The sequence below is a fragment of the Rattus rattus genome, chromosome 10 (assembly GCF_011064425.1).
Source record: "Rattus rattus isolate New Zealand chromosome 10, Rrattus_CSIRO_v1, whole genome shotgun sequence".
In the NCBI taxonomy this organism is placed as follows: Eukaryota; Metazoa; Chordata; class Mammalia; order Rodentia; family Muridae; genus Rattus; species Rattus rattus.
Window position 1 is genome coordinate 83,557,576 of NC_046163.1, and position 144,179 is coordinate 83,701,754.

Here is a 144,179-nt window from a genome sequence, read left to right on the forward strand (position 1 = left end):
TAAAATTTTGCTGCCAAGGCACCCTACAACTACGCATACTTCTGCCTAGGTGAAATAGAAAGATCCACATATTGGCATGATCCTGCTCAGGTATTTTTATGGGGAAGAGGGTCTGTTTGTGTGTTTCCCCTGGATCATTGGCAGCCGCTGTGGGTCCCAGAGAGGCTGACCAGAGCAGTCCAAGATGAATGAAAGGAGGATACTATGGATGTTCCTCTTGTTGCCAATGCTTCCAGCAGTGATGACTGAAGACTTTTATCTGTATTTCCCAAACCCCTACCATTGACGCATTTGGTATAAGTGTTTCCCTGGTTTTTCTCTTCTAATGCTTCGTTACAGTTACCCTTTTTGCCATGGGATGGAGAAATAGCTCCTGTCAATGATTCATTGCAGCTTCAGCTGAAATGATAATCAATCAGCTGCATGGTTTGACATGCCTATCAACAGTTCTACCAAAGCTAATGTCACATGGGTTTGAGGGGTGTCGCCTGCCAGTATTTCCAAAGGCAAAGATACCATGCCTTCCCAACCTAGATGGGCTCCCTTTTGCAAAGGTACCCATGAGTCCCTTCCGCCATGGACTGGGTGTCAGGCTAGAAAGACAACATGGGCTGTAAATAAGTATTTTACCTTTTCTCCTTATATTAGCACAGATCATAATGGCTCATTTTCAGGGTATAATTGGACCTATCAGAATCCTTCTCAGGCAGTAGCTAGTCATCCTTTCAATATGTGGTTGTTATGGGGAGGGAATGGTATTTACACAGATATCTCTCCTCTGAGCATGTGAGTGGGTGGGGGTTGGGGTATGTAAGCTTTCATTGGAATGGATCTATAGGGTTTGAAACCTCTGTTTCTCAACTTGATTATGGGCTTAATGTTTCCTTTAAGGCTACACCTGTCTGTATGTGGCCTCCTTTTGTGTTTATTGTACTGGTTCAGGAGCTTAGACAATCTATCATCCATATCGACTACATCCGTGTGGACATAACGTTAGCTGGAGGACTGGTGAATTGGATCACCACAGCTGCCTCTCGGCTAAAAGAATGGGCAGGACTCGCTGGACTCGCCTTGTGCCTGATTCTTATGAGCGTCCTGGCCTTTTGGTGCATTTGCCGTATGTGGTTTCATCAACGCAGAACTCAAGCCTTTATGATTCAGGCATTTGCAACAGTGGAGACACGACAATCTCCTCAAGTGTGGCTTGGTATGCTAGAGAAGTAGTCAAAGATGGATAAGACTCCCTGGGCGTGTCACTAACCTAAGACAGGGATCAAACCTAAGCTGTTTGTCTCCCGATGACAGGTAAGGGGCATTGCTACAGGGGGCAGCCTAAGACAGGCATTCTCTCAGCCAAAAATATAAAGAAAGGGGAGATGTGGGGATCGGATGTAGCGGCAATCCCAAGATGGCGCCCGGGACTGCTGCCAAGTCTTACGACTAGCAATTGAAAGTAAGCCACGCCCCATTGTGAGAGCTGCACAGGCACACCATGATGATAGATCAGGCCATGTGATGTGGACCTATGAACGGAGGTTACACAGACTGGATGGTTGAGGATGTTGAGGGAGGTTATAAGGGAGTGGGCTCAGGGACTGGATTGAGACATTGTTGCTGCTTGCATGACAAAAGAGTTCCTGAATAAAGTGCTTTGAGAAGACCATCGTGGTGTCGCTCCTTTCCTGCTGGTCAGGGTTGGAAGCAACAGTTTATAGTGCAATGACTCAAGGTCATGACTATTCCAGGGATTGTTAATTAAAATTCCCAGGAAATAATATTGAATAAATATTCCCAATATTAAGGTAGTATGTAGCATGCATTTTTTGTAGGTAATATTGGACATCACTATCTTATCTAGTTCACTAAGCAATTAAGATAAAGTCTATTAAAATCAGAGGCATCAGTATATAATGGAATAATTGTTTGCTAAAGTATCAGTGGCTTGCTTTAGTTCTCACTTTCTTCCTCCATTTATTTTGCCTCTCTTCCTCATTTCTTGCTTCCCTTCATCCCTCTTATTTTGCCTCTATATTTCTGATCTGCCATGACTGGCATTTAAACATAGGAGTACATGCATACTCTCCCTCTAGTTAAAGCAGCCTCCATTCACATTTATACACAAGCAAGTTTATTATGATCTTAAAATCATCCTTAAAAGTAAACATTAACTTCTCACATCTTTTCAGTATTCCTCTCTCAAGTACTTAGGCAGAAGCAGAGTAACAAATTTCAATAGTAACATGTTTATGGAATGTGCTTCGAAGTTAGGTATACTTTCATTTAACCCTAGTTATATTGTTTGTGATTTGGGTGGAATTGGTCTTGGACAATCACTTTGAGTCTGTAAATTACACTTCTCTCTTGCCTGTAGAATAAGGACAGTGTTGCCTAGAATATAGGAAATCTCTGAAGAAAAAAAAGGGACTTGAAAGATCATACTGAACAGACTTCTGTGAGAGATTGCAAATTCAAATAACTTCCATCTCAGAAATGTATTTTCTTGTTACAACAGTTGTCTCTTCCACTTTTTTTGTGTACACAAGTGTGCATGTGTGTGTATGCATTCAGGCATATGTTTATGAGTGTATGCATGTGTTTGTGTGGGTATACACTAATAGGTATGAGTGTTCACACATGCTTGAAGAGCAGAACTCAATTTTGAGCCCTCGGGGGCCTACTGTTTTATTTATTTATTTATTTATTTTTGAAAGATTCTCTCTCTGGAATTTGTAGCACATCTAGCTCCATCTTGTCATTAATCAGACCCAAGAATAGGTTTGTCTCCATATCCATAGTACTGGGATCATAAACACACACCATTATATTAAAGAGTGTTCGTTTGTTTGTTTGTTTGAACCTAGTCCTTGTGCTTTCATGACCAGGTATGTTTTGCATTTTCTCAGTTGAACTATCCCCAAGCTTGTGCTTAGGAAATGCTTCCTTATTACCTCCCTTTAGGGTTGTTTTCTTATTCACAATCAAAACTTGGTCTCTCAGCACAATGGGAAATACCCTGCTTCCTTATTGGAAATTCCTGTCTTCCTTCTTCCTCTCTGCTAATGCACCTGCTTGTGCATTCAGCATTTCTGAGCTTCTCCCAGTGGCCTGGTATTCTGAGCTGTATGTGAATAACTCAGCAGCTTCCAACTTAAGGTTTGGATTTGTTATTGGGGATTCAGTTCTGGATGTTTCTTCTCTTTGTCTTTCATTTCATTTCTATGGATCAATATCATATATGATGAAAAATTTTTAAGTTTGACAGTTGGCATAGAACTTTCAGTGATTCAATACCCACTTCTGCTGGGCTTTTCTGTCATTTTTTTTCATTTCTTTGGCAATGATGTCTCCTCCGTGATCCTCATGTCTCTGTTTCCTGCTCTGCTCTTTTCGCCATGTCGACAGAGAGAGAGAGAGAGAGAGAGAGAGAGAGAGAGAGAGAGAGAGAGAGAGAGGGAGAGAGGGAGGGAGGGAGGGGAAGAGAGAATGTGTTTGACTGGACTTCTTTGTTCTCTAGTATTCCCTCTCTCAGACCAAGCATATTTCAAACTTCTTCCTAGCCAAATGTAGTGAATTTAAAAAAATATATTTTTTTCCACAAGGAGAGGTTTAATGAGAGAAGAAGAATAGAAGGGTGGATAAGTAAAGGCCAACCATGGGCATGTGGAGGGAAGGGGAGAAGGGGAGGGAAGGGACAAAGGGGAGAGAGCAAGAGCAGAGCAAAGAGTCAAAAAATATTTTATTTACTATTATTATTTGTGCGTGCATGTGTATTTATATGTGTGATCATGATGAGGACATCAGCGGACAACTTTCATTGGTCAATTTCCTTCTTTAACACTTGTCAGTATCTGGGACCTGTTGCACTTAGTTCTGCTGTTTTATGCTACAAAACCATTACCCTTCTGGGATTGCATTATGTTGGCTAACAGTACCTGTTCTATACCTTTCTTTTCTTTTTTTTCCTTTTCTCCATCTTTATTAAATAGGTTATTTCTTATTAACATTTCATTTGTTATTACCTTACCTGGTTTCCAAACAAAAATCCCCCTAACCACTCTCCCTCCCTTCTATATGGGTGTTCCCCTCCTCCCCTTACTGCCCTCCAACCAACAATCCTGTTCACTGGGGGTTCAGTCTTGGCAGGACCAAGGGCTTCCCCTTCCACTGGTGCTCTTACTAGGCTATTCATTGCTAGCTATGCAGTTGGAGCCCAGGGTCAGTCCATGTATAGTCTTTGGGTAGTGACTTACTCCCTGGAAGTTCTGGTTGGTTGGCATTGTTGTTCATATGGGGTCTCAAGCCCTTTCCACCTTTTTCAGTCCTTTCTCTGATTCCTTCAGCAGGGTCCCATTCTCACTTCAGTGGTTAGCTACTGGCATTCCCCTATTTATTTGCCATATTCTGGCTGTGTCTCTCAGGATAGATCTACATCAGATTCCTGTCAGTCTGCAATTCTTTGCTTCTTCCATCTTATCTAGTTTGGTGGCTGTATATGTATGGGCCACGTGTCGGGCAGGCTCTCAATGGTCGATCCTTCAGCCTCTGTTCTAAACTTTGCCTCTCTATTCCCTCCCAAGAGTATTCTTGTTCCCTTTCAAAGGAGTGAAGCATTTGCATTTTGGTCATCCTTTTTGAGTTTCACGTGCTCTATGCATCTAGGATAATTCAAGCATTTGGGCTAATAGCCACTTATCAATGAGTGCATACAATGTGTTTTTCTGTGATTGGGTTACATCACTCAGGATGATATTTTCTAGTTCCATACATTTGCCTATGAATTTCATAAAGTCATTGATTTTGATAGCAGAGTAGCATTCCATTGTGTAGACGTACCCCTTTTTCTGTACCCATTCCTCTGTTGAAGGGAATCTGAGTTCTTTCCAGCTTCTGTCAATTATAGATAAGGCTGTTATGAACATAGTGGAGCATGTGTCTTTTTTATAGGTTGGGGCATGTTTTGGGTATATGACCAAGAGAGGTATGGCTGGGTCCTCAGGTAGTTCAATGTCCAATATTCTGAGGAACCTCAAGACTGATTTCCAGAATGGTTGTACCAATCTGCAATCCCACCAACAATGGAGGAGTGTTCCTCTTTCTCCATATTCTCACCAGCATCTGCTGTCGTCTGAGTTCTTGATTTAGCCATTCTGACTGTTGTGAGGTGAAATCTCAGGGTTGTTTTGATTTGCATTTCCCTTATGACTAAAGATGTTGAACATTTCTTTAGGTGTTTCTCAGCTATTCAGCATTCCTCAGCTGTGAATTCTTTGTTTAGTTCTGAACCCCATTTTTTAATAGGGTTATTTGTCTCCCTGTGGTCTAATTTCTTGAGTTCTCTGTATATTTTGGATATAAGACCTCTATCTGTTGTAGGATTGGTAAAGATCTTTTCCCAATTTGTTGGTTGCTGTTTTGTCCTAACCACAATGTCCTTTGCTTACAGAAGCTTTGCAGTTTTATGAGATCCCATTTGTTGATTCTTGATCTTAGAGCATAAGCCATTGGTGTTTTATTCAGGAAATTTTCTCCAGTGCCCATGTATTCGAGAATTTTCTCCACTTTTTCTTCTATTAGTTTGAGTGTATATGGTTTGATGTAGAGGTACTTGATCCACTTAGACTTAAGCTTTGTATAGGGTGAAAGTAATGGATTGATCTGCATTCTTCTACATGCTGACCTCCAGCTGAACCAGCACCTTTTGCTGAAAATGCTATCTTTTTCCCATAGGATGGTTTTGGCTCCTTTGTCAAAAATCAAGTGACCATAGGTGTGTGGGTTCTTTTCTTGGTCTTCAATTCTATTCCACTGGTCTATCTGCCTGTCTCTCTACCAATACCATATAGTTTTTATCAGTAATGTTCTGTAATCCTTCTTGAGTTCAGGGATAGTGATTCCCCTGGACATCCTATTATTGTTGAGCATAGTTTAAGCTATCCCGGGTTTTTTGTTATTCCAGATAAATTTGCAAATTGTTCTAACTCTATGAAGAATTGGTTTGGAATTTTGATGGGGATTGCATTAAACCTGTTGATCACTTTTGGTAAAATGGCCATTACTATATTAATCCTGCCAATCCATGAGCATGGGAGATCTTTCCATCTCTTCTGAGATCTTCTTCAATATCTTTCTTCACAGGCTTGAAGTTCTTATCATACAGATCTTTCACTTGCTTGGTTAAAGTCACACCGAGGTATTTTATATTATTTGGGACTATTATGAAGGTGTCATTTCCTAATTTTTTTTTTTTTTTTTTTTTTTTTTTATTCTTTTTTCAGTTTTGGGGACCAAACCCAGGGCCTTGCATTTGCTAGGCAAGCGCTCTACCACTGAGCTAAATCCCCAACCCCCATTTCCCAAATTTCTATCTTGGCTTGTTTCACTTTTGTGTAGAGGAAGGCTACTGATTTATTTGAGTTAATTTTATTTCCAGCCACTTTGCTGAAGGTGTTTAACAGATTTAGTAGTTCTATGTTCGAATTTTTGAGGTCACGTAAAAATACTATCATATCATCTGCAAATAGTGATATTTTGACTTCTTCCTTTCCTATCTATATCCCTTCGGTCTCCTTTTGTTGTCTGATTGCCCTGGCTGGAACTTTGAGAATTATATTGAATAGTTAGGGAGAAAGTGGGCAGCCTTTTCTAGTCCCTGATTTTATTTCTATTCATGACTTCTCCTTTTTTTCTCCTCAAATGTTCTCTTTTCCTGTGGCATTATACACATCTGAGCTTTCTTTACATTGGCCTCAACTTTCACCACTCATCACTTGCTAGAGTTGGAGTTCTTCCATATTCTGTGCTGCAAGCTCTTTTCCTCCATTGAATGAAGGATGCTTTGGATGTCAGAACTATGAAGGTCACTAAGAATGGCATATTAAACTTGTAAGAGTCTTTCTTAGTTTATTTCATTTTCTCACTGCTCTGTGAAAACCATTACAGCTAGTACTAGATGATGTATGTACCATCTGTCTGCTTTTGTTAAAATTTAAGTACTACCATTTCTTGGTGTACAGAGAATATTGTATATACACACTGAGAAACCCCACCTACTTTGCTCTCTTTTTTATTTTTTTTCAGAATTTTATTCAAGTTTTATTTTCAGTGATGTTAATTACAGCATTTGAAGGAGAGGAGGTAATTTCACACAAAATGGAAGACTCTATAATGTACCCATTAAACTGGTAAAAATAGTGGCGTGGCTACAAGAGGAGTCAGTTGAGATCCCTAGTGTTGTCAGAGTGTGACTACAATCACCCACCTAGCTCTGAGCCAAAAAACCCGGAAGCTATTTCATACTCTGGTGCAATGGCAAAAAAAAAAGAAAAAAAGGAATTAAAAAAAAATAGAAGAAAGAAAGAAAAGCACACCACAACACAAGGAAGAATTCAGTCTTGAATGACTGGCTCCATCATGCTCACCCTCTCCACCCTAAAATGGCACAAAAGAAATAGCTAACTACACCCTAAAGACTACTTTTGGTGCAAAACAGGTAACTGATGGGCTAGGATGGAAACAAGGCATGATGGGAACAGGGCATGACCATCTGTCTTAAAAAACAACAACAACAAAAACAAAAACAAAAACAAAAACGTTCCTTTCACATAAGTGAGTACATGCTTCCGAGGAGACCGGATCGAGACAGCAGGGTTCGATGTTCAGGAAGTCAAAATTTCATGTGTGGACTGGATACAGATTTACAGGTTCCCAGCTTCTACTTGCAGTCTGGCATCTCTAGAGGAGCTCCTCCCCTACCCACGCCTACAGCTAAAAAGAACACTTCCTTGAATAGGGTTTCCGCTGTACCTCTGAAATGGTAAACACCTTACAGCTGAGTCATCCTTAGCCTGGAGGTCTAATGTGGTATTTATCAACTCTCGCACCCCCAACATATAACATTAAAAGGTACACTTAACTCTGAAGGTAGCTATGCTGCAAAATAGTTTAAAATTAACGATTGTGCAATATTCAATTATGTTTGAAATTCCAGTCCTAAACCAAGCTTGTGGCCGCCCGCATTGACATTCTTGCCGTTCAGCAGGGCTGACAGCATCAGTTTGGTACCTGGTTTTAGGGTCTGAGTGTATCCTAAGCCAATTAGACTGGAGTTGTTCACTTTGGCCGAAAAGCAAGCATTAGCGCCACCTGATAGTTGGCTGCTATTCCAAAGCGAGTGTTACTGTTTCCTGCGGTCCAGGCGAGATTGACAGCAGTCTCCAACTTCTTGTTCACCTTCTGGTAAATGGAGCCACCAAACTACGTCCCATCATTCACATTAGTATGAAGCTGGAATTCATCCGTCTTGTTGCCAACTGCAAAGTTGCTCTTGGTTACTCGGGACTTCGAGGTCTCAAAATTCATCTGGTAGCCTGCCAGCGAACCCTCATAGCCAAGCACCAGAACGCACCGGATTGAGGGCCCAGCTACGTCAAAGTCCACATCACAAGCTCCCTCTTGTACCCTGTCTTGATTTAAGCATTTTTTCCCCCAGTATTAGGCGAGAAAAATGAATCAAAAGTCAGCTTCAGTCCACGACCAAGCTGGCCTTCCACTGAGATCTCAGTGCCCAGGGTGTTGTCTGTGTTCCACTTCTCAGTAAATGTCAGCCCATACTCAGTCCATCTGTACTTGGTTTCCAGACTGCCGTTCACTTTGGTGGTCTCCGTGTTGGCAGAACCTGAGCTAGTAAATTCCAATCCATTCTCGGACTTCGTTTTCAAATCAAATTTTATTAAGCCAAAGCCGTAACCCTTGGTGAAGACATCCCTGGAGGACTTGCCAAGATCAGCATATGCGGGAGGCACAGCCATGTTCTTGGAGGCGGTGACGGTGGAAGCAGCGGCAGTTACGGTGGGGGTTTCAGCCTACTTTACTCTCTTAAAACTGTTTCTGCATATAACACGCTTATGAGGAAAAATAAAATAAGACCCAAAACATAAGTTAATATTGCATTTTACGACACAATTATATATATATATATATATATATACATACATATATATATATGTATATATATGTATGTATATATATGTATATGTATATATAATGTAATATATATGGATGCTCAAATAGCACCCATTTTCCTAGACATTGTCTCTGTTTCTTATTTATTCTTTTATAATTTATCATGCAACATTTACCTAGATTTTCAATTTCATTGAAAATTTAATGTAGATTAATTTTATTTTTATTTTTGTCTGTGTGTACATGGTTATCAATGTGCAGGTGACTGTAAATAAGAGAGGAAGAGATTGGACCCTTTGGAGTTGGAGTTACAAATTTATCTGAGCTATCTGATATTGGTATTGAGGATTGAAATGGAGTACTGTGTAAAAGCAGTATATATTCTTAAGTATTGAATCATCTCTTCAGTGCAGTACAAAAACTGTTACACATTAGCCTATAGGTTTGTGATAGCTCTATAAAACCATCTCTTTATTTGAAGTATAACCTGGTTTATGTTTTTGAGTTACTGATGAGGAATTGGCATCCAGTTTCACTCCGGTCAAATCCATTGTGTTGCAAGTCTTTGGTATTATACAGCATAAGCCTAGCTATCATGAATAATACACAAGATATAGTAAAAAGTATCATGGAATAATACAGTAGTAATGAAATGAGGAAAGTGTAATTTGAAGCTAATTCAACAAGAGGGAGAAATTTTATAGATGAAATTCTCAAACTATATGAAACTATTCTACATTGAGAGTTTCAGAAATCTATTATCAGAGGCTTTTTAACTGTCTTTGAGGATGGAAGAACAAAATGAATGTTCACAATTGGCCATCAATACTCCACAGAACCAAGGGCCTCCCTACCCATTAATGTCAGATTAAAGCAGTCTTCTGCTACATATGGAGCTGGATTCATGGATCCATCCATTTATACTTCTTGGTTGTTGGATTAGTCCCTGAGTCATATGGGAAATGTATTTAGTTGACATTTTTGTTTGTCGTATGGGTTTGCAATCCCCTTTAACTCCTTTACTCCTTCCCCTAATTCTTGCTTTGTGGTCTCCAGGCTCAGTCAAGATCGTTGGCATTGAGTATCTGCATTTGTATTAGTCAGATTCTTACAGAACCTCTAAGAGGTCAGCTATGCCAGAATACTGTCAGCAAGTACTTCTTGGCATCAGCAATATATTAGGTTGTCAGGCTGTGGGATCTGCCAGTGGTATAGATCCCAAGGTGAAATGGTCTGTATTTGGGCTTTCCTTTCATCTCTGCTCCATTTTCTTGTCCCAGGAGCAATTACTGGTTAAAATTTTTAAATTGGCTGGGGAACCCCATTCCTCAACTGGAGACCATGCTTAATCACTGGAGGTGGTCTCTACTGGTTTCTATCTCCCCTCTGTTTGGTATCTCAGCTCTTGTCATCCTCACTGGGTCCTGGAAACCTTTGTGTCCATAGCACCTGGGACTTTCTACTTGTTCCTCCTATTAGCCCCCCTCCACACATACACACATAGACACACACACTACACATTTCTGTCCATTTCCTGATCGTCTAGGCTTCTCTCATGTCTGTTCCAATACCTGATGGTATCCCCACTTTTTCCTCCCCCCACTTGTTCCCTTCAAGGTTTGTTGTTCCCTCTATCTTCCATTATTATGGGGATGGAATTATTTTCAAAAATGCTTATGAAAGTTAGTGTATAATATGCTGTTGATATATATGTAACAAATCATACATTTTTTCTTTTAATATCTGATTTCTTGCATTTTTTTAAGGTTATGCATTTTCTCACAGTGTAATAGACTTGCATTCAATTATCTATCAATCATAGGAAACAAAATGATTTTTAAGTGATCCTGACAGATTTCCTTTTCTTTAGAATAAGTTAATGAGAAAAGGATCATTACCCTTACCAGAATTTTGTTCTACCCTCAGTACCCTCTAGTTATTTTCCATGTAAATCTTCAATTTTTTTTGAAGAAATATCATCTATGTCATCTATTTCTTTAAAAAATGCACATTCCCTGAAAATCAATTTTATCAGAAATATTTTCTATACAGTCTATTTTTCAAGGTCATTTTCTATGTAAATCTGTAATTTATTAAGAAATCTTTTATATGGCCTCTATTTTTTCAGTTTTACTATCCATGTAAATTTTTAATTTTGTCAGAATTTTTTCTACATGCATCTTCAATTTTTTTTTCTGAAATACTTTCTGTGTTATTTATATTTTCAGGACTATTTTCCAAGCAATTTCAACTTTTTAATATATATTTTTGATGCCATTTATTGTTTCAGGATCATTTTTCATGTAAATATTCAATTTTTTAGAAATATTTTCTATGTAGTTTATTTTTAGTATTATTTTCTATGTAAAACATAAATATTTTTGTTTTATCTTCTTTTTTTTTTATTTTGAATCAGAAAACAAATCTAGAATATGTATTACTTTTGTTTAAACAATTGCCAGGACCAGAATCAAATATAATTAGAAGGCACAATTTTGCTTTGGGTTTGTTTTCTTGTTGAAACTTTTTGTCCTTTTTCTTTCTTTTATTTTCCTTTTTCTTTCCTTTTTTTTCTACAAATACAAATAAAACATAAAAACTCTACCTCAAAAAAAATCTAACAGTTCAACAAAAATCTTTAGCTGTGTTCTAGACATTGACAGGCTATACCACAACTTTAAAATCCAATGGTAAAATGAAAGTTTATAATTGTTTGGTAATCACATGTCAAAACAACAAAGTTCTGGGAACATTTTTTATACAGTTAGCCACACCTACAGGGACCCAGTGGCAGTTGCCAAAAGGCAACTTATCCATACCAGAAAGGAGTTGTGACTTGATTTTTCCCACTTCCAAAATGTTCATCAAATCCTGTGTCTCCCAACAAATAAAACAAACATCCATTGCCAGTGAAACCAAGACACGCTCTTCTGGGGAATGGTTGTGAAACTTCAGTCTGTGTATGCAGTGTGAGCAGGAAGGTCAGTCTTTCCTCTTTGTCTTTACAAATCTATTACCCTAAAGTATCATTCCAGAAAACTGGGAATGAAGGACTAAAAGGTCAAGGGAGGAAAGGGGGTTGGGAAACACACACAATGAACAAAAGTGAAATTAAAATTGTACAAACTCAAACAGTTTATAATAGACTACTTTGAGACAACAAAGGCTGGTTGAAGGAATTCACCATTCTGCAGGAGCCAGGACTGTGTGCTGTGTGGAGACAAACAATTAACTGCTTGGAGTTGTAATCCCCCTGCCCAAAGCCTGGTTTCTGCACCATGCCTCCACGGGGAGGGCCTCTCATCCACCATCTACCACAAGGCCTTCCAGGTCATGAAGGAGGTTATCCCTGTGGTCGCCTTTCCTGGCAGTTCGAGTCTTCTTCTCTTCCACATTAAGGCAGACCGTGCCTTGGAACATGATGGGTCTATTATTAAGGGCCATTTGAACTGATTAAGAATCATCAAACTCAACAAAACCGAAATTGGGTAACTTCCCACCACTTTGGATGGGCAGCTCCACCACATTGACATAATTTTGGAAAAAAAAAAAAATCCTTCAGTTCAAACTTGTCAACCTCATGTGCCAGCTTCCCAATGAAGACCTGGTGATTGTCAAGGTGCCTCACCATTCTTTGATGTTCCACATTCCTGATTCACCAGCCTTATAAATTGGTCGGAGTTCTGTGTGAGGAGGGATATTGATCCGCTGCTCTTGAACTCTGTGATCTCTCTGAGGCCATTGAGGTGGGATCTGAGTCAGGCTTAGATTCTGGATGTGGCTATGATGCTGGCACTTTGACCACATAAGGTAATGTCCATGTCACTGGAACAGCTCCACTGGGAGGAAGGTTCTTACTAGTCACAGATGTCCAAGAAAATTTCTTCAAGTCCTCCTGTCCGGAGGTCATGTCTTCCAGGGCCGGGGAAGCACTCTTCTGCACGTCATCAGGAGTAGATTCTTCCAATGAAGGCTCAGGCTTGTGCTCTTCCATGTCAGATGAAGGTTCCGGCTCCAGCTCTAGCTCTGGCTCTGCTTCCAGTTCCAAAACAGGCTCTTCTAAATGTTCCTCCAAGTTATTGCTTACAGTCTGACCATAGAAAGTTCCAAAATCATCAGGAATCACCTCTGGTGACTGCTGTCTTTCTTCAGGTTCCTCTACTTCTTCCTCAGATTCCTCGTGAGACTCTGACAAAGCAACCGAAGACCTCATCTCGCTATCTGAAGATGTCGTTGTGAACATAGAATTTGTTAGCAACAGAGCCCTCAGGAGCAAGGACAAAGGTCTGCATGAACCTGCGCAGAGCCTGGTTGTTGTTGGAAAGTAGCACCATGATTTGGACCACCATCCGGTCATTCAGAGTGGCGTGACCATCCATCCACGTGGCGAAACTTAGTGTGGCAGTTGGTGAAATTTTGTGACATCACTTTCCCGTGGATTTCTTTCTGCCTATAGACTGCCTCTGCTGGCTTCCCATTGGAATCCAAGCCCCCGAGGGCATAGGAAGAATTCTTTCCATAAAATCTGTGCAGCATGTCCGGGGCCTGGTTCAGCAGGGTGTAGTACTGTCGCACAAACTACCACCTGATCAGCAAGGGACTAGGCCTCTCCATAACCATCGCTTTGATGGATTCAACCTGCTCAATTGAGCTGGAGGACCGGCTGCTGCGTGGGAGGAGGTGGCAGCGTCCCTCCTGCGATGCCCAAATCTTAAATTTCTTAATAAATATTTTCTGTCATCTAATTTTCAAGGATTATTTTCTATGTAAATCTTCAATTATATCAGAACAAAATAGACTATCATAGAATAGCAATTGCTTCTACTTGTATGTCACCTGATTTAAGAATAGAGGCTATAATGGTGAAGGCATGCCATCAGAAAAAAAGAATTCTACTGATGAGTTTCAACAGATCAAGAAATGAGTTGAGTCTATAGACAGTCAAATCCCATCCCAAATAAAGAATAAGAATAGTTCCTCCTACAAAAGCTTCTGAAAGATCAAAAAAGAAAAATGCAAAAGCAATACATATGTTCCAAAGCAGCATCTGGTCTATGAGATTTTGATTCAATCAACTACGTTTCCACCCTGGTAACAATAGGATCATTATCATGCAATAATAAAAAACGCATTTACTTTAGCTTCAATGGTTGCCATCTACAACAGCTTAAGTATCTCTACAACTTGTGGTATTGAAATGCATTTCAGGCTTCAACCTCTCATCTTCTTGCAATGAAGTCTCATAGTTTCCTCAGTGGGGTTCTCACTCTGCCAAGCATAGATAGCTGGAACAATGATGAACAGAAATCACAGAAAAAGAAAGAAAATTAATTTTATTTCTAAATCCAGCACAGTATAAGATTGATGCTGTTCAAATGTCAAAAAAATATTTTGACTCTCATAGCAATCTCTTGAATTCCCCAACATGTAAAACCATGAAACAATCCATATCTTTCCAACAATACCCATTCCCATGCCAATAGACAGAAGCTTGTATATGGTGATGTAAGATAGGATGAAAGCAGAAACTCAACTAGGCCAATACCAATATAGTAGCTTGGTCTAAGACATGGGGATTCAGTTTTAAAGGGCATTAGATGGCTCTATCCATACATTCCTTGGTTTGGTTTCTTCCATTCTCTATATGCATCTCTCTCCATGGCAAATTTCTCAAGGTTTAGGTATCTCAACATTTTGCGGTCTTAAAATTCATTTCAGGCTTCTTCCTCACAGCTTCCACCAATGAACTCTCACAGTTTCTTCACGGGGCATCTGACTCTGCCAAATATAGATAGATAGTTGGAACTGTGATGAACTAAAACCACAGAGGAAGAAGAAAATACATCTTGTTTCTAAAACCAGTACTGTATGGGTGATCCTATCACACTTGTCTTCTAAATTGGGAGAGAACCTCCCTCATGTGAAGCACAATTGCAGTAGCATTATATGAAGTTTCTTTCTTGAACTAGGAACTGATTTTAATATTTCTTCCATTACTTTAAGGCTCATGAGGTGGGAGTGTGACTCTTATGATACCTTCCTTGACTTCGAATATAGAGAAAGGACTTCTCTTTAAAGGTGAAAATATGCTTAAAAATCATTGCCTGTGTTTCAGCATTTGATTACCATCCATGGCTACCTAGTGTTTTGTTTTCTACTAACTAGATACTTTGAATTTATTTTTGTCCCATTTGTTTGGTGGTTATATCAGATTATAGACCATAATTTTTGTGAGCTTCACATGGAATGTCAACCTAGAAAATGAAGGCAAATCCATGGACAAACATGGTTTCTTGTTTGTTCAAAAGCTCATGGTAAACATCCTCTCTTATATAGCCCACACCTACTTGCATAGGGGCATTGCCATTTTTAGTGGAAGAGTCTTTCTATTTAAATTATTACTCAGCACAACCTTTCACTGACACAGTAACCAGCCATTCTAATTGGAGAGCTTTCCCTCAATTGAGGTTTTTGCAAATTACTGTAGGTTCTCAAATGTTCATTCCTGAAGACTATTAGGACACAAAGGCAATAATGAATGAGAAGTTTTATATACCCCACATCATTGATACAAGTAACAAACCCCTAAACATTAATGATTGTAGCAACCAGAAAACAGATTTAGGGTTGGGGATTTGGCTCAGTGGTAGAGTGCTTGCCTAGGAAGCGAATAGGCCCTAGGTTCGATCCCCAGCTCAAAAAAAAAAAAAAAAAAAAAAAAAAAAAAAAGAAAACAGATCTACCAAGAAATAGAAAGATGAAAGTCTCGGGTCAACAAGTAAAAAATAAAACTGTTTTTTCACAGAAAGTCTCCAAACCAAATAAAATAAAATAAAATAAAAGATAGGATTTCATAACATAATATGTATAATATGCAGAATACAAAAATTTGTGGTCTATCAAACAAATTACAATTGATTTACAACTATAAAATCAGAAAACACAGAAGGCATCACTGATAAAAGTAGACAAAAACACATATCTATAATTTTAACATAGTCCTTTAAACAAAAACTACAATATTATAGTCAAAATTAAAAAAAATCACTGTCCACCATAAAAAATTGTGTATACAATGTGATTCTCTTGTTTGCAAGTTGTAGAGAACAAACTGGGAGGAGAGGGACATTCCAATTGAAGAGATTCACATGAAGCATACAAATGTTTTAACACTGGAGACATAAATTTGAGTACTCAATTTTCTCATTCAGCAAGCACTTCTTGGTATCTGTAATACTGTCTGACTTTGCTGTTTGTATATGGGATGAATGCCCAGGTGGGGCAGTCTCTGGATGGCCTTTCCTTCAGTCTCGGCTCCAAACCTTGTCTCCACATTTTCTCCCATGAATATTTTATCTCTTCTAAGAAGAACTAAAACATTAACACTTTGGACTTTTTTCTTCTTGAGCTTTAATAGGTCTGTGAATTGTATTTTGGGTGTTATAAGCTTTGGGGCTAACATCCCCTTATCAGTGAGAGCATACCATGTGTGTTCTTTTGTGAAAGGGTTACTTCACTCAGGATGATATTTTCTAGTTCTATCCATTTGCCTTTGAATTTCATGAAGTCATTGCTAATTAGTACTCCATTCTGTAAAGGTACCACATTTTCTGTATCCATTCATCTCTTAAAGGGCATCTGGGTTATTTCCAGCTTCTGGCTACTATAAATAAGTCTGCTATGAACATAGTGGAGCATGTGTCCTTGTTATATGTTGGAGCATCTTTCATGTGTATGCCAAGGAGTGGTATAGCAAGGGTCTCAGGTAGTACTGTGTCCAGTTTTCTGAGGAACCACCAGAATGATTTCTATTCTAGTTAAAACAGGTTGCAATCCCCCCATTAATGGAGGAATATTCCTCTTTCTCCATATACTCCCCAGCATCTGCTGTCACTTGAGATTTTGATCTTAGCCATTCAGACTGTTGTGAGGTGGAATCTCAGGGTGCTTCTCGATTATTCGATATTCCTCAGTTGAAGATTCTTTGTTTAGCTCTGTAGCCTATTTTTTAAAAGAGTTATTTGATTCTCTGGAGTCTAACTTCTTGAATTCTTTATATATTTTGGATATTAGCCCTCTATCAGATGCAGGGTTGGTAAAGATCTTTTCCCAATTTGTAGGTTGCAGTTTTCTCCTATTGACAGATACTTTGTTTTATAGAAGCTTCTCAGTTTTATGAAGACCCATTTTTCAATTGTCAATCTTAGAGTCTCAGCCATTGAAGTTCTGTTTGGGAAATTTTCCTTTGTGCCAATGTGTTCAACGTTCTTTCCTACTTTATCATCTATTAGATTCAACATAGCTGATTTTATGGGGAGGTCCCTGATTCATTTGGACTTGTGCTTTGTACAAGGAGATAAAAATGGATCAATTTGTGTTCTTTTACATGCTAACTGCAGTTGAACCAGCAACATTTGTTGAAAAGATTTCTTTCACACTGGATGGTTTCAGCTTCTTTGTCAAAGATCAAGCAACCATAGGTTTGTAGATTCATTTCTGGGTTTTCAATTCTATTTCATTGATATTCCTGCTTGTCTCTATACCAAAACCATGCTGTTTTTCTCACTATTGCTCTGTAGTACAGCTTGAGCTCAGGGATGAAGAGTCCCCAGAAGTTCTTTTATTATTGAGAAATGATATTATTTTTTGCCATCCTGGGCTCTTTATGTTATTTCAGAAGAATTTGCAAATTGCTCTTTCTATCTCTGTGAATAATTGATGTGAAATAACGCAAGTTTATAATTTCTTTCTGGTATATACTTCTAATTTTACATGTAATGAACTGAATGATTTTTTTCACAATTACTCTCTGAATTTAACCAAAAAAGATAGATTATTATCTTTTCTTCAATATTTGGTGTGCTGGTAATTTTAGATGGTGAGCACTAGGCTGCATGACATAGGAGGCAGAATTATTATTTTGGAGTGTAGAGAGATGATCAGATTAACAAATTTCATGAGGCCTACTGGATCCCAGGTTCACGAGGGCTAGTGATAGAGTCCTAAATAGTTACTGGTATCATGAGGAGAGTACCTATTCGATGAATATCCTAGGGGCCAATGTTATTAAGTTCTGGGATCATGCCACATTTTAGCTCCTGGAGTTGAAAGTGTTTTTAAAGCATCCATATGTGTTCAGATTTCTAGATCATTCTGTTTCAAAGAAATCAACATGTACTAACGCATAGAATAGCAAGCAGTGAGAAGGCAGAATTGATGCAGTGAATAGGGCACATAGGGGAAATCAGACTCCTTGATTTTATTATTATTTTTATCATTCTTATATTGGCTATATTAGTCTTAGAGTTTCCTATTGCTGTCTACATTCTGATAGAATAACAGCTTCCCATTCCCTCTATAGTCCTTTTCAGAAATGCTGTCTTTTTTGCATTTGTTCTCATCTCCTCTTCATCACTTTACATCACTTCTCCTCTTCTTCATCCTTATTCTCCCTTCTCATTTTTCTAAAATAATTCCTTGTATTTAACAATTGATCCACCCATATTATATTCTGTTTAATTAGGTTTCCTAAGCTACCACTTAGAAGTATTATGACCCTAAATTTGATATTGAGCCCTTCTTGGCTTCAACAAACTTATTCATGCCTAGTTGTGAGAATTCCTAGTAATATTAACCTATTCATTTGCAGGGTTCTTAATGAAGTGATTGATGACAGTGTTATTATTAAGTACTCATTGCCTTGGCAGTTTACTTCTGTTTGGGTATGTCAGTAATAAAGTAAAATAGAAACAACCTAGTAATAACCTTAGATAGGCTATGCAGCTCTAAAACATATTGTCTTGATGTAGAGGTGAGCAGTAGGACTTCATGGATATTTCCCAACCACTAGCTCCAGCTTCTTGACTGTGAGAAGAGAAAACCTATGGGAAAACTGCCTATAGAGGGCATTTAAAAACATAGAACCACACAATATCATAAATGGGTGTTATTTAAATTCTGGTTTGCTGAGTGTTTTAGTTACAATGTTATGGTAGCAATTTCAGCAGGCTCAAGAGTCCAAGAAGTTGTAATTAAGGGCTGGTTCCAACACCCCAGTACAGTCCTTACTTGGATCACAATTGACACAGGTTTCATGGCAATAGCAATATTAAATAGGCTATCTATTTGTTTTTATTGGATTTCCTCTCATGAGCAGCACTATTGAATAACTGAACTCACCTTAAAAAATACCTGACATCTGTGCTTTCAAATTGGTATATTGGTCAATATTAATAACAATGAGACTTCCTCTGAATTTACTACCGAAGAAAAGTTAAATAAATGCAAGTACTTGCCCTATAATACTTCTAATATTACTTACACAAACAAAGTCAGAAAAAGTACAGACATGATGCAAAAGCCTAGATAAAGGTGCTCTAATATGGACACACAGTTCTCTGCAGCATGCCTTCCTCTATAAGATTTTCCAGTTCTTCATACCTTCATAACTAGCTTATGCAGAATTTCACCATGGAAAATTTCTTCATCTTCTTTACAACTAATATGTTATATTCTCTCTCTCTCTCTCTCTCTCTCTCTCTCTCTCTCTCTCTCTGTGTCTCTCATGTTGTGTTGGATTTTATTGTTGCTGTTGTTAACTTGATAAATTAAAGTTATCTGATAGGAAGATATCTCAATTAAGTATTTATCTTCATAAGACCTAGCTATATACAAGCCTTTAAGGCATTTTCCTAATTAGTGATTGACAGGGGAGGGCCAAACACATTGTGAGTAGTCTCTTCCCTGGGCCAGTGATTCTAGGTTCTACAATAAAGCAAATTGACTGAACTATTCTGAGTAAGTCATAAGCAGCACCTCTCTGTGGTCTCTGCCTCAGCTCCAGCTTCCAGCTTCTGACTACGTGGCGTTTCATCAACTCTAGCTTTTTTTTTTTTTGGAGCTGGGGACCAACCCAGGGCCTTGCGCTTCCTAGGCAAGCGCTCTACCACTGAGCTAAATCCCCAACCCCTCAGCTCTAGCTTCTAATTCCTGTCTGACTTCCTTCAAAGAAGGACCATAATGTAGAATTGAAAGCTAAACAAACTGTTTCATCTCCAGGTCGCTTACCTTCATGGTGTTTTATAATAGCAATAGTGACCCTAACTAAAATATTTTTCCTCATCATATTTACCTAAAACCTTATTCTGTATTTTCTATAAAACCCCTACTCAGTGTTTCTGGGTGTATGTGTGTATATGTGTGTTTGTGCGTATATCTGTGTGTGTGTGCAGTGCAAATGTGATTATCAGACAACTGCTTTCAGGAGCTGGGTATTTCCTTCTCACATTCTAGTTTCGGTATACAAAAAAGAGTTTCTTAAATTAGACAGTAAGTACTTGCACTTAAAGAGTCATATTAACAACTTAAAATTTACTTTTTAACCATAACCACCCAGGAAAAGCTGAAACATTTATTAGATGTAAAATATATATCAAATTTATATATATACATATATGTTATAATATACATATTGCTTATGCACATGCTGCATGTATACATGACTGTATGTTTAAGTAACATATATAATGTTAATCAGTATATTGTAATATAAATAAATTGTATTTTAAGTTCTGAAATGATATTATGAAAATTAATTATTGAACAAATTAATATTAAAAATTAATAAGTAAACAAATTAGTAAAATAGAATTCAACAGGAAAGAGTGAAACCTTGGCTTAACCTAATGTTTACTGACTCCCAAAGCTCAAGGAATACTGTAAAAACGGGAGTGGAAATATAATAAGAGTCAAAAGTCAGCATGAACCAGAGGAAAACATCTGCATGACATGACAGAAGAGAATCTTTCTTGATAGTCTCTCTTATAAGTCCATCATTGCGAGTATGATACTACCAGCTCTTGCCCTTTCCTCTCCCTTGATAAACAATTAAATTAAATTGTTAGAGTTACCAACTGAGATCCATTCCTTTATTTGGCAACTTCCCTATGCTTGGCTAAAACTCCAACTTCCAGGTATGAAGACATCAAGTTCCAGAAATCAAAATTAATTATTTGGGTACAGTAAATATCATGACAAATCAAGATATACCAACTCATTCGTTTTTTTTATTAGATATATTTCTTTACTTACATTTTAAATGTTATTCCCCTCACACTTCCCCATACAAGTATTACCACATTTGTCCCCATCTCTGTCCCTCCCCCATATTCTACTTCATTGCGTATACAACCTTGTCAGGACCAAGGGCTTCCCCTTCCACTGGTGCCCTAATAAGGCTATTCTCTGTTACATATGCAGTTGGAGCCCTCGGTCAGTCCCTATATAGTCTTTGAGTAGTGGTTTAGTCACTGGAAGCTCTGGTTGGTTGGCATTGTTCTTATGGGGTTGCAAACTTCTTCAAGTCTTTCAATCCTTTCTCCAATTCCTGGAATGGGGGTCCTGTTCTAAGTTCAGTGGTTTGCTGCTAGCATTTAGCTCTGTATTGGACATGCTCTGGATGTGTTTCTCAGGAGAGATCTATATCCCTGGACATGCTCTGGATGTGTTTCTCAGGAGAGATCTATATCCCGTCCCTTTCAGCATTCACTTTTTACTTCATCAATCTTCTCTAGTTTTGGTGGCTGTATTTATATGGGCCACATGTGGATCAAGCTCTGAATGACCATTCCTTCAATCGCTGCTGTAAACTTTGCTTCCATATCACCTCCTATGGATAATTTTTCCCCCTTTTAAGAAGGAGTGGAACATCCGAATTTTGGTCATTCTTCTTCTTAAGCTTCCTGTGGTCTGTGGATTGCATTTTGGGTAATTTGAGCTATTGAGCTAATATCGATTTATCAGTGAGTGCATACCAAGTGAGTTTTTCTGTGATTGAATAAACTCACTAAGGAAGATATTTTCTAGTTCATTCCATTTGTTTATGAATTTCATGAAGTCATTATTTTGATAGCTGAATAGTAATCCATTGTGTAGATGCACCACAATTTTGAATCAATTCCTCCGTTGAAGGGCATCTGGTTTCTTTACAGCTTCTGGCTATTATAAATAAGGCTCTTATGAGCATAGTGGAGCATGTGTCTTTGTTGTTTCTTGGAGAATCTTTTGGGTATATGCCCAGGAGAGGTATAGCTGGATCCTCAGGTAGTGGAATGTCCAATTTTCTGAGGAACATCCAGACTGATTCCGGTAGTGGTTGAACTAGTTAGCAATCCCACCAAAAATGGAGGAGTGTTTCGTTCCTCTTTCTCCACATCCTTGACAGCATTTGCTATCACCTGAGTTGTTTTTCTTTCATAGCCATTCTTCCTGGTGAGAGGTGGAATCTCAAGGTTGTTATGATTTGAATTACCATGATGACTAAGGATGTTTAACATTACTTTAGGTGCTTTTTTCCATTCTATAATCCTCAGCTAAGAATATTTTGCTTAGCTCTGCACCCCATTTCTTAACAGGGTTATCTGACTCTCTGGAGTCTAACTTCTTGAGTTTGTTGTATATTTTGAACATTAGCCCTCTATTAGATGTAGGATTGGTAAAGATTTTTTCCCAATCTGTTGGTGATTGTTTTGTCCTAATGACAGTGTCTTTTGCCTTACAGAAGCTTTTCAGTTTTATAAGGTACGATTTATCGATTCTTGATCTTAGAGAATAAACCATTGGTGTTTTCTTCAGGAAATTTTACCCAGTGCTCATGTGTTTGAGACACTTCTCCACTTTTTCTTCTATTAGTTTGAGTATATCTGGCTTGATGTGGAGGTCCCTGATCCACTTAGATTTAAGCTTTGTATAGGGTGATAAGAATGGATTGATTTGCATACTTCTACATGCTGACCTCCAATTGAACCAGCACCATTTGTTGAAAATGCTATCTTTTTTCAATTGGTTGGTTTTAGCTCCTTTGTCAGAGATCAGGTGACCATTAATGTGTGGGTTCATTTCTGGGTATTCAATTCTGTTCCACTGATCTATGTGCCTCTCTCAGTAAAAATACCATACAGTTTTTATCACTATTGCTCTGTAATACTGCTTGAAGTCAGGAATGGTGATTCCTCTAGAAATTCTTTTATTGTTGAATATAGTTTTCCCTATCCTGGGTTTTTTGTTATTGCAAATTAATTTGCAAATTGCTCTTTCTATCTCTATGAAGAATTGAGTAGAAATTTTGATGGGGATTTCATTGATTCCACAGATTGTTTTTGGAAATATGGCCATCTTTACTATATTTATCCTGCCAATCCATGAGAACATGGGAGATCTTTCCATCTTCTGAGGTCTTCCTCAATTTCTTTCTTCAGAGACTTTAAGTTCTTTGCATATAGTTTTTTCACTTGCCTGTGGAGAGGATCACAGAAATATTTTATATTATTTGTAACTATTGTTAATGCTTTCATTTCTTTGATTTCATTCTTAGCCCAATTATCCTTTGAGTAGAGGAAGGCTACAGATTTGTTTGAGTTAATTTTATACCCCAACACTTTGCTGAAGTTGTTTATCAGGTTAAGTAGTTCTCTCATGGAACTTTTGGGGTCACAAAAGTATACTATCATGTCATCTGCAAATAGTGATAATTAGATTTCTTCCCTTCCAAATTGTATCCCTTTGACCTCCTTTCGTTGTCTGACTGCTCTGGCTAGGACTTCAAGTACTATATTCAATAAGTAGGGAGAGAGGGGGCAGTCTTGTCTAGTCCCTGATTTTAGTGGGATTGCCTCAAGTTTCTCTCCACTTAATTTGATGTTTGCTATTTGTTTGCTGTATATTGCTTTTAGTATGTTTCGATATAGGCCTTGAATTCCTAATCTTTCCAGGACTTTTATCATGAAAGGGTGTTGAATTTGTCAAATGATTCTCAGCATCTAATGAAATAATCATGAGGTTCTTTTATTTGGGTTTGTTTATACAGTGGATTACATTGATGCTTTTTTATATTTTAAACCATTCCTGCATCCCTGAAATGCATACTACTTGATCATGATTGATGATCATTTTGAAGAGTTCTTTGATTCGGTTTACAAGAATTTTATTGAGTATTTCTGCATAAATATTCAAAAGGGAAATTGGTCTGAAGTTCTCTTTTTTGTTGTGTCTTTGTGTGGTTGCAGTATGAGTAATTTTGGCTTCATTGAAGAAATTTAGTAGTGCTCCATCTGTTTCTATTTTGTGGAATAGTTTGGACAATATTGGTATGAGTTCTTCTATGAAAGTCTGATAGAATTCAGAACTAAACCCATCTGGTCCTGGACTCTTTTTGCTTGGGAGACTTTAAATAACTGATTCTATTTCTTTAGGGGTTATGGGGTTGTCTAGATGGTTTATTTGTTCCTGATTTAACTTTGGTAATTGGTATCTGTCTAGAAAAATGTCCATTTCCTCCAGATTTTTCAGTTTTGTTCAATTATAGGATTTTGTAGTAGGATCTGATGATTCTTTAAATTTCTACAGATTCTGTTGTTATGTCTCCGTTTTCATTTCTGATATTTTTTTAATTTGAATACACTCTCTGTGATCTTTGCTTAGTCTGGCTAAGGGTTTATCTATCTTGTTGATTTTCTCATGGAGCCAGCTCCTGTTTTTGTTCATTCTTTGTATAGTCCTTTTCTTTTATACTTGGTTGATTTCAGCCCTGAGTTTGATTAGTTCCAGAATTCTACTCCTCTTCGGTTTATTTATTTCTTTTTGTTCTAGATCTTTGGGTGTGCTGTCAAGCTGCTGATATATGCTCTCTCTCTTTTTGCAGGCGCTCAGGTCTATGAGTTTACCTCTTATCACTTCTTTCATTGTGTCCCATACATTTGGAAATGTTGTGCCTTCATTTTCATTAAATTCTAAGAACCCTTAATTTTTTTTTTCTTTATTTCCTCCTTGACCAAGTTGTCATTGTGTAGAGCATTGTTCAACTTCCATGTGTATGTGGGCTTTCTGTGATCATTGTTGTTACTGAAGACCAGTCTTAGTCCATGGTGATCTGATAGGATACATGGGATTATTTCAATCTTCCTGTATCTGTTGAGGCCTGTTTTTTGACCGATTATATGGTCAGTTTTAAAGAAGGTACTGTGAGGTGCTGAGAAGAGGTTAGAAGTTATATCCTTTTATTTAGGATGGAATGTTCTACAAATATCTGTTACATCCATTTGATTCATAACTGCTCTTAATTTCTCTATGTCTCTTTTTAATTTCTGTTTTCATGATCTGTTCATTGATGAGAGTGAAGTATTGAAATCTCCTACTATTATCATTTTAAGTGCAATGTGTGCTTTGCGCTTTAGTAAGGTTTCTTTTATGAATGTAGGTGCCCTTTCATTTGGAGCTTAGATATTTAGGATTGAGAGTTTATCATGGTGGATTTATCCTTTGTTGAATATACAGTGTCCTTTCTTATCTTTGTTAATGGCTTTTGGTTGAAAGTCAATTTTATTTGATATTAGAATGGTATCTCCAGCTTGCTTCTTCAGGCCATTTGCTTGGAAAGTTGTTTTTCCAGCCATTTATTCTGAGGTAGTGTCTGTCTTTGTCTCTGTACTACCTGCATGCAGCAAAATGCTGGTTCCTCTTTACATATCCATTCTGTTAGTGTATGTCTTTTTTGGGGTGGTATTAAGTATGTTGATGTTGAGAGATATTAAGGAATAGTGACTGTCGCTTCCTGTTATTTTCATTGTTAGAGATGAAATTATGTTTGTGTGACTCTCTTTCGGTTTCAATGAAGGAAAGTATATTCTTGCTTTCTTTACACTGTAGTTTCTTTCCTTGTATTGGAGTTTTCTATCTATTATCCTTTGTAGGGCTGGATTATAGAAAGACAGTGTATAAATTTGGTCAGAATATATTGGTTTCTCCATCTATGTTAATTGAGAGTTTTGCTGTATACAGTAACTTGGGCTGGCATTTGTGTTCTCTTAGGGTCAGTATGACATCTGTTCAGGATCTTCTGGCTTTCATAGTCTCTGGTGAGAAGTCTGGTGTAATTCTTATAGGTCTGCCTTTATATGTAACTTGATATTTTTTCCTTACTGTTTTTAATATTCTTACTTTGTTTTGTGCTTTTGCTGTTTTAACTATTATGTGACAGGAAGAAATTCTTTTCTGGTCCAATCTATTTGGAGTTCTGTAGGCTTCTTGTATGTTTGTTGGCATCTATTTCTTTAGGTTACAGAAGTTTTCTTGAATATATTTGGATATATTTGATGAATATATTTACTGGCACTTTAAGGTGGGAGATTTCACTTTCTTCTATAGCTATTTTCCTTAGGTTTGATCTTCTCATTGTGTCCTTGACTTTCTGTATGTTTTGGACTAGGAGCTTTTTATGTTTTATATTCTCTTTGACAGTTGTGTCAATGTTTTCTATGGTATCTTCTGCCTCTGATATTCTCTTTTCTATCTCTGTTCTGTTGGTGATGCTTGTATCTATGTCTTCTTATCTCTTCCTTAGGTTTTCTGTATACAGGGGTGTCTCCCTTTGTTTTTTTCTTATTGTTTCTATTTCCATTTTCAATTGCTTTACCTGTTTGGTTGTGATTTCCTGGAATTCTTTCAGGAATTTTTGTGTTTCCTCTCTAAGGGCTTCTACTTATTTACTTGTGCTTTTCTGCATTTCTTTAAGGGACTCCTTCATGTCTTTCTTAAAGTCCTCCATCATTATCTTAAAATGTGATTATAAATCTAAATTTTAATTTTCCAGTGTGTTTGGATATCCAGTGTTTTCTTTGGTCAGAGAACTGGGCTCTGATGATACCAAGTAATCTTGGTTTCTCTTGGTTAGTTTTCTGTGCTTGCCTCTAGCCATTGTGTTGTCTCTTGTGTTTGCTTGTCTTGCTGTTTCTGAGAGTGACTTGACCCTGGTGTAGGCCTCTGTGTCAGCACTTCTGTAGAACTCTTTTCCTGTTTTCTTTCAGCCTTTTCTGAGAATAGGTGCTCTGATTTCTGGTATGCTGGTGCTCCTGGAGCCTGTCTTTCAGCACTAAGCATGAGCAAGAATCAAAGGGTCCTGCCCCTGATTGTCCCTATGTCCTTGCACCCAGGCGGCACAGTTGGCACTTGGTGATTCCCTCTTGGGTATGGACTGTGGGCAGAGGATAGTCTCCTCTGACTTATCAGGAGTATCCACACTTCTGAGGGTCCAGCTTTCTACCCAACGGGATTTGGGTTCAGGGAATTGTTTGGCCAGTTCAGTTTGGTTTTGGGTGCAATCCACAACCGTGTGTACCTGAGGCTGACTGTTCCTATATTCCTGTGCCAGAGACACTGTGCTGTTTCCTCTTGGATGAGGGATATGAAAGAGGTGTGCAGAAGTGGCAGTCTCAGTGTATCTGCACTCCTATATCAACTCATTATTACACAGACACCCCCCCTTTCTCCAGATAATCCACTGAAACAGAGTTACCTGCTATTGTCTTTACCCTATCCAGAGCTTGTTCTTCCTTTGAAATAAATCTTCCTTTTGCTGAGTTTTTTGTGTCTGAGTGGGATTTGTTCCACCTCCAAGCTCCCTTTCATTTCAGTGAATCACAGCAGCTGTGGTTTCTTGAATAAGGCCTCAATAAGGTCAAGACTCTTGACATTCCAGAATGGGCATGGGGAGGAGCTCACTTTTCTTTACTCCCTACCAAGGACCCATTGAGAGTTAAGGCAGTGCCGATTAGACTCAGTAGGTTATAAAGAAGAAAAAATGAGTCATGAAATACATAGTTATCAAAGCATTCAACATTCAGGAGGCAGAGGCTGATAAACCTCTGTAAGATCAAGACCAGTCTACACAGTGAGTTCTTGGCTAGCAAGATCTACATTGTAAGGTCCTGTATTGAGAGAGAGAGAGAGAGAGAGAGAGAGAGAGAGAGAGAGAGAGAGAGCTGAGAGGGAAGAATAGGATGAAAAGTGAGTCCAGAAAGTTCCAGAGGAATGAGAGAGGAGTGAAATGTATGTATAAAATTCTCAAAAAATTAATAAAAATTATTTAATATATGTGATGAAAAATAGTGCCATCCATATCACATTCTCAAATAGATTGTCCAAGGGAAAAGGATATATAGGTGAGCCTTGATTGCAGCTTTCTCTGAGGTTTCTATTTGATTCTTATTTCTTTTCCTTTCTTGCTGTACACCTGAGTTCTTTATGGAGACATGCATATTACTAGTTGTCAAAGATACATTTGGTTCACAGTCAAGGAAGCTGGAAAACATACAGCCATGTTTTTGATTTCCTTTGTTTCCCGAAATATCACCCAAGCTAAGAAATTCAACTGTGTTAAAGCAAGTAGTACTTATCTGAGCCGTGAGAAATATATTAAGAACACATGCATACTGAGTAAATGGCATATGAGAATGTTTCACAATGAAGAAATGATAACAAGTATAAGATAATTATTATGGTGCTATACATTCCTTGTTGAATGTGGTTGCACGTCTGTATCTCTATGTGATCACACAAACATTCATGTTGCACACACATGCATGGGAGTAGACCAGAAAATGATATCGACTGTCTTTCTCTATTATTCACTACCTTACTTGTGTTTTTATACAGAGCCTCTCAATAAAACTGGAATTTCATTGACTTGTTAGACTGGCTGGGTCTGAGACTCCAGAGATCTACCTACATCTGTGCCATCCACCACCTCCAACAATAGGATTATAGGTGCATGTTGCTATACCTTGCTTATATACTAGATCTTGGGATGGTACAGTCGTCTCAATCTCTATCTCCCCATTCCCCAACATCAGTTTTTTTTTGTTATTCCTAAACTTTTACTACTACATAAAACTGTTTGAAAAACCACTGTCTGAGTAATCAGAATGCTAAAGATCTTATGATCTATTCAGGATTTAAAGCTTTACACAATAGAGAGTGACATGTCATTGAAGGAATAATTTTATGATTAATAGAGGATTTTTATTTGTTTCTTTTTCTTTTCTCTTCTTTTGTTGATGTTGTTGTTGTTTTTGTTGTTGTTGTTGTTGTTGTTGTCAACATTCAACAAGGTAGAGAAATTTGGGAATATGAACCTCAATTGAAAAATGCCTTCATCTAATTTTGTCTGGAAAAGTCTTAGGTAATTGATCTGGGAGGGCAGGGCTTACAGTGGCAGTGTCACTCACTTTGAATGATCCTGTATTCTAAAAGAAATCAGGCTGAGCAAGCCATAAAAAACAAGCCAGTAAACAGCATTCCTCCATGGAATCTATTTCCATTCCTGCCTTTAGATTCCAACCTTGAGTTCCTGCCCTTATTCCCTTCTTTGATGTGCTGTTACTCTAAACCTGAAATAGTTTCCTGAAAAAGTTCAATGAGTCACGGTCATTTAGCTCAGCAATAAAGATTTTCTCACACTATAGTGGTGTAAAGGGCATACATAGTAAATGTCAATAGTTTCCAGACAGAACAAGACAACTTTTAGCTTTGTAGTTACAAAAGTCTCCATGAATTCAATACTTATCCTGACTTCCTTAAAATTGTTTTTAGGAAATGTTTAGAAACAACATGAAGGACAATATTAAGACACCTTACAAAAGAAAAAATGGAGACAATCTCACATGGCAGACACATTTATTTATAGAAAACTTGGAAGCAAGAATATCAATAAAAGAAAACCAAATAATGAAAGTCACATGCCACTAAACTTCATTCTAAAGAACACACACAGCCTAACCATCAGTTGGAGCTGCAAGGATGGGGGATGCTCTGTGGTTTTGGTCACTTAGGGAAGTTCTCTGATTGAACAGGTGTCAGTACTCACAAGAATGCAAAGCAACGAACTAGAACTTACTTAGTACTTATTGCTTGTTACTATGAGTATTAACTAGAAAGGAATAAGCAAACATTCTCCAGCATTATACCTGTTGAATAGTAATATAACCACATTTTTATGTTGGATCTAAGGGTTCCTTCCCATTTACCCTCTGATCCTGATGTGTTCTTCAGTTTTGTTTTTTTTCCTTTTGTTTGTTTGTTTGTTTTTTAACAAGATTTAAAACATCTCTTAGGGATTTTAATTAGGCCAACAAAACATTTCTATAGTCAAGAAAAAGTCCCTGTTGCTATCTAGCTTTTATTACACTATGTGATAAACAATGTGAATTTTGTTCAGTTGGGCAGAGAATCACAACAAATATCAATACAATTTTATAAAAGTAGTATGTTATTTGGTAACTAATAAACTTTCTCCTTGTTTAAAGAAGATACAGATTGTTAGGGAAAAAAACCTGAAATTCAATGCTTTGTATTTGGCACTTTTTATGAGGTTTGGAACAATATTTATTTGTGTTGTTACAATACCAAAAATGGAAAAAAAAAGATTGATTAAGAACAATAAAATCATATTTTTGTTTCACAGTTAATTTGCTGATAATTACAAAATCTTGGGATACATTGATTGATTTTCCTATTAGTTGCTACATTTCAGCCCTCTTTTTGGATACTTTGAAGGTAAAATGTGCTTTCCTGATGAATGGACTTATGTAGAATGTTGGGTTGGTTAGGTCTCTAGGATTTGATAACTCTTAGAGTATTATTTTAGCTTTAAGGAGGAACAAGGGAGAATGTCTCATTTGACAAAGTTGAGAATCCCTCCTTGGCCTGAAAAGTCAATATTGTAAAGGAGCTCCTTATAGTCTGTTACTTAAAGTCAAGAAACGCACAACAGAGATATCTATAATAGAGATAATTATACAAAGACAGAAAATGAAGTTTTATTACAGAACTAGCCATATAGGGTTACCAATCAGTGGGTAGTAATTAAGATGGATTGTTCCCGAAGCTCTACAAAGCTTGCTATACAAGGCTGGTATACTTGTATTTGTTATATATGTACAGGTTTGTCAGTGTTGATACATACACACGCTCATATGTATACTTGTGAACATGTTTGTGAACATGGGCATCTGTATGCATGCATGTTCAGAGAGATTTTTCTGCTTGTTTTTGTTTGTTTGTTTTTGTTTTCAAAAGCCACCTACCTTCTTTTCTGAGACAGGATATCACAGTGGACAAGGATTCATTGACTTGCCTACATTAGATGGTGGTCAAAACCCAGTGTTCTGTGAGACTCTGCCTGCCCAGCAATGTGGAATACATTTAAATTTCGGTTGCATGCTAGGTTCACATTCTTATGTCTGAGATGAAAGAGTATCACACACAGTTAATCTTTAGTCAAATTCTGGCAGATAAGTACAAAATACCCTCACACCCACTGTTACGAATTGCATGACAATAATAAGTAATAACCATAATGTGTATCCAAAGGACTTACTGCAGATACAAGCAGACTTTATAATTGGTGCTTGTACCTCTGTGAGTCACTATGACCCCTACTTAGGTCATATTTATGGGCTTTGCTCTCTTCTTTTGCCAAAATTATTCATTCCTCCAAGGCTTATATTCTCCAAGGTGAGGGACCTGATGATCTTCAATTGTGCTTTAACTGTGTGTAATTTTTTTTGACGGTTTCTCCATTTATTCCTACCACATGCCAGCAAGTCTTTGGTGACAATTGTGCAATCACCAACCTATGTGTGTATAAAAATGTCACTAGGGATAATTTTATTGATTTTCTTCCATCACAGATCTCAGAGATATTCAGCTGATATTTCCCGTTCATGCTGACCACATATCATGTTGTGTTCTTTAAATGTTTTTTAAACATTTATGCTTAGGACTGTGGGTTAAAGATAATTTTAGGCATATTCAAAAAAATATTGTAACAAACTACAGCTACTGAAAAAAATGTCCTCATATTAGATTGAACTACTAGAAATGAATATCTGAGTCTTTGTCATAACATCCTAATGATTTGACTTCTATGAACATAATCATATATCCCACAAATGAATCAGAGAATATTGTAGATGAGGGTATAGACAGAATATTAAAAGAAAAGGAAGAAATCTCTATTTTGCAGCTGTTTCTTTTCTTCCACATTGCATATTATTTTTGATTAATTGAATTAGTGAAACTGATAAGACCCTCGTAATATTGGGATTCTCAGTGTTTCATGTGGAATAGGAGGAGTTCCTATAGTCTCAGGACTCATGATGCTGAATCATCATAAGAACATCCTGAGTCGCTCCCCTATTTAACTTTACATATGACGCAAGAATTTGACTTAAGATATTTTATGAATAAATCATGGATGACCATATCTCTCCAGGAGAGTATTCATCAAAGCAGCATTTAGTGAGTTATGAATTCTGTGGATGACACACTATAGTAATGCTAATTGTAACCCATTATGGGATGAAGATTTCCCTAATGAACCTTCAGTTGAATAATTTTTGTTATTGTAAGTCGCATTATGGCATGCTCTATAAATAACAATAATGAAAACATTTTTGATCAAGAAGGACATACATATAACCATTTGTTTGTCTTCCATTTTCATTGGGGTAAATAGATATATCTTTATATTTGTTGATGTTAAATAATATAACAGGGCATCTTGGAAGTATAGATAAAATATTTTGTAGAGAATGCTTTTCTCTGGCTCTTTAGTTTTCTCTATTTCTGGGCTGTTATGATATAAGCAGCTATTATTCCAAATGATTCAGAGACCAAGTGAGAACTCCTTTTAAGTTGTTTGCCTCTAGTATTTTGTCATAGTGACAGGAAGATTGCTAACACAGTATTCTTTTTTTTTTTTTTTTTTACATTTTCTTTATTAACTTGAATATTTCTTATTTACATTTGATTGTTATTTCCTTTCGGTTTCAAAGCCAACATCATCTAACCTACCTCTCCCTTCTATATGGGTGCCCTTCTCCTTCCCAACCCCCCCCATTACGCGTTTCTCCCAACAATCACATTCACTGGGGGTTCAGTCTTAGCAGGACCAAGGGCTTCACTTTCTACTGGTGCTCTTACTAAGCTATTCATTGCTACCTATGAGGTTGGAGCCCAGGGTCAGTCCATGTATAGTCTTTGGGTAGCTAACACAGTATTCTTAATTGGCTTTCACAAACATCATAGAATTAGAATGGAAAAAGATTAAAATGGCTCAGAATACCCCTTCCTCTCATATGTACAGTTTATAGTTATGGCTATAAAGAAGAAAATGACAATCTATCTGGATGTACTTGTCACTTGCCTTAGCCATACTTGTAGACAATGTTTGGCTGGATATCAGCCCTCACAATTGGCTCAGGCTCTGCTCTTTGGTCATAAGAGCACAGTTCACTTACATTTCAAGCTTTAGTACAGTTCACTTTATTATGGGCGTTGCTGTGGACTTGAATTTACGATTCACGTAGGACAATAAATTTGGACCAAAGTTGGCATAGTTTCATAACCTTATAATTAACCTTTATTTGGTGACTAATAATGAGTTAACAGTTTCTGCATCAGAGCTGTTGATGCCTGCATTCTACATGCATTATGTACTGTGTATATATAAATATACATTGTTATCATTTTTAGCAAATTAGAAAAAGTCTATTTAATATTTAAGTTTTCAGATTTATATTCTGCTTTGCTCTCTTATTTTGCTTTGTCAAAAGGTTAGCTTTTCTGACAAACTAGATAGGATAGGTAATGGATTACAGCTCTTGCTTCAGAGTTAGAATGTTGTATAGGGACTGGAAATTAAACATCTGCAGAGTCATTGGCAGATGTATTTTCCTGTGCTGTACTGTGTTGTGTTGTGCTATGGTGTGCTGTGCAAGCTGTGTTGTGTTTTGCTGTATTCACCCTAATTTAAAGTGCATATAATTGACCAAAAAGGAGTTTACACAAGATCAGTTCAAAGTTGTGGTTTTTCCAGAGCTGTCTATGAAGTGACTTATATAATAATCACCTTTATTGTTATTTTTTTCTACTAACAAGTTGCTACTATGTAATTGATTTGTCCTGTTTAACCACATGGATACCATGTTGTTTAAACTTTTATTTCACCATGTGTTTTTGTTTCCTTCAGTAGGGGGATAGATTACCTATTATTTATTCCTTGATATGTACTGTGTCCTGAAGAAATAAGCAATGTGGTCATGCAGAAAAAAAGATCATAAAAGTGTCATAAAAGATCAAAAAATGGCTACAGGAATGAAAAGACACTGTGAACAGCAGCCAACAGCCCTGAGAAGTCTGAAGGAAAGAGCAGAGTACAGAATGTCTATCTCATCTTGGGGATGTATTATTGTGTCTGTCCATGTTTCTGAAATATACATTGGCAAATTGGATACATCAAGTTGGAAGAAGAATTTAACATCATTATCTGTTTAAAAAATTGGTTCTTTTGGGCTACAGAAAAGGCTCAGGAGTTAGATTGGCTGCCATAAAATCAAGAAGACCTAAGTCCAAATCCCAAATTCACAGCATAAAGCCACATGTAATGGTATACCTTGATTCTAGCATGGAGAGACAGGCAAAAGTATATCCCTGGTATTCAATGGCCAGCCAGTTTAACCAAAGCAATGATCTCTGAATTCAGTAAGAGACCATGTTCCAAAAGAATGTGGTAAGCTGCAGAGGAAGACACCTGAACCTGATCACTAGCCTCCAAATTTGCCTGAATAAGTGCACACACCCTTGTACGTATGTACGTAATAATATTGAACACACACACACACACACACACGCACACACACACAAAACTCATACACACAGAACAAATTCACAGAAATACTGCTATAATTAATATAGTCCTACTTATTTTACCGTGCCAAAAAGTACTATCCTGTTAGCATTTAGCATTCTCTTTCTTCTCCTCAATTCTGTTTAAAATTTTATATTCATAGTGTTGCCCAAACAAATAAACCAGTCCAACATGGTCCAGATCTACAGTATGGGAGACTTCTGACCTATTACTAGAGGTTTAGTGCAAAGGTATTCTGAATTCTATTTGGCATTTTGATTCCTACACAACCACAGGCCAAGCTGAGTGAGGGTAGATGAGTTCTAGTTAGCAAATTCTGCATTGCCCTTTCTTATTATTTTTCTCTCTGATTTGTATTGTGATTTCTTTTCATTTATCTGAAAGTAATGAAAATTTAGATAGAATCACATAATCAAAATAGATTGGATGAATTAACCTTGAAACTTTCTTGCCTCTAGTTTTGTGTGTGAATGACTGTTGAGAAAGCTGTGATGCATTGAAAATTAGATGGATATTATAACTCTCTGAAGCCCACAGGGGTTCTATCAATTACATTTCATGGACAAATATTTCATAGAGTAGAATCAGCATACACGAAAATATTGATTTTATGCTTTCCGGCTATGCCAATATTGATGTTTGTGGTCTGATTCACTACTTTGAAAATAGAACTCAGTGTTACTTGTAATTTGTCACAGAGATGAGTGTTTTCTGCTCTACCATAAGTAAAGTAAGATTTCTTGATAGAGAAGAAAAAAGCTTACAGTTTCCCACTGTTCCTTGCCATACCAGTTTGACATGGTGGTAGTGATTTTGAATCTTGGTTATCAGAATGACAAAGTTGGGAGATGATAATATATAGAAATGTTCTCAAATTTGAAATGGTTCTTCCAGGAGGATGAAGACTCTCATATATGGGGAAGACGAACTTTATAGGATTCACTAGGACCCCACCTAAGAGTATGAAAAGCAACAAATGGTTGCTGGAAGAGATTGACCAGCAGGACTTCAGAAAGGAGACACATCAAACTTTTGAGGATACTCATCCATGGGCTTTTATGTGAAGCATGGGCTGTTGCCCATGCTTCCCTACTGCTAAGTAACCTCTCACCCACACTCATGTAACTAATCCTAATAAACTCAGTTTCACTGAGCGAGGCTTTGGTAAATTTGCTACTGAGTAAACCTGTGTCTCATCTTCTTAGGAAGAATCTCTTGCATCAGTGCATCTACCCTCTAAAAAGAATGAAGTTATTGAGAGAGGCTTTCTATAAAAGGAAAAGGTACAACATGCTCTAACTATTCTGATTTATGTTTTGATGTTGGTTGTTTTCTTTCTGATACTCTCAAATATTTGCTACAAGGCCATTAACAGAAGCTATACTGTGTGCTATTTGTACTTGCCATATATATCAGTGTGGGGCAAACAGAACTTTTCTGTTGATAGCATTAGATTATACCAGCTATTCTGTCACAGTCTTAAAAACCATGCATTCTACACAAACCTAAATTTATTTTCTGGTCTTAGAATTTCTTATTAATATATTATTAATATTATCTTATAAGAATTTACATCTTATTTAATACCTGCAATAATTTCCTAAAAGCAACCTTTCTGGTTGCTGTTTGAGTTATGTAATAATCCTGATTTCTCCCTATAGTCTGGACTTAATTATTAAAGCTATTTATACTTAGGCTTTGCTATGGCTTTATTTGGTTTATTTTGGTATGGTTATTGACTTATGTTTTTTATTATTGTTATGAGTAAAAATTTAACAAAGCAACTTCTGAAAAAAGATTTATTTTGACTCATTTTTGAAGATGTAATCTATTATAGTAAAGAATCCTGAGACCATAGCAACAAGATTATGAGGCTGCTTAATCATACCTGAGCAATCAGGAAGTAGAGATACACAGGAAGTGAGACTCCATTCTACATGAAAGTTCTCCCTCCATAGCCTTAAGTCAAATCATGCCACCACCTGAAAATTTGGTGTTCAAGCATTAGCTTGTGCAGTGTTAAATAGAAAGAGTTATGTATTCATATTCTGCATACAACTGACCAAAATTTGGAAAAAATATGGTACTACTGGTATGAAACTGATACAGTTTTCATAAATTATTAAGAGAAATGTGTAATGATTAGAGATTGACAAATTCATATGTTATCATTTATTTTCTCAGAAAACACACAGTAAGCATCTTCTCTGTTACAAGAGATAGTAATACTCTGTGGAAACCACTTGGTGTGTGGTGTATGTACACACACACAGACACACACACACAGACACACACACAAACACACTCACACACATACACATCTTGCAAAAAAGTATATATATATACCATTTACCAAAGTTAAAATATATGTATTATTATATATTATAAACAAATGTTATCTATTATATATAATATATTATATATAATTTTGTGAACATACATATATATGTTATATTATATAATATATTATATATAATTTATTATTACAAAATATAATATATTTTATATAATATAAAATAAATATTGTATATAATTTTGTGAATATGCATACGTATGTATAAATATATATTCATGTGTTAATATATTTCATGAAAATATTTTCAAAAAAAATTTAAAAATTAGGCTGAAAGAAGAAATTTCAAATATATTTTGTATAAAGGACTCAAGGATCCAGCATAAAGACAGGGCATCAAGAGAGGAATAGGATTCTTATCACACAGTCAAATCTCTGACACATAATTGTTCCTATATGAAAGAACTACAGTGATGGAAATGGAGAAGAGCCTGAGGAAAAGAAGGTACAGGAACCGTCCCAAGAGGGGATCCAGCTCAAGGTGGCAGGTGTGGAGTGGGGGGGAGAGGGCAAGGCCTGACACAATTACTGAGGCTACAAAACACTCACAAAAAAATTACCTATTGTGACTGCCCTCCAAAAGACCCAACAAGCATCTGAAAGTGTCAGATGCAAATATTTCTACCCAACTAATCACCAAAAGCTGGTGACCCTTGTGGTAGAATTAGAGAAAAGCTGCAAGAAACTGAGGAGGAGGGTGACCTTATAAGGGGACCAGCAGTCTCACTTAACTTCAACAAATGAGTTCTCTCATACACTGGATCACCAACCAGGCAACATATACCAGCTGATATGAGTCCTTCAACACATATATAGCAGAGGACTTTAGGGTCTGCATGCAGTCAGAGAAGATGTATCTAACATCAAGAGATTAAGGCCCCAGGGCATATAAATGTTTGGTGGGGTGGGTGGGTTTGGCTGTGTGGGTGGTGTGGGGACGACCTAGTGGATATAAAGGTAGCAGACAGGAGGTATGGAATGTGGAATTTTTGGAGGTTGGGCCAGGAGGTGAATAAAATTCTGAGTGTAAAAATAAAAGTCAAATAAATAAATTTTAAAAAAGAACACCAGAAAACATTCTGATTGTTTGTAATGGTTTGTAATATACCAGATACTCTCCTACAACCCTAAGTCCAATATTCAATCCTTCTCATTGCCCTAACCTAGCACCCAGAAGTTTTGCATACTCCCTACTCTAGCAGTTATACCAGCACCTGTCAGAACGCTTGCTAACCTGGTCACTGAATCCCCCCACCAAAAGAAATAAGCACACAAAAGAGGAGAATATAGAAGGAAATAATTAAACTGAGAGCTGAAATCAATAAAAAGAAATGAGAATTATCTAAAGAATTGCGAAAACAAAAATTTGCCTTTTTGAGAAAGTCAATAAAATTTATAAAACATTAGTCAAACTATCTAAAAGAAATACATAATTATCTGAGTATATACCATTTACCAAAATTAAGATAAAATGAGATAAACAATTTACATAGACCTATAACCCCTAGGGAAGTAGAGACAATCATTAAAATAGCAGAGTCCCAATAGCAGAGACTGAGGGAATGGTCAACCAATAACGGGCCCAGCTTGATATTCATTTCATGTGCAAGCACCAATACTTAACACTATTAATGGTACTCTATTAGGCTTGCAGATAGGAGCATGTTGTATTCTGAGTGATACCACACAGCAGCTGATTCAGACAGATACAGACACCCAGACCCAAATGGTGTGAGTGGTTTCTGGACTCATGTAAGAATACGAGGAAGGATTGCAGGCCCATAAGGGGTAGGGACAACATAGTAAGACCAACAGAGTCAGCTAACCTGGATCCGCTGTCTGAAACACCAACCATAGAACACACATGGGTGTGACCTAGGCCTCCCTGTATATATGTAGCAGATGCGCAGCTTGGTCTTTATATGGTTCCTGAATAATTCAAATGGAGGCTATCCCAAAACCTGTTGCCTGTATGTTAGATATGTTCTTCTACCTAGGCTGCCTTGTCTGGCCTCAATGGGAGAGGAAACATATAGCTATTCTAAGACTTGAAATGCCATGTTGCAGGGAATACCCAGAGAGTCCCCACTTACTCAGAGAAAAGGGGATGGCAATAGGGGATAGGTAAGCATTGTTGGAGAAGGTGACCAGGAGAGGGGCAGGCAGCAGGATGCAAAGTGAATTAAAACAATTCTAACAGCGATGACTACATAGTTTCCATCCAAGAGATAGAGGGGTAATTCAATAAACAAAAATTTTTCAATGTAATCCACAATATAAATAAATTGATAAAAAACTAAAATCAAAAACCAAAACATAATCACCTCATTGGATGCTGAAAAGCCTTTGACAAAATCCAACATCCCTTCATTATGAAAGTCTCAGAAACAGTAAGGATACATAAAAAAGCAATATACAGCAAGCATATAGGCAAGATTGAAGGAAATGGAGAAATTAGTTCCAATAAAATCACAAAAGGACAAGGATGTACATTCTCTAACATATCATCCAATAAAGTACTTGAAATTGTGGCTACAGAAGTAAAACTGAAAGAATAAATATTTTAAACTATCCATCACTGACCCTGCTGTGAGGACAAGTGCACCTCATAGCAAAGAATAACATAAAACATTTTGGGGATGTAGTCTGGCTATAGCCACCACAAACCATCTGGCCTCGATAGGGCCTGACTCAACATTCCTGAGAAAAACGAGAATTTGGGTCAGCTTGTCCCAGGAGGAGGGTGGCCTAGAGTTGAACTGAGTCCAAGTTACAAACCAATGAAATTGCTTTGTGTGACTGTTGCTAACTGCCTATGTAATTTTCCCTATAAATCCCCTCCCCTAGTTGGGCTCAGGGTCGACTCCTCTGTCTCCTGTGTGAGAGACGTGTCGTCCCCAGAGCTCTGGTTCCTCAAATACACCTCTTGTTTATTACATCAAGACCAGTTTCTCGTGAGTTCCTCGGGGGTTGCGTCATCTCAAGATTTGAGTGGGGTTTTTCGCCACCCCAGTGGTCACTCATTTGGGGGCTCGTCTGGGATCTCGCAACCACCCACAACTTCGAAGGCCTTCTTGGAAGTAAGGGGGATCCTCAATTTTGTCTGAGTGTGCGGCTGCTGTCTGTGTCTGTCTCTTTTCTGGTTCTGGTTAGTATCGGTTTGAAATAAGGGCGTGGACTTGGAATCCCACTCCATGTAGCCACTTCTGCTGTCCATGAGAACCCTCTGGCCTCGGAAAGGGGGACACCCTGGGCGCACAAGCTGCAGCACTGGAAGACGTTCGACAGGTGGAGAGCAGTTGGGAGGACCATACTGTGGGCAGTCAGGAGGACCTGACTGTGGGTATTTTTGGAGAAAAGGAGACAGAGTTCTCCTTTTACCTAGGCCGGAGTGGGCGAGGAATCCCACTCCATCAGAGGTCGCGTTCGGCTGCCTATTTAAGTCTAGGTGTGGACAAGTGTGCTTGGACATGTTACTGTCTGTTGTCTGTATTCTCTTTCTGTGTTTGGTGTTCTTTTTCTTTGGGGCAGGCTGTGACAACCCCTTTGTGTTTGACGGTGGACCATTGGACGGACGTTAGGGCAAGAGGACACTCTGGAATCCTGTTGGAAGGTGGAATCAGATGGTCCATCTCATTCCAGAAGCAGCTAAGGTTAAGCTGCACTTTGGGCCAGGTGATGAAAGGTATCAGGCATCTGTTAGGATTACTTCTCTTGGTCTTGTTTGTCTGGTTTGTTTTCTGTGGTATTGTCGAGTGACTTTTTGGCTTTTGTTTCATTTCTGAATTTGGACTGAAATCTTGGACTGACGACTGTGTTTGAAATCATGGAACTATTTTTTTTTTTTTTTTTTGTTCGTCAAAGAGTTTTACTTGGTCCTCTTTGTGCTTAACTTAAAAGTTAAAAATAGTTTGCTTGAGGAAAATTGTTTTCTGCTGGAGAGTTTTATCTTTCTCTCTTGTGCCTCCTCTCCAAGGAGAGATGCCCCTCCCTTTACTCCCCTTGTCCAGTCTAGCTGCTGTTAAAAGTTGTGTATGAAGGACTTCAGGTTACCTGGTGACCCTGTCTGAAGCAGGCATTAACAGAAACCTGAAAGCTTTACCTTAAATCCTGAAGAAAAATTCTCCCTGTTGCTTAAACATTCACAGCTTCTAAGGAAGGAACAGCACAGAGTAGAGAAGTGTGGGGCTGAGGGTGGCAAGTGTGCAGGCCTACTAGAAGCAAGCTGTAGGCTGCACTTGTGCAGCGGCGTATCTCAGGCCAAGTCAGCGTAAGAGGAGTTTCAAGGTGATAGGCCAGCCGGGGTTGATGCTTTGACAGCAAAAAGATAGTGTGGAGTTAGTGGTTGTTTTATGAGATATTGGCCCTGAAAAAAAATTCCAGTTGCTGCCCTCAGTGGCCAAACCTTCAACACTTGCTCACAGAAGGAGAGCGTTCATTAAGAGAAGTTCTTTAAGGAAGTCTGCCTTATGTGCTGGCCTTATTCCAAGAGAGGAGTTGATCTCCAACTTTAAGTAACTTTCCCTGTTAGTCATCATTGACATGGAGAGTGCCTTTGATCCTATCCCCTCAGCAGCCAGTTCCAGCCCCTGTGGTCAAATGCCTTATATTGGGGGGCAGAGAAGCCCCTAAAATAGTGTCAAAAAGAATCTACAATGAACTGTGAAGAACTTTGTTTTGTCAGTCAAAATATAGAATTCAGGCTTTGTCTGTGGCCAAGGTCAGGATTTATGTTTTCTTTTGCATGGGCCTTTAACCCAGTGAGACAGTTTGGTAAAGGGCTGCTACTGAGGTCCTGAAAGTCCCAGATGAACTGGTTACAATTCTTTTGTCAGCCACTTGACAGCTAGCACCCAGGTCCTAACCATTTCACCACCCTTTTGTTATTAGTTCTTACTGGAAACCTAGTGACGTTTAGAGGTTGGGTCTCTTGAGAGGCAGAGTCCCCAAGCTGACACTGAAGGGAGGTACTCTTTAAGTAAAATCTAAGTCCAGAGAGAAAGTCGGTAACAGATCAAATGCCTCTCTGCTTGCCTTTCTGTTTCACAGGAACAAAGCCTGTGCTTATTTTTACAACTGTCTTTTTGTCCCAAAAATGGCCTCTTGGTTTAGCTGTGTGACTAAAGGCTATTTGTCCTCTTCAGTGGACCTCTATTCTCAAGATTATCTTCTTGTTTTCTCACCATCCCATTTTGAGATGCTTGTTAGTCACTGTTACAGGTCTTCTTTACCACCAAGGAAAGACAGAATCCTACTAGAGGCCAGAAAAAATGTTCGAGACATGGATGGAAGTCCCTCACGCCTGACTGTTGACTTCAATACCCCTGAAGGTAGGGAGTGCACCAGGTCTACCTCCAGGCTCCAAGGGTGGGTCTCTGAGGGGCTGGAAAATGCCCCACCAATCTGGCTAAGATAAGGAAAAAAATATGAAGAAAAAGTTACAGAAATTTGAAGGGTTAAGTTAAGTTGATGAGAGTTAGTGTAAGTTGCAGAGAAAGTAAGGTAAAAGTGTGGTTCAGGGTCTGTGCACATAAGTGGACAGCATCTAGTAGCTGCAGAGGAAGATGCAGAAGATATAATAGAGAGATTGAGGAAGATAAAGAGGGAAGAAGGTAAAAAGAGCAGGAAGCTAGGGAAGAAAAGAGACAAGAGGAGGAGGTTAGAGAGCTAAAGAGAGATAAAAGACAGGAGAGGAACATATACTGGCCACAGTAATTAGGGGACCTAGGAAGACAGTACCTGGCAACAGAAGAGAATTCCTGGCTAAATATCAATGTGCCTAATATGAAGAAAAAGGACACTGGGTAAGGGACTGCCTCAGGAAGAACAAGAGGGGCCTCTCCACCAGCAGCCCCGAAGGCAAGCCTCTCAGTCCTAGAGTGCTGGCTATGCGCAAAGATAGAATGGAAGCCCGCCCAGTTGTTTTGTGAATACCGGGACCCAACACTCTATGACCAAATGGGCTAGTGTCCAGCAAAAGACCTTGAGTACAGGGGACTATCAGCAGCAAATAATACTCATGGACTAACCGAAGAAAGGTGGACCTTGGCATGTGCCGGGTATCCCACTTGTTCCTTGTGATCCCAGACTGCCCCTATGAGTCTAAACCCTGCAACACTGCTCCCGGAAACCGACCTAGACCACCCTTCACTGTTAGCAGGTGCTCATTATAGCACAGGGGTGGCAAAAAGATCTGACTGACCAGCAACCAGAAGGGGTAGATGCCATCTGGTTCATAGATGAGAACAACTTCTTAGAGAAGGGAAAAGATAGCTGGAGCAGCAGTGGTAGATGGAAACAGAGTCATATGTGCTCAGGCCCTACCAGAAGGCACCTCTACTCGGACGGTAGAGCTCGTTCCCCTCACCAATGCCCTTGAGCTGAGAAAGAGACTTAACATTTATGTGGACAGCAGGTATGGCTTTGCCACAGCCCATCAGCAGAGGGGCCTGCTGACATCTGAGGACAAGAAAAAAGAGAAGGGCATTGTTAAGGGCCCACCATAACCCAGCCAGGACAAGGAAGAGACTCTGGTACACCTCAACAGGAAAGAAGATCCTGCTACAAAAATAGGCAGAGGCCATGATAAAAAAAAAAAAAAAATGCATCAATGGACTCACTTAGGGGTAAGCAAACTCATCCAGATGTTTTCAAAAACTAACTATTATGTCACAAGTCTCAAATATCTCATAGAACAGATAGTTCACTGATGTATACCATGCCAAAAGGTAACTGTTTTCAGGAAAGTTGACTCTGGCAGGAGGCTCCGTGGGAAATGGCCTGGATCCTACTGGGAATTGGACTTCACAGAGATAAAAACAGGAAAAAAGATGGGTTAGATTTAGCTCAGTGGTAGAGCGCTTGCCTAGGAAGCACAAGGCCCTGGGTTCGGGTCCCTCCTGAAAAAAAAAAAAAAAAAAAAAAAAAAAAAAAAAACAGGAAAAGATGGTTACAAATGTCTCCTAGTGTTTATAGATATCTTTTCAGGAATAGGTAGAAGATTTCACCACCAAGCAAGAGACAGCCTCAGTAGTCATCAAGAAGATAATGGAAGATATCTTCCCCCTGTTTGGAGTGCCCAAGATAATTGGGTCAGACAATGGCCCTGCCTTTGTTGCCAAGGTAAGCCAAGGTGTGGCCAGGTATTTATAGGTCAATTAAAAATTATATTACATCTACATACCTCAAAGTTCAGGACAGGTAGAATAAATAAAATTCTAAAAGAGACCTTGACCAAATTGACCACGAGGACTGGCGCAGACTGTGTGGCACTCCTTCCCTCTTGCTCTCTTCAGAGCAAGAAATGCCCCTTCGAGATTCAGCCTTACCCATGTCCCTGAAGAGACTACAGAGATCAGGGGAGATTAAAAAGATAAATAAACCTCTAAAGGAGACCTTGACAAAATTGGCCTTAGAGACTGATGGGGGAAGACTGGACTGTCCTTCTTCCTTTTGCTCTGTTCCGCATATGAAACACTCCTGACCCTTTTGGCCTAACACCTTATGAGATTATGTATGGGAGCCCTCTCTTTCATTGAATCGGGCAGGGTCCCCTACACTGAGGTTTTTCCTAAAACCCTGTTTGCTCATTTAAAGGCTTTAGACACAGTTCAAAGTGGAATTTGGAGCCAAGTGAAGGACACATATAAGACTGGAAGTCCAGGGCGCCTCACCAGTTTCCAGAGGGAGACACAGTCCTGGTCCAGCGACACCAGGCTGAGAATTTAGGACCTCACTGGAAAGGACCCTATCTAGTACTGTTAACCACTCCCTTTGTTGTTAAGGTAGATGGGATTCCTAAATGGGTCCATGCCTCCCATTTGAAGACAGCACCAGATGTTATCAGTAATGAATGGAAGTTAGAAAAAACTGTTAATCCCCTTAAGCTTGGAAACTGATTTGGCAAGTTTCCTTCCAGGCCGGGGAGGTAATATGGTCCATCTCCATGGTGACCCCACCATACACATGGTGGCCCACTCTCAACCCTGTTTTTTGTAAGTTGGTAGCTGGGCTGGACACCTGGGACATTTCTGACACAGATCCTCAGAGTATGCCTCTAGAAGTCCCAAAGAGATTTTCATCTGGGGGTAAGTTCGGATGCGGAAGTCCAGAAGCAAGGTGCCAATTGGGGAGACTGAGGTTTTACATTTGTCCCCGAGATAGCCGAGACCAGGCTAACATCCAGCATTGTGGGGGCTTAGAAAGTTTGTACTGTTCTGCTTGGGGATGTGAGAATAATTTCCACGCTCCTAGGACCCTTAGTTATTCTCTTATTACTTTTTGCCCCAGTAGGAGGGTGGCCTAGAGTTGAACTGAGTCCAAGTTACAAACCAATGAAATTGCTTTGTGTGACTGTTGCTAACTGCCTATGTAATTTTCCCTATAAATCCCTTCCCCTAATTGGGCTCGGGGTCGACTCTGTCTCCTCTGTGAGATACGTGTCATCCCCAGAGCTTATATTTTGTGAGCTTGCTTATAATTTTAGAGAACTCATGAAGTGATATCATTAAAAAATTTTAACAAAAGCATGACTATTAGCCTTATATTATGTAATTTTGTTGCTTCTTCAATGTAAGAAATTAGAAAATTGAATCTTTCAGTGTATATGGAAATTTTTCTACAAACTTTTACTCTCACAATGAGCTTTAATATTTGGGGAGTAGCTGTTGCTGCAAAAAAAATTCAACATTCCCTTTTTAATATTTGAAACTAATTTTAAGCTTCTAAGGATATGTTAATTGGCTAAGTACCTCACCTTACCAGAGGACTTAGGTCTTTGTTATCCTCATTGGAGATAAAGCTTCAGTTGACTTAATACAGAATTGTAGGCTAGAGTCTTGAAAGTATTTTAGAAAAAGAAACCTGGTTAAACATATCTTATTCCAAACAGCAATTAAATGGGTTATTACAAAATACTGTAATTGCCCTATCACATATACAAATTTTTCATGCAAAATTGATGATTTTACTCTTTGCATGCTTTTGTATTTACTGTAAATTTGTGCATGCAACCCATAGAATAAGTGGTTCATCTAATGAAAATGCTACATATGTGATTGGACCACTTGTTTATTCTCTAGAGTTTCCCCTTGTTCAGCACAGATTATTGAATTACATGCTATAGACGCTGTTTTTTAAGTGTTAAAAAATCAATCTTTCAATTCATGTAGTGATAGCCAATGTGTGGCTTGTGGTTTACAATTGATTAAAAAGTTTTCCTTTTTTTTAGATAGTTCTAACCCTCAAATTTTACAATTAGTTAACGCTTTATTGGAGGCAAGTTTTCTATATAAAATAAGTGAGTCATGATTTCAGTTTGAATGTCTGACAACTCACTGTCCTTTCAGTGCTTTGGCTCAGACAACTAAACAAAACCATAGACAGCTCTTTGAAAATGATAATGGAGTTGATAGCACACACTCATGAAAAGAGGAAGACTCCATTTCCTTACTCTCAACTCCCAGCCTTGCCCTGTCAGCTCAGGGATTTCTAAGTAAGGTTAAATCTGGGCCATGTTTACAGGATTTGGCATTTCTAATTAATGCTTATGTTTGGGTAAATAAAGTTCGTGAGGGGCTGGAGAGATGGCTTAGTGGTTAAGAGCACTAAGTACTGTTCCTTTATAGGCCATTTAAGAACTCAAACTGAATTGCCTGGATCCCTTAACAAGGGTAGTGAACAATACCAGGCAGATTGTAGCCCTTACATAAGAACAATTAGTCAAAAAAATCTCATTCTTTTATATCACCAAAACAATAATGCTGGAGACAATAATTTGTTTTACAAGTCAATTTATATATACAAGTGCTCAGTGTCCTCAATTTAATCCTCGAGGACTTACCTTAATAAATAAAATCTTAACAATATCGTAATCAGTAAAAAGGGGAAGTTATATCCCTGTATGCTATACTATTATTTAAATAATGCTCTTTTTATTTCAATTTTAAAATTTGGATGCCAAGGAACACTCTGAATGTCTACGGCACCCTACAACTAGGCATACTTCTGCCTAGGTAAAGTAAAAGGGTCCACATATTGACATGATCCTGTCCAGGTATTTTTATGGGGAAGAGGGCATGTTTGTGTTTTTTCTACAGGATGCTACAGGAGTGTGCCAGCTGCCTGAGTGGCTGGTGAGACATGCTGATCCTGGGAGGATGAAGATTCAGTTCTCCTGGTTTGGGTCCCTGGACTAATTCCTTTGATTTTAGAGGAAGATGGAGGATTTCCTCTCATCTTTTGTCATCACAGAGATCTTGGCATTGCTGCAGTCATTGTTACTGCTACTGCGTGTCCCATCCCACCGTGGCCTGCACCCCAACCCTCTGTGCACCACTGCTTGCCAGAGAAAACTGGACTCCAGCTGTTACCACTGCCCCCCCTCATTCCCCTGGTGGCTCTTGCCACCTTGACTGGTGTTGTCATTTTGCAGTCTGTAGTTTCACAGAAATGCCATCTGTGTGAAACTGCTGTGGATTGGGGAACTCTGCCCTGGTTGTGCAGATCTCAAACATGGTTCCATTGACTGCCAGTTGTTCCAGAGAAGAATAGCCGATCCTAAACTGTTCTGGGAAAGACCTTGGCATTTTCGCTGCTATTGTTGCAGCCATTTTGTCTGCAGTTTCTAGAGTTACCCTTCCCCAATCTATTGTTAGGCAAGCATAGTGGGTGAACTTTCTGGAGTAGTTGCTGACAATTGGGAATTCTAAATTTTATTACGGGAGCAGCTTGATAACAGCCCTTGGTGATATGGCCCTCCGAGTTTGGCCTAGGGCCCTTGTGCTTCTTATCACATGTGCAAATAGCACTTCCAGTCCTGGGCAGCAACTAAGTAGGTGTTGTTCTCCTTGATAGGAGACAAACCTTCTGCCCAAATTGGGCTCAGCCTTCACGAGAAGCAGTTAGCTGACAGCGGGCAACTCTTTGGGTCCAGGCTTCACCTAAAGCAGGAAATTCTGAGCCTGGCAGAATATTTCAATGACGGGAAACAAGCTTGTCATCTCAAAGTGACCTAAGACAGACTGCTGCTTGAACTTATTATAGGGGGACTTGCTTAATAAAAAATAAAATAAAATAGGGGGACTTGTCTGAGCCTCCTGGGTCCCATGCAATGTTTCACCCCCCATGTCAGATCCTTCTGGGTCTCTTGCAGGGTTTGACCCCTGCTGAGCCCTGCTGATGCATATGGAAGCCTTTTGTTCCTAACAAAGGAGCAGTCTGGCCTGGTACCGACACACCTGGGAGACACACCTGGGTGGTGGTCAATTCATTCCTGCCTTTTGTCTTCTCGGTCTTTGTCTTTGAGATTTAGGCTGGCCTTCCTGGATTTTTCCCTAGTTTATTCAGGGCACGTAGTTGATCTTTCCAACTGTGATTTCCAGATATTTTCCACCTGGTGAACATGAGTATATATTTACAGGAGCCCCTTCCTCTTCTGGCTTGACACGAATAACCTGTGTGTGTATGTTTCTTCAATCCCGCAGGCTTTTGCCTGATTCTCGGTACCCTGTCGGTGCGGGCATGGGGCATCGAGAGTAAATTTCAACAATGGAGTATTATTCAGTTGCTAAAAACAGTGATATGAAAAGTGTAGACAAATGCATAGAACAATACAAAATCATCATAAATGAGGTAACCCAGACCCAGAAAGAAAAACATGATACATACTTATAAGTAGATATTAGCTGTTAAGCAAATGTTAATCATACTGCAATGTACAGAAAGACTAAGTAACAAGCATGGCTGTAGGAGGATTGCATGGATATTCTTGGCAAGAAGAAACAGAATAGATTTCATGAATGAGGTTCGGTCTTGTGAGAATGGGAATATGAGGGGTCAGGTTGGGGAAATGAGAGTCATTTATTTGGTGTGGTTTTGGGGGAGATGGAACCTGAATGCAACAGAAACTCCCAGGAATATATGAGAGTAACCCTTAGCATGATGCCTGTAATGCAAGATACAGAGCCTGAACTGGACATTATCTGTAACCGTAACCAAGGCTTCTAGTGATAGGCCTAGACTGGGACACCAATTCAGCCATAAAATAATTGAACGATAATCTTTCCTGCTTACAAGATATTCTGGTGTAATGGAGCTGCATATCCTGTGGGAGTAGCCAATCAGTGACTCGAATAATTTAAAGAACACAACATGATATGTGGGTCAGCATGAACGGGAAATATCAGCTGAATATCTCTGAGATCTGTGATGGAAGAAAATCAATAAAATTATCCCTAGTGACATTTTTATACACACATAGGTTGGTGATTGCACAATTGTCACCAAAGACTTGCTGGCATGTGGTAGGAATAAATGGAGAAACCGTCAAAAAAAAATTACACAGAGATAAAGCACAATTGAAGATCATCAGGTCCCTCACCTTGGAGACTATAAGCCTTGGAGGAATGAATAATTTTGGCAAAAGAAGAGAGCAAAGCCCATAAATATGACCTAAGTAGGGGTCATAGTGACTCACAGAGGTACAAGCACCAATTATAAAGTCTGCTTGTATCTGCAGTAAGTCCTTTGGATACACATTATGGTTATTACTTATTATTGTCATGCAATTCGTAACAGTGGGTGTGAGGGTATTTTGTACTTATCTGCTCTTGATACTTTTTTTTTGTGGTTGTTATATTGGGTTGCCTTACCCATTCTTGATAAGAGTGTTTTTGCCTAGTCTTTTCCTTCTAAACTTTTATTCTTCTTCTTATTTTTATTTCCTAACCACAGTTTACCCTCCTTCCTCTTTTCTCAGTGCTTCTCCTCACTGGCCATTTATCCAACTCCATCTATTGCTCATTCATCTCCATTCAGAAAATGGCAGGGCTTTCCTGGATATTAATGCATACTTCATATCAAGTTACAGTAAGTCTAAGCACCTCCTTTCATATTAAAGCCAAATTAGGCAACTCCATATGGGGAAAAGGAAGCAAAGACTCAGAGATAGCATGTACTCTCACTTTTAGAAGCCCTACTGGAAGACCAAGGTAGGAAAAAATCATGTAGGCTTCCTGGTGGGCAATTCAGACTTTGTTATCCTCTATGAGCTCAAGTGAGTTGATTTTGTGGGTTTTCCTGTGTTGTTCTTGTCTCCTCTAGTTCATACAATGTTTTCTTCCTCTGTTCCACAGAATTTCTAGAGCATCACCTAATGTTTGCATGTGGATCTGTGCATCTGTTTCCATCACCGGGAGGCCTTTATTTTTTTTATTTTTATTTTTTTTTTCATTTTCCTTTTTTTGTTTTTCTGAAGGGAAATTGAGGAGCTGCTGATCTGGAGAAGATTGCATTGGGGAACAGAAAAAAAAATTTCTGAAGGACTAGTGTCAGAATACCAACATTTCCACTCTCATTTTTTTTTAATTTATTCATATATGTGTCTATACGTGCATGGGATTACTTCATGTACTGCATGGTACACAGGTGTTCCATGTGCATGTTAGGGGCCTGTGGTTATCAGAATAGGGCATCAGACACACTGGAACTAAGATTACATGTGGTCCTTAGCCAACAAGTCTACTATGAACTGAATCCACGTCCCCTGTAAGCACAGCCAGTGTTCATATTTGCTAAGCCATCTTTCTGGTCTTCTTTCCCCAAAATGCTCAAAAGTCTTAAGTATTCAATTGAATCTAGGGACTGGGGAGGTATTCATAATGAAAGATTAGTATGGGTTCAGATCCCTAATACATAGATGTGATGATATATACTTGTAATTCCAGAGCTAAAGAGGTGGAGAAAGGAAGATACTTAGAGTTCAGTGGACATCCATCCAAACTAAGTTAATGAGCTTTAGGTTCAGTGAGAGACACACTATAAAAAAAATCAATTGTTAATGCGACTGAGAAGACATCTATGTCTGGCTTCCATATACATATCCATACATAGGTATAACATATAGATACACAAATGAGTTTATGTTTTTTTTTTTAATTTGTGTTGAATTTATTTTTTTAACTACCATATTTAACAATCTTAGTATGTGTATAAAATAATGACACATTAATGGACAACACTTCCCTTTTGTTATCTGTTTTATGACAATACCATCTGAATATAAACATTCTCTCAAGTAAGGAGAGGGAGGTACATCAGATGCAAGAGGTAGCAAATATTACTTAAGTAGAAAAGCTGAAACTTTGAAAACTCATTAGCATCCCTTTCCTGATTATAGAAGCAATAAGCAAAAGACAGGGGAGAAATTTTTGACTTTCTGAGCTGCACAGAGACTCTCCATCATACCAAGCTACCCACATGTCTTCAGAGAGTGACAGGGATGCATGTTCCATGCCCAGCAATCAATGTTTGGAGGGCTTCATTTTGATAGAGTTGTCTTTGACACATCCTGGTCTTGGAAGTAACCCCCACCTATGTTCTTGCAGCTAACTCTGCCAAAACCAATTGCTTCATTAACTTTGATATTTGTTTAATCATAACTTTAATCTGGCATGATTTGTTATCTGGGGTGAGAACTTTTTCTATACAGTAAAAGGTTCACCAAATGCTGGTATGTAGCAATCACTATCTTTTGTTTAATTTTAAGAAACCCTGAAAAATATAATATTGCTATATGGTCTTGAACAAGCTGATAACATGCATGTAAATGAGACATAGAATTACCCAGTCCCAGAAGACAGTCAACAGATCCTCTAATAAACTCTGATTAAGGCAGCATCAAGAGAAAGATCTTTCCAAGGGAAAGAATTTGAAGGTGACTAAATATAGCATTTTTCCTATTAGAGTAAGTAAAAGTATCCAAAAGCCCAGCCCCTCTTTCTCTGTTTGTTTGATGTAAATATATCTTCTATAATAAATATGAGTTCTTCCTACTTGTTTTGCTATAAATGATCTTCATTTTGATAACATAACTGTAGTGGACCATCAAGACTACATTGATGGTGAGACCTCATTTTCACAGATCTCCAGCTTCCTGTTTAGAATGTGCATTGTGGTTGATGTCTATATTACTTGGCTCTTGATAGCTACCTTAGAAAAATTTACACCTCTGTGTTTACTGAGATTTTATCATGCCTGATACTGTCATAGGTTGGCTGTCCCACTCTTATTTCCATTCTGAATTAGTGGTGCTTCAAGGAAGAATATGTCACATTCTTTTTTTTTTTTTATTATTAACTTGAATATTTCTTATTTACATTTCGAATGTTATTCCCTTTCCCGGTTTCCGGGCAAACATCCCCCTAATCCCTCCCCCTCCACTTCTTTATGGGTGTTCCCCTCCCCATCCTCCCCACATTGCCGCCCTCCCTCCAACCATCACATTCACTGGGGGTTCAGTCTTAGCAGGACCAAGGGCTTCCCCTTCCACTGGTTCTCTTACTAGGATATTCATTGCTACCTATGAGGTCAGAGTCCAGGGTCAGTCCATGTATAGTCTTTAGGTAGTGGCTTAGTCCCTGGAAGCTCTGGTTGCTTGGCATTGTTGTACATATGGGGTCTCGAGCCCCTTCAAGCTCTTCCAGTCCTTTCTCTGATTCCTTCAACGGGGGTCCTGTTCTCAGTTCAGTGGTTTGCTGCTGGCATTCGCCTCTGTATTTGCTGTATTCTGTCTGTGTCTCTCAGGAGCGATCTACATCCGGCTCCTGTCTGCCTGCACTTATTTGCTTCATCCATCTTGTCTAATTGGATGGCTATATATGTATGGGCCACATGTGGGGCAGGCTCTGAATGGGTGTTCCTTCTGTGTCTGTTTTAATCTTTGCCTCTCTATTCCCTGCCAAGGGTATTCTTGTTCCCCTTTTAAAGAAGGAGTGAAGCATTCACATTTTGATCATCCGTCTTGAGTTTCATTTGTTCTAGGCATCTAGGGTAATTCAAGCATTTGGGCTAATAGCCACTTATCAATGAGTGCATATCATGTGTGTTTTTCTGTGATTGGGTTACCTCACTCAGGATGATATTTTCCAGTTCCAACCATTTGCCTATGAATTTCATAAAGTCATTGTTTTTGATAGCTGAGTAATATTCCATTGTGTAGATGTACCACATTTTCTGTATGCCCTCTGTTGAAGGGCATCTGGGTTCTTTCCAGCTTCTGGCTATTATAAATAAGGCTGCTATGAACATAGTGGAGCACGTGTCTTTTTTATATGTTGGGGCATATTTTGGATATATGCCCAAGAGAGGTATAGCGGGATCCTCAGGCAGTTCAATGTCCAATTTTCTGAGGAACCTCCAGACTGATTTCCAGAATGGTTGTACCAGTCTGCAATCCCACCAACAGTGGAGAAGTGTTCCTCTTTCTCCACATCCTCACCAGCATTTGCTGTCACCTGAGTTTTTGATCTTAGCCAGAAAATGTCACATTCTAATTTGTAAGCAGTCAATTTGAAGTTGGGGATATGGCTCAGTTGATAGAATCTTTGTCTTTGCACAAGTTCTAGGGTGTGATCCCCAGCATTGCATAAAAACTGGTTCAGTGGCACATGTCTGTAGTCCCAGTGCTCATCAAGTAGTCAGGAAAATCAGAAATTCAAAATCATCCTTGTCTATGTAGAGCATTCAAGTTGAAACATTGTCTCAGCAACAACAACAAAAATAAAAACAAAATAAGACAAAAATGTAGTGCTTTAATAAAAACAAAAGTGAAAAGAAATGTGACCTATATAAATGGAAGCAAAGTGACTAATTTACAATGCTGAATGGTCTAGCTAGTATGTGTGTATTAAGCTGTTCAGTTAATGCCATCAGAGAACATGGTTCTGGCTTTGAGAGCAATATGAATTACTTCTACACTGCAGGAATAAATTACTTGAGCAAATCAACGTTAGGACAAAAGTTTCTTTTGATTCTCAGTGCTAAGGTAATGTCCATCACAGTGGGGATGGCACAGGAGCAGAAACATGAGTCATCTGTTCATGTGGCATCCATAATCAAGAAGCAGAGAGGGGTGAATGCTAGTGCTCACCTCACTTGGACCCTTTTATTCAGTCCTGGATCTCTTCCCATGGAATAATGATTGTATTTAGGGTGGCTCAGAATTGATTATAACCAAGGCACAAATGTATGTTCCTAGGAACATTGTGAGGTATTACCAACTTCTCTCAGCTTTTTTGACAAGCTTACTCCTGGGATTACTGTATCACGGTTCAGGTCTTTTTCAAGCAGAGGCATATATTCTCTAAGGCATCCTGTGATTGGATGAAAGCTTCATTTTTAATGATTTACTTTATATTTATGCATATTTGATTTTCTGTATGTACAGTAACCAATTTCAGGCCTGGTGTTCTTAAAGATGAGAAGATAGAATTGGATTCTCTAGAACTAGAATTGTAGGTAATATAAGCCACCATATGGATGCTGTTAAATGAAATTAGCCCTATGCAAAACAAGATATTCCTTTTAATTTCTGAGCATAGCCCTAGCCCTAAGCTTATTATTTATGGTTGGCAACTACTTCCTGTATGTTAGATTTCACGAATGGCTCCTTCTGGAGATTTGATATTTTTCTTTTCTTTTTTTTTTCAGAGCTGGGGACTGAACCCAGGGCCTTGCCCTTGCTAGGCAAGCCCTCTACCACTGAGCCAAATCCCCAACCCCAACATTGTTCTTAATTAATTCCTTCACCTCAAAGGGAATATACGGGAGCTCCTTATTTCATATCACCCCAAAAGCCACACAAACACACAACTTCATAAATTTTTAAGAACATCCTAACTATTTGATGAGCCTATTAAACCTTAGAAGTTTGGTTTATGGCACACACCTGTAATACCAACTACATTTAAGGATGAAGCAATGGTAAGTTAAAGTATGTCTAGTTTACAAGAATTAATTCAAAAAAAGGTTGGACAACATAAAGAGGCCATATCTGAAAAAAAACAAAATAAAATATTTAAAAGAGAGCTGTAGGGGTTGGAGATTTAGCTCAGTGGTAGAGCGCTTTCCTAGGAAGCGCAAGGCCCTGGGTTTGGTCCCCAGCTCCGGAAAAAAAGAACCAAAAAAAAAAAAAAAAAAAAAAAAGAGGAGAGCTGTAGATGAAGCTCAGGACTGAGAAGTTGGTTAGCATAAACAAGATCCTAGATTTACTCCTCAGTACAAAAAAAAATCTTAGATTATAACCATCAGAGATCATGATTAATGTTGGTTATCATTAAATAACCAAATAATCAGAGAAGGCCAAACCATTTATTACTCAGGAACTATGACCCTTGTGTTTCATGGTTGATTCAAATCTTAGAGGAAGACAGCTCTGGAAAAGTAAATACTATCTTGTCAATCAACAAAACCAGCTGAAGTTAGAGCCAACTAAAACATGCCTTGATTAGATTCATTTTAGTAAATAAATTACTTCTCAATTAGATAAACCAAGGTTTGTATTCTAATTACTATTTTCTGTGATAGTTTTTTAATAATTTACTTAATTTCTCTGAGATGATAAGTAGCTATAACATACCTGGAAGGAATTAGTCATGCCTCGGAACTCACCAGGGAACTACAAACAAAAATTATGTATTAGTTACATGTACTATTGCTAAGCCAAAAATACTTAAGAAAAAAAGAGATTCCTTTGGCTCACAGATTAAAAAATGACTCCTTCAAGGTGGAGAAAGTGTGGCGGTTATAATGACTCATTTGTGTTAGCAGGAGTGTAAGGGAACTGAGCATATTGCTTATAATGCCAGAAAGCAGAAAGATTAATCTTGGCTTTTTAATTATCTTGCTATTTTTAAAGGTATGAAAATGCATGAATAGGTATGATAATAGGTATGATATGACCCATCCAGCAGGTCCAGTTACTCAGGGTCCCGAAGAGGCACCACCTGAGGGTCCAGCGGGGGAGAAAAGAAGGAGACCAAGCAACGTTCTGTTGTCAAGGTCTCGTTTATTGAGAGGAATGTACAGCATTTAAAGCTCTGAAGCAGGAATTGGAGCAGGAACTGAAGCATAGGGTGGGAGGAGTAGTGGGAAGTGCCCAAGGACATAAGGTCAATCATTAAACTGCAAGATATCCTCCTTAGACAAAGAGGCAACAGTCTTTCGGGGACAAGTTCTTTGAAAAGGTCAAGCCCTTCTCAGGAATCTGCTCAGGGCAGAGCTCTAGCTTTGCTTAGATTGGACATCCGGTCCCCGACATCTCCACCTTTCCTTAACTATCAGTGGGAGGAAGTTCTGTCTATATGATGTGCATTCACAACCAGAACCTGGTCGGTGAAGCCCCGTGTCTTAGTCTACACAGGTTGCCCCCACGTCTGGCACTCTCACTTAGGTTCCATTATTTCCGCCAGGGTGGAAGTAGTGGTCTGAGATAGATCAGACATGCCTCACAGAGTGCCCAGCTCGGCCATGGCAAGCCACTCTTGCAGTTAGGATTGGACCCCAATGGCTAGGAACGAACTTATGCTTTAATACACCATTCTGGTCTATACATGTGTTTTGTGAGAGTGGGCAACACAGATCATGGACCCGTGCTAATCCCGTCATAAGGTTACTTCACAGCGGTGAGGTGTGCACCTGATATGTGGCACCATATTATTGTCATTGACGCTTCCACCAGCGACTGATTTTCCTGCCTGAGTTACAGGCTGTATTTAGGCTGGAGAAGTCTCGGCCAGCTGTGGGCGACCCAAGGAAAGTATTACACACACACACACACACACACACACACACACACAGTATTACACACACACACACACACACACACACACAGTATTACACACACACACACACACACACACACACACACACACACACGGTTTTCTCAGCCTCCTCACAATGGAGGCGGTGATAATGGACTGAGATCTGCTTGGTAGCTGAATCTACCGCCTTGATAAAATCAGTTAACTTTCTAATCACCCATGGACCAAAGGAGACAAGCAGCAGGAGTACTATAAAGGGACGCAGGATACTGGGTAGAAGTGTGGTGAACAGCGGAGAGGCAGAAAAAACAGTTTTTATACCAGGCTTCACTCTTTCCTCTTTCTCTTTGTCTCTTTTGTAGACTTTCTCTAACTTGTGTAGGCTGTTTTCTACTAATCCTGTCTTATCAGCATAAAGCAACATTCCTCCTTGAGGGCCGCACAGAGCCCTCCCTCCCTGTTGTAGAAAGAGAAGATCTAATCCCCTTCTATTTGTAGAACAACCTCAGCCAATGAAGCGACTGAGTCTTTAAGATAGGTTATTCCTTGTTGAAGCTTACTGATGTCCCTGTTTATGGCGGCACTGAGCTGATGATAACTCTGTTGGGAGGTGATCAGGGAGGCAATCCCAGTTTCCGTCCCCACAGCTGACAAGCCTAAGAGTACTGCAAGAGTCACGGCAGTGATGGGTTCTCTCTTTGTCCATTAGAGGAGTCATCTGTAAAGACAAGGTGAACTCCCAACATAGGGCCATCACGTGTTACCTTTGGAAAGACCACTGGGACTGTAATTTTGAGAAAAAAAGTATCAACTTATCTGAGGGGTAATGATTATCTCTCTTACCCTGAAAGGCAATGCAGCTAATTGTCCATTCATCTGCACGTTGACTGATCCAAGAGATCTGGGAGGGGCTATCGAGTAATATTATAGCATTGGTTCACTTCCAAAGAGCTTATGGGACTGTTCTCTTCCAAGACGGATGATTTGTGCCACCAGCAAAGGATAGGTAGAAAGGACCCTAGTTAAGAAGACAGGTAAATGTATCCAGTAAAGAGGATATTTCTGCCAAAAAAACTGCTGTTGGGGAAAAGGGGGTAGGAAGGACATCATTGGAAAATGTCGAGAATACCAGTGAAAAATCACAAGGAGGAACTGCCTGTTTCTCAAGATTAACTTTATGGTTTGCTAGTTCCTGGGAGAAGCTTCCTGCTTCTCAAAATTGTTCTCTAAGATTTTATTCTAACTTTATGGTCAGCTACTTCCTGGGAGAGAGTTGTTGAACCGGCTGATGTAAATTACCCATTCTATGGTCCTAGGAGAAGCTTCCTGGAACATACAATTCCAGGCCCTAACCAGTTTTTTTTTTTTTTTTTTTCTACTCAGAACATTTTTCTTGTGGGTGAGGCAACCTTAAAACTTCTACCTTTCATTCCCCACTTCTTCTAGTGGCTATTTCTAATCATACAACTGAATTAAAACATGAAATTGCTGACATAACATCAAAATCTGAACAGCACATACTCTTTCTATCATGAAGGTAACTAGCTTATTTAACACATATGGACTTATAATTAGAAACAAAAGCAAAATTAAGAAGGGTCCCATAAGGGAAGATATCAGAGTAGTCATCCAAGGAGATCTACTATACCAGCTCTCGAACCATCCCTGATGGTCTCTGTCTCTCTGTCTTTTGTCTAAACTTTTTTAAAGTTTACTCACAGAGTCTTTAATTACAACTGAATGGTCTACATAGAAGCAACATTTTTCCTTTAGTGTAGCACACAGACCTCCTTCTTTAAGGAATATCAGGTCTAATTAATCTTCTTTTATTCTGAAGGACTATCTCTGAGAGGGGGTTAGGGATTCTTGGAGGTCAGCTAACAAGTCTTTTTTACTCTTTCTATATCTATGTCAATGGCAATTCTGAATTCTCCATAAGCCTTGTGTTGCAGGGCAACAGCAGATGTCCTTGTAGCTGACCTTGCAGCACCTTCAGATAGGCCTAAGTAATTCTCAACTCTCTTTTGTATCTTAATAAGTCTTAAGCATCAGGATTCCAATCTGGACACTATCTGAACCTACACACAAAGGTCATGATTGCGTTTTAGAACTTCTAAACTTATACAGGTTGTGATCCCTGAGGCACAGTCCCAAGAAGTGTTAGGAGTACTATCATATGCAATGTTACTATATTTGCAATAGAAATCAAGTCTATCCCCACACCTATCCTGAAGGAACCTAGGGCAAACATGAAATTCTTGTTTCTAAAGCACATTCCTCAAGTAAGCATTATAGATTTCCTGTAAGAGCTACTAACAAGCATCTCAAGTGGGATGGTGAGAAAACAAGAAGAGAGTCCATAAAATAGAGGTCCAGCGAAGAGGGCAAATAGCATTCAGTCACACAGAAAGAAAATCAAAAGATTAACAGACAAAAAAAAAAAAAAAAAAAAAAGAAAAGTGCGCACAAAAACAAAAAACAAGCGGCTGCTGCAAGATTGTCACAAAACTGAACTGATTCAGATGGGAGCTTCCATGAGCTCACCAAAGACTGATGAAGGGGAGTGGGTTCCACATCACTCCTCCTTCCTAACCAGAATCTTCCCATTGTCAAAGTCACGAGTAACACAAAACTAAGACCTAAGACACACAGACAAAGACCACTCTGGAAATACAGACGGTCAGAAAGGCAGGTCTTTTCTCCAATCCATGAGAATCACCGAATCCTCACTGGCACCAAGACAGAAATCTCCCAGGCATCCCTGGGTCCCTTCTCACCTCCTGATACATCTCCCAGGGCAGCACAATCGGTGAGCCCCTGGCACATCTACCGCTCACATTTGCGTCTCTCTGAGACATGAGCCTCACTCTCTGCCCCAGATGGGAGCAACTGCAAAACCAGAACTCCAGAACTCGCAAGCAAATACAGACCCAGAGTAGCAAATACAGACCCAGAGTAGCAAATACAGACCCAGAGTTTAGCTGGGACAAAACACAAAGACACAAAGACACAGACGTTATTTCCTGAATCAGAACCACCTGGGATCCTTTTTCTTACAATAAGTCATTTCAACACTTTCCAACCTTGTCCCAATTATGGGAGCTAATTTCTGGTCCTTTAGTAAAAAACCAAGACAAGTTTCTGACACAAAGAAAAAAAAAAAAAAAAAAAAAAAATTAATGAGATCCTTTTTCTTAACTCTTATTCCTCTATCTCTGAGTGAGCGCCTGATCTCTCCTATGAAACAAGCTTCCTTAGACAATACCTTACACCTGACAATGGGACGAGAAGTATTTTGGGGCCCTGTCTTACTTCCTCTCCAGAGAAGCACAAGCCATGCGGCCTGAAGAGTCCTCAGTTTTTCCGAGGATCTCCTGTCTCCATCTTCCGGTAGTTGGCCATGCTTCGGGTCCCTGTTTGGGTGCAACTTGACCTGTCCAGCAGGTCCAGTTATTCAGGGCCCCGAAGAGGCTCTACCTGAGGGTCAAGGGGGGGGGAGATGGAGACCAAGCAAGGTTCTGTTGTCAAGGTCTCGTTTATTGAGAGGAATGTACAGCATTTAAAGCTCTGAAGCAGGAATTGAAGCAGAAACTGAAGCTTAAGGCGGGGGGAGGGGGTAGTACTGGGAAGTGCCCAAGAACATAAGGTCAATCATTAAACTGCAAGATATCCTCCTTAGACAAAGAGGCAATAGTCTTCAGCGGACAAGTTCTTTAAAAGGTCAAGCCCTTCTCAGGAATCTGCTCAGGGCAGGGCTCTAGCTTTGCTTAGTTCAGACGTCCAGTCCCTGACAATGATATATTAAAATTATTTCAATTCAGGTCTTTCAAATAATGATAATTTTAAAAATCCAAACTGATGAAACAGGGACCATTTCTTCCATGAAACGAGAAATTTAGCTATGTACTTCCTCATATAAAAACATTTCCCAATATAGATGAGAAAACAGGAAGGAAAACCAACAGTATTCTAATGCACTTCAATGTTAGATTCGAAGAAGTAAAGGGAGTTCTTACACGGTTTAAAATATCCTCAGGGAAATCATACAGTGCCTACAATAATGTTACAATTTAGATAATTGAAATTAATAACAACAAAGCATTATCAACATTTGTAACCAATTAGCTTATTTGGGGCATAGGAGCAAAAAAGATGAATCTCTTACATGTTCTGTACCTTGTAGGTACAGAGCAGGGAGATACTATAAACAATAAACAAAAGCACCAGTACTGTGTATTTATTGTTGATCACATCAGAGTTAATATTAGCCATATGGAAACAGAAAGTCTGCTCTTACGCACAAAGCAGATACACTTTATTTCATGTATTCCATAAGATTCCAGTTACAAAGCATTCCTCATTCTCTCCATAAAATGCTGGCAATTATTCTGCTTAATTTTATCTTTGTGATTGGAACTTTGTTAGTTTGTTTGGAAGAACTACAATCTACAATAATATACGTAATTCAAATTGCTGTAAATTCAAGTTTAAAGACTCTAGTAAATAATATATATGTACTACTCTAATGTACTACATAAATAAGCCATAATAGAGTCATATTATGACTCTAATAAAAGTACAAAATGATGGTTGTTCTGTTTATCTTCAATTTTTACAACTCACCTCATTGTTTAGGCAGCTGTTCTATGTAAATAATGTCTATTATTTCTGATGCTGTGGTAAACTACCTTGACGTAGATAAGGAAAAACTTAATTTGGCTTAAAATTGTAGATACAGCATATCACTGAGTGCAGTCACAGGGTGAGCATGAGTAGAAACTATGAAGGGATAAATCATGTTGGCTTATTTGCACATCATCATTGAGTCTTCATATATAGTAAAGAATCACTACCCAGAAATTGTACTACTCAGAGTTGGCTGGATCCTCCTCAATCAAAAAGTAATCATGACAATCCCCACACACTTATCCACAGGATAATCTGATCTGGACAGTGTTGTTTGTGTCTTCTGAAATGACAATATCCTTTAGCCAGATAAACAGGAAAAGCTAACTAGAATAGAAGTCATAATTGGTATTGTTCATTCTTCTGTCTTCTCCCTGAAGTGGATAATTCAACATTTTTAGAAAGTTATTAAAGGGATTTCTTTCACTCAAATTTTTCATCTTCCTTTTCTGAATATATGGAATTTTACTTTAGGGAGGACAACTATATAAGAGAAAATTTTCTGTTATTGGGGAGAGAAAGACATAGATCCATGTACCACATTCTACTGCCGTAAAGAATCATGCACTCAGACATATCATTCACATAGAAAAATGAAAGAGGAATTCAAAGTTCCTGATTGCTCTGATTGGCAGAAATATCTCTACACACTGCTATCATTCCTTCTTAGTTCCTCTACAGTTCCTCTGCTGGCTCTATTCAATCTCTAGCCAACCAAGGGTTGACTGAGGTCACAATTAGTATTAGGTATTATCCTTGTATTTCATTTATTATGGAGTATTATTTAAGCCACTCTTATGAAGTTCATTCTCTTCAAACTCTTGTTTAACACAGCCTTATAGCTCCTGTTTTTACTATATTCAGATGCTAGAAATTAACTTTCACACTGATGGGATTAAAAATGGGGCCATTGCGAGGTTGTTAAGATAATAAGGAGAGATTCCTTTTTAGAAAGTCAAGAAACCCCTTTCATACATTTGTGCTCCGGCAATTATGTCAAATTCAAAGTACGAGGCATTCTACTGAGTAACAACTATCAAACATCAAGTCTGATATTACTTTGGACTTGATTTTAACAGCTTTCAGAATTATGAAAATGAACGTTGTTCCTCATAAAATATATTATAAGGAATTTTATTCTAACAAAAGGAATGACGTAAGATAATGACATACTTCCTCGTGTTCCCTTCATTAGTTTGAACTCAGCTACCCTAGTTGTTCAATATGTATTATTTATTTTCACTCCCATTATTTCTGTATGTAGGGTTCTTTCAACCAATGGGAAACATGAAGTGTTTCTTTCTTTGCTCTAAGAAAATGTTTCTCAACCTGTGTGTTATGAAGTTATTAGGAATCATACATTAGTTATCCTGCATATGAGGGGTTTATATTACAAATCTTAATATTTGTCAAATTAGTAGTGAAATGATTTTAGGGTTGAATTTCACAACAACATAAGGAACTGTATTAAAGTGTTGCTGCAATAAAAAGATTGAGAAGCGCAATACCTTGGGTTGTGTAATTGTTATAGGTTTCTGAAGTTCTACCAATATCTCTGTCTTTTGTTCTTTTTTTCTTATAATTGCCACATCTCTAGCTGAGCAGTCATGGGAAGTAGTCGGCATTTCAGTCATTTGAGAAAGAACGCTACATTTATTGTTCCACATTCTTCTGAGTTCAACACAGGGACGAGAACAGAGGTCAATGAGAAAAAAAATGGATTGAATTAGTATGTAAGAATTTTAGAAATTCTCATCATTGCAGATCTATAAGCCCACCTGTCAGTTTTGTAAGAAAAAAGAAAAAAAAATGTCCACATGTATTGAATTTACTTTCTTTCTTAAAGGGCTTGAAAGTTTGGTCATTTTCCTTGGTGTACAACAAGAAGCACCTTAAAGGTGGAAAGCTTTTGTTGGCTCACAATTTAAAGAATGCGGTATATTATAGTTGGAAAGGATTGTATGAAGATGAGATGGTTGTCAAGCTGTGTCTGCTGAGAGAATGTTTGTCAAGCTGTATCTGCTGAGAGAAAGCAGAGAATGAACAGAAAGGAAGAGTGGACAATCAGGCGTAAGTCCAACACAAAGTCATTCTTTCATGTCGCCAACCTCTAGCTTCTACAGATTCTAGTAGGCACCCACCACTACCATCAATTATGAACAGAGTTTTCAAGTAGCTGATGTTATGGTAGAATTTCATTTTCAAATTATAACACTAGAACATGGAAGAAAAATGTAAAATATTTGTACAGTACACATTCCGTTGTTTGTTATAAAGACTGAAATTATTCATCTCAAATCAGAGATAATTAACATTAATTTACTGACATCCAGCAGTCCTGTGTATGTATCAGGAACAGCTTGCATTTGAGAAGTAGAAAATATTTATTTAAAATCTTGTCTGTGACCCTCAATTACTGTGCGACCTCAGAAGTATCATTTAGGTCACCGAACACACAATTTTCTCATTACCAAGATCAGAACAGTGATAACTAAGAAAAATCAAAGGGCTGTATACCAAATACTACAGCAAGAAAACTACCAATTAAAACTAAAAATAGTTGCAAAATACGTAGCTGATACATACTTTAAATTTTTATTTTACACATTTTTTATGTGTATAAAAGTCATAGGTTGGCCCGGCCCGCAGCAGCTCTCTGCTCCCAGAACCCGTGGGAGAGATACCTTACCGCCTGGTCAGGTGGGCACTCCTGAGGCTGCAGAGCGGAAGAGACCACCAACACTGCCCACCCCTGCCCACATCCCTGACCCAAGAGGAAACTGTACAAGGCCTCTGGGTTCCTGTGGGGGAGGGCCCAGGAGCAGCAGGAGCCCTGCCTGAGACACCACCGGAACCTGAAGGAAACAGACCGGATAAACAGTTCTCTGCACCCAAATCCCGTGGGAGGGAGAGCTAAACCTTCAGAGAGGCAGACACGCCTGCGAAACCAGAAGAGACTGCTCTCTGCACACATTACTGATTCCAGAGGAAAACACCGGAGGCCATCTGGAACCCTGGTGCACGGAGGCCCCCGGAAGAGGCGGCGCAGATCTTCCTGGTTGCTGCCACCGCGGAGAGCCCGTGGGCAGAACCCCGCGAGCGATCTTGAGCCTCGGGACCACAGGTAAGACTAACTTATCTGCTGCAAGTGACCTGCCTGGTGAACTCAAGGCACAGGTCCACAAGAACAGCTGAAAACCTGTAGAAAGGAAAAACTACAGGCCCGAAAGCAGAACACTCTGTCCCCATAACTGACTGAAAGAGAGGAAAACAGGTCTACAGCACTCCTGACACACAGACCTATAGGACAGTTTAGCCACTGTCAGAAATAGCAGAACAAAGTAACACTAGAGATAATCTGATGGCGAGAGGCAAGCGCAGGAACACAAGCAACAGAAACCAAGACTACATGGCACCATCGGAGCCCAATTCTCCCATCAAAACAAACATGGAATATCCAAACACACCAGAAAAGCAAGATCTAGATTCAAAATCATATTTGACCATGATGCTGGAGAACTTCAAGAAAGACATGATGAACTACCTTAGAGAACAAGTAGAAGCCTACAGAGAGGAATCGCAAAAATGCCTGAAAGAATTCCAGGAAAACATAAATAAACAAGTAGAAGCCCATAGAGAGGAGACACAAAAATGCCTGAAAGAATTCCAGGAAAACACAATCAAACAGTGGAAGGAATTAAAAATGGAAATAGAAGCAATCAAGAAAGAACACAGGGAAACAACCCTGGATATAGAAAACCAAAAGAAGAGACAAGGAGCTGTAGATACAAGCTTTACCAACAGAATACAAGAGATGGAAGAGAGAATCTCAGGAGCAGAAGATTCCATAGAAATCATTGACTCAACTGTCAAAGATAATGTAAAGCGGAAAAAGCTACTGGTCCAAAACATACAGGAAATCCAGGACTCAATGAGAAGATCAAACCTAAGGATAATAGGTATAGAAGAGAGTGAAGACTCCCAGCTCAAAGGACCAGCACATATCTTCAACAAAATCATAGAAGAAAACTTCCCTAACCTAAAAAAAGAGATACCCATATGCATACAAGAAGCCTACAGAACTCCAAATAGATTGGACCAGAAAAGAAACACCTCCCGTCACATAATAGTCAAAACACCAAACGCACAAAATAAAGAAAGAATATTAAAAGCAGTAAGGGAAAAAAGTCATGTAACATATAAAGGCAGACCTATCAGAATCACACCAGACTTTTCGCCAGAAACTATGAAGGCCAGAAGATCCTGGACTGATGTCATTCAGACCCTAAGAGAACACAAATGCCAGCCCAGGCTACTGTATCCTGCAAAACTCTCAATTAACATAGATGGAGAAACCAAGATATTCCATGACAAAACCAAATTTACACAATATCTTTCTACAAATCCAGCGCTACAAAGGATAATAAATGGTAAAGCCCAACATAAGGAGGCAAGCTATACCCAAGAAGAGGCAAGAAACTAATCGTCTTGGCAACAAAACAAAGAGAAGAAAAGCACACAAACATAACACATCCAAGTATGAATATAACAGGAAGCAATAATCACTATTCCTTAATATCTCTCAACATCAATGGCCTCAAATCCCCAATAAAAAGACATAGATTAACAAACTGGATACGCAACGAGGACCCTGCATTCTGCTGCCTACAGGAAACACACCTCAGAGACAAAGACAGACACTACCTCAGAGTGAAAGGCTGGAAAACAACTTTCCAGGCAAATGGTCGGAAGAAGCAAGCTGGAGTAGCCATTCTAATATCAAATAAAGTCAATTTTCAACTAAAAGTCATCAAAAAAGATAAGGAAGGACACTTTATATTTATCAAAGGAAATATCCACCAAGATGAACTCTCAATCCTAAATATCTATGCCCCAAATACAAGGGCACCTACATACGTAAAAGAAACCTTACTAAAGCTCAAAACACATATTGCACCTCACACAATAATAGTAGGAGACTTCAACACCCCACTCTCATCAATGGACAGATCATGGAAACAGAAATTAAACAGAGACGTAGACAGACTAAGAGAAGTCATGAGCCAAATGGACTTAACGGATATTTATAGAACGTTCTACCCTAATGCAAAAGGATATACCTTCTTCTCAGCTCCTCATGGTACTTTCTCCAAAATTGACCATATAATTGGTCAAAAAACGGGCCTCAACAGGTACAGAAAGATAGAAATAATCCCATGCGTGCTATCGGACCACCACGGCCTAAAGCTGGTCTTCAATAACAATAAGGGAAGAATGCCCACATATACGTGGAAATTGAACAATGCTCTACTCAATGATAACCTGGTCAAGGAAGAAATAAAGAAAGAAATTAAAAACTTTTTAGAATTTAATTAAAATGAAGGTACAACATACCCAAACTTATGGGAAACGATGAAAGCTGTGCTAAGAGGAAAACTCATAGCGCTGAGTGCCTGCAGAAAGAAACAGGAAAGAGCATATGTCAGCAGCTTGACAGCACACCTAAAAGCTCTAGAACAAAAAGAAGCAAATACACCCAGGAGAAGTAGAAGGCAGGAAATAATCAAACTCAGAGCTGAAATCAACCAAGTAGAAACAAAAAGGACCATAGAAAGAATCAACAGAACCAAAAGTTGGTTCTTTGAGAAAATCAACAAGATAGATAAACCCCTAGCCAGACTAACGAGAGGACACAGAGAGCGTGTCCAAATTAACAAAATCAGAAATGAAAAGGGAGACATAACTACAGATTCAGAGGAAATTCAAAAAATCATCAGATCTTACTATAAAAGCCTATACTCAACAGAACTTGAAAATCTGCAGGAAATGGACAATTTCCTAGACAGATACCAGGTACCGAAGTTAAATCAGGAACAGATAAACCAGTTAAACAACCCCATAACTCCTAAGGAAATAGAAGCAGTCATTAAAGGTCTCCCAACCAAAAAGAGCCCAGGTCCAGACGGGTTTAGTGCAGAATTCTATCAGACCTTCATAGAAGACCTCGTACCAATATTATTCAAACTATTCCACAAAATTGAAACAGATGGAGCACTACCGAACTCCTTCTATGAAGCCACAATTACTCTTATACCTAAACCACACAAAGACCCAACAAAGAAAGAGAACTTCAGACCAATTTCCCTTATGAACATCGACGCAAAAATACTCAACAAAATTCTGGCAAACCGAATCCAAGAGCACATCAAAACAATCATCCACCATGATCAAGTAGGCTTCATCCCAGGCATGCAGGGATGGTAAATATACGGAAAACCATCAACGTGATCCATTATATAAACAAACTGAAAGAACAAAACCACATGATCATTTCATTAGATGCTGAGAAAGCATTTGACAAAATTCAACACCCCTTCATGATAAAAGTCCTGGAAAGAATAGGAATCCAAGGCCCATACCTAAACATAGTAAAAGCCATATACAGCAAACCAGTGGCTAACATTAAACTAAATGGAGAGAAACTTGAAGCAATCCCACTAAAATCAGGGACTAGACAAGGCTGCCCACTCTCTCCCTACTTATTCAATATAGTTCTTGAAGTTCTAGCCAGAGCAATCAGACAACAAAAGGAGGTCAAGGGATACAGATCGGAAAAGAAGAAGTCAAATTATCACTATTTGCAGATGATATGATAGTATATTTAAGTGATCCCAAAAGTTCCACCAGAGAACTACTAAAGCTGATAAACAACTTCAGCAAAGTGGCTGGGTATAAAATTAACTCAAATAAATCAGTAGCCTTCCTCTACACAAAAGAGAAACAAGCCGAGAAAGAAATTAGGGAAACGACACCCTTCATAATAGACCCAAATAATATAAAGTTACTCGGTGTGACTTTAACCAAGCAAGTAAAAGATTTGTACAACAAGAACTTCAAGACTCTGAAGAAAGAAATTGAAGAAGACCTCAGAAGATGGAAAGATCTCCCATGCTCATGGATTGGCAGGATTAATATAGTAAAAATGGCCATTTTACCAAAAGCGATCTACAGATTCAATGCAATCCCCATCAAAAATACCAATCCAATTCTTCAAAGAGTTAGACAGAACAATTTGCAAATTCATCTGGAATAACAAAAAACCCAGGATAGCTAAAACTATCCTCAACAATAAAAGGACTTCAGGGGAATTGCTATCCCTGAACTCAAGCAGTATTACAGAGCAATAGTGATAAAAAACTGCATGGTATTGGTACAGAGACAGACAGATAGACCAATGGAATAGAATTGAAGACCCAGAAATGAACCCACACACCTATGGTCACTTGATTTTTTTTGACAAAGGAGCCCAAACCATCCAATGGAAAAAAGATAGCATTTTCAGCAAATGGTGCTGGTTCAACTGGAGGTCAACATGTAGAAGAATGCAGATCGATCCATGCTTATCACCCTGTACAAAGCTTAAGTCCAAGTGGATCAAGGACCTCCACATCAAACCAGACACACTCAAACTAATAGAAGAAAAACTAGGGAAGCATCTGGAACACATGTGCACTGGAAAAAATTTCCTGAACAAAACACCAATGGCTTATGCTCTAAGATCAAGAATCGACAAATGGGATCTCTTAAAACTACAAAGCTTCTGTAAGGCAAAGGACACTGTGGTCAGGACAAAACGGCAACCAACAGATTGGGAAAAGATCTTTACCAATCCTACAACAGATAGAGGCCTTATATCCAAAATATACAAAGAACTCAAGAAGTTATACCGCAGGGAGACAAATAACCCTATTAAAAAATGGGGTTCAGAGCTAAACAAAGAATTCACAGCTGAGGAATGCCGAATGGCTGAGAAACACCTAAAGAAATGTTCAACATCTTTAGTCATCAGGGAAATGCAAATCAAAACAACCCTGAGATTTCACCTCACACCAGTGAGAATGGCTAAGATCAAAAACTCAGGTGACAGCAAATGCTGGCGAGGATGCGGAGAAAGAGGAACACTCCTCCATTGTTGGTGGGGTTGCAGACTGGTACAACCATTCTGGAAATCAGTCTGGAGGTTTCTCAGAAAATTGGACATTGAACTGCCTGAGGATCCAGCTATACCTCTCTTGGGCATATACCCAAAAGATGCCCCAACATATAAAAAAGACACGTGCTCCACTATGTTCATCGCAGCCTTATTTATAATAGCCAGAAGCTGGAAAGAACCCAGATGCCCTTCAACAGAGGAATGGATACAGAAAATGTGGTACATCTACACAATGGAATATTACTCAGCTATCAAAAACAACGACTTTATGAAATTGTAGGGCAAATGGTTGGACCTGGAAAATATCATCCTGAGTGAGCTAACCCAATCACAGAAAGACATACATGGTATGCACTCACTGATAAGTGGCTATTAGCCCAAATGCTTGAATTACCCTAGTTGCCTAGAACAAATGAAACTCAAGACAGATGATCAAAATGTGAATGCTTCACTCCTTCTTTAAAAGGGGAACAAGAATACCCTTGGCAGGGAAGAGAGAGGCAAAGATTAAAACAGAGACTGAAGGAACACCCATTCAGAGCCTGCCCCACATGTGGCCCATACATATAGAGCCACCCAATTAGACAAGATGGATGAAGCAAAGAAGTGCAGACCGACAGGAGCCGGATGTAGATCGATCCTGAGAGACACAGCCAGAATACAGCAAATACAGAGGCGAATGCCAGCAGCAAACCACTGAACTGAGAACGGGACCCCCGTTGAAGGAATCAGAGAAAGAACTGGAAGAGCTTGAAGGGGCTTGAGACCCCATATGTACAACAATGCCAAGCAACCAGAGCTTCCAGGGACTAAGCCACTACCTAAAGACTATACATGGACTGACCCTGGACTCTGACCTCGTAGGTAGCAATGAATATCCTAGTAAGAGCACCAATGGAAGGGGAAGCCCTGGGTCCTGCTAAGACTGAACCCCCAGTGAACTAGACTGTCGGGGGGAGGGCAGCAATGGGGGGAGGGTGGGGAGGGGAACACCCATAAGGAAGGGGGGGAGGGAAGGGGATGTTTGCCCGGAAACCGGGAAAGGGAATAACACTCGAAATGTACATAAGAAATACTCAAGTTAATAATAATAATAATAAAAAAAAAGAGTAACAAAAAAAAAGTCATAGGTTGTCTTCTATAGCTCTGTACATTTCTTACTGAGGTAGAATCTCTCACTGTATTGGAGCTTACTCAATTTCCGAGAGTAGCTGGCTACAGAACTTCAGGGCTCCTCCTAGCTCCCTATTTCAGCACTGAAGTCATAGATGTGTATTATAATACCCGAATTTTTGCATGGGTACAGAGGACTTGAACTCAGGTCTTATGCTTGTTTGTATAGCAAGTTCTTTCCCACAGAGAGGCCTCATGGAACCCAAATAGGAGTCAAGGACAGTGCCTTTTTCTATTAGCGTGGTTCTTCTCACTCTCTCCATCCCCACTCCTCCCTGTGTGTGTGGGGACCTGTATTTTATCTCACATATATTTAGTAAAATGTATTAAATATATAGAGAAGCAAGATCATTTACAATCTGCACATTTTTAGTGCTAAAGCATAATTATTGTGCTCAGAATATATATAATATATCTGACATTTTATATGCCACTTAAAATGCTGATTGACATTTATAGTGATATTAATACAAACTTGAAGAAATTGCTATTAAACTGGCACCATGAGACCAAAAATGTACATGAATCCAGACAGTTTTCAAACCTTGGCAGCAGCTAAGTTACACTAACTATAACCTTGATGGAAGGTTATACTTTGTCACTTGACATTTTAAGATCCACTGACCTTTATCTCACTTGTAATATTATTATGCTTTTTCTTTATGTGCTTTCTTGGTCTATTCCCAGATTATTTTTCATCTTGATTTTCAGAGAAGAGATGCTTGCCTCTGGGCATGCCACTTCATACTTTTCTTGCTTTTATGCACAACACAAATATTTATTCAGGAATTTTAGAAACCATTTGAAACAGTTACCTACACTTCTATTTAGGTTTGTATCAGTGAGACCATTGAAATAAAAGATTTTTAAGGGAAGGGAATAGATAGGACTCAGGAGCCAATTGGAAGGACAAATCGAGGGAGGACTACAAGTAGTTTATAGGAGAAATTTGCTTCATGGTGATGGCAGACAGTGAAGAGTGAAAGTTCAAAAGGACTGTCATGTCAAAAAGTATAAATCAGAGCTCTGTCTACAAGGAGTATTACACTATTCTGGACTATACCTACTCTATGTCCTGTTGAACTATGGTTGTACACTAATCTTCAGGTCTTCAACCAATGTGATTGTGGTGTCTGTTATCTATCTGACTCTGTGTTTATCATCATGAAGGTAAGAGTGCATATAGTTGGTACAGTAGACCATTCCAGGAAACTTGGTAGGTTGAGTGTATTAAGAGTACAATGTACATGGGCACCCACTTGAGACAGTAGGTGGCTTCCTAATCCCTGTCAAATTTCAAGCCTGGAAAACCTGCCTCATTTCCCACATAAGGAAACATGATTCATGGTCAAATCGCCTCAAACAGAGTTCTCCCTACTAATTGCTAATGATGTACCTAGAGACCCTGATGGTTTAGCCAATATTCTTTCATTCATGGGCATTTCTCCCTGAAAAAGTTATTTAATATCTGCCCATCCTCAGGAAGTAATATGAACCCATTTCCCATGGTGATTAATTAGTAAACAGTTTTGAGTCAAGGACTGCTTCTTTCATCAATAACTATCATAGGGAGTATGGAGAAAGCCTCTCTGCACTCCCAGACAATCATTCCTAAGGACTTTTGCCTATGAGCTAAAGGAGAACTCCCATGTTCCTCAGACCCAAGCTAGTTTCAATCCTCAGCCTGTGGACCGTGACACTGTCCCAACTGGTGCCTGGATGTCCATGAGTTGGGAAGTTCCTTGTCCCAACCTTTGTCATCTCGGGCTCTTAGACCTCCACCATTCTGTTCACAACAACTTAATGCAGGTTTGCTAACTGAAACTGGAAACCTAGGTGTTAGGGAATCCCAGCTTCGGCCGACCACTTCTTAGGCTGTGTTTTCCCTATCCGTGTATGGTCCTTCCTAATGTCCATGCTCACACCTCAGTGACAGGACAGAAGGCAGACCCAACATAAATCTACACATATGTGTGTAAGTCAATATGTAACTCCATGAAGAGTACAAAGGATAATATTTGTGATGTTCCTCAGTTACCAACTCTTCTCATTTTGAAATTGAGGTGCTCACTAGACTAAAAATTGACAAGTAAGTTAGGTTTGACTTATTAGCCAGATTCAGGGACCAGGTTGTCTCCAACTTCTTAACATTGCAATTCCAAACACACATACTGTGAGAACTCCAACCCTCAGTCAGTGGAACTTACTTCAAGACACCGACACATATTGATGCAAAGCAAGAGGTTTATTTTCTGGCACATCCGGGTCAACCCTCAATCAGTCCCTGAGGCAAGTGACTAGAAAGCAGCCAAAATTGACTATTACAAGCAGTTTTTATACTTTTTAAGGGCACAGGTTACATCTGCAAGGTTACAGTTCAAACTTATTGGCTATGCATATTGACCTTTAAATCTATTGGCTAACAAGCATGGGCAGATCATGATATGCATTTGAACTATACCTGGGCTTTTCCAGAGGATCAGTGCATTCTGAGATATTTTACTCAAAAAAGTTCCTGTGGGTGGAGAATAGAACTTGGCCTAGCTTTGACCCAAGACTGGAAGCTGGAAGCTTGTCTAGCCTTGACCAGAAGCAGGTGGGTGTAAGACTGGCAAAAGTCTTTAATGTCCTTCAATACTCTGTAGACTGATTTAAAATTAGGCTCTACTTTTCTTTCCAAACCTGGTAATTGAGCCCAGGGCCTAGTACATACTAGTGCAGTTTTCTACCACTAAACAATCATTCCTATTTCTGGCTCTCCTCTCTGCTTTCTGAAACTAGATGGCAGGTCCTCATATTATCAATTCAAGAATTTCACTATCTCCTCAGCCCCTTTAGGGTTTTTAATAAAATTTATTTAATTTTATTTCTAAAAAGAGGATCGCTATGCATAGGCAATGTACTTTTCTGCATCCTTCCTGCAGATCTCTGATCTCTGGAAATGAGTGTAGATTCTTCACTCAGCTCCAGATAGTCCTTTTAGCCATTTTGTCCATGTTCTTCCCACTGTCTTTCTAGGCAGAACCTGATTTTCCCTATCTGATTGACCTAGACAATGAATACTCACCCTTTTTTTCTTTCTTTCTTTCTTTCTTTCTTTCTTTCTTTCTTTCTTTCTTTCTTTCTTTCTTTCCTTCCTTCCTTCCTTCCTTCTTTCTTTCTTTCTTTCTTTTCTTTCCTTTTATTTTTTAGATTTGTTTATTCATATGAGCACATGGTCACTTTCTCCAGACATACAAGAAAAGGGTAATAGATCCTGATAGACATGGTTGTGAGCCACGATGTAGTTGTGGGAATTGAACTCAGGATCTCTGGAAGAGCAGTCATTGCTTTTAACCACTGAGCCATTTCACCAGCCCAATGAATACTCTTTTACCTTAGAAATGTTGCAAGATACTATTTATTTGTCTCTTTTTCCTCTAAAGTTACCTCTCATGATCTCCATTGAAAACTTCTCAGAGTCTTATTTCTTTGGCCAGAAACAGTCCTTCTGTTCTGTATCATCAGACAGGCACAGTATTAGGGCTTCATTCCAAACCTTAAATCTTCTAAACTGAAGAGTTTTCTACAAACATTTTATCCACAACAGAAGGCAATAGAAAGGACTTCTGTTATTGAATATATATATATATATATATTTTTTCATATAAGAAGTTACCTGAAGAACCTGGGAAAATGGTTCAAATGGTTAGGTGCCTGCCATACAGACATTAAGTTCTAAGTGCAGTTTCTCCAGGTAAATGTGGATCCCCAGGCAAAAAGCCAAGCGTGGGAGTCTACACAGGTAAGACAAGTGCTAGTGTCTTTGTCTGAGGGGTAGCAGTGAGAGTTGATCTGATTGGAACCCAATTTATATCTCTGTTCTCCATTTGCATGCACAACTTATTACAAATATGCATGAGCACACCTGCTTGATTATACAAACATGTACACACATGCACATGAGGGAAGTGGCTGCCGGATTTATAGTTTATCTGTTTCTTTTGCTGCTTATATTATATATTAGTCAGATTGCCCATGTTTCTCTACAAAATGGCCTATGTTTATGTCTTGCTTCTTTCAATGGCCTCTTCACTCTCCTAGGTACATAGGAGGTTATTAGGATTCTCTTGCCTCGGTTCATTCACTAGATTTTAGACAAAATTTACTCTGTGCTAGTGTTTAACATATATTTAGACATAAACTTTGATTTCAGTTTCAATTCCTTTTTTCCAGTTAAAGATTAATAGACAACTTTTTTTATCCACACTTATGTGACCATCCCATCAACACAGTGCCATTGTTCTTACATTTCCCTGTTTGAGTTTGTTAGAAGATTCACGGAAGCACAGATATTTGAGTAGTACTTGTAAACACCAGCATCAATAACCTCCTATATGATAATACCATGCTAATTGCAACACTGTATAGCTCTCACTTAACAATTTACAATGCATGGTAGAAACTCAGGAAATATTTTACTGTGATTAACTCTTCATCAGGGATCTGAAGTAAGGATCTTTGAACTTGATAACAATTCTCTTTTGGTTCCTGCCTCTCTGTCTCTGACTCTGTCTCTTTCTCTCTCTCTCTTTCTTCTCTTTATTTCTATTTCTATACGGGTGTGTGTTTGTATATGTGTGTATGTGTTTCTGTGTGTGTATGTGTATGCGTGTATACCTGCATGTATACACATTTCTGTGACCTAAATGAAACTTCATTTTCAATATATATATTTGAAATTGTTTATGTTAATTTACATTTATGACTGGGCATTCTAAATATCTTATTTTCCAAGATAAAAGCTTTGGTAAAATGGAGAATACAAAGTTGCATCTCTAGTTGTGATCTGAAGAGCAAAACTTATAGATTAAGAATACAAATATAATTTGCTGTTGTTGTTGTTGTTGTTGATGATGATGATGTTGATGTTCTTGTTGTTGCTGAATCTAACACTGTCACTTACAAAACATGCAGAATTTCAATAATAAATTTAACTCATTAAGTCAAAATTGATAACATTGACACTATTTCTAGAATGGTTTCTAGATGTTAATAAGTTTCAACCACTTGTGTTAGTTTACATTCTCATTGTTGTGACAAAATAGCCAGCAAAAACAACTTGAAAAAGAAGGGTTTATTTTGGCTCAGAATTTAAGAGGACAGTCCATGATAGTTGGGAATGCATAGCAGGAGGCACTTGATGCAGTTCACTAGTTGCATTGTAGACACAACCAGAAAGCAGGGAGATAAATGATTGCTGCAGGTTTGACATTTAACTTGAGCTCATTACTTACTTTTTATTCAAGCCTGAACTCCAGCCAAGGGATAATGTGGGTCCATTAAAAACAATGAGAATATTTATCTCAATTATCCAAATAAATAGTCCGGAGACATACCTAGAGAAATGTCTTCTTTATGCTTTCAAATTGGAAATCAATAGTAATGATCAAACCAAAATTAAATAGTTACTCTGTGTTTTTGTAAACTTTGATCTTACTTTTATATCAGTGCCAGATGAATTGCAGTCTTCTCCCATGTGTTTTAATGCATAATTATTTTGTTTAACTTATTTACCTTTAATCTTGTTAAAAATGCATATAACAATAATAAAGCATTTCTGGAAGTAAGAAAACACTCAAGGTCTCTTAATGTTCATCTTTTCAGTAAATGGATTTTCTATAAGTATAGAGTCAAGAAATTACATAGGGTCTCTTTTTCCTTGTCCCAAGCAATGGAAATGAGTTGAATTAAGGTCTATGAGTGTTCTGGGAAATGTCACAGATCACACATACTATGAAAGTTAATGGGCACACTGATAATGAGCAAAGTTAGACCCATGCACCTAGGAAAGTCATCCTAGAGTAACACAAGGGCTGGTCTTCATCCTTTCAATTGTAATTTAATTCAAGAAGTGAGAGGATTTCCATTATTCAATTAAGGGAACTGAGAAGTCCCAGAACTCACTCCAGGTATCTACATTCATTGTTTTTATTATTATTATAGCTTAAATGCATTATCTTTCTTTTTAATCACTAGGGGACTCTAATAACAAGGAGATGACATTTAAAAGAAATGTTTTGAAGATTATATGTGTAAGGGATTATTGATGGTAATGTAGAAATCAAGATAATAAATGAAGGTTGGAAGATGTGAGAACTTATTGAAGGTCTGTATGACAAGCTTAATAAAACTGGGTCTCAAATTAGTGTGTCTGTTGGGGGAGGGAGCATGTGGAAGACAGAGAACAACCTTATATGTTGCTTGTTTCTCAAGAACTGTCTACCTTTATTTTTGAGACATGATCTCTCATTAGGATCCTTAATTTAGGTAGACTAGTTATCCACCAAGCCCTGGGATCTATGTGTATCTTCCTTGTTAGCTCTCAGGTTACATAGACATAGAACCTGAGTAATGTCTGCCACGAAACTTGACATCATAGATAATGGATAATTATATAGGTACAGATTATGTTTTAATTAGAATGTCAATATGAGGTTAGAGAGAGAAAAAGAGGATTCAAATGAATGAAGATAAGTGTAGATGCTTTTAAGCCTGTGCCTCAAAAATGAGTATATGTTCTTGTGTTACAGTGCTACAGTACAGCAAGCAAGGTATAGCTTGTCCTTAGGGTTATGTATACAACATTTGGGCCTCAGTATGAAACAATGAGTGGTGACATTCAGGGCTGGTTAGATGATTCAACAGGTAGTGTGTTTCTTGGTCAAGAATAATGACAGAGATCCGTCCTTAGGAATTACATGGTGAAAGGTAGAACCAATTCCCATAAGTTGTTCTCTGACTAACATATATGTGCTCTGGTATGTTGCATATGTATGCTTATATACAATAGATAAATTTGATTTAAAAAGAAAGATGTGACAAGCCATTTTTCAGAGACAGAGCCTGTTGAGAGATTAAAAATTCAATCAGGACTATGACCTTCAGAAGAGATTAGAATGTTTATCAAGAGGATTTTTTTAGTTAGGCCTAATATTGCTGTGATGAAACACCATGATCAAAGCAATTTGGGGATGCAAAGGTTCATTTGACCTTTACTTCAATGTTACTCTTCACCAAAGGAACACAGGATAGGAACTTTAACAGGGCAGGGTCATGGAGATAAGAGCTGATGTAAAGGCTATACAGGATTGTTGCTTACTGGCTTGCTCCTCACACATGCTCAGCCATTTTCATAAAGAACCTAAAAGTCTAGGGTCAGGGATGATGCTGTCAACATTTGGCAGTTCCTTCCCCAAAATGAATGGGCCCTCCACTATTAATTACTAAGAAATGCACTAAAGACTTGATTGCAACCTATATGTAGGCATTCTCTTAAGTGAAAGTCCCTTTTTCTGTTGACTTTAGCTCATCTCAAGTTGACATAAAACTATTCAGTACAGATACCCTAGTTTATCATAAGAGTTGCTATTTTAAACAGTTAGGGACACTTTAGGTTCAGAGCTCTCATCTCATATATAGTTTCTTGTCCTAGGGAAAGACCCTATCTTGTCATGGGCTGAATTATCAGAAAAAGCTGAATTCCCAGAAATGGATTCTGGCCTCAGATTAAACCTTATGAACTTAGACCACAATATCTTGTCCTGTGCTTTGTGGGTTAGCACCCAGTAAACCCTGAAACCCAGCAACATCTAAATATGCTCTGATTGGCTGGTCTTGGTTTATCAGATATGAGATCTAAGTTACTTGATAAGTAATAATCAACTGAAGAGAGCAACCTGCAAAGAAAAGTCCCTGACACTGTGAACCCATTTGACCAGTTCCTGTTGTCATCTAACTCAGACACCCAGCCCTGCTCCAAACCTGATCTCTTTGGAGAGTTTCTCAACTCCGACTCTGTAGCTTCCTCAACTGCCTTCCCATCGACCCACAGTGCCCCACCCCCATCCTGCAGCACTGCCTTCCTGCACCTAGGAGATCTGCCAGCAGAGCCCAACAAAGTGATTGCTTCATCCAGCCACCCAGATCTGCTAGGAGGGCTGAGACTGCTATACCTGGGCCGGCCTCCATTCCAGTACCAGAAGGTACCCTCTTCTCTTCTGCAGGTCACCCAGCCCCTCCAGGCCCCAACCCCAGCCAAACGAAGTCTCAGAACCCGGACCCATTTGCTGATCTCAGTGATCTCAGCTCTAGCCTCCAAGGCTTGCCTGATGGACTACCTGCAGGGAGATTCGTTGGCACATCAGCCACCACTCACAAAAGCAACAGCTCCAGGCAGACAACTCATCCCACAATCCCTGGAACCTCATGGCCCGGGCAGGCCAACCCAGCCCCCAGAGCCTCTGAACAACTAAGGTCTCACTTTAGTGTGATTGGGGCCCGAGAAGAGAGAGGTGTCCGTGCGCCCAGCTTTGCCGAAAAGCCAAAGGTCTCAGAAAATGATTTTGAAGATCTGCTGCCAAATCAAGGCTTCTCTAAGTCTGACAAGAAGGGGCCAAAGACCATGGCAGAGATGCAGAAACAGGAACTTGCCAGAGATACAGACCCATTCAAATTGAAGCTTTTGGACTGGATTGAAGGCAAAGAGAGGAATATTTGTGCACTGCTGTCCACTCTGCACACAGTATTGTGGGATGGGGAGAGCCGCTGGACACCTGTAAGTATGGCTGACCTGGTGACTCCAGAGCAGGTGAAGAAGCAGTACTGTCGTGCAGTGCTGGTAGTGCCACAGGGCAGCCATATGAACAGTCTGCCAAGATGATCTTCATGGAGCTGAATGATGCATGGTCTGAGTTTGAAAACCAGGGCTCAAGGCCCCTCTTCTGAGGCCTGTGATGACTGTGGCTGCAGGGACTGCTTATGAATCCTGAATGCTGCTGGCCTGACTGAGGCACAAATGGGACCATAACAGGTGTGGCAGGTGATATCGCCCCAGGGGCCTGGACCATCTACTCCCAATCATCCCTGCATTCATCATGGACAAATACCATTCCATGGCTGGGAGAGAAAGCATTCCTCAGATCTGATATTTGTTGTTTTGTTTTTCTTTTTCTTGTCCCAGAGGAAAAGTGTTGATTTATATCCCTTCCACAGCTGTCACAATTTGTGATTTACTTGGTGTCTGGTGGCTGTCACCTCTTGAATGGCACATGTCGCTGGCACTTTTCTCCTGTCATTTCTTCAAATATGGGGGTACATCCACACTCTACTCTGATCAGTTTGCCAATCATCTGTACATAATTAAAGTATTTTCCGATGGCAAAAAAAAATAATAATCAACTGAAGATGTCAGGTGTGAAAAGGAGTTGGAAACATACTACACACATGTATAAGGTTGTCCCTAAACCACCTAATTTGTTTTGTTTTGTTTTGTTTTGCTTTGTTTTGTTTTCATGCTTTAAAGGGCTGTTCTGTGATCTGTCCTCGCTGACACCTGCACCTTTCTACTACCACAGACATAGCTTGGATCCAGACATAGCTTAAATTCAGAACCCAGCTGACATCACCATGATTTTTTAATAAAGCGACATTTTGCTCTCTCAAATTTGGTTTTCCTAGGGGATTATTTCCAAATTTTCTGACCCTAACAAAACTCCAGATACCTTACTCTGTTTATCTCCAGCTTCCGGTTGGGATCATGAGTTCTTCCTTCTGCTCTTATTAATGCATGTTTAGCCATCTGGGTGCTATGAGTTTCCTACCAGGGCTGAACAAACCTGATGCCATATCTTGAATTTTAAAAATTTATAATTTACAAATTCTCTTTTTATAATTATCACAGAGCATGCATTATATTATAGTACCAAAATACTGACTAAACTTGTAGGGTTGTAAATGCATTTTTTTCTTAACATATTATTTATTTATTTATTTATATATTTGACACTTGCCTGAAACTCACCAATATGCTAGGGTGGTTGTTAAGCAAGCCCCAGGGACTTGATTGTCACCTCTGTCCAGCTCTGAATCATAACTTGCATTCTCACAACAGAATTGCTATGTGAATGTTGAGATTCAATTCATATCTTCATACTTCTAAGGTGCCCTATTTATTTATTTATTTATTTATTTATTTATTTATTTATTTTGAACTTGATATAAACATTAGTCATGTGGGAAGAAAGAATCTCATTTGCAAAAAAGGTACCAATCAGATTGTCTTGTAAACATGCATGTGGGGCATTTGGATTATTTTATTAATAATTAATGTAAGAGGGATCAGCCAACGCTACACATTTTTACATGTGTTCAGGTAGTCATAGTACATAAGAAATGTGTTGGGTAAGCCATAGGGAGTAATACATTAAGCAGTATTCCTTGGCATTTCTGCTTCAGTTTGTTCCTCCAGGTGGCTTGCTATGGATTCCTGCCTTGGCATCCCTTAGTCATGGGGTAAGATGATCTAACATATATTCCTCCCTACATATCTTTTAGTTCTGGTCTATATTACTGCATCAGGAATGAAACTAGAGTAGAAGGCAAGACCCATATTAACTGAGGCAGGTCTGTAGCATTTTAGTGACTCTTTAATTCTTATTAAATACATGACTGGATTTATTTGATTTTACACAACTTACAAAGCTTTGAACTCCTTCTGAGCAATTATTTATTAAATTCTGATGTAGTTGTACATGACATCTTTACCTCAGAGTTCCCTTGAGGGTATTGCTGGGAGCATTGTCTAAAAGAGTACTCTTTCCAGAGGAGGATAGTGTGCGGTAATTTTATACTTTCCAATGAACATAGGAATTGTTAATGTTTCTTTGACATGATCAAAGGGTAGACAAGCTGAATATTTCTTCTCAGTATTGTTTATAAGGCCTTAATTAGGATTACTCTTGCTATGATAAAATACTATGACAAAGCACCTTGGGATGAAAGAGTTTACATTACTTCCACTTCTATATCACTGTTCACCATTAAAAGAAGTCAGGACAGAAAGTAAAACAGGACAGGCACCTGAAAGGAGGAAGTGATGGAGAATCCATGGAGAGGTGTAACTTACTGACTTGCTTTCCATGGCTTAGTCAGCCTACTTTCTTATTGAAAGACTACCAGAATAAGGTTGGACCCACTGAAAATAGGCTAGGCCTTTTCCTATCAATCACTAAATAAGAAAGTGACTTACATGTATGACTAAAGCCTGATCTTATGGATGATATTTTAAATTTGAGAATCCCTTTTCTCAAGTTAACAGCTTTCCAGCACAGTTAGATGCTCGGTGTATTCTTGTGTTCATGTGCATGTATGCTAGGTAATGCACATGGATGGAAGAAGATAGTATTAGATTCTGGTTGTCACATTTTGTTTGAGACAGCATCCCTTGAGCCATGTACCACCTGTGTGTGTGTGTGTGTGTGTGTGTGTGTGTGTGTGTGTGTGTGTGTGTGTGTATGTAACCCCTCATTTCATCACAGTCAAAAGTAATGTGAAGAACTGATACGAATCAGGAATCATTAGAACTTATGGGTGAAGCTGTACTTCAGACCATTTGCAGATTGGTTACTACTACATCATGGCCTATTTTTCAAAATTTGAGCTTTTACTAACCGGGATTTTTATTATCAGAAACAAAGCAAAACAATATACAACAACAATAACAACAACAATATTTGTGTACTGAATGACTTGTGGAATTTGAGAATGAATGATTTGGGAGCTGGAAGAGTTTTTAATTCTGATTAGTACAAATCTTATGTTTTGACATATGCATGTGTGTGTTTGTGTGATTATATGTGTGTATATGTATGTGAGCCTGTTGCATGTGAACACATGTTCATTTGCCCATGTGATTATGATTACACATGGGTGAGAATCTGTGTTTATATTCCTGTATGTGTTCAGGTAATGTTTGATTGTATGTGCATGTGTATTTTTCTTTGTGTTTGGCTATTGTACATGTAAGCATGTGTATATAGTATGTATTTGTGTGTATCCATGTGTGTGTATCCATGTATCTGTATCCATGTGTTCAGTGTATGTGTGTATCTATATGTCAGTCACTCTATTTACTCACTGAAGTAAGGTCTCTCCCAGTTTCCTTGGTTTAGATGATTTGGCTACACTAGATAGCCACCCATCACCAGATCCCTCTAATGCCACCTCTAAAACATTTAAGTTATAGCCATGTGCTAATGCACAAGAACTTTTTTGTCAGTATGGATACAAACTTGAAAACATGAACATTATTAATCAAGCCATTATCCAGCCTTACACACTGGTTGTTTCAGAGCACAACCATTTAATGAAGGGTAAAAATACTTGCCACATAGATGAGTGCATTCTATTTTACCAGGATTTCTATGTGAGTTATGAGACAAGATTCATGCTTATGCTGCAATCACTTTACCAGTTAAGACATATTTGTATCCAAACTTCTTTCATTTGATATTCACATTATATTTCAGAAGAATCACAAGTTCTTAAGAATATTTTTGTAACGGAGAACCATTTTATAATTATTTTGTAAAGATATTGTCATTTTAAATTAAAAATATCTAATTAAACACATGACAATGAAGAACTTCAAATAGTTCAAGGCTATTTATTTTTATGTCTATATGTTTACTTGCACATATGCCCCAACCTATGCATGGACATCAGAGTTACTAGTGGGAATCAGCTCCCTTGTTCTATTACATGGATTCCTGAGATTGAAACTAATCAAGTAGATAAACATCTTTACCCACAGAAACATTTATCAACCCTCATTTATCCTTTTAAGTGCTTTAGAAATTAATAAGACAAAGCAAAGATGGAGAGAAGAAAGAGAGAAGGAAAGGGAGAGGAGGAGGGAGACAGAATGAGACTGAGATAGAGAAAAATAGAGAAGAAGTTCTTACCTCAAGTGGAAAAAATCTGAGGACACAAAAGGCTAAGTATGTTCTAAAACTAAGGAAAATGCTAAACCATGGGTTGAAGAATTTATCAACTGCGAGTGAAAAAGTATTCATGGTCATATTCACATAGAAAGAGAAAATTTTAGACAATGTTCAAGAAAAATGACATTTGGTCTTAGGAAGTGAGAGGTACTTCATGGGTAGAAAGATGTTGGAAGAAAACTGGATGACAGCTTCAAATATATTAATAAACGTGTAAGATGAAATTAAAAATAGTGTTAGTTTATATTTCCCTCGTGACTAGGATGTTGAACATTTGTTTCTCAGACCTTTGTGTTTCTTATTTTGATTACTCTCTGTTTAGATGTGTTCCCTCTGTGTGTGTGTGTGTGTGTGTGTGTGTGTGTGTGTTAATAGGCTACTTGTGTTCTTGAAGAACAACTTTTAGAGTTCTTTAAATATTTGAGATATTACCTGCCAAATATCAGATGCATACTTAGTAAAATCCTTTCCCTATTCTGTAATCTGCCACTTTGTCAAACTGGTAGTGTCTTTGACATAAGAAACTTTTCAATTTCTGAAGTTCACATTTGTTTTGCTTTTTTTTTTTTTTTTTTTTTTTTTTTTTTCTCGGAGCTGGGGGTGGAACCCAGGGCCTTTCGCTTTCTAGGCAAGCACCCTACCACTGAGCTAAATCCCCAACCAGAAGTTCACATTTGTTAATTGCTATTCTTAATGCCTGTGACATTGGTGTTCTTATCAGAAAGTCTTTTTCTGTGCTAATGAGTTAAAGTCTATGTATCATTTTTTTCAACCAAATTTAGGGAATCTGGCTTTATGGTGAGTTCTCTAATCCATAGGGATTTAAGTATTGTGCAGGGTGAAATTTATGGGTATATTTGCATTCTTCTACGTGTAGCTGAACAGTTTAAAAAGCATTACTTTTTGAAGATGGTGCCATTTCTCCAAGTGTCTATTTATGGCTTCTTTACAAAAATCAGATATCTATAAGTATGTGGAGTTATGTCTGGTCCTTTATCTCAATAACATTGATCAACAGGACTGTTTTTATGGCAATGCTCTGCTATAATTATTCCTATAGCTCTGTAAATCAACTTAAGTTCAGGGATGTTGCTACCTCCAGGAGTTCTTTCTTTTTTCACATTTGCTGAAGTATCCTGTTTTTCTTTGTTTGTTTGTTTGTTTTGTTTTGTTCTGTGTTTTGTATTTCCATATAAAAAGGAAAACTGTCCTTTCAATTTCAATGGAGGGTTGTATTGAAATATTAATGGGGATTGCAATGAAAGTATAGTTTGGTTATAGTAGGATGGCCATCTTCTCTATATTACTCCTACATACCAATGGAAATGGGAGATATTTTTGTCTTATCATACCTTTAATTTCTTTAAATTTTTGAGATACAAGTCTTTTACGTGTTTGATTAGAGTTACCCCTAAAATTTTCATTTTGAGTATATTATAAAATATATTATCTAAAGATTTCTAAGTCTGTCATTTGTACATAGATTATAGATTTTTGTGTGATAATATTATATGCTGCTACTTTGCTAAAAGTATCTATCAGATGTAGACATGTCATGGTAGGATTTTATGTATACAATCATGTCTTATGCAAATAGAAAACTTTGACTTCTTCCTTCCTTTTTTTTTTTGAGTATAGAATAGAGTTTATTTAGTAGAGTTGTAAAGTCAGTAAAGGCAGAAAAAGACGTTTCACGGGGGTGGGAGAGAGAGAGAGAAAGAGAGAGAGAGACAGAGAGGCAGAGAGACAGAGACAGATACAGAGAGAATGAGAGAGGCTCGCCAGGAACACGTTGAGAGAAGAGAGAGGGAGAAGAGGAGAGAAGGAGAAAGGGGTCAGAGAAAGAACAGAGAGAGGACTTTTTCCATTCACGTTTATATCCTCCTGACTCCCCTCTGTTGAAGTATTACTCAAGAGTATTAGAAGATTTCAAATGCTAATGTTAATGGTATAGAGATAGTGGACAATCTATTCTTGTTTGTAGAGGGCCGCAATAACATTCGCCACCACTAGATGGCGCTGGCTTCCACTGCGCCCCACGTGGAAGGCCAGGTCAGTCAAGATGGCGCTAGCCTTACCCTCGGGGCAAGCCGGCTCCCCTATGGGGAGATTATCTGTGCATGTGCTAGAGTGCCTTCATGCCAGGTCTTTGCCCATTTCGGGCGTACCTGATGAGGTCATGAGTAAGCAACCAATCAGGTGTGGGTGCGTACACGGGGGATAAATAGGGTAGCCTGGCGGCTGCAAGCGGGCTTCCACCATGAGAGAGGAATAGACAGGAATAAAAGTCACTCATAGTAAGAATTTCTATGTCTCGCGTGCTTCGTGCCGGCGGAAAGTCGTGCGTGGGACATCTGGTGCCAAGAAACCCTGGATAAAAACATCGCCGGTGCCACGGGAAGCCTCCATTTCGTGGGAGAAATTCAGAAGCTATGAGTGGGGTAAGACCCTGAGAGACCATGGCTAGCCTTGATCTGCTCCAACTTTTACCACTGCCGGACGCGGCAGGTGCCGCTGGGGTTGCTCTGGCAACCCTCGGGCTTTTTCTATTGACCTTTGAGTTTCTAGCTACCACCAAACGGCTTCAGAGGTCGCGTGGGAACTGCTCAGGTAAAACAACAAAGCGGAGATCGTTGGGGAAAGAAAAAGATGGTCAGAAACAGGGGTAGTGAAAAGTTGCAACGAGAAAAGGAAGCTGATCGATCTCAGTAACAGTCCCTCCAATTGGAGGTGAAATATTGGGGAAAGAATGCCCCGTAGAGAAGGGAGGAGGTAAAAGGAACACAGTATGTTGGCAGAAAAACTTTGTCTTGGTGCTTATAAAGGTGTACTTAAGCTCCGGCGCCGCTCTCGGGAAGCCGCAAGGCGTCTGCGGCGCTGACTCGACAGCTTTACAGAGTCATGCTGATCAGATTTGATCGAGGCAGACCGCCTGAAAATTTATTCAGGAGAATCAAATAAAAGGACATCTCAGTGCCCGTGCACAGCCTGATGGAGTTTATGTAATTGGGTTGTGAGTAGAAATATTCAGGGCTGTGTTTCACTTCCATACCATTGGCAAATGTCGGTCGTGCCGCTCAGATAATATATCTTAGTATCTTACAGGAATTGGGTTTCAACACGTTGGTGGACTAGTCCAGGAATTGAGACAATCCATCGCCCATATCAACTCCACCCGAGTGGATAGTCACCGTGGACACCATCTGGTTTTTTCCCTCTTTGTCTATTGTTTGTCTCTGGTGCACCAGGATGTCTCCATGTCTGTCAGTTTATGTCTGTGATTTTTGTTTCTCGTTGTTTAAATGTTTTACGTTTCATGTTCAAAAGAAAAAATGGTAAAAACCTTATCTGCCGGTCGTGCACACCTTGACTTGGTTTTAACTCGTTTCAAAAGGGAACAAATGAATAGAAAAAGGTTTCAATCAGGTCTTTAAAGCCCTGTGCCTAGAGCCAGGTGTCTAGATTAGCTGGAGGAGCTGCTTAGAAGCTGATTAAGCGTCTACACGGGCTGATCTTAAAGGTGCTAACAGCTTCTCAGCTTCTTTGGTACGAGAGTTGATAGCTGTTTCTCTTAGAAAAATCCCTGACTGGTTAATTGACTCAACAGGTGACAAGGTGCATCTCTTAAAATCATAGCTAAAAAAGGTAAAAATGGTGTTTGATATGTGTAGCCACTTCAATTTTGTTTCTCATTGGTTTTAAATGTATAAATATGCTCTGCTTGCCTTGGTTGTGGACTATTGGCTTTCAAGTTATTGGATATGGTTAAAAAGGTATAATATTGGTAACAGAAAGTTGGCTTAAAACTGTAATTTAGATGAAGTAATTCTAGATACACGTGACATTGGGCCACCCTAGTGAGACAGGTCTAAATTGAGGTAATGTTTTTATGGAATTTTATGCTAGAAACCAGGCTTCTAAAAGAATTTAGGACATTGTCTCGAAGGTATTGGAGACCGCGCCATTGTGCGCTCAAATGTAGAATTGATAGTCAAACTTTACAACATAATAGATAGACTTGTGGTGCCTTGGTGACTAGATTGTTGTTGGGGTTGAGTTTGCTTTCCATAGGTGTGGCTTGCCCTGAAGTTATCTGTATTCTAATGCTAATTTCCACTGCCCGGAGAACAGCTGCCTAGTCACATACTAAGAGCTCAGGTGACCTTGTGGTGGTGGTCTGCTGTTACAAGGAGAATTTAAGATTGTGATTAAGGATTGCCAGTGTTACATTGACTAACTCAAATTTATTTATAATTGAAGAAAAATCAAACAGGTAGAGATTGTATTGGATAGAGATTGTTACAAGATTTATAAAGGATTGATGAGGTTTTAGAACTTATGAGAACATTACAGCTTGTTTGCTTACTCCAACTGCCATTTCAAGATAGATTTAGAGGATTGTTTTTATGCAGTTTGTTTACATCCTGAAGGATTGTGAGTTTTTATTTTGTGAGCTTGCTTATAATTTTAGAGAGCCCATAGAGTGATATCATTAAAAGTGGCTAATAGCCTTATATTATGTAATTTTGTTGCTTCTTCAATGTAAGAAGTTAGAACTTTGAATCTTTCAGTGTATATGAAAAATTTTACTACAAACTTTTGCTCTCAAAATGAGCTTTAATATTTGGGGAGTAGCATGTTACACTACTCCAGAAAAGAATATTTGAAGCTAATTTCAAGCTTCTAAAGATATGTTAATTGGCTAAGTACCTCCCCTTACCAGAGGACTTAGATCTTTGTTATGAACATTGGAGATAAAACTTCAGCTGTGTTAATACAGAATTGTAGGCTAGAGTCATAGAAGTATTTTAAAAAGAAACCTGGTGAAACATACCTTAGTCCAAACAACAATTTAATTGGTTATTACAAAATACTGATATTTGGCCTATTACTTATACAAATTTCAGGCAAAATTGATAATTTTACTCTTTACATGCTTTTGTAGAATATTTATAGGTGGTTCATCTAATGAAAAGGCTACAGATATAATTGGATCACTTGCTTATTTTCTTGAGTTTCTGCTGCTTCAGCACAGATTATTAAATTCCATGCTTTAGCCGCTGTTTTTAAAATGTAAAAATCAAGCTTTCACTTCATATACTGATAGTCATTGTGTGGTTTGTGGTTTACAATTGATTTCAATCACTTAATGCTTTATTGGAGACAGGTTTTCTACTTGAAATCAGTGAGTGATTCCAGTGTAAATTGTCTGACAACTCACTGTCCTTTCAGTGCTCTGGCTCAGAGAACTAAACAAAACCATAGACCCAGCTCTTTGAAAATGGTAATGGAGTTGATAACACACCCTCACGAAAAGAGGAAGACTCCATTTGCTTACTTTCAACGCCCAGCCTCACCCTGCCAACTCAGATTTCTAAATAAGGCTAAATCTAGACCTTGTTTACAGGATTTGACATTTCTAATTAATGCTTATGTTTAGGTAAATAAAGTTTGTGAGGTGCTGGAGAGATGGCTTAGTGGTTAAGAGCACTAAATACTGTTCCTTTATAGGACATTTAAGAACTCAAACTGGATTGCCTAGACCTCCTTAACTAGGGAGGACAGATACCAGACAGATTAGGCCTTACATAAGAAAAATTAGTGAAAAAATCTCATTCTTTATATATCCAAAACAATAATGCTGGAAACAATAATTTGGTATACAAGTCAAATTATAAATACAAGTGCTCAGTGTCCTCAATTTAATCCTTGAGGACTTATCTTAATAAATAATATTTTAACAATTTTAATAAATAAAAGGGGGAGCTATCCCTGAATGCTAATAATACTCTAATAATAATAATAATAATGCTAATAATTTTATTTCAATTTTAAAATTTGGATGCCAAAGTTTATGGCACCCTACAACTAGGCATACTCCTGCCTAGGTGAAATAGAGAGATCCACATATTGACATGATCCTGTCCAGATATTTTATATGGGGAAGAGGGAATGTTTGTGTTTTTTCTACAGGATGCTACAAGAGTGTGCCAGCTGCCTGGGTGGTTGCTGAGACTTGCTGATCCTGGTTACATGAAGATTCAGCTCTCGTGGTTCGGGTCCCTAGAGTCATTCCTCTGCCCTGAAAGGAAGGCGGAAGATCCCCCTTCACCTTTTGTCATCACAGAAATCTTGCCGTTGTTGCAGTCAGTGTTACCGCATGTGTGTTCCCGCCCCACTGTGGCCTACGCCAGACTCTGTACACTGCTGCTTGCTGACTCCAGCTGTTACCCCTGTCCCTTCATTTCCTGGTGACTCTTGCTGCCTTAACTGGTAACTGGTGTTGCTATTTTACAGACTGTAGCTTCACAGAAAGCCACCTGTGTAAAGCTACAATGACTGGAGAACTCTGTAATGGTCATACAGATCTCAGAAATTGGTTCCATTGTCTGCTGGTTGTTCCAGAGAAAATGACTGATCCTGAACTGTCCTGGAAAAGACCTTGACACTTTCGGGCTGCTATTGTAGCAGTTATTACTGCTGCAGACATTGTGTCTGCAGTGTCTGAGTTATCCTCCCCTATTGTTAGACAAGTACAATGGGTGAACTTTCTGGAGTAGTTACTAACAATTGGGAATTCTAAATTTCATTATAGGAGTGGCTTGACCATGGCCCTTGGTGGCAACAGCTGAGGAGGACCAAATGAGGTGCCCACTACTTATCGGGAGTGGCTCTGTTTGATACAGCCCTATGCTGTGGATCAGTATTCATACCATTGGTTGGTTTGCAAACTCAGACCTCAACAATAATGTGACAAGGCCGTTATTCACTCAAGCACTTATGGCCATTGTACAAAGGGCCTCCACTGAATTTGGTTATCTTGCTCAGGACTTACTCTGTATCTGAGTTCCCTGCTCCTGCACCCCAAGGACCTGTGGGTCCATTTGCACTGGGAGGAGAGGGTCTCTCTCTGTATTCTGAGTTCTCTGCTCTTGCACCCCATAGATCTGTGGATCATTGCACTGGGATTGAGAGAGACTCAGTGATTTCCTTTGATCAGCCCCTGCACATCGCTGAGGTTTCCTCATTGCACGCGATATGGGTGATCATGACTGCTATAAAATTTATAAAAAAAAAGGGTGAGATGTAGAGGGTCAGCAATAACATTCGCCACCACTAGATGGCGCTGGCTTCCACTGCGCCCACGTGGAAGGCCAGGTCAGTCAAGATGGCGCTAGCCTTTACTGCTGCAAGCCGCTCCCTATGGGGAGATTATCTGTGTGCGCATGTGCAAGAGTGCCTTCATGCCAGGTCTTTTGCCCATTTCATGCACCTGATGAGGTCATGAGTAAGCAACCAATCAGGTGTGGGTGCGCATAACGGGGATAAATAGGGTGCGCCTGGCGGGCAAGCGGGCTTCCACCATGAGAGAGGAATAGACAGGAATAAAAGTCACCATAGTAAGAATTTCTATGTCTCGTGCTCCTTGTCAAGGGAAGTCGTATGTGGGACACTTGTTCTTGATTTTAGTAGAAATGCTTTGAGCTTCTCTCTGTTTAGATCGATATTAGCTTCATTTTGTTGAGGTATGCTCCTTATATCCCTTGTCTCTCCAGGACTTTTGTCATGAGGGATGTTGGTTATTTTCAAAGGGTTTTGGGGCTCTCATTTGATTTTTGGTCTTTCAGTCTATTTACATAGTATGTTATATTTATTGACTAATGTATGTTGAAACAATCCTGTACTTTTGAAAATAAACCTGCTTAATTTTTCTTGATGTATTCTTGTATTCAGTTGACAAGTATTTTGTAGATAATTGTTGCATCTATTCTCATAATGAAAATTTTTGTACTATTCTTTCTCTTCAGGATATTTATATGGCTTAGGTACCATGGTTAATTGTGATCTTATAAAAAGAATCAGGCCTTTTTTTTTTTTTTTTTTTTTTTGCCTTTCTGTTCCTGTTGTGCCAGGAAAATGTTAATGACCCCCCAACCCTAAACAACAACAGCAATAACAACAACAACCAGACAGGAATCAATCTTATGCAACTAACAGCAGGATCTTAATTCTATTCATACTAGCCCAGCATACTGCCCCCTCCCCGTCAATGTACCACTATCCCACAGTATGGTTTGGAAGTGTGTGTGTGTGTGTGTGTGTGTGTGTGTGTGTCTGTGTGTGTGTGTGCGTTTGGGGGTGAATGTTTATTGGGGCTGAAAGACCCCCTCCCAGAAAGAGAATTGTACAAGCCCAAGGCCCTCAACTATAGAAGTAAAAAGTAAGTTTTTAGATACACAGAGTCAGAACTAAAATAAGCCTGAGAAAGTTCAGATGTGTCCAAGCTTTGTGGGACAAGCTGACCCATCATTTAGACGAAACAGACCATAAAAGAAAACAAAATGCAGAAACCAGACTAAATTATGGGCATTGCTCCATGGGCCACCTGGCAGGGAAAAAGAAAAAGTCCCTGACCCCCCGGAAGCCCTGACCACCATGTACTTTTTGCTAACTCACTGTTATGATTATAGCCAAAATAGGTAATGTACACGTATGCCTCATTTACTCCACCAATCACATCCCTGTAACCATGCATCTGCTTCTGTAAGCCTGCTTCTGCTCCCCAAAACACTATAAAAACCCATCCCTGGTTCTGCTAGGCGCGCCAGTCTTCCGAATTGACTAGGACGCCCACAGATACCTGTGTATCATGATCAATAAAAATCCTCTTGCAGATTGCAGCCTGTGGACTCGGACTGGTCATTGGGCTTGAGGATCTCCCTCCTGAGGGAAGATTCTCTCTGAGAGTCTTACATATGGGGGCTCGTCCGGGATCGGAGATCCTCTGCCCAGAGACCGCCGACCACCCACCGGGAGGTAAGCTGGCCAGTGTTTGTCTTGTCCTGTCTTGTCTTGCTTTGTGACTTGTTCTGTAAATGCTTAGTTACTTGGCTTGGGTCTAGACCGTTTGTATTTGGGCAGGCCAGAGAAGGAGCTGACGAGCTCGGACTTCTCCCCCGCAGCCCTGGAAGACGTGCCAAGGGTGTTTGGAGTCCGGTTTTTCGGGGCTCAGCCTATAGCGGAAGGATATGTGGTTTTGGGTTAGAGGAGAGAGGAGAGAGCCGGATCCACTGAAGGATCCGGACCCTTGGTGCTTCCGTCTGAATTTTTGGTTTCAGTTTGACACCGAAGCCGCGCGGTGCGTCTGTCTGTTGCTTGTTTGACTGTTGGAATTGTTTGTCTTCTTTGTGTCCTAATTTTCTTTGAACATCTGTGGAAATTGGTTATAGGATGCTTTGTCTTGGTCTTGTTTGTCTGGTTTGTTTTCTGTGGTATTGTCCAGTGTCTTTTTGGCTTTTGTTTCGTTTTTGGACTTTGGACAGACGACTGTGTTTAAAATCTTGGACTGACGACTGTGTTTGAAATCATGAAACTGTTTGCTTTGTTTGTCAAGGAGTTTTACTTGGTCCTCTTGGTGCTTAACTTAAAAGTTAAAAATAATTTGCTTGAGAAAAATTGTTTTCTGCCTGGGAGTTTTATCTTTCTCTCTTGAGCCTCCTCTCCAAGGAGAGATGCCCCTCCCTTTGCTCCCCCTGTCCAGCCCAGCTGCTATTAACAGTTGTGTATGAAGGACTCCAGGTTAGTGAGTGACCCTGTCTGAAGCAGGTATTAACAAGAGCCTGAAAGCTTCACCTTAGATCCTGAAGAAAATTCTCCCTGTTGCTTAAACATTCACAGCTTCTAAGGAAGGGACAACACAGAGTAGAGAAATGTAGGGGCTGAGGGTGGTGAACATGCAGGCCTGCTAGCAAGCTGCAGGCTGCGCGTGGGCAGTGGCGCAGCTCAGGCCAAGTCAGTGTAAGAGGAGTTTCAAGGTGATGAGGCCTGCCAGGGTTAATGCTTTGACAACAAAAAGATAGCATAGAGTTAGTGGTTGTTTTATGAGACTTTTGGCCCTGAAAAAAATAATTCCAGTTGCTGCCTTCAGTGGCCAGACCTTCAACACTTGCTCACAGAAGGAGAGCGTTCATTAAGAGAAGTTCTTTAAGGGAGCCTGCCTTATCTGCTGGCCCTATTCCAAGAGAGGAGTTGATCTCCAACATTAAGTAACCTTCTCTGTTAGTCATCATTGACATGGAGAGTGCCTTTGATCCTATCCCCACAGCAGCCAGTTCCTGCCCCTGTGGTCAAAATGCCCCAGGTTGGGGGACAGAGAAGCCCCTGAGATAGTTTCGAAGGGAATCTACAACAAACTGTAAAGAACTTTGTTTTGCCAGTCAAAATTTAGAATTCAGGCTTTGGCGGTGGCCAAGGTCAGGATTAATGTTTTCTTTTCCATGGGCCTCTAACCCAGTGAGACAGTTTGGTAAAGGGCTGCTACTGAGGTCCTGAAAGTCCCAGGTGAACCGGTTACAATTCTTTTGTCAGCCACTTGGCATCTAGCACCCAGGTCCTAACCATCTCTCCATCCTTTTGTTATTAGTTCTTAAGTCCAGAGAGATAGTCAGTAACAGATCAGCTCCCTCTCTGCTTGCCGTACTGTTTCACAGACACAAAGCTTGTGCTTATTTTTACAACAGCCTTTTTGTCCCAAAAAGTCCTCCTGGTTTAGCTGTGTGACTAAATGCTATTTGTCCTCTTCAGTGGACCTCTATTCTCAAGATTCTCTTGTTTTCTCACCATCCCATTTGAGATGCTTGTTAGTAACTCTTACAGGTCTTCTTTACCACTAAGAGAAGACAGAATCCTGCTAGAGGCCAGAAAGAATGTTCCAGACATGGATAGAAGACCCTCACTCCTGACTATTGACTTGAATACCCCTGAAGGTAGGGAGTCCTCTGGGTCTGCCGCCAGGCTCCAAGGGTGGGTCTCCAAGGGGCTGGAAAATGCCCCACCAATCTGGCTAAGATAAGAAAAAGATATAGAGAAAAAGTTACAGAAGTTTGAAGGGTTAAGCTAAGTTGCTGAGAGTTAGTGTAAGTTGCAGAGAAACTAAAGTTGAAGTGTGGTTACATAAGTGGACAGCATCTAAAAGCTGTAGAGGAAGGTGCAGAAGATATGAGAGAGAGACTAAAAAAGAGAAAGAAAAAAGAAGGTAAAAAGAGCAGGAAGCTAGGGAAGAAAAGAGACAAAAAGAAGAAGAAGCTAGAGAGCTAAAGAGGGATAAAAGACAGGAGAGGAATACATACTGGCCACAATAGTTAGGGAACCTAAGAAGACAGTACCTGGCAACAGAAGAGAATTCCTAGCTAAAGATCAGTGTGCCTATCGCAAGGAAAAAGGACACTGGGTCAGGGACTGCCCCAGAAAGAACAAGAGGGGCCTCTCCAGCGGCCCGGAAGGCAAGCCTCTTGGTCCTAGAGTGCTGGCTATGCACAAAGATAGAAGGGAAGCCCGCCCAGTTGTTTTGTGAATACGGGGGCCCAACACTCTGTGCTCCTACGCCCAAATGGGCTAGTGTCCAGCAAAAGACCTTGAGTACAGGGGACTACCGGCAACAAATGATACTCATGGACTACCCGAAGAACAGTGGACCTTGGCGTGGGCCGGGTATCCCACTTGTTCCTTGTGATTCCAGACTGCCCCTACGAGTCTAAACCCTGCAACCCTGCTCCCAGACCCCGACCTAGACACCCCCCTTCATGACTGTCAGCAGGTGCTCACTAAAGCACAGGGGTGGCATAAAGATCAGACTGACCAGCCACCAGAGGGGGGAGATGCCATCTGGTTCATAGATGGGAGCAGCTTCCATCTATGGAAAAAGATGGGCTGGGACAGCAGTGGTATGCAGCTGGAATTGGGATGGTTATGGAGAGCTTTTCTAGCTGCTTCTAGAAACTTGGCAGGAATTGGTCTTTGGCCCAGGCTGGGAAGTAAGCTCAGGTAGGAATTTGACTTTGGGTTAGGATAAGATAATAAACTCAGGCAAGAATTTGACTTTGGACTAGGACAGGGAAGTAGGCTCAGATAAGTAATTTACATTTGGGCTAATACAAATCTCAAGGTAAATTCAGCCAAACAATATGACATTCCTCTTATCTTGATCAGTCTGATAAGCCCCTAGAAACAGCGTTCATGGGGTTTTGTTTGTTTGCCTTCTTTGGTCCTTCACTATTTGCGTATATTTCCTTGTTTGTTTCTTAACACAGAACTGACCTTATTATTTGCATATACTTAAAGTGGTATAAAAGCAAACAGGGGAGAAAAAAAAATAAATAAACCTACTTCAGCCACAACACTGACTGGAGTCATGTTATAATGTTGTTTAATTGTCTTTTCCTTTTCAATCTTTGCTCCCTCCCTTGTGACCTGGTTTCATATTTAGCTCACTTGCTCAAATGACACCTTTGTTTTTAGAAAGTCCATTAGTGCTTCCATTTCACTACAGTTTATACTAGAGTTTATAGGTGTATTTAAATTGTTTATCTGATCTTGATTTAACATGGGTAACTATATGTATCTAGTATATTTATATAATATGATATATCTTATTTTTTTTTTTAAGATTGTCATTTAGTGTAAGTGTTCTGAACTTGTCTCTTATAACTGTCATTCACTGTAGATGCCCTAGAGATGGGATATGTTGTGTTTTCATTTTCATTCAAGCTTTAAAATTACAGCTGAATTTCTTTCCTAATTTGTTTTTATACACTTTTCATTCTATAGTAAGCTGATTAGTTTCATAATTAAATTTCTAAGTTTTCTGTTGTTCCTGATATCCAGTTTTAATACGATTGAAAAGCAGTTGTTGATATTGAAAGATCCCCGAAGAGAGACCCTTATTCAAGTCTTGGGAAATCGCGGACCCCAGACACAGAGAGACCATTTTGGATGTAATAAGCAAAGGCGAGGTTTATTACAGAGATCTATTACAGAGATCTCCGGGCCGACACGTATCCCGCGCAGGAGACAGAGGTGTCGACCAGGGAACCTAAAAAGTCAGGGGTTTATATAGGGAAAGCTAGAGGGTTTGGTGCGGTAACACACAGTTGGCTAATTTCTGGCACGGCTATAAGTGATTGGCTCATTCAAGCATAGACAACACAGCAGAAGAACTCGGGCATTCAGGATTTTAGAAGCTAAGGGCTTATCAGGGTTTGAAGGACATCTAGTTAAGGTGTTTCTCTGAGTAAGCTGGGGGAGGTGCCCTTCTGCCAGATGGTTTATGAGTCAGTCCTGATAACTCGGGCTGGTTCCTGCATTCCTTTTCTTTATCTTTATGGTCTGTTAGTCTTAGCGGCAGGGCTGCCTGGACTTGTCTGGGCTTGTTTCTTACAGTTTAGTCCTGAGTCTGTGGATTTTGAAACTTACTCTTTTAATTTTATATTTTTAAACTTTAAATCTGTATAATTTTCCTTTCAATATCAGATCTTGTCTTAGTGGATTGGGGGTTTCCTTCCTTTGTTTCTGTAGCTCTCCCTATATCTTAGGAGAGTATGGTAGCTATTGATTGTCTGGTAAGTGTGCTTCTAAGTTCCTGTAATGCATGGCCACTAATGGTCTTCTGTAGAATATATTTGTGCTATTATGGACTGACACTAGAATGGGTGTATGTGCTAAGATCCATAAGTATTTGATGGTTCCCTAGGGAGTGGAATCAAAGAGGGAAGGCAAGCTCCTGTTGCTGGGCTGAAAGTGAATCTGCAAATGTAAAATGGAGGACAAGGAGAAGAGTGAAGATCAACTACTTGATACCCTGATCTTTGTGGCCAGCATGGTCCCAGGTACAGTACCTCTGGATAGCAGCAGTTGAGACAAAGGTGTTTGGAAAAGGAGGAAGTCCGAATCTCTTATGGTTTTTAAGAATTTCTAGGAAATGGAGGTAGAGATAGAAGGTATGCTCCTCCAGTTGTTCTAAGAGGGCTGGAGGTGAGTCACGAATGATTATAAAAAAACAATAAACAAACAAACAAACAAACAAAAAACATAGAGCTGAAAACTAAATATATGGGAAAATCAATAATAAATCAATAAGGAGCAAGCAGGGCATATATTGCAGTGTAGGATGAATAGAAGCAATTATTAAAATTTTAAACCTAAACAACAATGTATCAGAAGATACACAAAATGCAAATCGATATCAAAGACAAAGTTTCTTGGTTTGAACTAAAAACTGATGCTGAAAAAGCTGAATGTTCTGTTGAAGAATTAAACTGGGGTGAAGGGAAAAATAAAAAAAAAATTAAACTATATCTTTTTCTCTCACATTCCATAAGACTAATGTAAGATCTATAGCTCTTAAATTGCTGTAATTGAACATGAGGAAATAAATCATAATACATGATACATGTTTATATTTAAACATGAGATTCAGAAAAGAAAATAAATGAAAACAAAGCAAACAAACAAACAAAATCCCCAGCTAACTGTCTTTAACTATTATTCAACTTTGTACTGAGGGACCCTGAGGGTTTTTCCAGTGCCACACCCTCCTTACAGCTTCCCTGGCCCACCTGGGGATAGGGTTAGGCCAAGTTCCATTCTCCACCCACAAGAACATAATTGAGTAAAAACATTCGCAGAATGTACTGACTGACCCTCCGAAAAATCCCAGGAAGAGTTGAAATGTGCATTGTGCTTGCTAGCCAATAGATTTAAAGGACAATATGCTTAGCCAATGAGTTTGAACTTTAACCTTGCTGATGTAACCTGTGCCCCTACAAATTATAGAAACTGTTTGTAATAGCCAGTAGAGTGACCTACTAGTCCCTTGCAGTTAGGGACTGATTGAAGCTCAACCCCAATGAGCTAGAAAACAAACCTCTTGTGTTTGCATTGAACTCTGTTTTCCTGTCTCACATGGGAGGTCTCCTGGTAGTTGAGATTCACTTTGAGCATAGAGTACTAGAAGTCATAGAGAGGTAAATCAAGAAAAATAAACAAAAGCTATGATGTTTAAAGTATAATATTAAAATAGGATGTATTTTATCCATAAAATGGTAAAATTTTGCATATAGAAATTGGCAAAGAATCTTAAATGCATAAAATGAATATGCACGTGGTAAAAATCTTACTGTATTTGAGAAGTATATATAAAAATAATCACATCTTATGAAAATGAACAGAGAATGGATTTTAGTTTTATTTATGTGTGTTTGTGTATGTGTACATATGAGAGAGAGAGAGAGAGAGAGAGAGAGAGAACAAGAGAGAGAGAGAGAAAGAGATAGTGTGTGTGGGGGGTCTCTGTGTGATGGTCAGAAGAAAACTTTTAGGACTCAGCTCTTTCTACAATATGGGTTCTAGAAATTTAATTATGGGGTACAAGCATTTTTTACTCACTGAGCCAGCATGCTGGACCAGGAGAACAACATTTTAAACGGGTATTTACAAGTTGTGAGTTAATATTAATTTTTTCCAGAAAGAAATTTCTTGAAAGATAGTCAAGATCCAGAGGTTAGCAAAGTATAAGACATTGTTGAGAAACATAAAATGTCTGAATGAAAGTGGAAATATGACATATTCATGGGGTCCCCAATTAAATAAAATATAGCTGGCCTTTCCTTCCAAATTAACATTAATTAAAAAATTTATTAAAGCAACACAGCAGATGATTTTGTGGAAACTGACAATTTAATTCTTGGTTCCATGGGCAACTATCTATGAACAAGAATAAAGAAGCCTTATTCTTTAGAAATCCAATTACCATCAGATATTTTCTTACTTCAATATCTAGGAATTGATATGGTAAGATCTTTGAAGTGTCAGAACATTAGAACAGCACTTTTTTTAATATATTTTAAAAAGAACAATTTATTTTGAACTAAAATCGAGTTTCATTTAATCCCAATGAACAAGTAAATTGACAACAGAGCGGGAACCTTACCTATTACCATATATTTCAAATAGCATTATTTTAAACTTATATACAATAACACATGGTTACTCTAATAGAAACAGGAAGATAATTGAGACCTGTATCTCTAATGCACAAATGTTCAAATTCATATAATTGGAAGTCACTTGTACAGCTTGAATTTTTCTTTCCCCTCATGCAAATCTTCACAATATGTTTTGGGTCACTTGCAAATAAATTGTAAATTTAGATGATATTCCAATTATAATATTAAATAGTAAGTTTTTCAAGTAAGAATACCTAAAACATACTGCTACTGCTTTGTACTGATGCTATTCTGTGAAGATAAAAGTCTGCCTGTTTGGAGGAGTTGGTAACTGTGTGCCACTCAGTTTCTATTTTCCCTTTAAGCATTTCTTTACTAAATTTTCCAAGGAGAAGAGATGTTCCTCTGCATCTCTGGCACAAGTTTCTTAATAGAATCTACTTAAAAAAGGCATTCTGTATTTCTTCCACTTGGACCAGCTGCATTAAAAATTTGTTAAGAAGTGTCTTCTAGAGGTGCAGGTGGAAGATAATTAGGATTGACACCTATTCCAACATTTAGAAAAAGACAGAATGGATTTGATGTGGAATCATTCACATAAAAAATGACTGTCTAGGAATGTTGAACATTTTAGTAGGGTTATTTGGTTCTCTGGAGTTTAACTTCTTGAGTTCTTTGTATATATTAGATAGTAGCCCTCTATCAGATGTAGGATTGGTAAAGATTTTTCCCAATCTGTTGGTTGCTCTTTGTCCCATTGACAACATCCTCTGCCTTACAGAAGCTTGGCAATTTTATGAGGTCCCATTTGTCAATTCTTGATTTTAGAGTATAAGCCATTGGAAATTCAGGAAATTTTCCCTTATGCCTATGTATTCCAGGCTCTCCCTGACTTTTTCTTCTATTAGTTTCAGTGTATCTGGATTTATGTGGAGGTCCTTGATCCACATGGATTTGAGCTTTGTACAAAGAGATAAGAGTGGAATGATTTGCATTCTTTTCCGTGATGACCACCTGTTGAACCAGCACCATTTGTTGAAAATGCTGTCTTTTTTTCCACTGGATGGTTTTAGTTCTTTTGTGAAGGATCAAGTGACCATAGGTGTGTAGGTTAATTTCTGGATCTTTAGTTCTATTTCACTGATCAGCCTACCTGTCTCTGTACCAATATCATGCAGGTTTTTTTTGTTTGTTTGTTTGTTTTGTTTTGTTTTTAAATCAGGGTTGCTCTGTAATATAGCTTGAGGTCTGGGAAATGCAAATCAAAAAAATTCTGACATTCCACCCCACACTAGTCAGAATGGCTAAGATCAAAAACTCAGATTTGATCAGCAGATTCTGGCAAGGATTTAGAGTAAAAGGAACACTACTTCTTTGTTGATGGGATTGCAAGCTGGTACAACTACTGTGGCAATCAATCTGGCAGTTCTTCAGAAAATTGGCCATGATACCACTTGCAGCCCCAGATATACCACTCCTGGTTATACACTCAAAAGATTCTCCATCATATAACAAGGAGACATGTTCCACTATGTTCATTGCAGCATTATTTATAATAGCCAGAAGCTGAAAAGAACCCAGATGTCCTTCAACAGAAGAATGGGTACACAAATTTGCACAATGGAGTACTACTCAAATATTAAAACAATGACTTCTTGAAATTCTTATGCAAATAGATGGAAATAGAAAATATCTTGAGTGAGGTAACCCAGTCTCAAAAGAACACACATGGTATGCATGATGAATGGATATTAGCCTAAAAGCTCAGAATACCAAAGGTACAATTCATTGACAATATGACTCTCAAGAAGAAAGACCAAAATGTTGATGCTTCAGTCCTTCTAAAAAAGGAGGAACAAAATACTCCTGGGAAATAGAGGGTGTGAGGGACTTGAGAGTAAGATAGGACAGGGAGGAGAAAAAGGATCTGCAGAAACCAGTATGAAAGGAGACAGGGATGTTGTACAGGTCAGGAATTTGAACAGAGCTGTGTAGCAATGGGGACTGGGAAACTGGGGTAGCCACCAGCAAGTCACAGATGTCAGGAAAGCAAGGGACTCTCAGGACCCAACAGGGATGAGATTTTCCAGATATCAGGAAAGCAAGGGTCTGTCAGGACTCAAAAAGGATAAGATTAGCTGAAATCCCCAAGAAAGTGGAGGAAAAAACCTGTAGAAACCATACCCACAGGTCAGCCAAGGCCTCCTGGTTGGGGATGGGACCACCCACGCTTCTTAAAATTTTAATCCAGATTTACTCCTGTCTAAACGAGGTACAGGGACAAAAAGAGTGGAGCAGAGACTGAAGAAAAGGCCAACCAGAGAACGCACTACCTGGGAATTCATCCCATATGCAGCCACCAAAAACAGTCACTATTGCTGATGTCAAAAGTGCTTGCTGACAGGAGCCTGATATGGGAATCTCCTGTGAGGTTCTGCCAGAGCCTTACTGATACAGATTAGAATGCTTGCAGCTAACCATGAGACTTAGCCCAGGGATGCCAATGGTAAAGTTAGAGAAAGGATTGAAGGAGTTGAAGGGGTTTGCAACCCCATGGGAAGAACAACACTATCACTAACCTCCAGAACTCTTAGGGACTAAAACACCAACCAAAGAATACACCTGGTTGGAATAATGGCTCCAGACGCATATAAGCAGAGGATGACATTGTCTGGAATCAGTAGGAGAAGCCCTTGGTGAAGGTTTTTTCCCCAGTGTAGGAGAATGCCAGGGGGTTGAAGTGAAAGTTTGTGGGTGGGAGGAGGATCATCTCGATAGAAGTAGATGGAGGGGAATTGGAGAGGTGTGAACCGGAAATGGGGATATAACATTTGAAATGTAAATACATAAAATGTTTAGTAAACAAATGACTGTCATAATTCTTTAACTTCCTTTCTCTCTAAAGTCCAGGTATGTTTTTAATTCTTCTTTTCCTACGCTTAGTTTGTAAACAACATCCCATACACTAGGATTTTCAGCCAAGGTCACAACTCTTCCAGGCTTGCCTGAGAGCCCATGCTGGTTAGTGCTGTCTTGCCAGAAACACTGGCTGTAGTTTGTGATGTAACCAATCAGCTTGTCCTGGTAGGGGAAGTAAACCTTACAGATGAGCAGTAACCAAACACAGATGTCTTTCTGGACCCTGACCTGCAGCACCTGGGATTTGGAACTGGACTGCTCATGGAGGGACCAACTTAGAAGCTAAGAAAATTAAGTAGGGGTGCCTTTAAATGTGCTCCATAAAAATTTAAAATTCTCTCTCTCTCTCTCTCTCTCTCTCTCACACACACACACACACACACACACACACACACACACACACACACACACACATACACCTCAGGAAAAAAAATAGTTTCAAATGATATTCATCTAAATGAATTAAGTGAAATTTTACCAGCAACACATGGAAACTTCTTTACAATAGGACACATTTTGTAACACAAAACAAATTTTAACAATTTCAGAAAATATAAAATAATTCCATGTTTTCTACCTACCATTATGCAACAACACTTTAAATTGGCAGCAAACAACTCTGCAGTTAGTACATAAACATACGATAATTACCAGCTTACTATGGAAAATAATTAAGTCAAAAAAATTAAGAAAAAAAATAAAATTATTCCTCATGAACATAAAAATAGAAACACAGCCAAACCACAAGGACATATAAAAAGTAGTTCTGATTGGAAAATTTATGTCCTACATGCTTATGTCAAATAATCAAATCAAATCAAAGATAGTACAAGGAAATGACTGAGTACAACTAAATAATTTGGGAATGCAGGAAGAAACCAAACCCAAGTCCCAAAATTGTAAACAGTCCCACCACAAATATAAAGAAAGAGAGCAATATAAAGAATCAAAGTTTCTTTAAGATAAACAAGAGTGACAAATTCAACTACCCAAAAGGAAGAAAGACATGAACTAATCAGGAATGAACAAGGAAACAATATAATAAACCTCATAAACTCAGAATATTATATGCAAATACCTTTAAAACCTACACTCAATTGTACTGTAAATCTAAAAGTGATGAATAAATATCACCAAGCTAAACAGAAATATTCAACCTAAACCAAACATAACAATAAATACTAAAATCAAAATACATATTGAAACAGCAATAAAAAGCATTTCAACTAAAAATAATTTTACACATAAATTTAGAGAGGACATCTACTAGAGTGTAAAAATAATCTACACCTAATACTTCTTAAATTATTAAAAAAAAAATTGAAAGAGCAGAAAACTCCCAAATCCATTCAGTAAAAGCCACTGTTGCTCTCCCACAATAATCAGGTAAAGACACTAGAAAAATCTGCATGCTAATATTCTCATTTAGATAAACATAGATGCCAAGAGATGCAAAAATCATCAATAAAATACTAATATACAGAATATAGGTATGTGTAAGGTCATCCATCAAGGTCAATTTGGCTTTATCTTAGAAAGTCATGGATGGCTCAATACACATACGTTAAAAAAAATTAATAGATTATAAAATTTTTCATAATGTCAATACACATGAGCATTGTAACATGGGCAGCAAAAACCTTTGACAAATGTTAACATGCTGTCACTATAAAAGTCCTGAGAAAAGTAGGATAATGATAATGATCTATGTGTCAGACTCACATCAAATATCCTAAATGAAAAAAGAGTGGAGCAATCTCATTAAATTTGGAATGAGACAGGAATGTCAACTACCCCTTCTTCATTTAATATAGTACTAACTAAGGTGATAAGTAACAAAATGAAATTAAATGGGTATAAATATGAACAAATGTAGTCAAACTATCTATACTTTAAAAAAAAATAGATGTTATGGTATTATTCATAAGAGAGCTCAAAATTTCCACTAGAAAAAAATGTGAGAAAAAAACCAACAATTTAATCAACTTATAATCAACTTACAAATATAATATACCCTTTCTCTATACAAAAATTAACTGAGAAAGAAATTATGGTCACACTCCCATTGACAATAAACTGGAAAAGAACAACATATATCTAACTGATAATGTGAAAATGCTCTACAGTGATGAAAACATCAAATCTCTGAAGAAAGAGATTGAGAAGCACACAGGAAGAACAACAATATGGACTAACCAGACTCCTCAGAGCTCACAGGGACCAAACCACCAACCAAAGAGTATACATCAAAGTATCCATGGCTCCCACTACATATATAACAGAGGACTACCTTATGCAACATTAGTGGTAGGGGGAGCATTGTGTCCAGTGGAGGCTTGTTGACCCAGGGAGGGGGATGAAAGAAGGGTGAGGATGGAGTGTGTGTGTTTGAGGGGGGAAGCGCCCTCTTAGAGGCAATGGGGAGAGAGAATAGGGTGGGGGGGGGCTTGTGAAGGGAAAGATCAGGAAAAGGGACATTTGAAATGTAAATAAATAAAGTAATTAATAAAAAAGAAAAATATCCCATGTTTACTAATAAATACAACTAATAGTATGAAAATGCCCATCATACCAAATAGAATTTACAGATTCCATGTAATTTCAATACAACCCTTCAAAGCATTCTTTCTAGTAACAAAACAACATCATTCTGAAATTTACATGCCTGCTGAAAATATCCCAGATAGACAAGGAAGTCCTCACTGAGAATAATAGAATGATACTAAGGGGACTGCTATTGCAGATTTAAAGACATAATAATGAACAGAAAATGCATAGTGAATTAAAAGAAGCAAAATAAAGACCTATTGAATTTTGAGGGCCAAATATCTGGACAAGGCTTAGCTGTTTCTCTGTAAATCTAAGGCTCAGTTCTTATCTGGACACGTTTTCAAACACACACACATTGTGACCACATTGATTCCTTGTAGTTTTTAATCCAAATCGTTCAGTTTCTCATTTAGACCACAAATGTTGTTTCTTCAGACTTCCTAATCTTTTCAGGTAGTCTCCTTACTTTCTAGTACCTGCAAAGTCAGCAGAGGAGCACGGTGGTAACCAGTGTGAATTTACATAATTAACAGTCATAATGCAATGCCATTCTTTTTGTCAACCCAGACCACCATCTGTGTCATTACTTGGTAGTTAGAAAAAGTCATGTGTTCTTCCCACACTCAAAAGCACAGAATAAGAAAAGGTATGAATACACAAGTAAAACTGCCTTATTGCTAACCTTACATTTTGTCTGCCACATCCCATTTAGAGTGAGGAATGAGTGGGTCACACAAAAAGGGTAAGAAAGAAAAATGGATGAGAACACAAGGCCAACAATCAATATACTCCCACAATGTAGTAGTGTCAGGAGACAGGGATGGTCTCATTAGTGAGGATTGTTTAAAACACATTTCTGTGAATGTAATATTTGCACTGAGATAAACTAACAAAAGAACCTGTGGTTTAAAAAATAAGAACTTCTCAAATTTGGAAACTATCTAAACTATGGAGATACTGAAAGTGTAGGAGTAAGTCTTAAAATGAACTCTTGCTCAGTCTATTTTCAAATGATGGTTTGGGCACTAGGTCTTTACTTATCTTCCAATTAAAGTGAATGCTTAAATTGCTATAGCAGGAAGCCTGTCTTCCAGACAAAGTGTACCAAGTGGCTAATGAGGTGAATAGAAGATCATGAGAGGAAACACCAGGAATTGATGCCTGACGGAACTTTTCTCTGTCTGTGATGTCCAAAGGGCCAGGGGAGATAATACATGAAAGATACAGGCCTCAGAATTTCCTGAGAGAAGGCAAAGGCCAGGGATCATATATTAGGTCATGCCAGTAAAGGAAGACTGTGGTACGTAACTTGGTAGACCATGGAGACAAGAGGTTAATTGAATGGAGAATCTGATGGCTGCTACATCGAAGAGGCAATTTAAAAAAAAAATAAAATAAAAGTCAGAGTCCTTGGACAGATCCAGAGGCTTGTGGAAGAGAGGAAACCATGCTATCAGTTTCTAAGAATGCACAGTGGGAAGGGTAAGCTCAATTCTGGGCTCAAGCAGGTGGTAACAGTACCTACCATGAATTGTTGCAGGCATGCTGATTTTTGTATTTCCATTAAAGATGTCTTTTTCCTTAGGTACATTGAATTTTAAAACATAAACAATAAAAATTGATCAAATATATACAGATAATTTTTGTCCCAGTATACATTTCTAAGCGTCCTTTTTCTGTTCAAAATAAAATGCTTAGCACAGGACTTGGCACATTGGAGATTTTCAAAAAAGTGATGACTGCTATTAGCACAATTTTCTTCAAGATGTTAAAACAAATGGAAGTACAGAGGTATTCTTTAACAATTCATCAATCACTAATTTTATAAGCAATTTGGCAAATCCTTATCAACTCTCTAACAGAGATACTAGGCTCTCACACTTATATGCTAAGACCTAATAAGGTGTTTTTGTAGAGTAAGTAAGGACCAGGTAGTTGTAAACATTGTTTAATAGCTAATTACTATACTTATGACTTGTATATAAAATTTTATTGTAGGCCAAGCAAAGTGCATTGCTGTTAATCATATTTATTGACTTTCCAAGTAGTAGGTAGAGAAAATAAAAGCCATATGTGTTGAGGGTCTTTGCTATATTACTAATGTAACTGGCATAATCAGAAATTATATATATATATATATATATATATGTGTGTGTGTGTGTGTGTGTGTGTGTGTGTGTGTGTGTGTGTTGTGTGTGTGTGTATGTGTGTTATTCCTTCCAAATAAAAGTATAGTGTCAGAGTTACAGAGTTTCACAGTTTCTGAAAACTACTTACTGAAACAGCACATATTTATTAACACTGCTCTAAATAATGAAGGGATATTTGCAGAATAGCTGAGAATGACAGACAGCTTTGAATAACTTGTGCTGGATTGGGGGAGATTATCTTATTTTAAAATGAATACTCACTCTTACATCATGAGTAGATTTACCACATATATTTATTTAAATAATAAAGAAATAACCTCATAGTATGATTATAACAGTGAAATTGGGGGGATGATGCTGAAGAGATAGCTCCACAATTAAGAGCACTTGTCTTTCAGAGGAGCAGAGGTTTGTGCTCAGTATTCATATCAGATATTATCTATAACACTAGCTCAATGGTTATAGTCTTCTGACTTCCGGACATACCACCATGCATGGTGCAAGCATATAGAACTAAATAAATAAAAATAAACTTTTAAGAATAATAACAAGTTGTTAAAGTTTTCTTAAGGATATACTGATAGTTCTAATAATAATGGCAGAGCAAGAGAAAATAATGTCCCCATAAATGTAGACATGACTTGCTTAGTGGCACTGCGCCTGCAATCTCAGATATTCTTTAGTATGAGTTGGGGAAAATCAAACTTTAACTCTTGCCAGGACTAAATTCACAAAAAAAAAAAAAAAAAAAAAAGTCTGCCACATAACAGGTTACCATATTTGGTTACAACTGCATTTTACCTAAGTTCATGAAACAACAGTCTAGTGAAATCACGTAGGAAAAATAGCAAATAAGTACATTCTCTTTACATAAGTAATTCAATTTCTCAATAAATCTTAGGAAACTTGCATGCTTATTTAATTAATATTTTTACATTATATACATGTTTGTGTGTGGAGTTAATTATGTACACATATATACCAAGTCCTGAAAAAGTGAGAAAATGGCTTCAGTTCACCTGTAGTTTGAGTTATATGGGGTTTCCAATGTGTACACTGGAATCCAAACATCATCTTCAAATGTAGTTCTCCTGCTCTTAGGTGCTAAACCTTGCTCTCTAGCTCTGCCACCCTTCCCTCCCTCTCTCCCATTTACCTTTGATTTTCTTTTTCTCCTATGTATATGTTTATTAGCAGGCAAGCATACTGGGATGTTATAAGGTGATTTTTTGTGTCTTTTGTATTTTGTTTGTTTGTTTTTCTGTTGTGAGAAAACACTGACCAAATTACTTTTCAGGAGGAATGTATTTATTTGGGTCACAGTTTGTAGTCTATCATCAAGGGAAACCAGGGTATCTGCTCAAAAAAGGAACCTTGTAGCAGAAACTGAAGCAGAGGCCAATGAGGAAATTATGTTTGGCTGTCTTTGATATGAACACTAGCCCAACTTTTTTTTTTTTTTAACACTAGCCCAACTTTAAAAAGTGATAATGTCCACTATGAAGTGGGCCCTCTTACATAATTAGTATTTAGATATCATATAGCCATGATCACACATCATTCTGAAGAATGCAATTTCTCATTCAAAGCTTCCCACTTCCAGACAACTCTTGATCTTATCAAGTTGTTGGTCAAACTAATCAGTATGTAAAGAAATGCAATATGGCTCATAATGTAAAAGTACTTGCCATATAAGCATGATGACCACAATTGAATCTCTAGGCCATATTTTATAAGAATGCACAAACTTCAGGAATCTGGTGGTGAGCATTTGTGATGGCAGTAGTCCTATAATGCGATGGGAAGCATAGAGAGGAAAATTGCCCTAGAACTACTTGGCCAGCTATTCTGGAGTATACTCCACTGCAAAAGCAACAGAGAGCCTATGCCTTAGAAGGTGAAAATTGAGAGCTGAATTTCTAAACTTAGCCTTTAGTATTGGAAGCACAAAGGTCCTTCCACCCATAAAGCACCAGGGAAACAGAAAAATTAATCATGCAAGTTACCTTTGCAAAGTCAAAGATATAGTAACTATTTTACTCCTAGAAAATTGTATTTGGCAATAGATTTTGTTAATTATCTGTGTTGCTACCTGGAGAGTCTGATCTCACCCAAATTCCTCACAACTTTTATCTTTGACATCTTCCCTAGGCTTTATCTTTAAATTTCTCAGTCAATAGGTCCCATCCATAAGGGAAATGTCACATGCACCTTATAAAATAAATGACATCTACAATATCTGTGTGACAGAGAACAGGTCAGATTTTTTTCTTAGTTTCTTACACTAATACATTCAACCTAAGAAATGAGATAATGTACATTTGAGTTGAGTTTCTATGTATCCTTGTGCACCTGGTATTTTATTAAACTGGTTAACTCAGTTTAAATAAACCAACTGTTGTCAGACTGAAAAAATTTTAACCAGCACTACATCAGGCTGAAAAAGGTTTTCTATCTTGTCTCACACAAATCACTGTAATGCTTGCAGGGATTCCCACAATCCAGTACTCTGATAAGATGCGTATAATGCAGTTGTTGTGATCAAAATGCTACTTACACAGACATGTTCACTTTGTATAAATTGTTTTGACAGATCCTTATGGTTATTGTACTTTTCTTTAGACAAATGTTTAAATAAAATATTCACTTAAATGAACCTGGAAAGATGGCTCAGCATTTATTTTTAATTTATTTTTAATGTTTTTGTATGGAGGTATTTATGAGCACATAAGTACAGGAACCCAAGGAGGCCAGAAGAAGACTGTAGACCACTATAAGTAGAGTGATTCCAATGTGGCTGCTGACAAATGAACTTGGGTAAGACTGCTTATTGGGTTTGCATAAGGATGTCTGCACAAATTGCTAGTACCTATTAAAAAAGGTGGAAATGACATGATAGGTGTACAAAAATATATTTGCTAATGGTAACTTAGAATCTTTTGTGAAACTTCACAGTTTCAGAAAGTCAACTCTAACTGTATAGAAGTTCATTAAGATATAGACTTCTTTTCTGATTAATTTTTCTCAGTAATATTTTTTATTTGCCAGTTCTTTGAAACAAAGCTTTAAATAAATTAACAACTCAGCTGATCACACATGCTATAGAGAAGCTGATAGTAGGAGTGGTAGGGATTACAACTGGTACAGAGTATTCACTAGAAGGTCATATTGAGGGGAAAATTTAAAGATGACCTAAAATAATGAGGAATAAGATGTTTGGACATGAAAAAGACAAATTGCTTAGTAGACAAAAAAGGCAAATATGCAACACTGTGGTAGGCTTGTGGATTCCAAAGGACAACCAAGTGTTTAGAGAAGGATAATTGGGGAGAAAAGTGGGAGTTGATGAGGTCAGGGAAACAAATGATTTAGGTCCAAGGGACTCACAGGTCAGCATAAGGCTTTCCTTCTTCATAAGGAGTGAGTTGGGGAGTTTGCTGTGAAAGATTAGATGTGGGAAGAGTTAAGGATTGACTGGAAAGTAACTCGATCACTTGGGCAGACTGTGTTGAAAATGAAAGCAAAAAATCTTTGAGGCACACCTATGTAATTCCCAGTACTATCTATAACAGGAGAACCTAAGGACAGAGGTAACTTGTGCCTCAGAGAGATATAAGGATTGTCTGGCTTAGATTGGGGAGGATAGTTGAATGGGTTTACTATCAAGTCAGCTAAAGCATACTAGAATAATTTAGGAAAACTCCCAGGATGGCTTTGAATGATGAAAATGGAACCCAGAGAAAATACAGGCCAGGGTAGTAGAAAGGGTCAGTTCTGGATGTGAATTGAAGATGCCGCTTAGATGTTCAAGGAGAAATGTTGAAAAGGTAGTTAGGTGAGTATGTCTAGGATAACCTCAAGCCCTAGAAGGAACATTCTAATTTTAGTTCCATTTGCATATAGATTATATCTGAAGCCTAGAGACTTGATGGAATAATAAAAGAGATGACCTTGGAAAAAGTAAGATAATGAGTCTGAGACTCCTCAAGGTATAATCTTTAGCCCTGACCTGTAAATCCATTGACTGACAACCCATGATTTTAGCTGTGTTTACCTGGAGAAGGTTGGACAAAATTATGGGAACATGCAACAGAAAGCACAGTCAAGAAAAAAGGCCCTGCATGCCGACATCTGGTTTCCATCCTTTACTGCCAAAAGAAAGAATATTCAGATACCACAGATAAATCCCAAACTGCCCACAGAGACAGTCCATACTTCCCTAAGGATGCCTCAAACAGAAATTTGAAAGACAATACATAAACTGTGAATCCTTAGGCCAAGATAATTTATAACCTTTCAGATTGTTGAAAGTCTCTTTCATTGCTAAATTCAAAGAATTTCCTTCACATATCCCCCATTTAACTTTGTTTACTAAAGAAAATCCCTTAATTTTTAAATCTTTTAATGAATTACACTCTTTAAATAATGTAACATACTAAGTCACATTTTCTTTACTCACTGTAGATGTGACTATTTGGTCTCTGCTTTGAAAGTCTTTAAAAAAATTAGACAAAAACACATACTTTTGAAGCAAAAACAGCTAATGCTTGGGGAAATAGTTGCTATTCTTTTTTTTTTTCATCTACCATTGAAAAATCTCTGTGGCTTTGCCATTTACTTTTCTTCTCCTTTTTCTTCTAATTAAGGAAATAGGAATAGCAAAGTAGAAAAAGGAGGCAATTATTAATCTGAAACTCTGACAAAACCATGAAATATTTCAATTTGTACATATTTTTATCTTATTTCCAAAAATATTTCTTTATTTATTTCAAATTAAATCAATTCTGACTCCAGGCCATTTGTCAAAGTTAAAGAGGAACAAGTTCCTTCTGTGTTGGGACACTCTTACCTTGTTAGGCATCATTTCAGAATCCCTAAAGGCTACCATGTTCTGCAGCTATTAATTCATACCCTCTGATATTTTTTCCTTTAGTGGTACACAGTAGTAGGTCTTTGTATATTATTAGTTTCTTGATTCTATCTGCATTCTTATTTCTGTATCAAACTTTCACAGTGTCACTATCAATAAAATTAAGAGACATTTGGCCTCTGGTGTAGTCTTCCTACAACACAGTCTTGCTACATGATTGCTTGTCACATTTCTGTGATGTAGAATTTGGAGTAGAACACAATACCCTCTGATCTAGGCATTTGTTCTCTTTGGAGATGTTTTGAAAGGTTTTGTATCCATTATATGTATATGTTAGACTATGTATCTCTATATGCATATATTATATATGAATATATTTATTATGTATACACATATACATATAAATGTACAGATATGTGTGTGTTTATCAATATACACAGCATTTTAAATATCTCTGTACATGTATGCATAATCTGTTCTATGTATCATCTATCAGTCCTCAATGTATATATAATCTATCATTTCTATCTTTTATGTATCTATATCATTTATCTGTCTAATACATTGATCATATAGTGTGTGTGTGTGTGTGTGTATGTGTGTGTATGTGTAAAATCTATCCATCTATATTTATTTATCATTATCTTTGTCTCTGTTGATCTCATCTATTTCATCCCCATTTATCTATGCTAACTTGGTTCTCACCAAAGCTTCAAAGCTTTCTTTTTGTGGATCCTTAGAGAAGGAATGGCTGTGTTGGGAAACACCTGATTTGAGGAAGAACATAAATATTAGCAGCACTTTCAAACAAAGTCTTGATTACACTTTGTGACCTGATATCATTTCATATTATTTAATGTTGTATAACAGGAAACGATCAAGAATCTTCATAGATTTTAGATTCTCATTATTTTGTTTTCTTGTGTAACTCTAGCCCAACTGCTTACTCAGATTCTTTGTGCATGTTTCTTTATTACCAAATATTGCTATGTTTTCCAATTACTTGCATGTTGCTAAAAAGGCTAAATGAATTATACTCTAGAAGGGCTAAGAAAGTTTCCAGGTACCTGTTAACATTCTATAGTAATGCTTCATGTTTATTAGTCATATTCTAAAACTCAGAACTCGGGTCTCATTCTCTGATTGAGAATCTATCAATATGATCTTCACAATCAATGGATCCAACCTTAATTCTTTTAACTGATGGACCATGATGTAAGCTATAAAAATTTCCTAAGTTAGTGTATTCATCTGAAAAAAAAAACAGATGAACATTTGTAGGTGTTGTAAGAAACAACGCCTTTGAATTCCTTACTAAATTCTTAGAAAGTTTCAGGTTCTTCTCTGATTTTATGATACTATCACAATTTTGACAAATAAAAGCTGTTTCTAAACTTCTTCTCTCTCCTTTTCCTTATTGCAATTTGGATGAATTAATTTTCTCATTACCAAAAAATATCCTAACAAAATAAATTTAAAGTGGGAAGTTTAAATTTATTTTGGCCCCCAGTTTGAGGGTATAGTTCATCGTGGACAGAAATGATGTAACAGCAGGAGAGTGAAATGTCTGATCACATTTTATCCACAGTCAGAAAGCAGAGAAGGAAATGTTGTTGACTAGAAGACTTTCTGCTTTTTATTTAGTTTAGGTTATTCAACCTATAGATGAAACTACTCACAATTAGAGTGAGACTTCATACCTCTGGTAACACAGTCTGTGAACTTCTATGCTGGATATATTTCTATTGTGATTCTAAATCTCATCAAGTTAATTTTTAAGATTAGCCATCATTCAAAGCAAGACACAAGGTGGACATGTGAGTATATATAAAAGCTTGTTGAATTTAGTTAACTAAGAAGTTGGAACAAATTACCCTTCAAATAGCTTTCCCCATCCTTATAAAATGTATACCGTCTGTGGACCGGGTCTGGTTACAGGACTCATCTCCAAGTTACATTCATTCTTCATGATGTGAAGTCTGACTAGGACATAGTTCTTGCCATGATGCTCTATTTCTCAGGACAGGCTGCCTAAATAGAAGCAGATGCAGTGTTATTGGCCTATAGTCACCATTAGAAAGGCCTCCAGATTGCTTACAGGAATGCATCTAGTAGCCTTTTGGGGCCAAATTTAACACATGGGCCTTTTAGCAGTATTAATGACTGTCCTCAAATGTGCTCAGACAAATGCCATATATATTCAGATGTCTTCCAACTCACCATGTGTGGCCAGGGTGATTGGCACAAGGGAGTAATATGCTCTTGATGGACAAGTTTACATGCTGTGTGATTTGTAGAGGGGTTCAGGTCACATCAATTCTTTTGAATGAATTCTATCTATCACTTTTTATCATTTATCCAACTCTCATCTTTTCATATCTATCCATTTATCAAACTACATGATTTGTTATATATCTATCAAAATATGTATGAATTAACTAAGCATCATCTTTATCATCACTCATCTATTATCAATTTAATCAAAATATATCATTATAAATCTATCATGTATATATTATCTACCTATCTGTGAACTATTTATCAATTTTAATTCAGTGCTCAGCAGTCAAAGATTTATCGTATGCGTTTGGTGTGCCCATACATTGTATGCCACCATAGAAGAGAATTGCTTATTCCCGTGCACTGAATTAACAGCATCTTTTCACACATAATTATTGGAGTGTGTATTAATTATCTATTTCTTTTAGTTAAAATATTCCACCTGGAAATGAGGAAGTCACCTGGTAAAACACCAAAAGCCAAGAGAACTTGAGAAACGGAAGGAGCTCAAAGAGCTACAGGATTCACAGAATTCCCTGCCACACTTGGGACTGATTTAATAAAGCATACAGGTGGGGAAGGGAAATTCAGATATGCAGCAGGATGAAATTTTTATGTGGGTTTCCTGGTAATTCTGTGCCTTTGTACCTCTGCTGTCATATATAATCCTAGTAAACTGAATAGTTTATAAGTCTATCTGGTAGAATAGTATATCCTTTATCTGAGATGACTAGACAGGAATTTGTTCATAACTTTCCCAGGAAATGTCACACAACAGAGTAAATGTATGCTTAACATTGGCATGTCAATGGAGTGTTCTGATGACAGCAAGTAGTTATATGCCATTTTATAGATAAGCATGAGTTATAAAAGCTTAGGCCTTTTCTGGTTTGACCCTTTAATGTTAACAGCCAACTAATACAAACATCTACAAGCATCTGCATCCAGCTGTTCTTGAAACTACAGTTTTGGTTTAGCACATTTCAAAATTTTTCTCACACCACTTTCAGTATGAAATGTGTGTTTCCCAAATGTGTTAACGTTTGGAGGTTGTGGTGTTATTCAGGTTTTTGGTACATACTGAGTTCTTGCATTTGTCTTTTATTTTTCATGGGTAAACTGTAATTTTTCCCATTTGAAATGATAGATGACCATGTAACTGGCATTGAGAAAAGACATTTTATTAGAAGTATTACTGCATTACCTCTAGATGGGAGCTTGAAATGCAATGTTTGATTCCTTCTCCTACTTCCATATAAGATTAGGTGAGGAGTTAAGCTCCATTAGCCTGAATGGCTGCCCTTGGCTTATTTTGTGGGGGGAAAATGCATGTTTCATGTAGAAACTTATTGAGTGTTAGGGCTGCTCATCATGGAGGCCAAAACTGGCCCAATTTGCCTGAATTTGGAAATGTAAGACAAATAGCAGTTATGAGAGAACCAGTGTAATGAAAGACAGAATGAATGGGTACTGACCCTTTTTTAATATGGTGTCTCAGAATCAAAAGACCCCCTAATTCTCCATTTCTGTATTTCCTTAAAATTATGAATCATTAAATTGCAAATGTGGTCTCCTCCAGGTTTTCATTAGGCAGTATCACTGACCTGGACTGCCAGTTGACTATCTTTCTAGTCCAGTACTTTTCATTCCATTTTATTGTACAAGCCTGATATAAGTAAAATGATAGACAGTGTGACTTAAACTTTTCCCACACTCAGCTCCCAATGTGAACATGTGGGTAGAAATAATTACATTTTTCTCCATGAATTGTATTTATTTCCCTTGTTTTTGCTTATTACTGATAAGATGACAAAGCTCATATATAATTACTTTATTGTCTGTATGATGTACATTTACAGACATATTCTTGTGTGTGAGTACAGGTATATGCCATCATCATTAGGGTGTAAGAAGACAATCTTGGTTGTGGTCCTCCGTGTATACCATGTGTGAGAAGGGCAATTTTGTTGTTTGCCTCAGCATGTACCAGGCTACTTGGCCTATGAGCTTCCAGGAGTTCTCCTGTTTTGCTTCATATCATGCTTCCAGGCACGCTACAATGCTTTGCTTTTATAGCCTTTTCTTATTTCATTATTCTTGATAGTTAGTGTCTACAGTAGCAGCTGCACTGGGGTTCTGATTGTATTGAAGATGAATTCAAACAAATTCAAAGAAACAAATGTGTGTCTAGGCTAGGTTTGCCAACTTTCAAATTTAGTCTGCATTGTACAAGTTTCTAGGGAACATGGAAACAACTTTATGAAAGGTGTCCTGCAACTAGGAGAAATTCTACAGTGCTATGTTCTGGAGTATCTGCTTAAGTGTCAGTTTCCAGCTTCATCCATGTTGAAGACATTTTTACTTTACATGATAATCCTATTGTCACAAAAAATAAAAACGAATTAGAGAAATTTGAGTTATATTATTGTTAAAGTTTTGGCTGTAACATTATTGTTTACAAACGAAGTCACTTTTCTGGACTTTGTCCATTGTCAAATTAATTAGCCCTTTATGGTAACCATAGCTGGCACATCTTGTATTCCAACAGATGGCAAGGACATATTTCTGTTAACACCCACATAGAGATGAGATCTGCAGATCATATCCATTTCCAAGAGAAAATGCAACAATTTTGGCATTCTGGTATCTAAACAAAAAGTAGGAAAATGAATCTCCCTCCAAGCTCAACACACAGCAAATATTGAAAGGTGAGTGTCCACCAGAGAAGTAGGATTTACTTGATAATTCTCCACAATAGTTCTGTGAATGAGACCTGATATAGCTATATGAATTTCAGACCAATCTAGTGTACATAATGATTATAGGTGTCTACACTCTAGCCAGCCTGGATATATATGTAAGATTTTACCCATATGCACACCAAAAGAGAAAAAAAAAATAAAAAGGGGGAAGCAAGAAAGGGTAGGAGGAAAAAGAGAAGGTGGAAAAGGAAGGAATAAAGGAGCATATAAAGAGAGGGGAGAAATGAAAAAAATAGCTATGTTTGTGGCAAGGGACAATGAAGACCATGTTCACCCTTAGTAGCCTCTGGTGTCACTGTTGAAATATAGGAGATGTCAACCCTCCTGCCAAAATTCTGACTGTTTCTGTTTCTCCCTGATGGAAAATAACATATTCCACCAGGTCCATGAATTCTAGGAGAATGAGAGGCCTTCTAATTATTGTTCCCCTAGGAAGTGTACAGGGCAAGGATTCTGGTGGCACAGCATCACATGCATGTAATAGGGGCCAAACGTAACCCTCAAACCTACTTTTTTCCATCTTCTAAGTAACCTAATAACAAAATAATTCAAAACTAGGGAAGCATTTGGAACACATGGGCACTGGAAAAAATTTCCTGAACAAAACACCCAGGCTTATGCTCTAAGATCAAGAATCGACAATTGGGATCTCATAAAACTGCAAAGCTTCTGTAAGGCAAAGGACACTGTGGTTAGGACAAAACGGCAACCAACAGATTGGGAAAAGATCTTTACCAATCCTACAACAGATAGAGGGCTTATATCCAAAGTATACAAAGAACTGAAGAAGTTAGACAGCAGGGAGGCAAATAACCCTATTAAAAAATGGGGTTCAGAGCTAAACAGAGAATTCACAGCTGAGGAATGCCGAATGGCTGAGAAACACCTAAAGAAATGTTCAACATCGTTAGTCATAAGGGAAATGCAAATCAAAACAACCCTGAGATTTCACCTCACACCAGTGAGAATGGCTAAGATCAAAAACTCAGGTGACAGCAAATGCTGGCGAGGATGTGGAGAAAGGGGAACACTCCTCCATTGTTGGTGGGATTGCAGACTGCTACAACCATTCTGGAAATCAGTCTGGAGGTTCCTCAGAAAATTGGACATTGAACTGCCTGAGGATCCAGCTATACCTCTCCTGGGCATATACCCAAAAGATGCCCCAACATATAAAAAAGACACGTGCTCCACTATGTTCATCGCAGCCTTATTTATAATAGCCAGAAGCTGGAAAGAACCCAGATGCCCTTCAACAGAGGAATGGATACAGAAAATGTGGTACATCTACACAATGGAATATTACTCAGCTATCAAAAACAATGACTTTATGAAATTCGTAGGCAAATGGTTGGAACTGGAAACTATCATCCTGAGTGAGCTAACCCAATCACAGAAAGACATACATGGTATGTACTCATTGATAAGTGGCTATTAGCCCAAATGCTTGAATTACCCTAGATGCCTAGAACAAATGAAACTCAAGACGGATGATCAAAATGTGAATGCAGATCGCTCCTGAGAGACACAGCCAGAATACAGCAAATACAGAGGCGTATGCCAGCAGGAAACCACTGAACTGAGAACAGGACCCCTGTTGAAGGAATCAGAGAAAGAACTGGAAGAGCTTGAAGGAGCTGGAGACCCCATATGTACAGCAATGCCAACCAACCAGAGCTTCCAGGGACTAAGCCACTACCCAAAGACTATACATGGACTGACCCTGGACTCTGACCTCGTAGGTTGCAATGAATATCCTAGTAAGAGCACCAGTGGAAGGGGAAGCCCTGGGTCCTGCTAAGACTGAACCCCTAGTGAACTAGACTGTTTGGGAGAGGGCAGCCATGGGGGAGGGGGGTGGGGAGGAACACCCATAAGGAAGGGGAGGGGGATGTTTGTTCGAAACCGGAAAGGGAATAACATTGAAATGTATATAAGAAATACTCAAGTTAATAATAATAAAAAAAAAAAAAGAAGGTTACATGTAAACCTACCTTCCTCTACAACCTATAAGGAAGTATCCTGAATTCTGACTCATGAATGCTCTCTCAGAGATCTTATCATGTTGTCTGTCTCTAATTATGGGGCCTTGGAGTCATCCTCTGAAAACCATTCCCAATATTGTTTTTAGAACATTGGTTCATATTCTATGAAATTACTTACCCAAAAGGACTATCTCCCCCAACATACCCCACCCGAAGAAACAACCAGAGACCTTTTGCAAATGTTTTCTGCTATTATTTGTATGATATAAAGTAGTGGTTCCTTACAAATTAAGAGATATATGCCAAAACATGGATGGTAGTTTCTGTGCAAATTGATGACATGACCATTCAATAGTTAGTTAAGAGGAATGCCACAGGCATCTGGAAAAAGCCAGAGAAGTGATAATAAGAAGTAGGAGACTGAACGTGGTAGCAAAGTGAACTAGGCAATGAAGGGAAGAAGAAGGAGGTAGAGGAGGAGGAGGAGGAGGAGGAGGGGAGGAGGAGGAGGAGGAGGAGGAGGAGGAGGAGGAGGAGGAGGAGGAGGAGGAAGAAGAAGAAGAAGAAGAAGAAGAAGAAGAAGAAGAAGAAGAAGAAGAAGAAGAAGAAGAAGAAGAAGAAGAAGAAGAAGAAGAAAGAATAAAGAATAGGGACGAGGATAAGGAAGAGAGGGGGGAGAGAGAGAGAGAAAGAGAGAGGGAGGAAGGGAGGAGGGAGGAGGAGGAGGGAAGGAGAAAGGGAAGGCAAGAAAGAGAAGACCCAAAAAGATCATAGCCAAAATAGTAGGGTTAAAGGAGAGCTCGGGGTGGAATGAACTTCCTGAGCTGAAGGAAGTTTGAAGGACAGTGAGAAGAACTGAAAAGAAACAGAACACCCGTATGAATTCTGAAATGTTTAACAAATACCTGTAGTATTGAGGGACCTCAGAGGCCATCATGTACTTTACTATGCTATTAGACATCACAGACAAATATGTCTCCATTTTTGGTGATGAGAAAAATGGCTAAGAGAACCAGATTTATAAGTTCCTCAGTAATGCTGGCTTTTTTTTTATAACTGCCAGAATTTAGGTAAATTATATTTCCTGTGGAACTGAGAGTTTCTACTATGAAAGACTGACATAGAGGCTTCTTCAAAACACCTTCTATACTCATGAAAGAAGATGAGCTGCATCAGCTAAGAGGACTCTCTTCAATCTTCTGATTCCTTGAATCAACTGGGTCAACATTAGTATTGAACCTTCTTCTCAGGTCTAGTTGTCACCTGGCCTCTGATCAGGCCTTCTTTCAGGTCTTTGCTTACCCCCCAATATGCCATCTATTGTTATACTTTGGAATGTTCTTTTACTTGTGGATGTGTGTGCCATGTAGGTGAGTGTTCATGAACGTGTGTGTGTGTATATATATATATATATATGCATTTACAGACCAGAGGTGATTTTTCAGTTCCTTCTCCATCACTCTTCACCTTTTGTTTTCATGTAATCATCTGACTTTAATCTGGATCTCATGGATTTGGCTGGTCCAGCCAGCTAATCGGCTCCAGTACTTCCTGTCTCCATCCCCTCATTCCCACTACAGTGCTGCCATATCTGGCTTTTTACATCAATTCTGAGGATTTTAACTCAGGTCCTAATGCTGTACAACTACATATTACCCACTGAGTCATCTCCTCAGGACTATATCCTTATCTTTTTCTATTTCACTCCTGAAAGAGAAAGAAAATGCTTCTTCTCACTCCTGTTTTCATCATAGTACAAGTATTGCTGTTATTCACATTGCAAGTCAATTACCTCTGCATACACTGTAAGATAAATCTATCCCCTGTATGTGTATTAGATAATTTGTCCTCTGAGATAATAAAACGAAATAATGCAATTAATTAGCCTTACAATTGAGATTGTTTTGAAGGATATAGAAAGATTTTGGTGTTGTGGAAGTTACCTTCTGCATGGGTTAGTTTTACTTTAAAATGAACTTCTTAAAGTTTCCAACGCATCACCATACCACACTCACTCACATCCCACTTAACTTGCAAAATGAAAAGATGCATTCCCTTCTGTTGATAAGTGGGTTTGTTTAATTGACAAGTTGTCATGATTTTTTCATAATGATTTTTTTAACTATGTGGAAAAAAGACAAATAATAAATTATAGAAAGATCATTTTTCACTTGTTTACTAACAGCTTTTGACATATAAGTGTTCTGTGGAATAATGCATTTGTTATTTTCTGTAAAAAAAATAGGACTATCAAATCTTTTTAGTACATATACTTTTTTTTCTGTTGTTTGTTTGTTTGTTTGTTTTCACTTCCTTAAAGGTTTATTGATTCTTTCATCTGTGTTTAGGAAACCTCCTCTTACTCATCAACCTTGACTTGTACCCAATGCCAGGAAGGACAGGCAAGAGCACTAGCAAAACTGTGTTTTGAAAGTAGGATGATGGCAGTCATGATTGTCTTTGCAACTTGTACATGGGAAGGGCATGAGAATTGAAGTTGTTAGTGAGATAGAAACAACTCTTCATTAGGAATGTTTTGTTTTCCCTGTCATCTCAGATAGAAGATAGTTGTAGAAGGATGGCACCAAGAGAATATATTTCCACATATTTGTTCTATAGATACATGCTCTTTCATCTGGGTTAAAGACATTATTTGAGCTAACTGAGGGCTGTGGTATGTGTGGGGATGTGTAGGTGTGTGTGTGTGTGTGTGAGTGTGTGTGTGTGTGTGTGTAAGTGTGTGTGTGTGTGTAAATGCATTGATATGTCGGATTTATTTATAAAACTATCAAAATAAGTAAAATACAAGATTGTAATAGTAATCAAAATTGTTTCTATCAGGGTTGGGGATTTAGCTCAGTGGTAGAGCGCTTGCTAGCAAGTGCAAGGCCCTGTTCGGTCCCCAGCTCCGAAAAAAAAAAAAAAAAAGAACCAAAAAAAAAAATGTTTCTATCATTGCAATAAGTGACCCAATAGTTTCCTACATGCTACATCTACATTTAACAAGTGAATTTGGAAGCCAACTCAAATGGTAAAGTGTTTGTCAGCTACGTATAGGGATCTGAGTTCAGATCCCCAATCATCCTTGTGGAAGTTAACGTCACAGCTATCCAAAAGTATAACTCAGGCTTGAATGGAAAACAGACAGTTGGACCACTGGAACTTGTTCAGCAACTCTAGGAAAAAGGGTTTGCTTAAGCTTCAGTGAAAGAGCATGGAGAGTGTTACAAAAGGAGACATTCAATGCTGACGTAGCACAGTTTTTTTTTTTTTTTCTTGAGTATTTCTTATATACATTTCTTTTTTTTATTATTATTAACTTAAATATTTCTTATATACATTTCGAGTGTTATTCCCTTTCCCGGTTTCTGGGCAAACATCCCCCTAATCCCTCCTCCTTCCCTTCTTTATGGGTGTTCCCCTCCCCATCCTCCCCCCATTGCCGCCCTCCCCCCGACAGTCTAGTTCACTGTGGGTTCAGTCTTAGCAGGACCCAGGGCTTCCCCTTCCATTGGTGCTCTTACTAGGATATTCATTGCTACCTATGAGGTCAGAGTCCAGGGTCAGTCCATGTATAGTCTTTGGGTAGTGGCTTAGTCCCTGGAAACTCTGGTTGGTTGGCATTGCTGTACATATGGGGTCTCGAGCTCCTTCAAGCTCTTCCAGTTCTTTCTCTGATTCCTTCAACAGGGGTCCTGTTCTCAGTTCAGTGGTTTCCTGCTGGCATACGCCTCTGTATTTGCTGTATTCTGGCTGTGTCTCTCAGGAGCGATCTGCATTCACATTTTGATCATCCGTCTTGAGTTTCATTTGTTCTAGGCATCTAGGGTAATTCAAGCATTTGGGCTAATAGCCACTTATCAATGAGTACATACCATGTATGTCTTTCTGTGATTGGGTTAGCTCACTCAGGATGATAGTTTCCAGTTCCAACCATTTGCCTACGAATTTCACAAAGTCATTGTTTTTGATAGCTGAGTAATATTCCATTGTGTAGATGTACCACATTTTCTGTATCCATTCCTCTGTTGAAGGGCATCTGGGTTCTTTCCAGCTTCTGGCTATTATAAATAAGGCTGCGATGAACATAGTGGAGCACATGTCTTTTTTATATGTTGGGGCATCTTTTGGGTATATGCCCAAGAGAGGTATAGTTGTGTCCTCAGGCAGTTCAATGTTCAATTTTCTGAGGAACCTCTAGACTGATTTCCAGAATGGTTGTACCAGTCTGCAATCCCACCAACAATGGAGGAGTGTTCCTCTTTCTCCGCATCCTCGCCAGCATTTGCTGTCACCTGAGATTTTGATCTTAGCCATTCTCACTGGTGTGAGGTGAAATCTCAGGGTTGTTTTGATTTGCATTTCACTGATGACTAAAGATGTTGAACATTTCTTTAGGTGTTTCTCAGCCATTCAGCATTCCTCAGCTGTGAATTCTTTGTTTAGCTCTGAACCCCATTTTTTTTTTTAATTAACTTGAATATTTCTTATATACATTTCGAGTGTTATTCCCTTTCCCGGTTTCCGGGCAAACATCCCCCTCCCACCTCCCCTTCCTTATGGGTGTTCCCCTCCCCACCCTCCCCCCATTGCCGCCCTCCCCCCAACAGTCTAGTTCACTGGGGTGAACCCCATTTTTTAATAGGGTTATTTGTCTCCCTGCGGTCTAACTTTTTGAGTTCTTTGTATATTTTGGATATAAGGCCTCTATCTGTTGTAGGATTGGTAAAGATCTTTTCCCAATCTGTTGGTTGCCGTTTTGTCCTAACCACAGTGTCCTTTGCCTTAGAGAAGCTTTGTAGTTTTATGAGATCTCATTTGTCAATTCTTGATCTTAGAGCATAAGCCATTGGCGTTTTGTTCAGGAAATTTTTTCCAGTGCCCATGTGTTCCAGATGCTTCCCTAGTTTTTCTTCTATTAGTTTGAGTGTGTCTGGTTTGATGTGGAGATCCTTGAATCACTTGGACTTAAGCTTTGTACAGGGTGATAAGCATGGATCGATCTGCATTCTTCTACATGTTGACCTCCAGTTGAACCAGCACCATTTGCTGAAAATGCTATCTTTTTTCCATTGGATGCTTTTGGCTCCTTTGTCAAAAATCAAGTGACCATAGGTGTGTGGGTTCCTTTCTGGGTCTTCAATTCTATTCCATTGGTCTATCTGTCTGTCTCTGTACCAATACCATGCAGTTTTTATCACTATTGCTCTGTAATACTGCTTGAGTTCAGGGATAGTGATTCCCCCTGAAGTCCTATTATTGTTGAGGATAGTTTTAGCTATCCTGGGTTTTTTGTTATTCAGATGAATTTGCAAATTGTTCTGTCTAACTCTTTGAAGAATTGGATTGGTATTTTGATGGGGATTGCATTGAATCTGTAGATCGCTTTTGGTAAAATGGCCATTTTTACTATATTAATCCTGCCAATCCATGAGCATGGGAGATCTTTCCATCTTCTGAGGTCTTCTTCAATTTCTTTCTTCAGAGTCTTGAAGTTCTTGTTGTACAAATCTTTTACTTGCTTGGTTAAATCACACCGAGGTACTTTTATATTATTTGGGTCTATTATGAATTGTCGTTTCCTAATTTCTTACTCTGCTTTTTCTCTTTTGTGTAGAGGAAGGCTACTGATTTATTTGAGTTAATTTTATACCCAGCCACTTTGCTGAAGTTGTTTTATCAGCTTTAGTGTTCTCTGGTGGAACTTTTGGGATCACTTAAATATACTATCATATCATCTGCAAATAGTGATATTTTGACTTCTTATTTTCCGATCTGTATCCCCTTGACCTCCTTTTGTTGTCTGATTGCTCTGGCTAGAACTTCAAGAACTATATTGAATAAGTTGGGAGAGAGTGGGCAGCCTTGTCTAGTCCCTGATTTTAGAGGGATTGCTTCAAGTTTCTCTCCATTTAGTTTAATGTTAGCCACTGGTTTGCTGTATATGGCTTTTACTATGTTTAGGTATGGGCCTTGAATTCCTATTCTTTCCAGGACTTTTATCATGAATGGGTGTTGAATTTTGTCAAATGCTTTCTCAGCATCTACTGAAATGATCATGTGGTTTTGTTCTTTCAGTTTGTTTATATAATGGATCACGTTGATGGTTTTCCGTATATTAAACCATCCCTGCATGCCTGGGATGAAGCCTACTTGATCATGGTGGATGATTGTTTTGATGTGCTCTTGGATTCGGTTTGCCAGAATTTTGTTGAGTATTTTTGCGTCGATGTTCATAAGGGAAATTGGTCTGAAGTTCTCTTTCTTTGTTGGGTCTTTGTGTGGTTTAGGTATAAGAGTAATTGTGGCTTCATAGAAGGAGTTCGGTAGTGCTCCATCTGTTTCAATTTTGTGGAATAGTTTGGATAATATTGGTATGAGGTCTTCTATGAAGGTCTGATAGAATTCTGCACTAAACCCATCTGGACCTGGGCTCTTTTTGGTTGGGATACCTTTAATGACTGCTTCTATTTCCTTAGGAGTTATGGGGTTGTTTAACTGGTTTATCTGTTCCTGATTTAACTTCTGTACCTGGTATCTGTCTAGGAAATTGTCCATTTTCTGCAGATTTTCAAGTTTTGTTGAATATAGGATTTAATAGTAAGATCTGATGATTTTTTGAATTTCCTTTGAATCTGTACTTATGTCTCCCTTTTCATTTCTGATTTTGTTAATTTGGACACACTCTCTGTGTCCTCTCGTTAGTCTGGCTAAGGGTTTATCTATCTTGTTGATTTTCTCCAAGAACCAACTTTTGGTTCTGTTGATTCTTTCTATGGTTCTTTTTGTTTCTACTTGGTTGATTTCAGCTCTGAGTTTGATTATTTCCTGCCTTCTACTCCTCCTGGGTGTATTTGCTTCTTTTTGTTCTAGAGCTTTTAGGTGTGCTGTCAAGCTGCTGACATATGCTCTTTCCTGTTTCTTTCTGCAGGCACTCAGCACTATGAGTTTTCCTCTTAGCACAGCTTTCATTGTGTCCCATAAGTTTGGGTATGTTGTACCTTCATTTTCATTAAATTCTAAAAAGTTTTTAATTTCTTTCTTTATTTCTTCCTTGACCAGGTTATCATTGAGTAGAGCATTGTTCAATTTCCACGTATATGTGGGCATTCTTCCTTATTGTTATTGAAGACCAGCTTTGGGTCGTGGTGGTCCGATAGCACACCTGGGATTATTTCTATCTTTCTGTACCTGTTGAGGCCCGTTTTTTGACCAATTTTATGGTCAATTTTGGAGAAAGTACCATGAGGAGCTGAGAAGAAGGTATATCCTTTTGCATTAGGGTAGAACGTTCTATAAATATCTATTAAGTCCATTTTGCTCATGACTTCTCTTAGTCTGTCTATGTCTCTGTTTAATTTCTGTTTCCATGATCTGTCCATTGATGAGAGTGGGGTGTTGAAATCTCCTACTATTATTGTGTGAGGTGCAATGTGTGTTTTGAGCTTTAGTAAGGTTTCTTTTACCTATGTAGGTGCCCTTGTATTTGGGGCATAGATAGTTAGGATTGAGAGTTCATCTTGGTGGATTTTTCCTTTGATGAATATAGTGTCCTTCCTTATCTTTTTTGATGACTTTTAGTTGAAAATTGACTTTATTTGATATTAGAATGGCTACTCCAGCTTGCTTCTTCTGACCATTTGCTTGGAAAGTTGTTTTCCAGCCTTTCACTCTGAAGTAGTGTCTGTCTTTGTCTCTGAGGTGTGTTTCCTGTAGGCAGCAGAATGCAGGGTCCTCGTTGCGTATCCAGTTTGTTAATCTATGTCTTTTTATTGGGGATTTGAGGCCATTGATATTGAGAGATATTAAGGAATAGTGATTATTGCTTCCTGTTATAATAATATTTGGATGTGTTATGTTTGTGTGCTTTCTTCTCTTTGTTTTGTTTGCCAAGGCGATTAGTTTCTTGCCTCTTCTTGGGTATAGCTTGCCTCCTTATGTTGGGCTTTACCATTTATTATCCTTTGTAGTGCTGGATTTGTAGAAAGATATTGTGTAAATTTGGTTTTGTCATGGAATATCTTGGTTTCTCCATCTATGTTAATTGAGGTTTTGCAGGATACAGTAGCCTGGGCTGGCATTTGTGTTCTCTTAGGGTCTGTATGATATCAGTCCAGGATCTTCTGGCCTTCATAGTTTCTGGCGAAATGTCTGGTGTGATTCTGATAGGTCTGCCTTTATATGTTACTTGACCTTTTTCCCTTACTGCTTTTAATATTCTTTCTTTATTTTGTGCGTTTGGTGTTTTTGACTATTATGTGACGGGAGGTGTTTCTTTTCTGGTCCAATCTATTTGGAGTTCTGTGGCTTCTTGTATGCCTATGGGTATCTCTTTTTTTAGGTTAGGGAAGTTTTCTTCTATGATTTTGTTGAAGATATGTACTGGTCCTTTGAGCTGGGAGTCTTCACTCTCTTCTATACCTATTATCCTTAGGTTTGATCTTCTCATTGAGTCCTGGATTTCCTGTATGTTTTGGACCAGTAGCTTTTTCCGCTTTACATTATCTTTGACAGTTGAGTCAATGATTTCTATGGAATCTTCTGCTCCTCAGATTCTCTCTTCCATCTCTTGTATTCTGTTGGTGAAGCTTGTATCTACATCTCCTTGTCTCTTCTTTTGGTTTTCTATATCCAGGGTTGTTTCCATGTGTTCTTTCTTGATTGCTTCTATTTCCATTTTTAATTCCCTCAACTGTTTGATTGTGTTTTCCTGGAATTCTTTCAGGGATTTTTGTGATTCCTCTCTGTAGGCTTCTACTTGTTCTCTAAGGGAGTTCTTCACGTCTTTCTTGAAGTTCTCCATCATCATGGTCAAATATGATTTTGAAACCAGATCTTGCTTTTCTGGTGTGTTTGGATATTCCATGTTTGTATTGGTGGGAGAATTGGGCTCCGATGGTGCCATGTAGTCTTGGTTTCTGTTGCTTGTGTTCCTGCGCTTACCTCTCGCCATCAGATTATCTCTAGTGTTACTTTGTTCTGCTATTTCTGACAGTGGCTAAACTGTCCTATAGGCCTGTGTGTCAGGAGTGCTGTATACCTGTTTTCCTCTCTTTCAGTCAGTTATGGGGATAGAGTGTTCTGCTTTCGGGCGTGTAGTTTTTCCTCTCTACAGGTCTTCAGCTGTTCCTGTGGACCTGTGCCGTGAGTTCACCAGGCAGGTCACTTGCAGCAGAAAAGTTGGTCTTACTTGTGGTTCCGAGGCTCAAGTTCGCTCTCGGGGTGCTGCCCACAGGCTCTCCGCGGTGGCAGCAACCATGAAGATCTGCGCCGCCCCTTCCGGGAGCCTCCGTGCACCAGGGTTCCAGATGAATTTTGGTGTTTTCCTCTGGAATCAGTAATGTGTGCAGAAGCAGTCTCTTCTGGTTTCAGTGTCTGCCTCTCTGAAGGTTTAGCTCTCCCTCCCCGGGATTTGGGTGCAGAGAACTGTTTATCCGGTCTGTTTCCTTCAGGTTCACGGTGTCTCCTTTTTTTTTTTTTTTTAATTTGGGAATTTTTTTTTTTTATTGAGTATTTCTTATTTACATTTGAATGTTATTTCCTTTCCGGTTTCGGGCAAACATCCCTAACCCTTCCCTCCTTCTTTGGGGTGTTCCCTCCCATCCTCCCCCATTGCCGCCCTCCCCAACAATCACGTTCACTGGGGGTTCAGTCTTAATGGGACCCAGGGCTTCCCCTTCCACTGGTGATCTTACTAGGATATTCAATGTTACCTATGAGGTCAGAGTTCAGGGTCGTAGCACAGTTTTTAATTGTAAGTATTTTTGGACATACTTACCTATTGCCTACATGACAGACACACACCCACACTCTCTCTCTCTCTCTCTCTCTCTCTCTCTCTCTCTCTCTCTCTCTCTCCCTCTTGCACATGCACATGCCAGAATATAGGTTCTATAAGCACCTGCACAAATAAATGAATTCATGCAATTAAAATAACTTAAAACTGTTGAAGATGATAGAAAACATAAAGAAACAGAAACAGGAACAGCTTTGATTGATCTGCTCAGTGTTACACTGTTTGTTGCTTTTCTTCTTTTCAGAAATTTGAGCACAACAGTAAGCATCATTTTTAGTTACCTGCATTTCACTGAAGTATTTGGAACTTTTTGTGAAAACTTCCTTCAATTTTATGGAAGGACAGGTCAGTTCAAGAAAAGAAATCCTTTGTTCCTTTATGCATACCAACCAATGGGCTGGCCACTGAAGAGAGACCCATGTCTTAGATACAAGTTTAGCTGTGAGAAGCTCATTAAGAGAAAGTGAACCAACAAGTATACTCTTAAGTTAAAAAATAAATTAATCTTCTGCTATGAATAAAGATTCAGTGTGATGAACTGGTTTGGTGCTCTGATGTCTAGCCTTCATTGTCAAGTTGATTTAATATGGGATTGACAGAAAGATATCGGGCTGTAGACATTTCCCTGGATGTTTTTCTTTTTCCCATATCTTGCCATGATTTCCTTTTACAGAAATTATATTCAAATATATGCTTTGTATTATCAAAGAGATGAATCCTTAGGGAATTAAGTGACTAAATAAATTAATAGATTATCAATGATTTTATTGCTCAGTAAAAAGATAATGAAAATTTCATTCTGTGAAAACCCTATTTATACAAGATGCACAATGGGAGTCATCTTTAGGAAACAAAAACGTCTCTGAAGTCTATTTCCCACTGGATACCAGAAAATACAGAATGGAGTCACTTGTCAGAGTAAAAAGTCTCAAGGAAAAGTTGTCTTTAAATCAGTGTTGCTGTATTTATACCAAAGTTTCAGAAGGAAACTGTAGTATAATGTGTAGATTAATTCAGTCACATGCTTGAGATAAAATATGGCCTCCAGGAAGAACTCTGACTGCTAAAATCAATCAAAATGTCAGTATGGTGTCCATACGTTTGCATCAAATTTCAGCATGACAAATGAACCTTTGAGATCAAAGTCTTGCTCTGATAAGTCAGGAGCGAAATATTCTCTATCTTTCTTCTTCTTTGAACTGTGTAACCAGAAATGCACAAAGGGAAGTTATTTTTTTCCATCTTTATTAAATTAGGTATTTCTTATTTACATTTCAAATGTTATTCCCTTTCCCAGTTTCCAGGCCAACATCCCCCTGACCCCTCCCCCTTCCCTTCTATGTGGGTGTTCCCCTCCCCTTCCTCACCCCATTACTGTCCTCCACCCAACAATCCTGTACACTGGGGGTCCAGTCTTGGCAGGGCCGTGGTCTTCACCTTCCACTTGTAGGCTACTAGGTTATTCATTGCTACCTATGTGTGAAAGTTGTAGCTTGACCTGAAAGACCCAAATACATACATGATATATGAAAAGACATTTGTCCATGTGTTAGCTACTGTGATAGCATTTGAGAGGAGCTGCCAAAGTTACTGACTGCATTCAGGAAAACCAAGATCTGAGTAGTGAGGAACAGGCTGAGGGAAAGGGAGAGAGTGATTGAGAATGGGATGGTATAAATATTAGGAGCAGAATATTAAAGGAGGTTTACAAACGCAAGTGAAAACTAACTTATACCAAGACAAAGTCAAGTTTCTAAGTCAAAATGAAAGCTTACTGACCATAGATAAACTAGTAACATTATAGGTACCAGCCACCTACAATGCATGGATTATTCTTTTCTAATAGTCATGCTTTAGTTATATATAGGACCTGGAATGGATTCTAGAACCTTAGACAATTTTAAAATACAAAAGAAAAATACAATTGTTTAACACATATTTTAAAAATCTACAAGTTTCAGATTTCAATAGGCAAATAAAAGATGGACTAGAAAGATATTCTATTTGTATATATAACATATATAATCATGCATTCATAACAAAATTGCATTGTGACATCATCACATGACCTGTATAACATAAACTCTTTACTATCTCATCCTTTACTAAACACATGTATAACTTCTGGTCTAGAGAAAGGAATTGTGTTTGGTTTTAACTGTATGCCTATTTATTTGAAAATTTTTAAATATATATATATTTAAAACTATATATAACATATATATTTATATATGTTATATATAGTCTTTTCTTTCATATGTGTTTGCTCACCTAAAATGACATCAGACTCTATTATAGATGCTTGTGAAACAACAAAATTAAAAAAAAATATTAAACGAATGAAAGAAACAAAGTAAGAAGCAATGAACTAGAAACAAGAAAGAAAGAGAGAAGGCTTAGCAAGCTGTGATGAGCAAGCTGTGGTAAGCAAGCCAGTAAGCAGCATTCTGCCATGGTTCCTGCCTCTGCTCCATTTTGATTTCTTAACCTAACTTCCTTCAGTGATGGAATCTGATGAGGATGAATAAACTAAACAAATCTCTTTCTCTGATAATTGTTTTGGTTTCTGTTTTCTCACAACAAAAACAAAGTGTGATGCCCCTGGCATAAGGTGTGATTCTGAGGTTGAGTTCTTCTTTTCTTCCCATCTTTCTCTCTGCAGTATTCAGGTACGCTTCCATTTCCTCTGTGCTTTCCCAAGCTCTTCCTATTTTTCCTATCATTTGTGGCAATTTGAATAGAAATGCTTCCTATAGGCTCAGAAATTTGAACACTGGGCTCCTATCAATTTTAGTAGTTAATATTCTTAATTTTACATGCTGATCCATGCTTATGTGCTTCTTGGTTTGTAGTGTACTTATTTCTAAAATACTTTTTTATTCATTGAAATTGATCTGTAAGATTATTTTTTCTTATTTGATCTGTTTCTGTGTAGCTGTTTCTTCCAGTCTATCATTCTATTTTTCTATTTTCGTGTCTTCTGTGTTGTCAATCTCTCTCACCTCCTCTCTCTCTCTCTTTCTCTATTTGTTGACATTTTTGAACTATGATAGAATGCTTTCACATTTTAAAACTTTAGACTATTTTAAGCAATCTTGTTTTTGTAGAATTATTATTATAATTTTTAAATTATGTTAAAAATTAATGTTTAAATTAATTATTTTTAAATTTTATTAAACTGAAGGATATTTGCAATTATCTATTATTTGTTAATTTTAAAGTTTTATTAACTTGTGGCTAGGAATAAGTTGTAGTATGCTAAACATATTAATATATTCTCTGTGGTGTATTTTATTATTTCATATACTTTGAACAAACCTGTGACTTTTTTTGAAATAGAGTTATTTCATACAGTATATTGTGATTATAATTTGCCCTTCCCTACCTTCCACAGATCTTACCCACCCACCCAAATCAATACCCTTTTTTGTTCTCTCATTAGGAATAAAAAAATTAAAAAAAGGGACCTAAAGTAATAATGATGATAAGATGGTGATTATGATGATGATGGTGATGACAAAGACGACTACAATGTCGACAAGGATGAGGACGATGGTGATGATGCTGCTGAAAGAAGAACAGGAATACAACAGAACCAATAAATGAATCGAAAAATAAAAATTACATGATAAAGTACAAGAAACATACACAGACTTAGAGACACACACAATTGACAAACAGATATCCCACAAAGACACAAAATTAGAAATATATATATGGCAAAAGAACTATCAGTGAAAATACACACATACACAAACAGAAATAGGCAAAGCATTATAAGGTACTTACCACGTCTCTCCCTCCAAATATACAATTAACATAATATTCCCTTAGTCATCAATAGCTGAACATTAGCATCTATAGCCTGCAATTTAGTGTTTGTGTATACACAGCGGGACTCCACTAGAGAAACCTATTTTTTACTTTGTGGACAATTTCAATTTAAGATCAAATGGACATCGCTTCTAGTTTAGGAGTTGGGGTTTGTGTCCACTTCCTCTCTCAATGCTAGGAACCCATATGTCTTAGACTTAAGTAGACCCTTGTGTTGGTTATCACAGCCTCTGTAAGATCACATGTGCATCAGCTCTTTTGTGTCAGGAAGCCCTTGTTTCTTTGGTGAATACCATCCTCATTGGTTATGACAATCTTTCTGTCTTCTATTTTACAATGACTCTGATCCCTAAGGCAGGGATGTGATGGGATATTCCATTTAAGGCTGAGTGTTCCAGCACCCAAATATGGTGCGGAAGAGAGCTGGACCCTCAGAAGTGCAGACACCCGTGAGAACTCAGAGGAGAATACTCTCTGCTCACATTCCTAACCCAAGAGGACATCACCTAGTCCCATCTGTGCTCCCTAGGCACAGGGAATGAGGAGCAACCAGGGAGGGAGGGAGGACTTTCCGCTTTATGCCTGCACCAAGAGTTGAAAGCCAGTCTTCAGGAGCACGTACACAACCTAGAGCAGAGTTCTCTGTTCCTAGATCCAGCTGAGAAAACAGGTCTACTGGAGTACTGACACAGAGACAGACAGGAGGGTTTAGCCACTATCAGAGACAGCAAGATAAGCTAACACCAGAGACAAATCAATGGCAAGAGGCAAGCACAGAAACCTAAGCAACAGAAACCAAGATGACTTGATAACATCAGAGCCCATCTCTCCCATCAAAGCAAATAAATTAACATTTTATGATGATGATGGAGGACTTTAAGAACAACATAAATAACTCCCTTAAAGAAATACAGGGCAACACAAGTAAACAAGTAGAAGCCCTTAAAGAGAAAACACAAAAATCCCTGAAAGAATTATAGGAAAACACAACTAAACAGGTGAAAGAATTGAAGAAAAAAATCCAGGATTTAAAAATGGAAATAGAAACAATAGACAAAGCACAAAGGGAGACAACTCTGGAGATAGAAAATATAGAGAAGAGCTCAGGAGTCATAGATGCAGGCATCACCAATAGAATACAAGAGACAGAAGAGAAAATCTCAGGGGCAGAAGATAACAGATAAAACATCAACATAACTGTCAAAAATAATATAAAACGCAAAATGCTCCTAGCCAAAACATCCAGGAAATCCAGGACAGAATAAGAAGATCAAACATAAGGATAATAGGTATTGAAGAGAATGAAGACTCCCAACTTTAAAGGACCAGTATCTGCAACAAAATTAGAGAAGAAAACTTCCCTAACCTAAAAAGAAGAAATGCCTAAAAACATATAAGAAAGCATATAGAACTCCAAACAATTGGACCAGAAAAGAAATCCCTTCTTTCACAAAAAAATATTCAAACCAAAAATTAAACAAAACAAAGAAAGAATATTAAAAGCAGTAGGGGAAAAAAGTCAAGTAACATATAAGGAAGACCTATAAGAATTACACGAGACTCATCACCAAAGACTATGAAAGTCAGGAGATCCTAGATAGATGTCATAGATACCCTAAGAGAACACAAGTGGAAGCCCAGGCTTCTCTACCTAGCAAAACGCTCAATTAAAATAGATTGAAAAAACAAGATATTCCATGAGTAAACCAAATTTACACAATATCTTTCAACAAATCCAGCCCTGCAAGGGATAATAGATGGAAAAAGACAACACAAGGAGGGAAACAACACCATAGAAAAAGCAAGAGAGCAATCTCCTTGAAATGAAACCAAAACAAGAGAAACACAAAAACATAATTCTACCTCTAAAAATGAAAATAACAGGAAGCAAGACTCACTGTTTCTCAATATCTCTTAACATCAATGGATTCAATTCGCCAATAAAAAGGAACATAGACTGACTGGATACATAAAGACGACCCAACATTTTGCTGCATCCAGGAAACACACTTCAGAAATAAACACAGATACAACCTCAGAGTAAAGGCTGGAAAACAAATTTTCAAGCAAATGGTCCCAAGGAACAAGCTGGAATAGCCATTCTAATAATGAATCAAATTGAATTTCAACCAAAGTCATCAAAAAAGATAAGGAAGTACACTTCACATTCATCAAAGGAAAAATTCACCCGGATGAACTGTCAAACCTGAATATCTATGCTCCAAATGCAAAGCATATATTGCACCTCAAAAAATTATTGGGGGAGATTTCAACACCCCACTCACATCAATGGATAGATCCTGGAAACAGAAATTAAGCAGAGACATAGAGAAAGTAACAGAAGTTATGAAACAAAGAGGCTTGATAGATATTTATAGTACATTTCATCTTAAAACAAAAGGATACATGTCTTCTCAGCACAGCATGGTATCTTCTCCAAAACTGACCAAATAATGGCTCATAAAACAGGCATCCACAAGTGCAGGAAGATAGAAATAATACCGTGCATCCTAACAAATCACCACAGATTAAGGCTGGTCGTCAATAACAACAAAAACGTCAGAATGCCCACATATACATGGAAGTTTAACAACACTCTACTAAGTTATAACTTGGTCAAGTAAGAAATAAATAAACACATTAAAGACTTTTCAAAATTTAATGACAATGAAGGCAAAACATACTTAAACTTGTGGGACAAAATGAAAGCAGTGATAAGAGCAAAATCCATAGCTGAGTGCCTGCAAAAGGTAATAGGAGAGAACATGCACAAGGAGCTTCACAGCAAAAATAAAAGCTCTAGAACAAAAAGACTCAAATACAACCAAGAGGTGCAGAAGGGAGGAAATAATCATAATCAGGGCTGAAGTAAACTAACTAGAAACAAAAAGGACTATGCAGACAATCAAAAAAAGAAAAAAAAATAACGATGACAACAACAACAAAAAATACAGGAGTGGGTTCTTTGAGCAAATCAACAAGATCAGTAAAACCCTAGGCAGAGTAAACAGAGGGCCCAGAAATGAAAGGAAACCTAACACCAGAATCTGAGGAAAGTTAAAAAAATATTCACATCCTACTACAAAAGCCTGTATTCAACAAAACTTCAAATTCTGGATGAAATGGACAATTTTACAGACAAATACCAGGTACCAAAATTAATTCAGAAATAGATAAACCATCTAAACAAGCCCATAACTAACAAAGTAATAGAAGTAGTTATTAAAAGTCTCCCAAGCAAAAAGAGCCCAGGATCAGGTAGGTTTAGTGCAGAATTTTATGAGACTGTCATAGAAGACCTCATACCAATACTGTCCAAACTATTCCACAAAATAGATACGGACTGAGCACTACCAAATTCCTTCTATGAAACCATTATTAAGATTATACCTAAACCATTGAAAACAAAGAGAACTTCAGACGAACTTCCCTTATGAATATAGAATCAAAAATACTCAATTAAATTCTTGAAAAGAGAATCCAAGAAAAAATCAAAACAAACATCCCTCATGATCAAGTAGACTTCATCCCAGGGACACAGGGACGGTTCAACATATGTAAATCCAGGAACGTAATCCACTATATAAACAAACTCAAAGAAGTAAAAAACATATGATCATTTCATTAAATGTTGAGAAAATTCAAGACCCCATCATGTTAAAAGTCCTGGAAAGATCAGGAATTCAAGGCACATTCCTAAACATAGTAAAAGCAATATACAGCAAAACAGTTGCTAACATTAAACTGAATGGAGAGAAGCTTGAAGCAATGCCACTAAAATCAGGGACTAGACAAGGCTGCCCACTCTCTCCCTACTTATTCAATATAGTATATGAAGTCCTAAGCAAAGCAATCAGACAACAAAAGTAAGTCAAAAGGATACAAATTGGAAAGGAAGAAGACAAAATACCACTATTTGCAGAGGGTATGACAGTATAAATAAGTGACCCAAACAGTTTCACCAGAAAACTACTAAGCCTGAAAAACATCTTTAACAAAGTGGCTGGGTATATAGTTAACTCAAACAAATCAGTAGACTTCCTCTACTCAAAGGATAAACTGGCTGAGAAAGAAATTAGGGAAATGACACCCTTTACAATGGTCCCAAATAATATAAACTACTTCAGAGTGATTTTAATCAAGAAAGTGAAAAATCTGTATGACAAGAACTTCAAGTCTCTGAGAAAAGAAATTGAAAAAGATCTCAGAGGGTGGAAAGACCTCCCATGATCATGGATTTGGAGGAATAATATAATGAAAATGACCATTTTGCCAAAAGCAATCTACAGATTCAATAGAATCACCATCACAAATCCAATTCAATTCTTCATAGAGTTTGAAAGAGCAATTTGCAAATTCATTTAGACTAACAAAAAAAACTAGGATAGGGAAAACTATACTCAACAATAAAATAACTTCTGGGGGAATCACCATGCCTGACCTCAAGCAGTATTACAGAGCAATAGTGATGGAATCTGTATGGTATTAGCACAGAATTAAGCACGTAGATCAGTGGAATAGAATTGAAGATCCACAAATGAACCCTCACACTTATGGTCACTTGATCTTTGACAAAGGAGCTGAGACCATCCAATGGAAGAAAGATAGCTTTTTCAACAAATGGTGGTCTGTTCAACTGGAGGTCAGCATGTAGAAGAATGCATATCGATCCCTTTTTATTGCATCTACAAAGCTTAAGTCAAAGTATGTCAAGGTCCTCCACATCAAACTATATACACTCAAACTAATAGAAGAAATATTGGCAAAGAATTTCCGTCACATGGGCACCAGGGAAATTTTTCTGAACAAAAGACCAATGGCTTATGATCTAAGATCAAGAATCAACAAATGGGATCTCCAAATCTGCAAAGGTTCTGTAAAGCAAAGGATACTGTTATTAGAACAAAATGGCGACCAACAGATTGGGAAAAGATCTTTACCAATGTTACATCTGATAGAGGGCTAATATCTAAAATATACAAAGAACTCAAGAAGTTAGACTCCAGAGAGCCAAATAACCCTATTAAAAATCAGGTGCAGAGCTAAAAAAAAAAAAAAAAGAAAAAAGAAAGTATTCTCATATGAGGAATAACAAATTGCCAAGAAGTACCTAAAGAAACGCTCAACATTCTTAGTCATCAGGGAAATGCAAATCAAAACACACTGAGATTCCACCTCACATCAGTCAGAATGTCTATTATAAAAAAACTCAGGTGACAATAGATATTATTGAGGATGTGGAGAAAGAGGAACACACCATTTTTGGTAGGATTGCAAATTGGTACAACCACTCTGGAAATCAGTCTGGAGATTTCTAAGAAAATTGGACATTCTATTTCCTGAGGATTAAGTGTTAGCACTACTGGGCATATAATCAAAAGATGCTCCACCACAGAACAAAGACAGATGCCCTGCTATGTTCATAGCAGCCTTATCTACAATAGCTAGAAGCTACAAAGAACCCAGGTACATCTCAACGGCCGAATGGATACAGAAAAGATGGTACGTATACATAATGAAGTATTACTCAGCTTTCAAAATCAATGACTTCATGATTTTCATGACTCCTGCCAAATGGAATGAACTAGATAATATTATCCTGAGTGAGGTAACCTAATCACAGCAAAACGCACATGGTATACACTTACTGATAAGTTGATATTAGCCCAAAAGCTTGAATTACCCAAGATACGATACACAGACAACATGAAGTTCAAGAAGAAGCAAGATCAAAGTTCAGGTGCTTCACTCCTTCTCAAAATAGGGAACAAAAATATAGGAGGGAACATGGAGACAGAGTTTTGAGAATATACTGAAGAAACAGCCATTCAGATCCTGTACCACATGTGGCACACACACACACACACACACACACACACACACACACACACACATGCAGTCACCAAGACTAGATAAGATTGATCAAACTATGAAGGACGTGCTGACAGGAACCAGATATTAAAGTTTCCTGAGTGACACAGCCAAAATTTGTCAAATATAGAGGTGAATGCTAGCAGCAAACCAGTAAACTGAGAATGAGACCCCCATTTGAGGCATAAGAGAAAGGATTGTAAGACCTGAAGTGACTTGCAACCCCATAAGAACAACAATGCCCACCAACTAGAGCTCCCACACACTAAACCACTACTCAAAGACTACACATGGACTCACCCAAGGCTCCAAATGCATATGTAGCAGAGGAAGGCCTGTTGGACACCAATGTAAGGAGAAGCACTTGGTCCTGCCAAGGGTGGACCCCCAATATAGGGGAATGTTGGGGAGGGGGTGTTAGGAAATGGGCTGGATGGGGAGGGGAACACCATTATAGAAGAAGGGGAGAGAGGGATGGGAGAGGGGGCTTATTTGCAGGAAACTGGGAATGTGAATAATATTAGAAATGGAAATAAAAAAATCCAAAAAAAAACAAAACAAAAAACAAACAAACAAACAAACAAACAAAAACAAACAAACAAACAAAAAAAAAACAAAACCTGAGTATTCCAAGATCACTAACTTCCTACACTTTGTCCAGTTGGGGGTATCTGAATTTCTTCCCATCTACTTCAGGCTCATAACAACATTTTGCTATACTTATAGATTTTACTCAGTGATCATTAGAAAAATAGACTTTCAAAAAGTAGCACAAAACTATAAACCTTTCACTAGGTTACACTGGTATTTGTATCAATCATGTGTCCTAGCATAATGTTCAGAACAAGGTGTTTTGTGGTATGCATACATACATGGGTGGAGATTTCCACTGTATCTGTGAATTGCATGTTATTTCAGTTGTCTGTTGATATATTACAGACTTTTGGTGAAACAATCACACTGCACAGTCACTGTTTTTATATCTGTGTGGTGTTGTGTCTTCCTCAACCTCAAAACTATTATGCCTCATTATACTTCTTTATTGTTACTTCTTTTTCCTTTTATTTCTCTTACGTTTTTTTTCCTTTATTTGTGCTGAGTCGACTCTAAGATTTCCTAAAGTAGAAGAATCATCTATAATTCAATAATTGTCTCAGCCCCACCAAAATTTTCATTTAAAAACTGCATTCTAGTATTAGATGGCCATATTTAATATGTGTGTTCACATTTTTATCATTTTTTTGTTTTGAATTTTGCCACTTTCTTCATGTATTTGAACCATACTATTAATTAAAATATGTTAAAATGTAAGGATATTGGCGATAGCAGATGCTGGCGAGGATTGGAGAAACAAGAACACTCTTCCATTTTTGATGGGATGACAGACTGGTACAACCATTCTGGAAATCAGTCTGGAGGTTCCTCAGAAAATTGGACATTGAACTACCTGAGGACCCAGCTATACCTCTCTTGGGCATATACCCAAAAGATGCCCCAACACATAACAAAGACACATGCTCCACTATGTTCATAGGAGCCTTATTTATAATAGCCAGAAGCTAGAAAGAACACAGATGCCCTTCAACAGAGGAATGGATACAGAAAATGTGGTACATCTTCACAATGGAATATTACTCAGCTATCAAAAACAATGACTTTATGAAATTCACAGCAAATGGATGGAACTGGGAAATATCATCCTGAGTGAGGTAACCCAATCACAGAAAAACACACATGGTATGCACTCATTGATAAGTGGCCATTAGCCCAAATGCTTGAATTACCCTAAATGCACAGAACACATGAAACTCAAGAAGGATGACCAAAATGCGGATGCTTCAGTCCTTTAAAATGGGAACAAGAATACTCTTGGGAGGGAATAGGGAGGCAAAGTTTAGAACAGAGACTGAAGGAACGACCATTCAGAGCCTACCCCGTATGTGGCCCATACATATACAGTCACCAAACTAGATAAGATGGATGAAGCAAAGAAATGCAGGCTGACAGGAACTGGATGTAGATTTCTCTTGAGAGATACAGCCAGAATATGGCAATCACATAAGCAAATGCCAGCACCAAACCATGGAACTGAGAAAGCGACCTCCATTGAATGATTCAGAGAAAGGACTGAAAGAGCTGAAGGAGCTTGAGACCCCATATGAACAAAAATGCCAATCAACCAGAGCTTCCAGTGACTAAGCTACTACCCAAAGACTATACATGGACTGACCCTTGGCTCCAACTGCAAAGGTTGCAATGAATAGCCTAATAAGGGCATCAGTGGAAGGGGAAGCCCTTGGTTCTGCCAGAGCTGGACCACCAGTGAATGGGTTTCTTGTGTGGAGGGTGGTAATGGGGGGAGTTTTGGGAAGAGAACACCCATATAGAGTTGGAGGGGAAGGGAATTGGGGGATGTTGGCATGGAATCTGGGAAAGGGAATAACATTTGAAATGTAAATAAGAAATACCCAATTTAATAAAGATGGAAAAAAAATCAGTCACCAAAAAAAAAAAAAAAAAAAAAAGTAAGGATATCTTTATCTTTAAAGCAGTTACAGACCGGAGTCTGTGTGTATCTTCTTAAATCTCACAGGCCTACATCCGGTTCTCAGTATCCTGAAGACACAGGTGTCATCAAAGGTCATCTTTTCTTTTATGTTTTTCATATTTATAGTAGTACTTATAATTATGGCAATATATTGGATCCAATTAGTACTGAACAGATGTGCTGAATATAGGGCCCAAAGCAAAGTGTCATTCATTCATTCCATAATCATCAAGAGTCTAAAGATACTCTGCTAGTCTTGGGATCAGGATAGCCCCTCCTCCTCTGTGTGCGCTTTTTTTTTTTTTTTTTTTTTTCTGACTTGGTGTTTTGCTATTCGTGTGCTGGTAACCACAGATGATGAGCGTTCATATGTGGGGCAGCCATGAAGTTTTCAGAAGACAGCATTCCACAAAACTCACCACATTCCATTCATTGTTCTATTGTTCTAATGTTTCTGTCCTTTTGTGATGGTTTCTGAGTTCTGAGGTAGGGAGAAGTTGAATCAATGACACTTGTTTGAAAGTGGTGTGATAGACTGATTTTGATGAGAACAACTTATCGTTATTAAACCTCTATTTATATAGTTTCTAATAATTAAAGTTTATTATTATATACATATTCTTCTAGTTAGTAAAGATATGGTGTTAACCATAGTTCATCATTGCTACTCATAGTAAAAATATCTGTTCTTTTTTATTTGTTTTTGTCATCAAACACATGACCAAGCAATTTAGAACTAAAAAATTCATATCATTTTGCAGATAATAATTTATCATGAGTGGAAGCCAGAACAGGAACTCAAGGCAGGAATCTGGAATCAGAAACTAAACCAGAGAAAATGAGCAAAAGCTGGCTTGATTGTTCTGGATTACCCATCTGTTTTTTTTTTTTTTTTTTTTTTTTTCTTTTTTTTTTTTTTTATAGTGTTCTCCCACTTTCCTAGATGTTCCACCAAACACTGTGGATTGAAATTCCCTACAACAGTGAGCAGTTAAAAACAAAACAAAACAAAACAAACAAAAAAAAAAACAAAAAACAAAAACTTATAACCTTATGTTAAGGAGGCAGTTCCTCCAGGCTCATTCTTCCTAGAGTGTTAAGTTAACAAACTATGTTGGACCCCACTTCCCATCCTTTACATATCCCATCCATTATGGTGACTCAAGGAAGCATTTTTGATTCTACTGTTATAGTAATTTGTGATATTTTACTGTTGACTATTAAAAACTTACTGTAAGGTACATTTCATTGCTCATAAGTCATTTTTATAAAGGATTTCTAGTCATGAAATTATTGCTCATATGAATAGCTATGAGATAGGGAATACAGTCCTTACATTTGTGCTTCTGCCTTTCTTGATAGCACATGGCACTATGATGATTTGCTCTGTTGTGTTTCTAGTATATAGTTTAGTTAATGAAAAAACTTGGGCTCTGTGTGTGTGTCTGTGTATGGTGTGAGTGTGTGTGTGTGTGTGTGTGTGTGTGTGTGTGTGCAGGAGCACATAATCTTGTCTAATTTGTTTCTCCTTTGTCTTGTTTTCTCATTAACTACTTACTACATTTTAGTAAATATCTAAATTTAATCTGATAAAGCATCTGAATTATGCAACTATTGGGGTCTGTTTTGATTTCATAAGAAACATGTCACTCCTTCTGAAATCTTTAAAAGTCTTTTAATTTAAAAAATCATACTTTAAACATTTTTGTTTGAGTTATTTAAGTTTTATGGTTATAAGTATTTCCCTGAATGTATGTTTATATGCCATGGGATTGTTTTGTGACTGTGCAAGTCAGAATACATCAGACTCCCTGGAACTGGAGTTACAAATGTTTGAGCACTGCCCCATCTTGGTGCTGAGAAACAAATCCACTGCAAGAAACCAAGTTGCAAATAAAACTCTCTTGGATATGTTCAGCTGCCTGGCTTAAGCATAGACTGCTGAAAGATCTCCGTAGGGAGACCCTCCCTCAAGTATCGAGAAGCAGCAGACCCCAGACACACAAGAGACTGATCGTGAACGTAATACTCAAAAGGTGAGGTTTATTACAAAGACCTCTGGATCAACAAGTATCTCACACAGGAGACAGAGGTGTCGACCCTGAGTGGCTGGGCGAAGGGCCTTTTAAAGGAAGAGGCTGACTAACTGCTCCCAAACCCCTTGGGAGAGAGCCATCACTGCCGCCAGGACAGGTGGGCGCTCCTGAGTCTGCAGAGGGAAAGAGACCACCAACACTGCCCACTCCTGCCCACATCCCTGGGCAAAGAGGAAAATGTATACGGCCTCTGGGTTCCCTTGGATAAGGGCACAGGAGCAGCAAGTCCGCTGCATCTGAGACACCACCAGAACCTGAAGGGACCGACCAGATAAACAGTTCTCTGCACCCAAATCCCGTGGGAAGGAGAGCTAAACCTTCACAGAGGCAGACAAGCCTGGGAAACCAGAAGAGAGTACACTCTGCCCACATCTCTGACTCAAGTTGAAAACACCAAACGCCTCCTGGAACCCTGGTGCACGGAAGCTCCCGGAAAGGGTGGCGCAGATCTTCCTGGATGCTGCCACTGTTGAGAGTTCATAAGCAACACCCCACGAGCAAACTTGAGCCTCGGGACCACAGGTAAGACAAACCTTCCTGCTCCAAGCAACCTGCCTGGTGAACTCAAGATACTGGCCCACAGGAACAGCTGAAGACCTGTAGAGAGGAAAAACTACACGCCCGAAAGCACAACACTCTGTCCCCATAACTGGCTGAAAGAAAACAGGAAAACAGGTCTACAGCACTCCTGACACACAGGCTTATACGACAGTCTAGCCACTGTCAGAAATAGAAGAACAAAGTAACACTAGAGATAATCTGATGGCAAGAGGTAAACACAGTAATCCAAGCAACAGAAACCAACACTACATGGCATCATCGGAGCACAATTCTCAAACCAAAGCAAAAACGGAATATCCAAACACACCAGAAAATAAAGATCTAGTTTCACAATCATATTTGATCATGATGCTGGAGGACTTCAAGAAAGACGTGAAGAACTCCGTTAGAGAAACACAGGAAAACATTAATAAACAAGTAGAAGCCTACAGAGAGGAATCATGAAAATCCCTGAAAGAATTCCAGGAAAACACAATCAAACAGTTGAAGGAATTAAAAATGGAATTAGAAGCAATCAAGAAAGAACACATGGAAACAGCCCTGGATATAGAAAACCAAAAGAAGAGACAAGGAACTGTAGATACAAGCTTCACCACAGAATACAAGAGATAGAAGAGAGAATCTCAGAGGCAGAAGATTCCATAGAAATCATCGACTCAACTGTCAAAGATAATGTAAAGCAGAAAAAGCTACTGGTCCAAAACATACAGGAAATCCAGGACTCAATGAGAAGATCAAACCTAAGGATAATAGGTATAGAAGAGAGTGAAGACTCCCAGCTCAAAGGACCAGTACATATCTTCAACAAAATCATAGAAGAAAACTTCCCTAACCTAAAGAAAGAGATACCCATAGGCATACAAGAAGCATACAGAACTCCAAATAGATTGGACCAGAAAAGAAATTCCTCCCGTCATACAATAGTCAAAACACAAAATGCAAAAAATAAAGAAAGAATATTAAAAGCAGTAAGGGAAAAAGGTCAAGTAACATATAAAGGCAGACCTATCAGAATTACACCAGACTTTTCGCCAGAAGCTATGAAAGCCA

The 144,179-nt window shown here is 38.4% G+C and overlaps 1 protein-coding gene and 3 pseudogenes across 1 annotated transcript; 1 reads left to right on the forward strand and 3 right to left on the reverse strand.

The window, feature by feature from the left end:
- Positions 1 to 7,969: 7,969 nt before the first annotated feature.
- On the reverse strand, positions 7,970 to 8,835 carry LOC116910956 (annotated as a pseudogene).
- A 3,262-nt stretch (positions 8,836 to 12,097) lies between these two features.
- LOC116910958 lies at positions 12,098 to 13,658 on the reverse strand (annotated as a pseudogene).
- Positions 13,659 to 42,135: 28,477 nt separating this feature from the next.
- Positions 42,136 to 79,090, forward strand: LOC116910959 (cyclin-G-associated kinase-like). The gene is given in 5 exon segments (XM_032914686.1): positions 42,136 to 42,184; positions 44,741 to 44,941; positions 78,015 to 78,281; positions 78,284 to 78,964; positions 78,967 to 79,090. Coding segments are annotated over 5 exon segments (1,302 nt in total). The 3' UTR covers positions 79,071 to 79,090.
- Positions 79,091 to 99,256: 20,166 nt separating this feature from the next.
- Positions 99,257 to 111,414, reverse strand: LOC116910960 (annotated as a pseudogene).
- Positions 111,415 to 144,179: the final 32,765 nt, after the last annotated feature.